Source organism: Melozone crissalis, unplaced genomic scaffold (assembly GCF_028551555.1).
Source record: "Melozone crissalis strain CALT ecotype California unplaced genomic scaffold, PUWL_Pcris_2 ptg000016l_1, whole genome shotgun sequence".
Classification (NCBI taxonomy): Eukaryota; Metazoa; Chordata; class Aves; order Passeriformes; family Passerellidae; genus Melozone; species Melozone crissalis.
Genome location: NW_026535794.1, coordinates 30,405,853 through 30,550,031, shown reverse-complemented (window position 1 = coordinate 30,550,031; position 144,179 = coordinate 30,405,853). Strand labels below are relative to the sequence as shown.

Sequence of the window (144,179 nt, the reverse complement as noted above, 5' to 3'; positions counted from 1 at the left end):
GTGATTATCTAGAACAACACAGCAAGTTCCTCATTGTGAATTTACCTTGATGTCTATATTCAAAAAGAGAAAATAAAAAAAGGAAGGAAAAATAATCCTGTGCCTGAAAGTTATTTGGACAGATTTTTGAGAGATTTATTGGAAGTCTACATAAAAGCCCAAGAATCATGTCTGCAGGAAATTAGCTATGCATTCCAAGAGACATTTTAAGTGGAAATTCGGAACTAGCTCCTCTCTAATCTACTGTATGAAAATATAAGACTAGAGAAACTTCCTGTCATTCATCCTATCCACTTAAACAGAAAAGAAAAACCTTGACAAAAAACATCTTATCTAATCTTCATATGCAGTAAATGTTCTTTCAGCGTCTGTCAAGGTCTAATCAGCAGTCAGACTGCAGATCTGTGTCTTTAGGGTAGACTTATAAAGACACTCCCTAAAGTGGTGTTACCCACCCATCAGAGATCTTTTTCTGCTTCCGAGGACAACATGAAGTGCAAAGGCTCCTGTAATACTCAGCTGGGGTTGCAGTCCTCTGCAAAAAAATCCATAAATATGCATTCTGCTTGTGTGTGTATAATGAATTGAAGGGGGGCAAAACAAAATGAGAATGCAGTATGTTTGGTGGAATGCCAGCATTTGGAGTATTGAAAAGGGAAAAATTTAAGGTGCCAGTTCTACCACAATTGTTCCACCATGGAACTCACTGGTACCAGCTCTCCAGGTGATTCAGAAAATCCCTGACCTGAGTCCCAACAGCTGGCAATGCTCCAGCCTCCACTGCCCCCAACCCAGAGTAACACCAGGACACACACTGCTCACTCCTTCAAGGCAGACCTCATTCCCCACTGCCTCCCCCCTTTCCCTGTCCAACCAAATGCTGGAGAGGACCAGCTCTCTACAGCTGGGATCTCTGCTGTCTGTGGGTCAGGGAAGGGCAACGTGTGAGGAGGGGGAGTTGTCAAAGGCAGGAAATTGTGTCTGCTGCCATGCAGCTTGGAAAAGAAGTGTGGAGCAGGGCTGAACAGATCTGCAAAGGTGATTGGCAGAAAATAGCATTCTATCTGCAGCCTTCTGAAGCATCTCTCCTGAAACCTCTCTCCTCTCCAGGCTATTTTCCAAAAGAGCTAATATTATTGTAACAGATTATGATACTGGGATGCTTTTTTGACATTTCTGTACTGGAGAAGGCTCATTTGACACTGAATATTAATTTTGTTTACAGACTTAACTTGGCTGCCCCTCTATAAAGTCAAATGATAACTCCAAATTATAACTGTAAGGATCAATTCAGGCTCTTACCTTGAGGACCGAGTTTTATTTCCCATAAATTTGTAAGTTTGTAAAATCTTTCTGGATTTTATTTCCCTCTTTCTCTGGGTGCAGATGCATCTTTACATCAAGTCTAGAATCATAACCCATGGATTTGGGAAGGACATTACATCTTCATATCAGCCCCATACAGGCAGTTCAGTTCCTTGGCTTACCCTGAAATCAGGGACAGGCTTGTGGCACCTCAGATTGTATACAGAAACAGGAATGTAGGAGGTAAAAACCACTTTTTCTCTGTTTTCACATATACAAGATCTAAATACATTTGTCATGTATTATCTTGTTGATACTTCACTAACTGTTAATGTGTGACACTTCTAAATCCTCGTTCATGTGCATTATTTATAATAATGCACATGAAAGCACAATTGTATTACAACTGGATTTTGAGATCCCTATGAGATAAGAGGAATTTAGAGGAATTTACAATCAAGTAAAGATTGTATCCAGTATATGATAATCAGACTAGCTAGTGGGTTACATTTACATTCACTGCAATTGAACTTCTTTTCATTGCATTCAAATAAACATTTTATCTGCTTTAATACTTCCCTGTTACCAGTCCCCATTAGTGTAATGGCACTGCTATAACTGAGATAAGATCGATCAAACAGCTTGCAAAGATGGTTCAGACCATTGTCCACAACCTGTGTTCCTGTAGCAGTGCATTGGAAGCAAAAACAGTCTTTAATAAAGAAAATGTAAACTGATTGCTGCATCTGTATAAATTAAATTTTGCATCTTCCATGAGTTACTTAAGCTGGTTCTGTGTGATTTCAAGCAACTTTTATGTTCTTTTTGGCTTAATATATGTCTTGTTGAGAAAGATTTTTGGTTTATTGTAGTCATTGTCACCAGCATTGAGAGAGGACCACAAAAGAATTAATGTAGGCTCCACAACACTCTTGGCATGACTTATTTGCCAGGGTGATGTGCGGCAGGTTAAAATCAGAAGATTTATATTTGCTACTGGGCAAACTGACAAATCAGTTACCACTAATGAAGACCATTCCTGTTAGCAGTGAGATTCCACAGATATGTCCTGGGGCATTCTGGTGAGCTGGGTGGATCCATACCTAAATGGATCCGCTAAATGGTGCTCTGGGACTTTCTCTGCAGAGCTGGCTCTTAAATGCTCTCAGCACACCTGCAGTGGTGGTATGTTATGAACCACTAGCAGAGATGGGAAAAGGTTGGATCAGAAGGTTTATGATATAAGGCATGATTAAATAGAGCTGGCCACCCTCCAGCTTTGTGTGTGACAGTCAGGAGCGGGCTGGAATGGCTGAGGAACAGATGGCTGGTATGGATGTTAGAAAGGTTTGTGTTTAGGCACCCCATGGTAAGCCAGCTAATCTACTTCACAGATGTCCTTGCTTTTGCAGCTGTTTTCTTTAGATGTCCTTGAAAATTCAAACTCTGATCTAGGGCTACTCCTGGATACACCTGATTTGATTGGTATTTTGTGCTGCTTTCACAGAGTGATAAAGCCAGTGTTTGATTAAGTACTGCCAAGTTGTAGCATGATGACTGTATTTGGCTACAACCTATCACTGGTGCCATCACCTCTGCAAATCAGAATTGCATCTAAGGCTATCTGACAGAGCACTTATATCAGGAAGTGGATTTTTTTCCTACATAAATTTAAAGACACTGATATAATTAATTAGACTGTGTGAACTTAGGAGATTTCTTGGTTCAGGGAATTGTCATGAAGTTCAGCATCCTATCAGGATGTCAGGGTATCTGGGGGAAGTGTGAGTTAAATTAAGTTTATAAGGAATAAAGCAAAAATAGCTAACAGACAGACCAGTTGGCTGTTTTATGTGACAAATTGAAAATAGATAACCTTGACAGAATGGCTCTAAAACATTTCAATATTTCTAGATAAATAAAACCTTGTCCCCAAAAAGGAAAAATTCAGGTTGGGATTAGCTCAGTTAGAGTGTGGATAACACCAAGGTTGTGGGTTCAGTCCTTGAATGGGCCATTCATCCAAGAGCTGGACTCAGTGATCATGTGGGTCCCCACCAACTCAGAATATTCTGTGATATCTATAGGGTTTGAAGCCTACAGGTCCAGCTTTAGGTGCAGGAAGGGTTGTTGTACCTGTGTTGCCAAGGACAGAGTGGTTTAGGGGGGGAGGGCCCATACAAAGTGCCATTTTAAGTTTTATTGCAACATGTGGCTGTCAAAGTGCAAAGGTATTTTTGAGAAGGGGCATGCTGGCCTGCAGCTACATGCAAATATTGGCTGCTACTTATCCATTCAGATACCAAAAGGCTATGGAATTGGAATTGGCACTAGTGAGTGAAATCTGCAGAGATTGTCACGTCTGTTAAATTTAAGCACAGATCTGAAAACTGTGAGGTTTTATGGATCCTGGATTTTCAAGGCTTTGCTTGAATAGTGGAAATATTAACCATGATCATAGTTTTCACTGCCTATTAAGTGTTATGCTATTTTTTTCCTAGATAATCTGTAGAAAACAGGCATTTGTTATATGAAGTGTAGTCCAGTATTTACATCTGGGCTTATACTAAAAATATCCGTCTCATTTTTCCTTTTGGAAAATCTCTAAAGAAAAAAAATCCCAAATTTAAGAATCTTGTAGGATGTGATGTCTTGACGTCTCTTTTTTTTACTTCTTCTCCACAGAAAGTTGAAAATATTTGTGCAGGATTTTCTAGCAAAGATAAAAAGAGTAATAAAACAGTGAATGATAGGGAAAAAATACCTTCCAGCCTGCAATTTTTACAGAAACTGTAGTGTTTCATCAGGGCTCTGTGAGTGTGGCCTGCCCTGGACACCTCAAAGAAAAACTATCATGGTGCTTGGAATGCATTCAAGAAAGTGATTTGGACAGGAATTGAATCTTGACAAAGTGAAACACTTCAAAAAAGACTGCATATGTATATATACATATATGTATATATATTAGGAGGGTTCTTTTTCAGCATTGATAGTCTGTCAAATTATTTCTCTTTCTTTTTGTTTCAATAGATAATTTAGGTATGTCCCATTTAGGACTACTGGAACAAAAGTATGTGACTGTGCTGGATTTATCTTTCACCAGAACTAAGGAACTCTCCCTGTTTTTGAGGTAGCTGAAAGAGAGAGCTACGGCTATGCTTTCATAAACTTAAACCCAAATAAAATTCAAATGATCTGTGTGGCAAAATGCGGCTTAGAATTGTTTTGCTAAACTGTGTATGCAGTAAAGAAGCTTCTCAGTTGGAAAATAGAGAATTAGATAAAGAAAGGAGCTTCAGAAAACTACAAAGGTCTGGAGATGGTGGGTTTTGGAATGGAGGTGCTGGCTTCAGAGTAAGTGTTTGTTTCATTGTATATCCAAGAGAGAAGGATTTTCCACATTTTTTTGGCATATGTGTCAGCTCAGAACTTGGTAGGAGGCAAGGACTTCTCTTGCTGTTCCAACCACATTAGAGGTGCAACACTTCCATAACATTTGTGGTTTTCATTGCTGGAATTTAGCAGTATTGTTTCTGTTCTAACTAGAACTCCTTCAAAGATACTAGCACTGCTTCAGGTCTATTATTTTTTTCTCTTAATTGAAGTATCCCAGGAATACCAGCTATTGGTTAAACACTGACTAGAAAAGCTACTGCTTCTAGCTTTATAATAAGATTTCTGCATAACCTCTTTCACCATGTGCCTAGGAAACTGCACATATCCTTGAAACACTGAGAAAAATGGGAATTGTCTGAGTGTCTTTCAGTATTTTCTTCTGTATGACTGGAGAAAGTAAATTACATTAACTTCTTATTATGAGAAATTTGGATGGAAAAATAAAATAAGTTCTAGTTTTCTGAGCCAAACCAGAAGTTAGACTTTTTATATAGTAACTATTTAGCTGCTGGTCAAGATGGAGTCTTTAACCTTAGCTTAGAAAGAGGTAGATAATAGAGTTTTGACAACTGATAAATCGTTTCCTTTCATGCGTTTATATTGTCTGTCACACTAAACTCTTTGAAAACTCAGATGTCTTTTCTAGTCTTGCTCCCTATTCTCAATATGGTCTCTGCAAAGAGAATTTCCTCAAAGATTTCAAGGAGCCTGGAGTGTCTTGTGATGATTCACAGTGCTGTGAGCTGTAAATAAGACAACTGAACAAATTACACCACTTATTCTGTAAAAAAATTGCATAAAATTTCTAAAATCAAGAGTTATCAGATATCGACTATCAGAGTGACAGCTTAAAATCTCCTCTGAAAAAAGACAGTAACTATATAAGACAAGCTGGAGAGATACGAAGGAACTCCTTGGGAGGAGTGACACTCAATAGTCCTCAAAAATGAATTTTGCACAGCTTTTATTTTTTCATATTTTTACCAGGGAATGATGTGAGTGAGGTCTTTTTACCAGGGAATAATAATGTGAGTGAGGTCTTTTCTTCAAGAAGAGAAAAAAGGTCTAACGTGAAGATGAAAGGAATCTTTTCTTTCATGTTTTGGATCCAGGACCTGCATATGGCAGAACAAGAGGATGAATGCAGCTTTCCTACCTGCTGTCTAAGGCCTCCAGCCCCAATCCATCTATGCACTCCTACATTTTTCTTGAAAGCAAGGCCCTGCCAGATGCTGCTCCTTAATGCAGAGCATCACAAGCAGAGGTGGTATGGGTATTCTCAAACAACCTGCATAAACAGGTTGCAGGCCAGGGTGAGTGGGCTTAGCTTAAAATCTCTGGAATTTTAGGGGTACACCAGAGAGAGCACAGCAAGAACAGCACTACTGGGACTTAGTAACATGATGCACTGTTAATCTGCCAGGCATGAAATCCAGTTTCTTGTTAGGTGTACATAATTCCACAGAATCCACAACAATTTTTGGTTTTAAGATCTGGAGGGACTTTGATGTTTGCAGCACAGGTTTGCTTATGATCTGCTGTGAAATTCACCCCCTGAGATATGTTGCTGGCAGGTATGACCTTTTGGGGAAGCTGGTAGTCTGGTTTAATGCTTTGTTTATATCTTCTTCAAAGCTAACAAGTAAGTGACACAGAAAGCTGTTTGCCTTTTCTGATGTTGGAAAAGGTTATTTTGTTTCTTCAGTATGGAGATTTATTGCAATTCTCTCAGCATTGCTCTTACCAGCAGAGATTTCATAAGGTAGGGTGGCTTGGTTTGGGTTTGGTTTTTTCTCAGTATGTGAAAACTGTGATATTTACACAGTAATTTTTTACTCACATTAAGAATATTGAAGCCAATCTCCAGATTGCTCCCTCTTGCTGTACTTTGATGAACAATAATTCTAGGACTTCTGAAACTGGACGCTTTTTGGATGAAACTAAACAATGATATGCTCCAGGAGCAGAGCTGATGGGATCCAGCCATCACTAGTATTCAGTCCACTGAAACAAACTAGAGATAATCTGAAATAAAAGGTGGAAAAACATTTAACATGGGCATCAGGTCCTTGTCACCAGATGAGGGGATCAGCTACTCAGCAGACCCACAGACCCACTCCTACCAGTTTGTGCTGTTTCCTAATGCCTGATGAGTCAATGAGTCCCTTACAAGACTCTAATGTTTCTTGAACTCACGTAGAAAAAACACAAATTCGTAACTTTTACAGAAAGAGTGGCTTGCATTTTAGTCAGCTATAAGAGTGCATTTAGGACACAGAATTCTGAGTTTTGCTGAAGAATTTCACATAAAAGAAGCACAGATAAATAAATACTGAGTAACAGTACCTGATAAAAACTGTACATTAGATAGATAGGCTATAGGACACTAGAAGGGATTACACCTGAATTTAAGAATAAAATTTAGTTCAGATATTTCCATTGTCACTTAAGTACATTAGGAAAGCTGTTGCACCATCAGTAGAAATGGAAACACAGAATACCAACCTGAATTTAAAAGAGACCCTCTCCATTCCCCTGTGACTGTCATAACATTTCTGGATTAAATTACCCTAAAATATGATAAAATAGCCACACTTTTCTTTCTTCAAGACAAAACTGCATGTTTGTTAAAGGATTTTGCATGCTTCAAACAATAAAAATATTTTATCAAAAGCAGTTTGGCACAGACAATAGAGATACAGAAATACAATATTTGGAACAATTTTTGAATAAAAATTGGGAACTGATATTATCATACATTTTAAATTACATAAATGTTTCCTTGGTATCTTAGTACTGGTGAAAATGTTTTCTCATTTTCCAACAAGTGTGGAAGGCTTAAAAGTTCACCCTATCTCAGAACTTGTCTGAAATTGCAGGGCTAAGATCTGTAAAGAAAAAGCCATGCTTAAAAAAACACCAACATCCTTCCCCTGTCTTTGGAAAATGGCAGAGCAATAGCTGACATGAGGACTACATGTGATGTATTTCCTCAAATGCATACTATGAAAAGCTAAGTATATTAAAATCTAATTTGCCTTTCTTTACAGACAAAGGCCTTTTTTATCAGCTAAGATTTGCTTTGTGCAGAGACTTTATAGGGTACTGTAATTCCTGGAGTTCCAGTAGAAATTAGGACTTCATAATTAAATAATTCCTCTCTCAGAGCCTTCAGTATAAATTCAATCTTGAAGAAAGAAATCAGTGAGCTGAAGAGATGTGCACAGGGTTACACAGAAGATCTCTTCAGGTGCCAGCCGGAATCCTGATAGTATTCTGCTACAGTGCAATCTTTGCTATGCATGGAGGGATTGTGGGACTATCGAAGTATTTTGACAGTAATATGTTTTTAAAAAAGCAAGATGGCATGAAACACTATCTGTCTTAGTTTCATTTCAGGGATAGAGCTTTTACAATGCCAACACTGCCTTCAGGGAAAAAAAAAGATAAATCATTATTGAGTACCACTTCTCATTCAAGATGTCCACAATTGAATTTCTGACGCTCTTTGAGAACTGTTGCTTTTTTTTCAGATCACAAAGTTTTGCTTTGAACCATATTAAAGCTAACAGAATGTAAATGAAAGCATTTATTCTAATACCTCTGGATTGACTTGGAAAACTGTTTAATTAACTCAGTGTAACTGTCTGCATAGTAGCATCTGGAATGAACAATAATGATGTAATAACAGTAACCAGCTGAACATGGTCTACCATTTGTCTCTCAGACACCACAACCCTATGCCCCATAAACATCTGCCTCAGTTCAATGCTCCTTAGATGAAAAAACTGAATTAAATATTCTTTAGATCTGCATTTATACTCTTTGATGTTTTTTAACATGGCAGAATTGCGCTCTTTGTGTATAAAGATGAGTATTGTTCCTCTTACAGAGAGATTGCACTATTTGAGGTGTATCAATTGTCTCTGATGTTGTCTGAGGACAAATGATAAATTTTTCATTACTCTTGCCCTCCCAAACTCTTCCAGGTTATACATCCCTCTTTTTTGCCACCTTAAATAGGTTTGCTGCCTCAAAGAACTCATGTTCAGACTTGTGTGGTATTTCTATGTATACTGAGTGAGTGTTTGTGTGAATTTTTTCTGGGTACTCCGACAGAGCTGTGTCTAATCACTCAAACCACCAACAATCTACTTATCTATGTACCTATACCTTTGTCAGTGATTACCAGGCAATTTGGAAGCGGATCCTTAACTAGAAATTCATTATGATAGTGTCTTCTCAGATGCTATCCTAATATACACAACCATGAAATTTGTGTTTATGCGTTATCCAAGCCCAGCCAGCAATACATGCAAAGGAAGGGATAAACTCCTAGAGCAGGGAGAACTATTCTTACTACGCAATTGACTCAGCAAATGTATCTATTTTCTCTTTTTGAGTTACCTATTGGACCCTGCTGGATGCCTCCCAAACCCACAGAAGTGTTTCTAATAACTACTGCATACCTCTGGCATGAGAATTTCTGTAAGCACGTAATCATGACAGCTTCTCATCCCCAAAATAACTTTGCAGATAAAATGAACATAAAGTTTTAGAGGAAATGAATATTAAGTGACTTTCAGTGCAACGGACTCCATTGCAGCCTGTATCTAACCAGCTTTCCTTCCACAGATATTTATGATGTTTATTACCTACAGAATACTAAAATAGTTATACAAGGATCATCCAAAACTTACTCAAGTCAACAAGAGTAAATGGGATGTTGTGGAGTTGCAAATGTCCATGTCTACACACAGCACAGGAGAGTGCATTGGTTAATGTCTCTTGTATTGAAGTAATAAAATTAAATGTTCTTATTGTGGCCAAATCTTGCAAATCAAATTTTAAAAATAGACTTCAGAGTGGTTCTTTGACTTTTAAACCACAAAGTCTTGTTTCAATGTCACTGTCTTTATCTTAGAAGTAACATTGAACACAGTGGGCATACTTCAAAGATGTTTTAATCTTTGCCACAGTGGAAAGCTTTTTGTTTGTTGTCTGAGCTAAATTCATTACTTTGCTCACACAGTAAAAAAAGATCTGTTTTCAGGATATGGCACTAGTTTGGAGCTTAAGCTGTGACATCAGGGTGCCAGGATTTCTGCAATATGATATTGTCTTTTTTGTTTGTCTCTCCCCCATAGCACCCTCTCCTTCTCGCCCCATCCTCCAGTACCCAGAATTTCTCTCTTGTGTGAGGGGACAAGAATAATAAAAATAAATGGTAGCAAATGGAAACAGTTCAACTAACCACAAATGTGGCTGATTAGAAGATTAGGGAAAAGTGTCCTCTCTAAGGGGCTTCTGTTCTTGGAAAACAGTGGGGAAGCAGGAGACTGTAGTATGTTTGTTATTCATTTATTACATTAAAATAACTGTCCCATTTTTGTTTGTGCCTCAAGTCCAAACGGATAGCAGAGTACAGAGAATGAAACATGCAACATACAATTAAATATACAAGCCAAGTTGGCCATTAATAGTTCACTCTCAAGCATCTGGATCCTGAATATACAGTTATACAAGTTGAATTAATATGGTTGTTTACTCACATTCTTCCGGAGCATTTGCAGCCATCAGCCCTTTGCAATAATATTATGCCCAGCCAGGCTGGAGTCTGGTGACTGGTTATTCCTAACCAGATCCCTCAGCAAAGTCCTGAATAAAAAGATTAAAATACAGTATTATTCCTTTTCACTTCTATCTCAGATGTAAGTAATGTAACTTAAATTCCATTTAACCTTGAGTTATCTGTGTCCTTAATAGGAATATTAAGTATAGTGTAAAGTTGCCTAGCACAGCAATGGTTTGAAAGTATTCTGATATTCCTTCAATTTTTAACCCCATGGACTTTTCTAAATACAGCCTGTGTTTCAAATGTTAATTTTACTTGGAAGCAAAAGTGAAGCTTATTCTCCACATGTAGAACTTAATTATTTTAAACTTTCCTGGATCTTTAGAAAGTACCAGCCTTATGGGGGAAATTCAGTCAAGGCAGTTTTGTCCAGCCTGAGGATTATATTTGAAAGCCCTCCATGTGCAAATTAATCCACTGATACAGTCTGTTTTTATTCTACTGTCCATTTTTATTCCACATTTGAGAGTTTTCTCCAGGGCTGTGTTCAAGCTCTTGTTTCACTGGGCTTTCCAGCTACCATTAAAATTCTAGTTTCTGTGCTAGGAAGCCCTTACATTAAAATGTTTCACATTTTCCTGGAAGGTCCTATCATCAGAAATGAGTGCTATAATTATTTGCAAACTCAAAAACCTCAAAATTTTGTAATTTTCTTCCAAGTGGAATTTTAATCTGAGATCCATAGAGAAATCTGAAGACCATCTATTTAAAATATCCAAATGCCACACTATGTCATATACTGTGTCACAGTATATGCTTTGATCTATAAAAGGAGATAAGATGTTTCAATCAGCACTGAATAACAGCTGTCTTTAATGGTTTTAAAGATAGAATAGACTATTTCAACTATTACATAGTGTCATCTTTAACATCTCAGTATAGAGGTGGTGAGCTGTGACTGTAAGATACATAGTATGGTGTGAGGTGAAGTTAAAATATTTCGCTCAATACAGAAACAAAAACAGTATTTGAGATGAAGTTTGGAGATTCTGAAAAGTCTTTATTCTAAAATAATCTTTGTGAAAACATTTTTTAAATTTTCTCATGAAATTTCAATTTTTGAAAAAAAATTATGGAAACTTCAAAGTTTCTCGTTACATAAAAATTCCAAACTTTGACGTGATGTACTAGGAAATGTGAAAAAAGACAGCTGCATGTCAGCTTTCACTCCAACATTGTAGGCAAGAGAGAAGACAAAGATATGTGGACAAAAGAATCCCAAGTTTCTATGGTGTTAGTAAGATTAGGACTACAGTGCTATAACCTTTAACCTTTCAGTTTATATTGGGAGACAGAGTTCAGAAAAGTGCTTCTTGTGAGGACCATAATCATATCAATCTATCAATTTAGTTCAGAGCAAAGGTTAATAGATAAATTAGTTACATGAATCTGTGAAAATCAGGTTTTTTACACAAAGGGGATCTCCAGTACAGCTGATGAAAGCTTACCAAGGTCACATGACTGCAAGGAGAAGGACAAACAATTCAAACATAAGGTGAAGAAACTTGTAGTTAAGACTGATTATTAGACTGGCACAATACTGGTTTGGTGCAGTCCCAGAAATATTTAAAAATAAATTTGGAACTTGTCCTGAAAGACATTCTGCACCTTCTTTGTGCATCCTCTTACTGTACCCAAAGAACCCTGGGTACTTTGCTGGCACACTGAGAAAAGCTGAGGACAGCCTTTGCTGTTCTGCTAATCCAAAATTGTCAAGGGATTTCAGATCACTCTGGGGATACTGGAGTGATCACAGAAGGAATTGGTTTTCACAGGGGACTGGCTTGCACTATAGTTAGTCAGTGACAGCAGAAATATCATGCTCTCCCCTTGCTTTTTTCTTCAACTTTTGCTCCTAGGGGAGGGAATTTTTTTCTCATCAGATTTGTTCACTGCTTTCTATGTCATTTATGATGAGATTAAAATTTCAGTTTTTTCTCTTGAAAGCTCCCTCACACATTCCTTCACACTACACATTTTTTACAGCCCAAACACTTGCTCCCACCTTCCCTTCCTCCTGTTTCAACTCTCCCCTTTTCTATATGTTTTCCTTTGTGCTTGAAGAACAAAGCATCCCACAAAACACAAGCCTTCTTCCTGTGTGCAGCACCTTCTCCAAAGTGAAGATTATGCCAATTTCTTTTTTTCATTAATTTTTTCATGAATTGCTGCAGTTCTGCACAGTGTAGTGCATTTGCTACCCAGGACAATTTCCTGAACAGAGACACAAAGCAGGATTTTTTTATGATACAGAGCATCATCCTAATGACATTTCTTCCCAGAGGGAGAGAGAGACAGAGGGAGAGAGGGAGAATTTTCTGTTTTCCTGCTTTCAGCTTTATCTACTTTGGGATCAACCATTCAATCCAAGCTTAATAAAGTAATTAGGTCAGTGCGAGGTGGTTTCCCAAGGGCAGAGCCTTTTAGAATTTTTTGTTCTTTCTTAAATGCAGAGATGTTATCCAATATAGCATGGTTCCTACAAACAATGTTGTGTAATGTACATTTAATTTGTATATATAACACAGCACTGCAGCAAGTCATGATTATTCAAATAGAACCTGGCGACATTTCAACTCCAATTTCTCTTTCCCATTTTCTTTTTTTCTCTTATTTTTCAGGAGCCAAAGAACTTATTTTTCTTGAAAATATTTTTTTTCTCTATTGCTACCAGCAATCAATGGAATTTCTCTCAGCCCTGAAGAGACTGTATTTGAGCTCAGCTAAGTGCTTTGTCACTGTCTAAATGAGTACCTTGTGGCAGCAAGTGACCATCCTCCCTACACCACACTGTGCACAAAGTTGTATCTGTACAGGATATGACAAAGAGCTCCGTATTTAACTCACAGTGCCTTTAATATGTTCTCCTATTACTAAATCCTATACTTGTCCCGTGACATTCTCACACTGCATTTTTGTTTCAACTGTATTTTTGTTTTCTTGATATGATTAACAGTCAGCCACTGTTTCTGTACTGTTTTTTGCACAAAGTAGAAATGGTACAGTGAAAAGGATACTCCTACGTCAGTTTAGCTATAAAGATTAATTGCTGGAAAGCCATAAAATACGTCTGTGCTAGCTAATCAGTTTAAGTAGCAATAATCTCTCTGAAACTAGAAATTCATTAATCAATCAGCCCAACTGTAAATGCAGTCTTGGCAGAAAAATCAATGGAAACCCCAGCTACTCTTTTAAGGTCAGATGTTATCAACCAAAACCCTGCTGGTTTTACTTATGCAAGACTGCACATCTAGTTAGAGATAAGGCAACCACTGCTAAAAACTCTGCATATGTGATGAAGAATTTTCATAAAGACCTGGGAAAAACCATCTTAAATTTTACTGAACTTGCTTTTTACCTCACCTTCTCACACTACTGCTGTTGCATTTTGAGCATACCACCAATAGAAGAGAAGTGAGTGGGATTTTCACTTAGCATAAGGGAAAAGGGCAGTTTTGAGCAGTAGGGAATTTGTAGTTCTGATAGTTACTGTTCTTTTGAAGGACCTGGGAGATTTTCCTAAGAATGAATATAAATTCTACTTGGTGAAAAGTTTTACATGTGTTCTGAAAATTCATGAATGATTGAGCAACAAATTATTAACAGTTTCTCATAAGAAAGGATGGGGTGGGGATACTCAAAGATAATAGATGTAAAACTAGCTAAAGACATTATTTTTCACACATATGATTACAGTGTGGTACTCTGTAAGACAAGATGCACTCAGTACTGAATCCTAAATTGCTACCAGATTTAGCTAAATCATAAAGATTTATTTTATATGAGTATTTTGAAAGAAAAATCTATCAAGGATTATGAAACATATTAAGCGTCTCAAAGACAGACATTTTGCAGATACATTAGACATATATTCTTACAGTTTTCATGCATCCATTTCATAAATATCAGCTTCAGACCTTGACAGAGGCAGGTTCTTTGACCATTAGTCTTTCTTTAGCATAAGTATTTATCTCCTGCCCTAGCTTTTGTGCTGTGTGAGTCACTCATCCATATTTCTGTCAGCAGATGGCATTACTCAACACGACCCATGAATGTAAACAGAACAAAAGGAGGTTGATTGCTTCAGAAAAGGAAGTCTTCATCAGAGTAAAATAACAAACTGATCTGATCTATTTTCATTTTGGAAATTCCACTTCAAAAGTTAGGCAAAAGAGAATCAAATGGTTCTGAAATGTATTATGTCATGTAAAGCAGGAAACTAATTTTCCAGGAAAATATGTGAATTGTAATTGCAGGATTTAACTCAAGTCTTTTCTATAAGAGTAAATGTACCAAACCTTCCCAAATTCTATCTCTCAGGTCTGTAATAAAAGTTTCTTCTGGTGAAACTAATATGTATTACCAACTTAAATAATTTATTCCTTTAAAAAGGTAATTTTAAAGAATCCACTTTAGCAAATTTATGACTCATTTACCACTCATTTTACAAATGCCTCTCTGTATGAATACACCAGATGAAATGCATGTGACTACTTTTCCTTATAGTGATGTGTGTAGACTTCATTCCTTCGAAAATTCCCAAAATAACTGATTATCAATGGGGAATGGCCATGTCAGGTGGAGTAAATAATCTTTTGGAGGTTTTTGGGTTTTTTCAGCAATACTGACTGAGGTTTTATGAATATGTTGATTCCCAAAAAACAGACTAACTCAAAGTCCGGAAACACAAGGGCAGCTGAAGTGCATGAAGGATTGCATTCAAAGCAGTGCTAAACCAGTGGGGCTCACCTCTGCCTAGATTGGCACAACAGCTTGTGGACTTTGAAAGAGAGACAAGGAAAACTTACAACCAACCAACACCCTTTTATATAATGACCAATGAAGTCATTATTCTGTTTGTGAAACATTCCCAGACATTCTGATCTCCTCTGAAATGTCAGAAACCTTCTCAACAAATGTGCAAGCCACCTGCAAATTTACAGGTTTGTGTAAACTGCTTTTTTTTGAGCACAATACGTTCATAATAAGCTTAAATTTGCTTTCAATCTGTGTTTCATCTTTAGTATTGCCTTCTTGGGATATTTGCATTTGGCTGTGTTGAACACTGTCAGTGGTTAAACTATTTCAAACACCTAACAGGTACCACTCCTCATCCTGCCCCTTTTCCTCTCCCTGCCCTTTGAAAGCTTTCACACTTTTCCCTTTCACTATGAGAAGAAAATCTTCTGTTTTCTGAAACACACCTAAGCTGCACACTTAAAATGAGACAATGATCATTTGCTATGAAAATACACTCTTTTTTTTTTTTTTTTTTTGTAAAAAACCAGCACAGAAAAAAGCATAGCAATTCCTTTGGAAAAATACACCATTGAGAACTGATAAATCTCTCTCATATCTCAACTCCCCCTCTCTCTCTCTCTCTCTGGTCCCCTAAAGAGAATTCTTTCATTGTGACAATTTTTCCAAGCAGCTTTTTTTTTTTTTATAAAAAGACCTCACTGAAAATTTAATGGAAAACTTTCAAAAGGATTTACTTATTTATGCTGTATGTCTTTTCAAATGTTTTCAGAGAATGAGCATGTTCAACAGCATAATGCCTACGAGAATGATTTTAAAAATTCCTGGGAAAAACTTTATGTGACAAATCATTAATGTGCTGTCATGTTTAAAAGCAGAAAAACTCTGATACCTTATCTTTGCTTCAAGCTGGAGCTCTGCATCTACAGATGTTATGCTATTCACAATGCAATTTACTTTGTTGTTAAAGTCCTCCTTGCACAACTGAATGCATTTAAGACTCCAGCTGGGCAGGATAATTTCAGTCTTCATTTAAACTTCATAAAAATTTGCATAAAAATTTCATCCTTACTTCGAGAATTTCTTTTTGAAAAAGTTTTTTCATTGCCTTTGTGTCTAAGAATGAGATATATTTTTTTTAGATTAGTAGAATGAAAAGAATTGCTGCTCTGCTTTTACATTTCTTAAAAAAGGGCAATTTATTCAGATGATAATTTTATGTATGTTTTGCTAAAACTGGAAACACATTGAGAACTTTTATTGTGCCTACTTCTGTGCAGTTTAAGGGAAATAATTTTATAGAAATATTTCTCATCAAGAAATAACAAAGAAAATTAATTCCATTCAAACATCTGCAGCATTTCTGCATATTCCTAATTTGGCAGTCCTTGCAGGGGTGATTTTCATAATGTGCTTAGCACCACCCTCAGGAAATCTTTTAAGATGTCTCACATAAAACTGGAGAAATATCATATCATTACTTCCTAAAATATTTGCTTATTTCTTTCAGGGAAAGCTAATTATATGTGACATATGAACAAGCATGAGAACTCATGCATATTCCAAGTTAAAAGAAATCTATAGCCTAAAAAAAATATTTCCACAGTGGGTAAGATGAGCAGCAGGTGAGAAAAATGTATGAGGGAGAATCACATATTATAGCTACCCATAGCTAAGTGCTGTTTAGATGAAACATGTGCATCTGTTTTCAGCAATTAGTGTGGAGATCAACAGAAAACATATATATTTAATTAGACATATGGTTCATTTTACTATAATTGGAACCCCATGTCACTTCTGGCTCTCCATATGCAGTATGGTCTAAAATGTTTTCTGGGGTGTGTTTCCATCATATGGAAGGTGAAACTCAGACACCAGCTGATACTCAGACTTCATTGTCTTGTGGTGCTGTTAAATGTAGGCATTTACGGTGATTTAACCAGAGCAGAAACCAATAAAACTTTGATTTTGAATGTCATTTAACCCTTTCCCTGATGACTGACCACACTGCATGTCTTGTAACAATCACAACTGTTAACACCACATCTGTTTGCTGGTGTTTGAACTTACCAGTATTTTGAATTAGACCATTTCACAAATCACTAAAAATTAAAGAAACTTTATAACTTCTGAGAAACAGATGAATTCAGAATAAGGAATAACGGTCGTGGAATGATGAAATTTTACTCACTGAACATCCTTTATACAGTGATTTCAGTCAAAACCTCAAATCAAACCAAAAGAAAAAAAATCGCAAAGATCTTCAAGCAAATTCTGAATTGACAAACCTACCCCAGCTCCGCAAATGTGTGTATTTATATAATACTTGTTACTGTATGTCAGTCTCATATATATTAAACTGTAAATGAGGGGAAGCTTCCTCTGCAGACACAAACAGCAATAGAATGAAGGAGGGAATTAGTAAAGCTTATTCTCAATTCCCATACTTCCTGTAAATGTGTGATATCATAAAATTGTACATAAGCATTTTGACTGTTATGAAGCTTTATTCAATGGCAGCAATACTTAGAAATCCCCATTAATTAGGAGGATGGACACTGGAGATACAGTGTCTATCCTGAACTATTTTATATGCTCATTTAAATATTCCAGTATTGCTAACAAGATTTCTTTAATAATTTAGCAGATATAAAATGAATTAAACTGGAACAATTTAGTGAAAATCAGAGCTTTCATGTAGTTCTTGCTCAGAATGCCTCACATTGTAAACATCTGCCTGGCACAGGCTAATGGATCTATTTTAAGCAGAAGTAGCTAACAGACAGAGCAAGGAAACTCTCTTGGAGGGGGTAAGAGAAATGGCAAACAGAAAGTTGCATCAACAGTAGTTGACTTACATGTTAAAATTCTATGTTAAGTCTAATAAGGGATGCAGACACCAAAAAATGCAGCAGTGAAAGTACTCTTTGAAAGACAAATGGGTATGTATGACCTGTTTAATGACCCCATATCTAAAGCATACAAACAGAAACTGAGAGCTGAAGTAAATCAGATCTTTCATCTGGATGAAAGATTTCAAAACCACATATCAAGAGAGAAATTTTGCAACCAGATATGGGATATTCTGGGTGAGGGAACTTCCTGGTTTTATGCTCTGATAAAGTCAGGAAAGGGTTGCAGTTTCATGTGCAGAGAAGATGAGCAAAAGCATTAAAGTACTGAATCTTAACTTTGGATCCCTTATGTCTGCATTTTCTAAAGCGAAAAATTCAATGTGCATGAACCACTTTTGTTTCCAAGATTATGTTTCAGGAATGAGTATCTTTGAACCAAATGTTTTAAACGCTGGAGTCAAAAATTAATATTCCCACCCAATGCACTTCACTAGAATATTTGACCATATGCACTAAAAATGTTACTTTTCAGTCTAGCATGAGTATAAACAAACAATGGCTTCACTTTTCCTTAATGTATTTGCCTAAAAACCTCAGCAGTTGCTATGCAGCCTTTTTATATGAGGTAGAAGATACAGATTTCGCACGCCTCAAGCTGAGGAAAAATGTTAACCTTTCTTTCCATTTTTCAGGGAAACATTCTAAACTAGTATTAGGCAACATCACCATTATTTTTGAAGTAAAGTCTGGTTTTGCCAGAGGAGGTCTGGGAAATTGTTACTCTCAGGAAAATTAAATTAAAAGATCTCCCTAATTAATCTGGGGAGAAATTAGACAAAACACTCTTCAAAGCAGAGCAAGGTTGGATTTCGAGTACCTGAAGAATGTTAAAGAGCAAAGCAGTTGTGGATGTAGAACAAGTTTATCACAAGCTTCTAGGCTGCAATCTTGGGTACAGATCCTGAAACTATGTCTATATCTCCTTTAAAAATTTAATTCCTTTTCTTTTTCTTATACACATCCCTCTTCAACTATACAAGCTCCCTAAGATAATTTTGGGCTCTCTCTTCCCTGTCTTTATTCACTCCATATTGTTAGAGGAGTCCATTTACCCAAAAAATCTTTCTTCCTAAGGCAATAGCTGTATAAATACATATTTTCAGCTAACAAAGGAGTTGCATTTTTTTTGTCAGAAAGTTGTTCTTTATCTTAATTATATAAATGGCTTCAGAATAGGACAGCCAGAGAACAAGTGCTAGAAAAGCCAAGGAATATAATGTAGTTTCTTTCTCATGCGTTGCTTCAAAGATCCACTTTGTCCTGCTTAATACTTTTTTCCTTCTTGACCCTTAAAAGTGAAAGTGTCCAGAACAAAAGTATTACTCTTGGATTGATGCCTATGTATATTGCCAGTAATTGCAGGAATTAATGGGAATTTCTAAGTATTGTTGCCATTGAATAAATTGACATCATTGTCTTTGTTTTACAGGGGGAAATTTCTCTCATCAGTATCTGAGTTCTTGCTTACCTCATGCTGCCTCGGATATTGGTACTGGACAGAGGCCTGGGCATGGAGTGCACTGAAGGCCAAAATAAAAAGAAAAACAAAAGAAGCAAAAAACCCACACTGGTCCCTCTAGAAATTCATTGAAATTGAAACAGATTATGAAGTTTTGTTTTTGCAGAGTTGGCAGAAGTGTGGCTGGTTCAGCCAGGGAACAGAGGGAGCTGTGCTGGACTCTGGTGTGATGTCTCATCTGCAAGGGGAGGAAGGGCACAGCTTGCATGACAGTACCAGTCCACTTTATGAGAGATGCTAACAGCTGATTTCTTCCTTCCCTGCTTTATTCAAACTGGTTGAATAACTCAGGACAGCATCAGACATTTTGGTTGACAAGGCCAGGTTTATTGCAGGGGACACTTGGGATACCTTTGCACCAAGGGCATGTCCCCATGCCCAGTGTTTGCTGGGCTGCCCAGCTGCATCTTGGCTGCACAGCAGAATGTGTCCCACAGCTGGTAGACATTATAAAAAAGCATGATCAGGCCAAGATACATGAGCAAGAGTGTTTTTCCCAGACCTCAGGTGGTGACTAGCTCAGTGCTGTTGATGAAAGCACTGCACTATTTTGGAAGTTGTTTCAATAGCAAGCCATTTGGCAAGGCAGAAGGGCAGTTTCTGTGTGAGCAGCCCTGTCAGAGTCTCTCTGCATCTGCCAGGAGCCTGGGCTCTCCAAAGACTGGTTCAGCACCTTCTGTAGGTTATCACTCACACAGAGGTTAAGCCTCTATTCAGACTAAAGTGATTATGTTTTATCCCACACTCTGCCACAGAGTAGGTGTTGGCAAATAACTGATTTTTGTGCCTAGCCTTACTCTTAAGAATCAAAGAGAAAATAAGTCTAAATAAAAGTTTGTAAACAGTCATGATTTTTCACATTTCATGTGTGAACTATAAACTTTATAAGGAGTAATGAGTTTATCATCTTCTTTAAACTGATTTTCAAGTAATTTTGTCATCAGGAGAGTAGGTCAAGGCCAGGTACATGTTTATGGACATAACTGCATTGCCTGGAGATCAGAAATCAGTGCCAGGGAATGCAAAACCCCTGCTGGCAGCTCAGTGAAAAGCCCACTGCTTGTAGCCATCTCACTAGCAACTTCTGTAAAGTCTTAGCTGCTCCAGGGAAATGGGAAAATGCCATCCCCTCCCAGCCTGCAGTTATTTAAATGTTCCAGTGTCAAGCAATATTATACTGCTTTTATATTTTCTCCATTAGACAGCTGCTGGATCTGCCTTTATGGGAAAGCCACCCTTGAAGTCACTTGACCTCTTGGTGCCTCAGTCAACACAGATGGAATTTTGAATAACACCAGGATGTTGCTAGAAATCATATGACTCATTTGAACCAGGGAGGGAGGCATTTTTGGGAATTGTTGTTTTTTTTTCCTCCTTGGGCAAATAAAAGTTTGGCTTATCTAATTATATGCAAAGGTACACAGATTCTGTTTTGCAAGAATGTATTTTCACAGTCCAGCAGTCATCTTTAAAAGGTCAGCAGTTGTATAAGAAAAAGCAGCACACATTTTGATTTGAAGCAATATCCTGTACTTCTATTCAGATCACTGGGTCACAGGATCACTGCATGGGAAGTATTAGCATATAGATGATATCTGCTTTATGTATCAAAACTTATTTTAAGTCTATTTAGAAGCTGAATTATTGTTACATATAAAACAATTTAAAAAATGGAAAATACAATTTTTTCTCAGAGTCAAGATGCCACAATCTACAGTGATGACTTTTTTGCTATCATGATCCAGCAGCCTCCCCAAAGAGCTGCCAGCAATTGCCTGGAGGTCATGAGCTTGTTTCCTTCCCTTTTTTCTGGCCTTCTGCCAAAGCAGATTTGTTCAGACATCAAAACCAGCTCTACTTGCTGCTTCAATATACCAACAATACCTAATAATCATCCTGCTCTGCCAAATCATGGAGTGGATTTACTAAAGTACCATGGGAAGTAGGACTAAAGATACCATGTTGTAATGATAGTCATTCAAATCAAAAGCCCTGGCAACACAGGTGGAAGCAGTAAAGCTTGAAACCTCAAACTGGAAAAATGAGTACATTATCTATTAATCCATCAGAAGGACAGTTTATAACTGTTTTTCTCTCATCTTTTTGATTTATATCACTTAGGCATTTCATTATAAAGTACCTTACTGCAAAGCAGAGGCATTTGAATATTCAATTTATATGAAGCTGTCAAACAGTGAGGAATCCCAGGAGGCTGAGTCTTGCATTTAGTTGTTTGCAATGCAGACTGAGAAATTTTGGAGGAGTATAACAGGAATTCTAGTATAACCTCAGTTTTATGTATCTGGAAACACAATATCTCTGCTTGCAAGCAAAGATCAAAGGGGTTTTGACTGGAATGCAACATTCTACCATTCTTCATTATTTAGACACACTGCAAGGCAGTGCATGGTCAGGAGTTTCCCTCTCAGGATGCCACAAGTTCTTTCTTTAACTTTGGTGAAGGGAGCCTTTTCCTCATCACTCCTGATATTTTTATTTAGCTTTCACATTTCATTTCAAGATCAGCAAAGGTTACATTGAAACCGTGACATTTTTACAGCTGCACATGTCTTTTAAGACTACTAATACATTATGAAAGGTTTGTGAGCTTAATGGGTCAGTTGATGGACCAAGTCTGCAATAACTTCTGAACAGGAATAGATAAATGAGGATGATCTCAGGATACCAAAATATCTCTGATGCCATGGGCCTCTTAAAATTCTGACATCCATTTATTGGGAGAAGTAAACTCCGTAAGAATGGTAGTAAAATAAATGCCTGCACACACACTATGAGAAAACTACATATACTCTATAACTTGCAAGTTCACAAAAGAAGCACAGAAGAAACAGATGCATCAGTAAATCAGGAAATAAAGGGCAACAGTCAATTCTAGAGGAAGGGATACAAAGGCAGTTTAAAGACATGGCTGGAAGCCCAAATTAGAAGAAAAAGCCTTTGTAGAAAGGGTGACATTAGTTAGCATAGCTATAAAGTAGGAGCTGTGTTCAGTCTTGGGGTCTACTGGTTTCTGCTCACAGAACGTGTTGATGGTGTCACTGAGAAGGGACCAGCCCACTAAGAGGGACAAAGAACAGGCTTGCAGCTGGTGCACACTCCAAGTTCACACCACAAGCTCTGGAGTCTTGGAAAGCATTTTAATCTCGCCAAACTCCTTCAGGGAAGGTGTAACTCAAGATGGAGCTGTGCCTAAGCACAACAATTAATCTCTGTCTGAACAGGACAGATAGTCTTTAAGTTAAACCTGCAACACAAATTGTATGGATAAGGCTGCTTGTTATTTACAGTGCACTCCTCTGAATCCCAGCTTGTCTCAGTTAGTGATGTGTCCTGCTAAGTACCCTATTCATAAGGCAAATAAAGTTATATTGACTATGACCACGTGTTTGTTTCATTACTCATTGCCTATTGTGTAGCACTGGTAGAGCTGTGTAATCCAGAGACCTCCCTCTTGACCTACTTCAGTGATAGCTGCTTTTTGTTCCATCCTTTGATAAACATTATTTCACATCTGGAAGACAGTCCCAGATATTTTAGTATCTGTAACAGATGTTTTGTATATAATTTAAAAATAGTGCTTAAGTGAAAGTTTAAAGAGCTGCTGCATATCAGTTTTATTGTTGCTCTTATTTAAAACAAATAATTTGTAAGTTTGCTTCCTCCATCATTACAGCAATAGAAAAGTACAATGAAATTAATTTAAGTACAATAGAGTTTACCAGTCAGCAAAAGTAATTTCAATAAATTTTTTGAATAACATTATTATTAATCAGTAATGCAAAATCCTGCTGCAAAACTGCACCCCACACACATATTAGAAGTAATTATCTCACAATGAATCTCCTTGTAAGTTATTAAAAGCATTTTTACTCCTCACAATCTGTAGGTAACCAAAAGTAATTGATTATTTACAAATTTTAAAAGCTGCTTAAACTCTGATGTTAATACTGTTACAGGGGTATTTTGTGTGCAGACATACACTCTGTACGCATAAAAACTCCAGCAGATTTCACCCTCCATTCTCTTTCATTTATATTGTCTCTCACTAACTTTTAAACTCTTTTTTGTGATTTTGCTTCAATTCCTACCAAGGTATAACAGAAATCATGCAGCAGATGATGCCAGTAGGCCTTTCTGTTTGAAATCTCGAGGATGGGGTAAGCGTGGGAACAGCAGTGCTATGACAGATCTATTTGCTCTCCATAAACCACAGCTGGATCACACTAATCAGTGGCTCTGTTGCTTCTGCTCTGGCTTTTGAAGAGTTTTCATCCTCAGTGTGCTATAGGTGACAGACATTTTGAGTGAACTTTTGAGGAAACTCATTCTCACCCAACAGTGTAAGAGTCAAGAAAAAATCCTCTCTCCATGTTAGAAGCGGTTAAACTTTGTTACCTGAACACCAAATAGGTTTGTTCCCTTTATCTGCATCTCTGTCTCCACCCAAACATATGTCTGCAGAAATTTCTGGTTCATAAAGTTGCTGCATTGTTCATTGAATTAGTCAAAGTGATTCTGAACTTTATTGCTAATGGGACTGAAATATTCACAATCCAAATATTCACTTCCTCAAAAAGAATAAGAAGAATAACAAAGAAAGAAATCTTAATTTTGCAACAATAACAGCATGAATATATGCTGGGAATTTTATTACACCATAAATTGCTGTTATAAAAGAGTTTTCTTTGGAACAGTTATAAAATAATTTAAAAAGATAAACAGAGTGATTCATATGTTCATGTGAACTCTGCTAAGCTACTTATGAAGTGAATGAGGATTAGTGGTTTGTAAAAAGTCTCTGCTTTCTTAGCTACGAAATTTTGGTGTTTGACAGAAGACTCTGATTGAAAATAATGACCTCATCCACTGATTTGCAATTGTCCATTCTGTTATTAGGGGTATAAAGAGGCTTTCTGCTAATTATAGCTTATTTGGGCTCATTAGGTAGAGACTGACATTTCTCATACAATAAGAGGGTATGCTGGAGGCATGTATGTCTCAGCTATAGCCTGGAATTCTGGTATCATTTGAGGACTGCAATTTTGAAAAATAACTGGAGACCTCATGGGCTGCAAAGAGGAGGAAGCAGACAGTATAAAGGCTGGGCACTGCGCCACAGTAAATACAGAAGTGTTTGCCATCCATCACACCACTGGTCTGGGCAGTACCCAGAGAAATGTCTGCAGGCCAAACTCAAAATCAGGTTTTGTGGCTCTCAAAAATAATTAACTGAAATAGGTATTTTTTAACCCTTTATTGCTTATGGATCTTATATGAAATGTGTCCGTAGATGAACAAAATCACATGTACTGATGGATATTCATGTAAACAAAAGAAATTGGAGTGCAGAAAATGTTCAGATTAAGAGCTGTAGTGCTGAAAAATGTTTTTTCCTACATGTGGGAAGACAGAGTTAAAAAAAGCAGAATTTGATCCTGAAATATTACAAAGAGCCTCATATAATCTATTACAAAAATGGTGTGAGGTTTTCATTTAATCTTCTGGTTTCATAGGCTTTTTGACACACTTCCAGGAGTTCTGCAAGCCCAGTGAAGTCAATGAAGTTTCTCAGTTATAACTGCTTTTGAAAATAAATCTTTTTGAGCTTGGTCATGATTTCTCTTTTGAGAATAAACATAGACAACCATGATTATCAAAAATTCCTGTCAAACTATTTGTATATTCAAATGTTTTTGTAATAGTTGCAAACAACTCTGTGAAGTTTCGGGCCCTCTTTTCTGATGTTGAGGAATGGTGCATACATAAGGTACAAATGTATCTCTCCTTCCTTGCTTCTGAGTAAAACGGTGATTAACCATACATTCCTTTTCCTAACTGTGTAGAAAGAATACTTTGGCAGATTTCCCACCTTCAAGAATTTGTATGTCTCAGAGGAGGCATGTGGTCTGAGAGTACCTTTTAATATTAATATAAGCCTAGCCATAGCAACGTGAGTGTTGCCACAAAAAGGTCACTGCAATCACTTAGAAAAATAATTTGAATTACTGTGGGGAAAATTACAGATTAAGACCAGCTTTCCAAAACTGTTATAACACACAATTGTTGTAGTCTCACACTCTGGCTTGCTTTTGCATTCTCTGTTCGTTTGCAAGGAAACATGGCTTGATTTTTCATTAGATATAAATAGCAAGAAGTAAAATTTACAGGACTCTAGATTTAGTTGTCAGTAATTTGCAGCACTAAGCAGTGATTTATACTGAACACAGATAATCAACAAGCTTTGTAGGCCCAGACCCTCAGAATATGTTCTTTCCTGTCATGGCCGCTCTCAGGAAAGGGTCTGTAAGGGTGATAAACCTCCTCCAAGTGTTCAGGGCTTTGGTGAAGGAAGGAAAGAACTTATCCCTCAGAGAGACTTCAGTCAGATGCAGAAATCAACTGGTTGCAATTGTCAGTGCTTTAGGCTGATCCATCTGATCCACTGTAGGACACAGAAGACAGAATTCATAATAAGTGGAAATTTATTGGGCACCAACAAATCTACCAGTGCAGAGCTGAGATTTGTGACAGGCAACAGACTGTTCTTGAACCCTCTAAGTGTACCTGACTTTCTTCTCACATGAAAGCAGGGCACTGATCTTCTCCTATGTGAGTCTGGCCACATTTCCATTACAAAAGCATTAATTATCGTGGAAAAGGATAGCACAGGTAGATAATGAACAGTTAACATATTTATTTTAATCTATCCCTTCACTCACTGTCTGTTCTGTAAATCACTGGCACAACATTTTCCACAGGAAAAGCTGAGTTAATAGGCAAATTCCTTGAACTGAAGAAAATAACACTGAAATTTTCCAAACCCATCCAACATACTCCTACACACTCTGTGATACCTTAGTTCAGGCCAGAAGACAGACAGAAATACAGAGAGAAACTATCTCTGGTTAGGCCACACTGTCATCCCTTCTTCAGACCACACTGTTACTCCACAAGCTAAAGTAATTTGCAAGGGAATATTCACTGTGCTTTTGTCTTAAGTTTGATCATGCCTTAAAAAGAGGAGCAGAGGAGATATAAAAACCCTGTCTAACCTAAATGCCACTCCAGCTGTACTCTGAGATGTTCTGCTCTGAGGAAACAAGTCTTTTTGTGCTTTTACTGGGAGAACTCTGAAGAATGAACAAACTTCTGTTTTAAAATGAGATGCACCATGCAATTCAGCTCTTGTTTTTAAGCTTTGCAAAAACCCAAATACCTTCATAAAGACAGAAAAGAATCTGGGTTTCTCATGTACAGGGAATAAGTTTAGATAAGGTATTAGGAAAAAATTCTTCACTGTGTGTGTGATGAGGCACATGAACAGGCTGCCCAGAAAAGTTGTGGATGCCCCATCCCTGAAAGAGTTCAAGTCCAGGTTGGATGGTCTTTGAGCAACCTAGCCTGGTTGAAGGTGTCTCTGCTCACAGCAGAGAACTTGATTTTCATGGTCCCCTTCCAAATGAAACCATTCTATGATTCTGTGAGTCTACCCCCATTGCTGTAGTCAGCTCCATGGAAGAGCCAATTGTAAAAGCATTATTATCCAAGGTAATATGTGGAGACCTTCCTTTGGAGGGACCTTGGTGTTGAAAATTTTCCTAAAATGACCCTCAAATAACTAAAACAAAGTATCATCCTGAATCTGTTATATCACATAATCAAAGAATCACAGAATAAATTAGGTCAAAAAAGACCTCTAAGATCATCAAGCCCAACCTATGACTGAACACCACCGTGCCAACTAGACCACGGCCGAATGTCACATCAGGCTTTCCTTAAACCTCTAGGGATGGTGACTCCACCATCTCCCTGGGCAGCCTGTTCCAATGTCCAATCACTCTTTCTGTGAAGAAATTCTTTCCAATATCCTCTGGTGCAACTTAATGTCCTCTTGTCCTGTTGCTGGTTACCTGGGAGAATAGATCAACCCCTACCTGGCTACACCCCTTTTCAGGCAGTTGTAGAGAGTGATAAGATCACTCTTGAGCCTCCTTTTCTCCAGGCTAAATTGTCAGTGCTCCCTCAGCTCCCTCAGCTGCTTGTCATCCAGCTTTGCTTCAGAGCTTCCCCAGCTTCATTGTCCTTGTCTGGACATTCTTCAGCACCTCAAAGTCCTTCCTGAACTGAGGGCCCATAATCAGACTCAGCACTCAAGGCGTGACCTTACCAGTGCCAAGTACAGGGGTACCATCACTGTCCCAGTCCTGCTGGACACACTGTTCCTGGTACAAGCCAGGATGAGATTGGCCATCTTGGCCACCTGGGCACACGCTGGCTCATGTTCACCTTTTCTCTACCAGCATCCCCAGGTCCTTCTCCACTGAGCCATGTTCCAACCACTCTGCCCCCAGCCTGTAGTGCTGCATGGGGTTATTGTGTCTCAAAGTTTTGTCCTGAAAAACAGGCAAGCTAGAAAATTACTGAGCTGTGACGTTATTAAGGACGCCAAATGAATCATGCAAAAGAATATAATGCAAAACACACACATCACCACTGAGTAGGGTAGTAGGGATTTTAACTAACTAGCTTAATTGCTTCCAAGAACTGATGACTTGACAAGTGTACAGGATAGCAATGAAACAGCTCTGCTGAAGTCCAGATCCTCCAATATCTTGTCAGTTGAGACTTAGAGGCACAGAGCTGCCTGCGTGCTCCTGCTTCCACAGAGCTGGGAAATATACTGAGGGATCCTACATAGGCACTGTGGTCCTAAGGAGTACAGGAAAAAACAAGGGAGAAAAAACCAATTCTGTCTTGACTAGAATTTAAACAGTTTAGAGTAAAAACACTGAAGAAACTGATTTTTATAAACCTACTTACCATTCATCCTGAGCACAGGACAGGGCAAGGATGGTCCAGGGTCCTATCTTGATGCATAGGCACAAAAAAGCTAGATTGTTGTCACAAAGATAGCTCTTAAGTCTATTCCCTAACTTCTGAATTATCTAGCTTTAGATATTTTGGTTTTCCAAGATAGGCTGTGTGTTTAAAGTTTTACTACAGAGCTGCCAAAGAATGCAAATGAACAGATCCAGCCTTTCTATAAACCTATGGAGAATTTTTCTCTTCATTGAAATGCACAAGAGTCTTTGCCATAATTTTTGTTTATTTGTTTCAGTGTCAATTTCTCTCTAGAGAACATGACTAAATCAAGACATCTTTTTCTGCTACATCTTCAACCTGGGAAAGTTTGGAGAGATTGATTAAACTTACCTTTCTGTTCGTTCACCTCATACTCCTCCTTGACTTGCCTTTGATACTCACAATTTCCAGGGCATAAGTTCTTTCATATTTCTGCCTAAATCTTGACATCATAAAATGAGTCTGTAACTCACAACAAGCCTCTAGCATGTTACAGAAATATCTTGGTTTGCCTTCTGTCTCAACTGCTTTTAGGACCATGGGTGATTCTTTTCAAACAAAGCACTCTGATTCAAGTCCATGCCTTCCCCTGTCGTTCACCACTGAGAAATCAGTGTTGGGAGGGCTTAGGCAGGGTGGAATATCCAGCTAGAGATCTTTCCTCTGTCTGATCTATGCATAGTATTTAAACCTAGGTCATCTAACCACTGCAAAGCAAAGCTAGATGTGTTCAGTTCTGATATCCTCTCAGTCTCTCTTGTCCTACTGTGCAAAACCACTTAATTATTCATTGAGCTTAGAGAGAGTGTAAAAATTACTATATTTAGATCACAATCTCTGCTCATACATCTACTAATGTTTGTGTCAAGTGGATCACCTTCAACAAACACAGACTTTGCTCAGCCTATTCTAAGTGTAAGGCAGCTCTCTTGGGAGGAAAGCAATTTTATTTCAAGGTGCTGCTCTAAATCAAATTTATGGGGACTTGAATTTTAGGAGTCACTGCTTTGAATTCAGCTGGAATAACAGACTTCCTTTTTTGGCTTTTTTTAACATTGCTTTTGCATCTACCCTACTTCTGGAATTGATTTGTAGCTGTGAAGTGTATGTTAACAGAGTCCTCTGCCCCTCTATTAAAAAATCTGCAGAAGAACTACCTTTTAAAAGAGAACTAAACCCTGCTCTTGCCTGGGAATCCCTGCTGGCCAGCTTAAGTTACCTCACATACATCTGGGTGTTTTTTCTGAGCCTCCTGGCTTCAGATACTTAAGTGCACTCTATCAATTGCCTGGCACTAATTTAGCTGTTGAGAATTGCCCATTTGTGCAACTGGGATCCATTTCCCTGTGTGCTCAGGCCAAACAGGAGGAAGGGTGATGGCTCCAGGGAGTCTTTGAAAGTTGTGGGGACAGCAAGGGGGAAACTGCCTCCTTGGTGGGGTGGAGAGCCTGGAGACACTGGGGAAGTTCCACTGGGTCCCAGGCAGGGGATGGGCACAGCCAACCTCTCTCTGTGACACCACCTGGGGCAGAACCCAGCCCTCAACCTTCAGGCAATTGGCAAAAGTCCAGAAGAAAACATATGGAAAGAATGAAACCAGGGAACCTTATAAAAAGACTGCATTTAGAAAGAGGAAAAACATGGAAAACAACCTGAGAGGCTTGGCCTGAAGCAAAGGCTGTGGGTACTGCCAGCCTTTTTCTGTGCAAATAGAAACCCTTGGCAAAGATTTGAGGTATGAGGTAGTTGTTAGCAATGTTATGGTTAACCAGTATCAGATTGGTACACTTGCAATATTCTCATTTTAGAAGGCTGAGTTTTAAGAAATGGAGTGAGACTTCCAGAATTTCTTGCACTTGATAAATCTAGTAAAAATAATTTGGATTCCTCAGAACTGAGGTATTAACAGTTTCCTCTCCTGTTCCCATCCCTTCACATTCCCATAACAAACTGTGGTCTCCTAAATAATTTTCCATATGAAATCTTCAACTCAGCCCAGGTAAACTCTGTCAGGATATTATGTCCCTGTTTCACTTGTTATTTCTCATTCCCTTTATTTAAAGAGTGAGAGGAATGTGTCCCATGTGTCTTGCCCCAGGGAAGCTCCCCATCACAGTACAGCAGAAAGACAGCAGTACACCTGAACCTGAATTAAGTTCTTCACAAAACAATTTGCTGACCTATCATTTATAGCAGTGTGTCTTGCACCTTTTATGGTGATCCCTGGCAAAATAAGGGATGGCAAATGCAGTGTGCTGTTCATGGCACATGGGCAAGCACAGCCATCTCCTGTGTCCATGAATGTTTTGTTCTGTGTGCTTATTGCAAATATGGGTGAGGAAGTGTCCTTCTTTGAATATGATTGTTAGTCATCATTCAAAGCATAAAAATGTTTTGGGGTAGAGTAAATTGTAAGCATGCAATTAACTGATTTTATTTTTTTTTTCAACTGAGTTACTGGTGGGATTTCATCCATGCTTATATTGCACAGGCTTTCATTATTTTGCTTCCTGGTTTATCTTTGCTTTATGTTCTATAAATATATCACAAGGAAGACTGTTGCCAAGGGATACATCAAACTAAGAATTTCTAATCCAGAGCAGGTTATACCTTATCTTTCTGAGAATTTGACTTGGAACTTTTAAAGTTGCTAAATGCACAACATCAGTGAGCAAAGCTAACAATGATTCATTCTCTTCAAATAAATCCTGTTTCTCTTTCACAGGCAAATGTAAGAACTTTGCTTATATAATAAGAACTAAGAGAAATTATTTATGAAAAAAAGATTTGTTTTTGATAAAATACCACACACAGATTAAACAAATGAATTCATAAATGAACATATGTTAAAGAAAATGCAGATAAATTATACACTCCACCTCCGCTTCTCCAAACTATTAAAATTGATAATAACTTGTTCATACCAAAATATATTTTAGTCCTATTCTGTAGCAGACTTGAAAAGAGCTGGGTAGTGTCAACATTCAACTTTCAGCTGTTGCACCTGAAATGCAGAAAAAATATTTTGCTATTATCTGTACCTGTCTGAACTTGCTGTACTTGCTACTCCAGGGCTGCTTTCCACACTACTATGTCTGGTCTCTCTGCTCTGAAAGAAGTAGCCTGTGTTGTGGGAAACAAACAGGTCTGTGGCACACCTACTTAATTCTTTTGTTATGCCTGCATAATTGGAGAAGGAATGTACACATTACAACCTGTCCTGTTCTATGTTAATGTAGAGTGACTATAGAATTCTTTTTGGATTACTCTGCAATCTGCAAGAACAAGCAATTACAGTAGGTACAAAGTGTTACCTTTCAAACACCCTGTGCCTATCATGTAAGCACTGAAGGCTTACATGATCATCATATTCTCTAACTTACTTATCTAAAGCCCTGTTAAATGTTTTAAAGACCCTTTCACAGGGTTCCCCACCAGTATAAAAAAAGTAAAAAATAACTTCAGCAGATGATATGCCACAGCCACAGTTTTAGCAGGACCGGGCACTGAAAAGCATGAAAGATAATGGTTTGTGAGAGAGACCTAAAACAACTCTTCAATTAAAAGCACAGTGGCCATTCTATTCACTCAATCAAACTAAAACAAAAACATTTGCATCAATAAAATAATTTAAAACATTTTAAAAAAGGCAAGTTAGCAATCTAAAATGAATGCAAGCCATCTTTGATTCTCAGTTGGACAGTTTAATTCTGATCTAAATTATACTGGAACACTTATTTTTTATACACTCTACTGTTTTTTTTAAATTAATTAAAAATAGTCATTAATAATCACTTTACATGTTGAAAGTTGAGTATTTATTCTTGCTTTATAACCAAATCTTTATTCACGATAGAACTTTACCATTTATGCTGCTGACCCTTTGTTGAATTAATATTAACTCATTATCTTTAAAATATTTCTCAAAGGATATTTGATTATTTATAGGCTATTCCATGATTTTTCTCAGCCACCTGAGAAAAAGCAATCATTCAGCAATCATATTTTTGTCTGATAAATTGAGTTTAATTTTCCATGTATTTGAGATACAAAATAGTTTAAACATAGTGGACAGACATGGGGCATGCACAAGAGATCAGACTCATGTAAAATCACTTTTCTGCTGTCCTAGGAATTGTCAGAGCCTTTTCTACAGCATTTGTAACCCTTTAGAGCTGGGACTGACTAATCAGTATTTCTTCACACAGATGTTTGTGCTCTGGGACTGGCAGAGGATTGGGCACAAAGAACTGAAAGATGTTCAGACAGAGAAGAATAGAGTGAGGATAGTTTACCACATTGTCAGCAGCTGATGGAAAGCTTGATCTTGCCCAAGGAATTCTGTGTCCCCTGTAAGGTGCAGGCATAATACCAAATATAATGAAAAAAATGCATCATTTTCAATGGCATATGATGCATAAAACACCTATTCTTGAGACTCCATTGCATAAAATTCTAAGATCAGCATCTCATCTTTATCTCAGATGAGATAACATCTGTCTTTCATTATCTTCACATACAGACTTCCCTCTGATGTGTTTGTGAATAGCTCTTTTTTTCTCTGATAAACCTGACATTACAGGACTCCCACTTACATTAGAAAACAAGGGTTCTTTTTGTTGAATTACTAGTAGTGAGTCTTTCAGAGTTATGTTTTTAATGAAAGTTTCCATAGATGGTGGATTTTATTTGGATGGCATTACGCTTCCATAAAAACAGTAGGTCTTTATTGTTTCCATATATACCTCTTATAGCTGTTTTTTGAGCTGGTTATAGGGAAAGCTGATGTCATGTAAAACTTATATGAAGGGACCCTTCCAAAAATTTTTGGATCATTATCACAGAAACAGAATCAAGAACAAAAGTTTCTGAGAGGTCAGAGGAATTTTTACCAACCCACCTTCCTCGTATTGAGGTACAAGGCTCAGCTTAGCTGTTCTTGGCCATCCTTACACTCACATGAGCCACAGAAATATCAGTGAGTGTGGTGTTCTGTAGCCATGACTAATTTTAGAGCTAGGCTTTAATTTCACCTGTAGTGTCTGAAGATCTCTACACATAAAACTTCCAGTCATCTACATATAATGATTTCTGGGACAATGTGCAGCACAAACATAACAGAGACCTAAGTCCCATCAACTTCCTATTCCCTTGACTAATCCCAGCACTGGTGTCATCTGTAGCTTCAGTTGAGCACTAAGTGGGTGTCAACTCAACTCCATGTATCTGGAGAAGATATTAAAATGTTTTCAAAAGTTTCTGAAGATACTAAAACAGCTGCATGACATAATTTTGATGTTATTAGGCAAGGATAAAAATTGTCACAACAAGGTGAAATAAATGACATGAATGAGGCAAGTAGAAATGCTGAGTATACCTTTTCCCTATCCTTGAGATGATGTTATATACATAAATAAATATGTGTATATTTCAGCAGGAGTGTTCATGGTACTTTGCAGACATAAGAGAACTCTTTGAGAATTTACCATTTAAGGTTTTTTGTCATTGCTTTACATGAAACTACTAAACTTGGCAGGATCCATATTCTTTTCTAATATTATGAGGGATAAAATAAGCAGCCAGGGATCCCATAGACTGAGTAATGCTAAAAGAAGGTGTTTTATACTGTAAATCTGGCACCCTCCACTTCTGGATCTGGATGCATCTGGTCTCAAGATGGGCTGGAGTGGAAGTGGACATCATGGTCCTGTAAAAAATTCCTCTATCTCAGCTTGAGAACTTGGCTGCTCCTGAGCTGCAGGTGGTCCTCTGCTGGGGACACTGTCTCTTGCCAAGAGCCCTTAGCTGAGATGGGAGAAAGGAAAGCTCCAGAGTTTCCTGTTTTTTTGAACTGAAGTGTCAATGACCATTATTTATTAACTGACAAAGGGGCCTTTTTTTCCTCTGTTTTAATTAGAAACTACAACAACTTGCTTTTCAAAGCTGAAAATACTTGAAATGATCCCAAGTAATATTCCAAAACCACTAGCCTAAAGCTGGCAGTTAGAAACCTAATGAAATCTGATCGACTGGCTGAGCCCTCCTTTTCCTACACACATACTCACATGCACACACACGTTCCCCTTGCTCCAAAAACACCAAAAAAAAGACCCCAGACAAGGCAAGTGCATTCTTTTTTAACAGTCATCTAAATTTGTCACACATTTAGTGGACATTTTGGGATCTATCCATGAGAGATTATTTGAGAGGCAAAATCTGCTTTATGAAACCTCCCAGAGCAGAGTAAGAAAAGTACATTCATTTCACAGGCTATATTTAATTTCATTTCAGGCTCATATCAGGGTTTTACAATCCTCTTCTGTGCAGAATATCTTCATGGTTTGAACTCCTCTTTAGCAGGATAGATTTAGCATTTGCTGTGGGAGGGGGGGAAAATCTAAATGAAGCTGTGCTGAGTTGCAGCAGCTGCTCCACCACAGATTCTCTTCTTCCCCATTTAGAATGATCTCTATTCCAGCTCAGGCCTCTGCAGCACACACAAACACACACACCAGCTCACAAGATGTGAGGGGTTTGTCTTTTAATGGCAGAGTTTGACAGGCAGCTTGCTGCTGAGGTTCAGCCAGATACAGCTGGTCAAAGCAATGCTGCTCATTTACATCTGCCTCCCATGCACTGAATTCTGCCAGGGTTTGTTTGTCATGGATGGAGTTAATTGTGAAATGCTCAAAACTGAGAGCATACGGAAGATGCAACATAAAAACAAGCATCTGTTCTGTGAGAAAAATGAAATGCTGACAAAAAGCAGAGCTAAAGCTCAATCAGTTTAAATGGCTGCATAGGTCTCATGTATTTGAGGGCTCCAGGATTATTTAGTCTGTCCCATTCAGTCCCCTTTCCCAGTAAATTCTTCTGTCACATCCTGCCCACAGAAACAACTTTTGAGTCTGTATTTGCACTGTTTTGCATCTCAAGAGGGGCTTGAAGATTGTGATTGGACAGAAATAATTAGGACTATGTCACAGGTGTATAAAGAGCAACCAGTTTAGAGATGCTCTATGACTGAAATGGTTTGAGGAAGGAGGACTTGGGATGGGGAATGGGCAGAAACTGAAGAGGTGGGAGACACATCAGTAGTGCAGATGTGAAGTAGGGACTTCTTAAGTTTGGCTTGAAGAATGCCCACATCACCTCAGGCCTGTCTGGTATTGCTGGCCTGTGCTTCTTTTGCAGAGGAAGGCCTGTCTGCAAAGTGCTGATTTAAACTCATCACATCAGCTGTGTGTTGTCCACCTGTTCCTCTCCAGCAGCAGCAGGATCACTTGTTAGCTGGTCACAGAGCCTTCATGATATATTTGCCACCAAGCAGAAACTAACATTTAAGACTTTTCTGGAGACATTGTGGTGCCCAGAAGTTTCCACTGAGAAAATATTTCATCTCTCTGAAAACATGGGAAAAAAGCTCTTCTCTGTAGATCTTCAGTCAATAACTGCCTCTAGGAAATGAAGTTGTGCAGGAGTATAAAACTGACATGTGGTGCTTTTCATGCAGTATAGAGACTTTTTTCAAAAGAATAGATATTTATGAGAAATCATGTTTCATTTCCATTTGCACAATGTTTTATCATGTGTTCTCTATAGCTATGTTTGTTTACTTATTTGATGTCTCCTCCCATGAAAGCAAATCTCAAAAAATAAATTTTCAAGGAGAACCCCACTCAGTATAGTTGGGATATACTTTTTCCTATGCTAGCTTTTATATAGGCACAAGTACATCAGTATTTTCAAAATATTCACAACACATATTGCAAATGCAAAGAGATACATTTAAATCTTGTTGATTCAAGAGTGACTTCAGCATTGTAAGTTAAACATACACTTAAACTCTTTTCAAATGATGCCTCAAACACTTGCTAAAACCTCCCTTTTTCATACCAAAGGGTCATAATAACTTGGAGTTAGTGCTGCCACTCTGAGTACTTTGATCTATGCAACAAACTCTTGTTGTCTGCTGCCCATCTGTTCATCTCCTCACCCTAGCTGCACTCCATGAAAGTCTGTGGGCTTTCTGAAGTCTAACTCATTTAGGTGGGATACAGAAGAAATTCAGTCCTGATCCACCAGGAGGGCTAAAACATTGACACTTTTGAGTCAGGAGTTAGAAACCTTACCAAATGTGAAGAGGAACAAATTGCAGCTAATTGTAGAAAACTGCTAGCAACCTGTGGGAAGAGGCAGAACTCAAACAAGAAATCCCACAAATTTTGGGAACCTCAGAATTTCTCTTCCTCGTGGTGTCTTTACAGTCTTTCTCTAAACTTGTCCTCTTAACCTTTCAATGGCCAGTTAGCTAGCCCTTTGCTCCTTTTGTGTGTATCATTCTTTGCCTTTTTTTTTTTTCACAATCCCTTTCCCATCCTCCTTCTTACCTCCAAAAATATACGAACAGATGACTGTGACCTCTCCCTGACTTTACTCTGCTTCCAATAGAAACATGGTGCAGGTTGATGCTTGAGCAGAATTCATGATAATTTTAATCCTTTTGAAACAAATGTTTCAATGTTTTTGTCATCTGGAGCCCTAGGGTAAACTTTGGAACAAGAATTTTCTGTCTATATTTGTTTGCATAATTTTCAAGATCTTTATGTCTATTTGGTTTTTATTTGTATGCAGTATGGTGTTCACTACCAGAGACAGTGGAGTCTCTGTGGAGTCATAGCTATCTGTGGAAAGTCATTCAGAAATTTGGAACTGTCTTCCAAGTTCAGAGAGTCAAACTACTTCAGCAGATCAGCATCACCCTCTTCCAGGCCATAAAAAGCATAATTAAACCTGCCATGATCACTAACTTTTCTAACAAGAAAAGGTTTGTCCTTTTTCTTTGAATTGTCATCATATGGAAGTCTGTATAAAGAGTAGATTTTATTTCTAAATTTTCCCATTCCTTTATGAAAACTATTCTCCATCCTTTGTATTTATACTATTTCTCTTACATCAGCAGTTCCAGAACAACAAATTCTGCCTATTGATATGAGAAATTCTGCTTTTTCATATCAATCAAGCACTGGATACATGGTAGGTAGACAGTGTAAAAAGTTTCACACACCAAAACCCTGTGACTGAGCAAAAGGCTAAAAATATTTCCATTCTACAGAATTCAGAACTCCATTCCAAATGCAATTAGTAGCTAGTTTTGGACAATCTGCCATGTGTTTTCCAAAGGAACTTATGGATTTGCCTGGAAGAAGTGAACTGAATTGCTAGACTACATAAATTATTACTTTCTGTAACCCTGCACTGGAGTCCACGTTGTGAGTGTATGCTTACAGGTTCTACTGTAAGATAAAGGAAGGCTAGGTCTCAGCTTGTCCAGCTGGTAAATGTCAGTATTTACACCTTTTTCTCTGCGTTAGGAATTAATAACATTTTCATTTAGAGAACTGTAATGTAGGTACCCAATATGTACTGATTTCTTTGGGCCCATAAATGCCATTTATTTTAAGAAAACAGAAGGATTAGATAAATACAAATGTATAAATGTGTTTGAATTTCCCCATGCTTTAATAGTTGAAGAAAGAGCTTCAAACATGTAGTTATTTCTAGGACTTGAAATACCAAGTCTGAGATTAAGCAATTTTAAAGAACATAAAATTTATAAGCACGTTCTGCTTGTTCTTAAAAAACAATATTTTGGCTTTTTTTGTGGGAAATTAATGCTCACTGCTAATAACTGGATACCATTTCTAAGAAATCCAGGAACAGCCTTCTGATAAACAATTGAAGATCATTTGTGAATTTATCGCATGGCCCAGATTTAAATTTGATCAGGCTTTCTACTGTCTTCCTTTACATTATTGAAAGTTAATTTTAGAATTAAGTGGCTTAGTTAGTTGCAAATTTTTGAAGGAAAGTGATGATGTTGATCATTGCATGAACAGAGCCTAGGATTTTTGAAGAACTTAGAGGAATTAAAGACCCAGCTTAAAGTGGAATGTAGACACCTAAAGCTCCTAAAGCTTATTTATATTATGACTAAAAGATGTTTTGTTACAGAGTTACCTCCTTACAGATTGTAGTGCTAACTCTTGGTTTAGTTTTGACCTGAGACCTCTGTTGTAGGCAAGAACATGAGAAGTGCATGGCCTGCATGTAGCACCGCCCTTCTGGACCTCCAGCCGCCACCCATTAATAAAAAATTTCCAGGCAAGGCAATGTGAAGAAATATCCTGTTTCAGGGAAAATCTCCTTTTTTTTCACATCATGCTGTCTTAATAAATCACAGATATGAGCAGAATAAGGATATCAAAGATGAAACCTCATGGTCAGTGGGTGAACATGTCAGCTTCTGCCACCTCAGTAATGGTGTTAATAGCATAAATTCTTAGAACATGTTACTGATGTTTTGCCCATCCACCAAGAATTGCCTTAAAAAAACCTTGGGATGAGATAGAAATGAGAAAATTACTAGTTTAAACAATTAAACATGAGAGACTGTATAACAAAAGGCCTTCAATTTTTCTTTTTCATTTGACATGGCCTTGTGAATCCTTAAGTGTTTCTTTTAGCTGAAAACATGGCACTGTGCAATCCTGTGACTTGGGTATTTTAAAAAAAAAGAAGGTGGTTTTTAATATCAATTTTAGCCAGTTTTAGTAAATCAATCTGTGGCATTTCTATCTGGAATGTTACTGCAACAGCCTTCTGCATACGAGTTTGTGGTGCCTTTCAAAGCTCTAAAACACCATTCTCCTAAACTGTGCTGGCCAGGGCAGTGGGAGATGCAGGGTCTGGAACCTGATAATGGCTAGCAACGCATGTGGATGGACAAGACTAAAAGAATAAAGGTGTTCTTCCAGCTGTTCCTCTGAATCTTGGAATCAAGAAGAGACACTGCTTAGGGAAGTTGGGGTCTGAAGTAGAGAGGGCAAATTACTTCCATGGGAGAATAAATTTGGTGATTGCAGGCAGGAGTGTGAGATGAGTCTTCCCACTGCCATTTAGCACAAAACTTTTTGAGGAGGGCAAGCTGTGCAATGTATTGCTTACTGCATTAAATTTAGTGCTTAGGTTCGCTAGGATGTCATATGTAAACTTATGGTATTACTCAGCCTACACTCTCCCATAAAAAGGGACTTTTTTTAGCTGTAACTAATAATTATAGAGCACTAACTTGGAGCTCCAGATGACAAGGATCTGCTAGCAGTAGCACCTTATGATTTGGCCTGGTCTGTGTTACTGATTGAAAGAATGAATAGGCACAACCAGTGTTTTAGACACATATTTAGATCATGCTTGGAAACCCCCAAAATGGTTAACATACACACTCTCACTTCAGATTATGTTTCAAATGGAACTGACACCTCTCTCTTTCCATTTACTTTCAAAACGAGTAAATCTTACTAAATCTTTGACGTCTCAAATGAGAAACTGGCTAGCCCTATTATTTTTCTTGAGATGAAAAAAACCCCACAAAACAAAACCTAATAACCAAAACAGAACTAGTTTAGTTGCAATACAATGAACTAAGTTTTTGGCTGTAAACCCTACTTGTGGTTCACTACGCCAATAACTTTCTTGGATAAGACAAAAATGTATATGGTTGTTCTGAAGCATATACACACAGATAAAGTCCCAAACCTTATTCATTTTGGCTGTATTTGTGCTTATCTAACCATAAACTATGGTTAAAACTATTTTGGCCGTGTTACAGTGCATTATATAGTTTATTGCTTTTTGTTTTGGAAACGGAAAGCTGCTAAGATATTGTGGTTTGGAAGCTGCTTGCAGAGCATATACAGTGCTTCTCCCAGGCACACACTTTCACTTTTTGTATTTTTGTTTTGTCAATGGATTACAGACATCTCATACAGTTAGGCTTTTATGTACCTTTTCAAAGACCCTTAAAAAGCGTAGGTGGACTTTCCACTCAGTTTAATTTGAATCACTCCTATGGTATTAAGAGAGTTATGTGTTATATCATAGTAAATACAATGAAAATGCATTACACCACCCCAGAAGTTGTTGGTTTTTATGGACTATTGTACCAGCTTTTGATTTCTTACTTGCTAACTTAATTTTTATTCACTTTGCTTTTCCTTAAGGAAGGTTTCCTACCTATAAAAATATTTCCCTTTCTGAAACTTATTGAATAAATAAAAGAGAATGGAATTCCACAGTCTTTTTTTTTTCTATTGTGTGTGTACTGTCTGATGCCAAGACACACACAGAAGTAGTAAATAGATATGTAAGTGAATAAAGAAAAGGAATTAGAAGGGAAATTATGTCAGGGGTGTGTGATGGGTGCTGATTCTGTGGGATTGCAACAGCAACAGCAGAACTAGGTTTTATATTGAGAAGGATCGCAGTGTTTATGGCTTAGGTCATTTTTTGTGGACACTGAATGTACAGAGAGATACGAGGGGTAGTATCAGGATAGAGGTGGTGCTTAACATTTAATTGGAATCGAATCGAGAAGTTTGTTGAGTAGTTTTTCACACAGAGACACTGGGTCCATCAGAGTTGCACCAGAGCCCTGTTTTACCTGGAGACCTGAAAGGTGGCCTGAGGCTACCACTGCAGTGTTGATGGATTGTATACACTGTTCTCACCAGTACTTTCAGCTCTTACACTTGTGTTGTAATTACCTCTCATCTTTAAATCAGGATTGTTCCTGCATCCACTGTGCTGGGTGGAGAAGCAGAAACTCCTTCTCTATTTTGCTGAAAATGAAACCAAGTGTGATGAGATTGCAAGGATTATTAGGGTAAAACCAAAGTGCTTCTGTTTAAAGGTTACAGCAGAGATACAAACTCTCTCAGGGGTCCATGGGCCAGATCTCTTAATTTCCCAGTATTCTCCCAGTGGTAATTCCTAACTTGGTATACATAAATTAAATTTGAGGAAAGTTTCACTGAGATTTCTGTGTTTCCTCCCTTTTACAAATAAAATGGTGAACTATCATTTAAGTCCATCTCAGTGACTTTTTCATCCTTTTTACCTTCCACTTGTATATCACTATGAGAGGAAGAGTAGCTTAAGCATAATTAAAAGCCTTTAAAAGGGATAAAAAAATTTCTTTCTTTGTTCACTTTTATCTCAGGACAGAAAGGCTGATAGAAGTACAAGGAAATAAATGACTAACTTATTAAAGAGCTTGTCAAAGAGAAGAGGTTCCATTTTGCATGGTCCAATATGTGAGCTGAGAGGAAGTAGGGAAATATTTTACTAGTGGAAAAATACTCTCTCCAAGTAGTCATGACAGTGAGCAGAGGCTGAGTGGTGCCCAGTTTCCATCATCCTCCCACCACAGCCATGTCTCCCAGGCAGCTTGCCTGGCTATACCTGGCACTGTTCAACCCAAGCACGCTGCGGCAGGCACCCCAGATTATGGGCTCCAGGTATGCCTGGAGCCACATCTGCAGGCACATGGCACATGGAGAGGAATCTGGCCATGAAGAAAAGCCTGATGCAAGACATGCACAGCAATTCAGAGCTAGAGGAATCAACCTGATGACGCAGGTTTTTAAAGATCACAACACGTGGTGAAATACAGATTGCATTTATATTTAGTGAAGTAAAGCACGTACTTTATAACATAATCAAGGAGCTATTGCAGTGATTGTACCCACAGTGGTTCTCACACTATTCCTTTTTTATTGCCTTCTGTTACTTGTAACTATGCATTGACTTATAACAAAGATATGTTGGTGTAATAAATATTAGGATGCTCTCATTTATGGCATGCCACTGAAGGGAGTAAAATCAATATAGAAAGAGATAAAAAAGCAAATTAAAGGCTGAGGCTATAAATCAACATTGTGCAAAGTACTGGTCAGACTGATTTCATGCTTTTACTGTAAAAATACATAGCAATAGGAATTGGCTTGCATGGGACAGAATAGCAGGTAGGGCACACACCCACATCTTTGCTTTTGCTGCCAAGGTCTACCCCTGCCAACATAGCTGTGCTCTGACTTAGTAAAGGTCTCCTTTTTTATATTAATGCATCTTCCATCACCCTGACACCTGCACCAGGGAGAGTGTCCCTGGCTGTGTGTGGAGGCCAGCAGAATCCTGGCAGGCTGCACAGAAGATGGTCTCACAGCAGTGCTTGCAGGCCATGCTGCCAGCCTGGTTCACCCTCAATTTCCCCTGTCTCCACCATGGTGTAGATGTCCAGATTCCTCCAGGCCTGTACCACACACTGCTCCAGGTGAGGCCCACTTACTCCTACAATCGGTAGGGCCCATATACTCCTACAAACTGGATTCAAACTTATTTCCAGCACCTGTTCCAGGAAATATAGTTTTCCTGCTGGCCTGACAGGAAAGATAAGTGTAGGTCTAGTCTGGGTTCCCATATCCTGCAGATGGCTGCTGGGGAAGCAGAGGTGCTGCCCTGCAGCTGGGGTGAGCTCTTTATCCCCTCAGCGAGCACGAGCGCACTGCCAAGGGCCCCTCTGCTGTGGCAAGGTTTGAGGGGAATTGTCAGTCACCAGGGCCTTCAGCCTACTCTGCAAATACCTCTCCAGCCATGGAATTTAGGGGGAGGAATGCCTGCATCCCCAGCTCCCAGCTGCTCAGCCCTGTCAGAAATGGGCCCGTTCTGGCCACGTGCTGAGATGTGAGCCCTGGCCCCAGGGAACTGTGGCAAAAGAGGAAAGCAGCTCTGGTGTTTATGTGTCTGCAGCTTCTGCAGCAGCTGTGTGCTCTTATTTGGTGCCTCAGTGCCGCATTCACCACTCAAATCCTGCTTGAGAGCCCCAGGGTGAATCCCACTTGGGGTGCATTAAGTGGCACACAGAGTAATCCCTGCTCTTTCTACAATGGGGTTTTTTTTAAATGGGTCTTTTCTTCTCTGTCTTTTTATCTTCCTTTGTCTCACCTCTTGTTGACTCCAACCCTTCACCCAGCCCCTAAACTGGCCCTCCTCTTTTGAGCTGCAGGTCTGGTCCCATCCTGACAGGCCCCAGTCCAGCCTGCCAGCACCTTGTCCAAACCCAGATTTTTCACTCAGTCACCCTCTCCAGGGCCTTTCTTGGCTCTGGCCAGGCTGCTCTGCCACAGACCATTCCACAAATATTTCCAAGTTTCTCTGAGGCTGTAGTCAGGGTCCTTCCATGATCTACCAGTCCCAGTGACAACAGCTGCTCTTCACCAAAACAGTGGGGCAAACTTTAGTTTCCATAAGAAGAGGATGATTTTATGCATGAACTGTAGATTTTTTTTTTAAGTATTTTTTCCTCATTACTTCCTTCCTGAAAGTCTTCTCTGTGAAGGTGCCCACAGGTAACACACAACGGTGCCATGCATAACCTGGTGCAATTATGTGTTTGATCTGGTAAACAAACAGGGTGTAGAACCCCGGCAGTTCCCAGATTTCATACTTCCCCCAAATGTTTTCACAGGAAAGAATTCACATTTCACTTCCTCTGTTATTGCAAAGGTTCAAAGCATTCATACTTGGCATATGGTTTTATTTTATTTAGAGCTTTATTTATCCTTGTTTTCCCTGAGTATAGAAGCCACCATAACGAAACTGTTCTGTAATTCAAATATATGTATAACTACGTAGTGAAAAAATGAAAAGGGAATTTAAACAAAAAGGAAGTGAACTCAGTACTAAACCACAGCATATTTCCAGATGAAACCCCACAGAATCATTACATTGACTGTGTGGTGGGATAAAACTGAAAATAACCTCCATGAATGTTTTTTAGCAAAATGACAACCACGATATAAATATATTTATAGACACATATATCAATATATAGGTGTAACATAAAATTGGCTAATATCACTCGAACTTTATCCCTCTCTAGAATATCCTTGTTTACACAGTGATCACCTTTTATTTATATCAATCCAAATGAGAAAAGGCATACCTACCACTTACAGACAGTCAGACCATCATAATCTTAAATGTAACCTCTGTAATAAGCGTGTTTTCCATTAATTTTTTCTTTGTATATTGAAAGCTTTACTTTGTATTTATCTCTGGATTTTTTTTTGTTTCAAAAATTATTCTTATGTGGGAAGATTGACTGACCTAATTTCAACGAGTGTTGAAATTTTCAGAAGTAGAAGAATATTCATTATGTATTGTAGCTTTGAACTAAACAGATAATTATGTCCAAAATTCATATTTCTGAATTGTTTGGAAATTGTATGTAGAACAAAAAAAATCCACTTCAAACAAGATCAAAATAGATAATCCCACATTTTACCTTAGATTTTAAATTTAGGGGAAATCTCTGTGTGAAGTGAACTCCATACTTTAGAAAAAGAATGCTTTTTGGTTAAAATAACATTTGACATGGGATTTATTAATGCAGGCAGATATCAGTCATTTACCCTAGCTGTAATTACTCCTTTGAAACGAAATGCTCAATGTAGATTAATAGACTTCTTACCAGTCACAGAAACCACCACTCTGCAACTGGAAAAGAAAATATTAACAAAATATAGGAGTGTCACAGTTAATCTCATGAAGAACAATGAATTCTTCAATAAAAAAAAAGGGAGTATCTGCACTGCAGTAATTTTATATCCCCCATTTAAAATGAAATAATGATCAAACAATTTGCTGCGCAGATGCATTCTCCTTGCATTAATTGTGGCAGGGTGAACAAGTTCTAACAATATGGTAATTAAAACTGATCATATTTCAATCCAGAGCTGGAAGGTTTCAGTAGATACGTACTGCATCTTTCATGTTTTTGTAGCTGGCTGGAGTAACCCAAAGGTTTTATAGTCCTGAATAAAGATCTACTGGTCTGTTTTCTTGGCAAAATGAAGCAGCAGTTTCAGTTCCATGTGCCAGTGCAGCTCCCACTGTCATCAGGGACTTTGTGGCTGTCCCAACACACTAGCAGGAATTCAGCATTCAGAACTGTGAATTTAGACCTCACCCCTAGGAATATTCAACTGAAGGATAGGTTGGGAGAGCTTGCTGTGGGAATGTGTGAAGGAACAGACACATTAAAGTCACCCAGGGTAAATTAACATGTGAAATATGCAAATTGTTTCAAATAATTGTACTTTTTTAATTTGATGTGTTGACACCTGCTACAGAGCTGCTGCAGATCCGCTGAGCATCTTTAGAGGCTGCAGGAAATGTGCTTACTCTAAGGCATATGCTGCATGATCTCAACATCAAACTGCAAAGCGTAGGAGGACTCTGCTTTCTCTGCATCTTTGCACTCTTTTTATTGGTTGGTCTTTTGTAAGAGTTATATTAACACCCAGTGACAACCTTATACTGCTTGTGTCTGAATTTGAACCAGTCAGGAAAAAGTCTGTGCTATATTTAGAGAGAAAGCCTCTCTTTCTTTCTTTATTAATGTAAATGATTTTGCTCTGAGTCAGGAGCTGCCAGACTTACAGGAAATGATAAATAGGCCTCTGCTTTACATGCAGGAGAAAAAAGCAAGAGGGAAAACCCCTCTAATTTGTTTGTATGAATGATAGTATATCTCTTTTGCATAGCGCTCGAGGTAGTCTCATTGAGGAGCTGATGATCCAGTTTTGGAAATGACACTGTAGTGAATCTAGGCAGATCTACAAAGATCTACAGAGCTGATGGCAAAGAGAGGGATGGCAGTAGTGCAGATCCCTGTGCAAACAGGTACAGGACTCCTGCCTCAGTAAAATATAGTCTTCAGCATGGTGGACTGACTGAAACAATTTTTCCACCTGATCTTGAATCGCCCAGGGCTATGTAGATGTTATTGCTCCTACTGAGAGCTTCTCTGTGGGACTGCTCAGGCAATGGCTGAGTTAATGAGTTAAATCTGGGAAACTGAAGCATATAGTCAATGCAACAGAGAGAGTGCAGATCAGACTCAACCTGCCTCTTTGAGTAGTCTAGACAAAGAGATATATAAAACCAATTTGGTGTGAGGGGGAATTATTTTCTAATTGTTCTGGAACCAATCAGTTACATTTCTGGGCTGCATGTCTGATACTCATTTTGTTCTAGCTTCAGTTTCTGTAAATATCTTCCCAAACAAAACAAGCTTGTATTCCCACAGATCTAAGGATGCTTTCAAAGAATTACTGTAAAACATCACTTGTGGAAAGAACTCTTATGACACTCTGCCCTCCAACTTCAATTTGAATATGACCCTGCAAGATTTTCCCATGTGCTGAGAAAATCACAGTGTTCTAGAGCAGACTGCAACTTGCCCTTTTGCTTTTGTCTGTGTCACTCCACACCATGTGCCCTGATGACCAAAGGGGGGCAGCTACAAAGTTAATTCTGTAAATAATATATATCTTGCAAGCATCAAAGGTAGGAGCCTTAGAAACAGATTTTCACTTCTGCCCTTGAACAGTAATAAAAGAACAGTTTGGAAAAGATGATCTACTTGACTACTTTCAAAGTTCAAAATGTATTTTTGGAGAGTTGGGAAAAGAATAATAATAACTCCAGGTTCAAGAAATTTAATCTTTTGGAATATAAGCAAAGCCCTGAAAGTCTTGAGAAACAAAGATGTCTAAAAAAACAAGCCAAACTGATACAGAAACATTTTTGGAAAGTTTCTTCTTGTGCTACCAAAAAAGATAAGAAAATCAGAAAGTCACTTTGCACACAAGACTATGTCACTTTCTGGCAAGAAACTGCAATTGATGAAGACTTTTCAGTCTGAAGGCAGGAGTCTGAAGATGCCTTTTTATTGTGACCATGAGAAGCTTAACCTTGGCAAGTATGAATTTGATTATAAAAAAGCTGACTAAAAGGCAATCAGAACAATTAAAAGGACACAAATTAGAACTGTTCTTGCTCCAAATTAACCACATTTGGGAACTCTAATGGATTCTGGTTTGTCCATAGTGTTGTGAGGAAGCTTGAGTTGTAGTGTTTTATGTACATGTAATGGTAGGTTAAAGTTATGTGTTTATTAAAATAAAAGCTACAAGGCTTAGCAAATATATGATCATCCTAGATAAAAGCTGATTCACTTTGGCCCAAGGGCAGAATCACTGGGCTAAATCCTACTAAGCATTAAAATCAGAAAGAATCAAAGCTACAAATCTGGCATGCAAGAGCTTTAATCTAGAAGCACTATATACATTGTGTTATAGTTTTGATTTTAATGTACTCATTGCTTGAGGAAAAGCCATCTGCTTTACATTATGCCTGCGGTGCAGAGTACATTGATTTCATCACATGTCTGTACAGAATAACAATAAATGGACTGTGAACCATTCTTCAAATATCTTCTTTAAGAATATAACAACCAGTATAATATTTCAAGGTATGAAAATACAAGGAGAATGAAACAGAATAACTGCAAAAATTCACTTTGAAAGAATGTTTCAGAATGGTCTTGGTCATGTTCCCTTTATTTTATTGTCCATTTTGACAGTTGGCCATCTTCAGCTGTCACTGAAAAGATCTATTCAAAACTTTCACTTTATTCTTGCTTTAGAGATAATAAAATAGTAAAAGAGCTCTTATATTTGGAAGATATATTTATCTTCTGAAATATGAAAAATGCTGGACATGTTCTGTGCTTTTTTTCCCAAGTAAATTATTAGTTAAAACACTAAGGAAAAAATGTACAGAACTTCAGATTTTTAAGAATAGATTAAGACAGAAAACTTTTCTAGGCTTTACAAATAGCTGGATTTAGTAAAAATTGTCAGGCTGATTTCTGGAATGGGACTTTCATAACAAAATAAAACAACCCAAAACAAACAGAAAGCATGGTGCTCACAAGTGTTTTCTAAAAGAAATTAGTAACCTGTTTTTACATATAAGTAAATCTAACTATCAGGAACTGTCAGAAAAGCAGCATGGATGTGGTGATGATCATAATGCTACACAAGCATATAGCTGTGCAAACATTATCTACAGCATAAAGTGACCACCAGCCAGCACAAAGAAAGTTCAAAGGATGAAGCAATGAGGTGAAAGTAAATACAAGTCAGCAGTGCAGCTTTCTGCTGTTTTGGTGAAGAATGTAGGCTTGCTCCATGCAGTGCAAGGCAACAGTACTACAGCAGGAACTCATCCAGAGCTGATGTCAGGTAAGAGCCTGAAAGATCAGTAGCAGCCAAAATAGAACTGATCTGGGGTTGTGGGACTGCATGCTGAGAGGAGCAGGCCCTTAGGTCCTGTTGTTCCATCAGTGTGTGATCTAGATTCCCCTGCTCTGGAGGATAAATGATCATTGCCCAACCACAATTAGGCCAGTAATTAGAAAATTTGACCTAACTATCAGAAAAATGCAGTGGTGCTTGATAACTTTGTGTGTGGGATGACATGACCATATTCCTTTACCATCAAAGATCTAGTGCTGGTGACCTGGAAGTCCTTCTCAATTGATATCAGAGAGCTTTTCTGATTACACCAGACCAGACTCCAGTGTCTGAATCACTCTCCAGACTTCACTTGTTGAGGTTGAGATCTTTGCTAATAATAATAATTGAAGTACTGACATTGAGCTCACAAGTAGATTCTAAAATTAGGCTAGTGCTGACTCCACACCCTTTAAGTCTGCTGTTGTTTCTGTTGCACTTTTTCAATGTGTGAGTCAAGACAGAGCTAAGTAATGGCCATGCAGACTAGCTGGCACAGATCATTCTGATTCACCCATGAATCTGTAAATCAAAAGAAGTTTTAAATGCTCAATAAAATAGTCTCACTCATATGCTGAGGTCTGCATACATAGAATATGAAAACATTTTTTTTAACTCAACTTTAATTAAATGAAAGGGATGCATATTTAAGCAGGGACTCTAGAGAGGAATTACATTTTATCACTGGGGTAATCTCCCCTGCTTTGGGCCAGCCCCATTAGATGACTCAGTGCTTCACAAGTGAGCAAGCAAGGGTGCAGGTCTCCATTTCCATCGAGATCTAGTCACAATTATGGGAGAAGGGGAATGGATCACTTTGGAACAAAATCTGCCATTGCAAAGGCAATGCAAGAAAACAAGCAACCTTTTCCATGGGAGCCCACTCATTGTCCATGCTCAGATCAGAAAGGTCCATCTCTAGCAGCTTCTATGACTGCATCTGACTGTGTCAGAGGAGAATGGACTGGAGCTCTTCTGTGAGTACATCAAAGATGTTACATTTCTTTGAGTCTATTTTGACATATTTGCTGAAACAGAAAAACCAGGAAATACGTAGCAAAAAATGAAATATAGGAAATAGGACTCCAAACTAATTTACATTTATTTTTATATTTTATTTTGGTCTGGGACTGAAAATTATTTGGATGCAGGAGATCATAGAAACATATCATATCTCAGGTTGCAAGGGACCCATAAGGATTATGTTGTACCCTAAGCCTTCATTTTTCCTGTTTGTGGACAAAGTACACTTCTTCCACTGCAGTAAGCAGAGGAAGTGACCATACATTCTAGTTCCCTTTTTGGTACCTAAAAGAAGACTATGAAACTAAATGAAATCATGCTAGCACGTTGTCTGATGTGACATTGTGTATATTCTTTTCTTCCTCAATGTAATTCAGTGGCTCTTAACATACAGCCGAATCCAATTAAACGTAATAAATCATGATAAACATATATTCAAGTAGGAAAGGGGGCTCCCCCAAAACTAATCAAAGCAATAGAGAAAGACTACTAAATGGGTCAAGGGAATAAAGCAAAATATTATGCTAAAATATACTAAATATAAAGAAGGAGTCAGAAGACCTGACCATACCTGGCATCTGTTGGGACTCAGCTGTCAGAACATATCTATAATGTTCTGCAATGTTTAGAGTCTGGCACAAGTGGTCAGTGGCTCTATGACTTCAAATGACAGTCATCCCCAAGCAAAGTATATTGTACAGGAAAAAAACCCTTGAGCAAATGACCTTTCTGGAAAAGATCATGTTGGTATTTCAGGTAAATCAGACAGTGTTTATAAAGAAAAATGCAGTAAAACTTTATAGAATGCCTCTGCATTTGGCAAAAAGCCAAAGAAACATGCTGTACCATTGCTTTTCAGAGAAAGTGAAGTTATTATTCTCTTCATGGGTGTGGGATAATTGCTCTGCGCTTCTTTGAAGCCAAACTTTTTCATAGGCAATTTAAAGCATCAAGTAAATTGCATGTGTTTTGAAAATAAAATACCTCTTTTATTGACAATACAGACATTTGGCCAGGAGGAAATCTATAAAAGGAGCAGATTTATTGGAAGAAGCAATAGGAGGATTTTCTAAAGATTAGAACTCTATAGCATACAATTCTTTGGTTTTGTTGATTCTTACTGCAACTATTCTAACAAGATTATTTCAGTGATAATTTGGTTCTTATGTATGTATGTATGTATGTATGTATCTATCGATTTATTTAAAACTGCCTGATTCCCCTATTGACCCAGATCTAGGTAAAAGATAATTCTTGGCCCTATTCACTTCATGGTGGAGATTCTCAGTACACTCTTTGAAACCTCTCTGCTCATATTTTAGTTTTATTTAAAGTTTTCTTTTGGATAGATAGTCTGAATGATTTAATCACTTACAACAGCTAATATAAGAGTTTCCATTCTGCACATGTCCCAGGTGAGTCTTTTCAAATAGTTCTCAGAATTTTTTGAGTCATAGATCAGTTAGTTTGTAAAACTGTGAGGAATTGTCCACAGAATTTTTGGCCTGGTCAGCAAGCTTGTCTTTAGCCAATTACCTCATCTGCAAACAGAAAGTCTCTTTAGAATGAGAAATATGAGATAAGAGGGGAACAGTTATGGCACAGCTTCTATTGGAGAAGTGGATGCATCATATGTGAAAAATATCCAGCGCTGTCCCAGCTGGCTGATGCTGCCCAGAAACATGCAAGACATATTCTTAAGGGATTGCAATCAGCTTTAAAATACTTAGCTTGAAAAATACCTCTTAAAAAATGTTCTTCCTCCTCACCAGGCCAGAGATCTGAAGAAAAAACAGTAAGCACAGAAAAGTGAGCTGAGTGCCAGCAGTTCCAGCAGAGCTGAAGTGCTGGGATCACTGCATCTGGCTTTCATGCCTGCCTAGGGCAGCCTGTGCTGATTGCTGTAACACCCACTGGTACTGGCAGACAGCCTCATCCCTGTCACTGTGAAAGCTTTCAACTTTCATATCCCCTGTCACAGGGAACAGGCAAGATGCCACTGGCAGCAACAAATGGGTGATTCCCAAGGACTTCTGCTCACAGAATACTTAGAAGCAGGATGCAACCTCGCTGAATGTGTTGGATAATTGACAGAGTGAGCTTATATCGAAGGCTGAGCACCAGAGGCCAGAACAAACACGCTGTCGTGGGGTCACATTTGTACATGAATTCTACAATTTCTGTAGTAAGAGGAGATTGGCAGTTTCTTGTACATAAAAATATATGTTGCTTCTGCATTCCAGATGCTGTGGTGATACAATTAAGTCTTTCCAATTTTAAAAAGTTTTATCACAACAATATTGACCAGCTATAAGCAAAAAAGGATGGTGACCTGGGGGTGGATTAGAACTAATAAGAAATTAAATTCAGTTTTGCCCTCCTGATTTCCATGTCTATGAGATGGTTTGTAAATCAAACTGATTGCTTATTCACATGTTAAAAAAATCCACATGCTGATCATGTCAGAATGAAAAAGGAATGTAATTATTTATCAACTTTTTTCCTCCTAAGTGCTTCTCAACAACATGCAGATGCCTCAATGTGGTGGTGATTCTTATATCTGGAATAGGCACCAATCTCCCCTGGCCTACCAGCTGCTTCTGTAAAAGTCATGGAATTGCTTATGTAGATATTTTGGATAGCCCATAGCTAAACTGGCACTAGATATCTGTGCTTTAGTCCTTGAATATCTTCCAGTGTGTCATTCATTGACATGCATAGGAGATTGAATTTAAGAGTTCCGAATTTTAAGATTTGTGTAACCACTAGCTATGTATACTCTGAGTAATTAAATAGCTGATCTTGATCTTGCACTGTAGTCATGCTCTTGCCATTCTGTAAAATACATCTAGCATTACATCTGGTAACAGATCTGTTCCATTTCCAACAGTGAAGTATTTCAAATAGTCACTTTTCATTACTCTGAGTTAAGAGTAAAATGGATGATGACATTATCGCTGAGCGAGGAGGAAAAGATGCATACCAGTAAGACTGTGTCAGTGGATTGCTAATTGCTGTGTCAGTAGATTGCAAAGGTTTCAGTTTCTCAGTGAAGGGCAGGGATTACATTCTTTGAAACTACACAGATGCCAAGGAGAGGCTGAATGGTTAAGAAAAAATAAAATAGAAAGGAGGGACAACACTAAAGCTGATTTCTCCACCTGTAGAAAAAATAATCTTCCAAAGGTGTTCAGAAGATAAACTACATTTTTTGTTCTATTGCCTCAACCTCTTAAAATAGTATATAATCATTTATGAAAAACATCTGCCAATTAGTAGCAGGAATGAAATGTGGAAAGATCTCTGGTTTTGTGCTATTGTCATTATTTTCTACCTTCTCTTCTTTGATGCCAGAATAGTTACAGCACAGGTCAGAAAACTAAGGTTAAAAAAAACCCCACAGTCAATGTTTTCAAAGTTATAAATATTGATTTTTAAAATAGGCATAAGAGCTTTTCCCTGTTTTGCATGAATGACAATCATCTCCAGCTTCAGAGGCAGTAACCATTCCTGCTGGGATGGGAGGAATGGTTACTGCCATTCCTCAGTATGTAGGAGGAGACCCAGATATGACATTCATAGCCAGAGACTGCCAGAATTGTTTTAGGTGTATTTGGACTGTACAGTTATTTTTGCAAATATGTTCTGTATTTTTCTACATGAACAGGTAGAAGTGATCTCTATCCTGAGGCACAGAGTTCCTAAGTATGGTAGGCCACTTCTAAACTCACCTGACAACTTTAAACAAGGTAATTTTATTACTTTGCAGACTGAATTAAATCCACTGTGACTGGGCCTCCAGGTGGGGAAGAAGTCAGGGTACAGACACTGCCAGGGATAGAGAGGAAGACAGAAAGTGAGAGGGTAAATATATACTTATCTTTTTGTTTGTTTCTCCCATAGGCCAAAAGGATTCCACAAAACATTGTCAGAAATATTTAGAAGTGGCAGATACAGGATTTCCCTGCAGTTTTTGCAAACAAGCCCAGATAACTTATGCTGCAATTTGACAAGTTCCATAAGGTAAACGAATATCATGAGCAAAGAAATATGTGTGTTCAGCTGCTGTGAAAGCATCTTGATGATAGCTGAGAACACCTGCTGCAGGCTGAGATATGACACACAAAGGCTGTCAGCTAGGGAGTAAACACTTTCCTTTTCCAATTCTTCTGGATGGATTTTGAAATATTTGTGTGAGTCATTTCCAAAGGTTTTGTATGAATTTCAAAAACACATGAAACCAAAATGAAAACTCAGTTTGGCAGGCAGCTATGGGCCCTTTAAAAGCACATGAGCGAGGATCCACTCTTGAGCTGTGCACACATGTTTCTCCCACAGAATGAAAGGCCCCAGTCATGGACCAAGTAGAGTCATGAATAAAAGATGGGAGAAATCCAGTAAGTTATATAAATTGTTTGCAGAGTACAAGCTAGCTCAGTCTAGATCTGAGTGTGTGACACAATGGCACCTCAAACTAACTCCCAAGGGCTGGATGTCCTATTACTCCCAAAGCTTCCTTAATGTTTTGGTCTTTCTTCCACAGTGTTATCTAGCAGCGCCCTGTTGCATCCTCTTCAGTCAGAAAAGATCTCCCTTTTAATCTCATTTTTTGGGAAATGCAGACTGGCAAGTCTTCCAAAGTATTAATAAAACAAGGAATTCTTAGTGATGGAAAAAGAGACATTGGATAGGCATTTGACATGAGTTTTCAACATAATGTTTAGCAAAATCAAACCAATGTAAATCTAGCATGCATAAAGAATTATCTCATACAAAAAGGAGGCAAGAGATTTTCCCATATATGTATACCTCTAATATAATAAACAATAAATTCAACTAATGTCTCTTTGTCCAATGCTGGCATAATGGACTACATTCACTTTGAGAAGAAAATAAAAACAAAAACCCTAACCCCCCTGAAAACCCAGCTTGTTGAAAGAAAAGGACTTCAAACCCAATAAAAACAATGGGTTTGTGTTACAAAGGGAGGTTTTTATTGAAGAATTGTCTTGTCAAGAAAAAAATAATAGCCGGTGACCCACCACTTCTGCTGGATCATTCTCTTTCTTTTTTACTTTTCTCTTCATACAAATTATTTTATAGCATGGTATATGGAAATACCAGTCCCTGAATACAAACTGTTCCAATTGACTAAGGGTGATCATCAAGAAATATTTCGTCGTGAGCCTCTCTGGAAGGCATCTTCTTGAGATAACTATGTAAAGACTAGAAGGAAGAAATTAAAAGGAGAAAAATATAGGACAAATGAAGGGAAATCCTTCTCACAGGGAGAGCTTTTACAGGCCTACTGAGATCTTGCATGAACAGGATGTACCACAATCACCCTAATCAGACAGATGAAGCTCTTCTACAACAATGAGGAACCCTGTTCTGTCAGTGTGAGGAGAGAGATGACATTAGAGATCTTTGCATCATTCTGTGATCCATTAGTAATGTTTCTGTTTACTGATGCAGCTGATTGAGGTTAATCAGATTATGTACTTCTACTACAAGCTCTGCAGTGAAGCAGCCATTTTGAAGGTTCCTGACTGATAAGAAGAGATTGAACAGTTTGATCACAAGCTATGGAAAACTCTAGTTTCATAGCTGTTTATGCAGCTCCCCAGGAAACACTCAGCAGAATGATGACATGACTTTTCACGAGCAGGGGAAAGAGCATAATATAGCTGTAATTCACAGCACTAGATTATTTTTAGTTTCTAGGGCTTAAAAAGCAGGCTTTGAGACATTAAGAATCAAAAAAATCAGAACAGGATGCAATTTATCCTGCGAGGCCAAAAATGTTAGCCTAAAGATCTCTTTAATGTGATCTTAATGGCACTGTACTGACATTCATCTGATGTGAATGATTTTATTTAGGCAGACTAACAAAAAAAAAATCTTGAAAGCCACAGAGCCTTCACTGTGGTTACAAATGAATATGATCCCAGAAGCAGATAAGTAGCTGATTTGCTCCCAAATGTGCAGGATCTCAAAATACTTTAATGGTGTGTGAGACTTTTTAATCTCCAGCCAAGAGTTACTATTTTTTCTCCTTCTGCTACCAGGCAAAATGTGCCTGGACATTTTACAGTGTGTCATAAATTAAAGAACACCAAAGGGACCTTTTTTCTTTATTATAGCAATCTACAAGAAAACCACAGTCAGATTTTTTATTGTAAATAGAACAACATATCTGGTTTCTAATTCCAGCAAGCTGAGCAGCTAGTTGTTAATGTGGCACTGAAAAAGCATTTCATGCATGATTTAAGAAGCTGAGTGTAGGTAATTGTATCTGAAATTATACCACTAAAAATATAGTATGGTAAATGAAAGGTCAAATACTAGCTCTTGAGGGATGGAAGAAGGCTCCTTCATCATTTATTGCATGCAATTTTTAAAGAAGCGTTTCTCAAGTTTTAGGTTACAACTAGGAAGTTATAAAAGGCTCCAAAGACATAATGGGTGGAAGAAGTATGTACAAGTTCTATTCCTCTAATGTGGGGAGTGACAAGGGAACATGAGTGGGCTGTAATACCTGGCTGGGTATGTTTATCTTAGCCAGGGAACTGCTACCTACCTCTCACTGCTGGCAGTGGCTTGATTTCTCCTGGGCAGGAGAACTGACTCAGGGCTGCATGAAGATTGACAGCCCAAAATGTTGAGAAAGATTGCTTTGAGGGAAGATGTGACTCAGAAGAAACTGGAAAAGAGAGAGCAGAACTACTGCCATGTTCTTAGCATGCAGGGGGCAGAGGAGGAAGAGTGATGACAAGGGACAATCCCAAGACAGGTATCCTACTTGCCAAGTCTGCTGTAAGACAGATGATCAAGGCCTAAAAAGAAAAAAACAATAAATCTCTCCACTAAAGCAGAATAGAGGACTGACATGAAGCAATTCCCTTCCTGCTGCAAAGCAGGAAAAGCTGTTTAAGCTAACACACATAAACATGTATGTTAGTTATGTATGTTATCTTCAGGGCTCTGAGCTGCTGTACCAGCAACCACTCACTAATGTGCCATGGGTAAAGACAGCAGCCAGAGCAAAGAACAGAGAGCAATGAGAAGTTGCAAAGAATGGTAGCAAAGAGGTTTGGAAAAACTACAAAAAGCAGATAAGCAACTTAACAGCTGTTCAAATTGGGTCATGTTACCCAACAGATTTTATCAATTGAGGGCTGCTACTTAAGTTGTACCTCAAAGTGGACGAGAACTGACCTAGCAGTTGCCACATCAGAAGAAAACAGATTCTAAAATAGTGTGGTATTTGCTTTAGGCATTAGGTGTTATAAATCATCCTGTTTAACCAACCTGTTGGAATTTTCTTTCTCACCTCCCCTCCCCCTTCCCCCTTGAATAACAACGGCTTGGTGATCTTTGTCTGCCAGCATGGGAGTCAGCTCATTTGGAGCAGCGAATAATTCCCATGAGTTATTCCAAGTTCCTGGGTGGAAGCTCAGCTGGTGTATTTGTTGCAAGGATCCATTTGCATGCAGTCCTTCCTGCTGCCAGTTGGGCCCTGGCAGAAGGCTCATCCTAGAACGACAAGGCTGTTGCATAAGAAGGAGTCACCAGTCAGACAAGTCTGGTCTAGGAGCTTACAGTTGGCTCTGGGCCCTGTGGTGTGAAGAACACTTAGCACTGCAGATCTCCCTGCAGTGCCTGTACAGGAGTTAAGAGACTTGGCAGCAATTCTGAGCCATATTTGTCCTTTGTATATCCTATTAGTAACTTCAGCTACTGTGCAGCGGTGCTGCAGGAGTCTGGATACCTTGTTCTCTGACGAAACAGGCAACTGCTCCAGCCATGAAGCAATTGTTCTTGCTCTACAGACTCCCACAGGCTATGTTCTTCACCTGCCTCTGCCATCTGTCAAAGTGATTTCAAGAGTATATTTCAGCCCTTACTGCAGGAGCTACACAGTTGTCTTTCTTCAGAACCAGCAGTGACTAAAAACTAATATCTATATCTAAATAATATCTAAACAATAACATCAAATCAGTCTCATTCTACTGGTATCTCTTGGAGCAGGTTCTGTAAGATTTATATGACCCCTGAGAGTGGGTAGGTAAGTGTGTCCATTAATACAAAAATACTCTAGTTCTAAAAATAAATAAAAGCAATGAAAAATGTTCCAGTGGTAAATCTACTCAGATCTGAATCTTTTGCCACATAGTTTACTTTTGTCCAGATTCTAGCAATGGGCATGCTGACTTCAAAGCACTTTGAACTTCCACAAGTTTTGAAGTCACAGCTGAGTCAGAAAATCTGTGTATTTCTCATCTGTAGCAAAAAACATTTTAAATGCTGGTTTTAGATTTCTGCAAAAAAAGGAAGGACTGGAACAAACTTGACAAAGTCACTTCAGAGTTATATTTGAGGGAAAAAGCCAGAGCTTAGAAGCATTTGATGAGGTTTATCTACATTCTTTAAACTGATCATTTCCACATTTTTGCTGCTTAATAATAATATTCTTGGTCTGAAGGTCTATGATTGTTATTTTACTTTGCAATATTAAAATTGAAATACAAAGTTAGCAAAACTTTTCTTTGCCTGAGAACTTCCTTTTATTTATTTTATTAAGAACTATTGAGGGACTGAAAGTAGACTTGAGTCACAAAGCTAAGTACATAAAAGCTTATGTATTGATTATAAGTCTAGGTCTGAAGTTTAACGCAGATCCTTCTTTATACTGAACGAGGTGTCACAGGCTCTTATTAGCCTTTCAAGTTCTGATTAGATGCCAGTATAATTAAAACATTCCTTGGCACATGATCATGTGCCTTCATGATCACAGGCTGCTCTGTGTGCATGCATGTGCATGTTACAGAGAACTGCTGCCACCACCACCAGGGACTCACAAATGCTGCACCGTTCTGTTCCGCAATTTTGGGCACTTCTGCCAACAAAGGACTGCTCTATTTTTTATAGTGATTGGCAGTGCTGTGAAGTCCTGACCAGCTCTTGGCACCGTATTTGGAGCTCCACTGGCAGAAAATCATTCTGCACTTACTCTACAGTTCCATTTATAACTTGGAAGAGCAACTTGCACGTTCTGTAAAAAAAACTTCTGGGAGACAGTTATGATCATAATGCTGAAGAGAACTTTCAATATTTGCGCTTTAAAAAACATGTATGTCAGGATGGACAGCTAAAATCAAAGGGAATAAACTCTCCAATGAGGCCATTTGTAACATATTTCAGTTGCAGAGATCCTTCATCTACTGCAGCTGTAAAACCAAGTATGAAGCTAGGATTTTTTGTTTGCAGGCTTTTATGTCTAAACCTCCATCCAAAATTGATTACATTTCTCCCCTCAAGAGAATGAAAAAGATTTTGATGAAGAGCTGAATGAGTGTCCTAATTGCTGGGCCACAGACTATCCTGGGAATCTAGCATCTCCTCCTGAGGAATCCAATTGTCTTAAGTGCATGTCCTAGATGCTAGACCAAAGGATACATCCCTTGCTCTCTCACTCTCTCCATTATTCATGAACTACTTGTTCCAAGTGGAATGACTTTAAAGGAGAGACCTCTTCATTTCAGAATATCCTACAAACCACTGTGGAGACCATTTGTTTCACATCCAAACTCCAAACAAGGTAGATGATGAAGCTAACATTCATGTTTGGTTGCACATTAGCTCCTTTTGACAGACTTTCTGGCCGCTTTCTGTTGGACCATTTTTCTCGGTATGTTCTGAAAATGCTTACTGGTTTGGGCTCCACAGAGATGCAGGAAACACCTGATGTGCAACTTTGAGGGCTTGGTAGCCAAGTATCTTGGCATTGCCAGGATCTGAGCAGTTATGGAATAATCAAGGCAGCCAAGCAAGGACGCTGAAGATTTAAATTTTGCTGTTTAAAAAAGCATGGATTATCATTTAGAAAGTAGAAAAGAATACAAATACCTTCAAACATCTTTTAAGTCCGCTGAGAATGACACCATCCTTTCTCCTCCTAAACCTCCCCCTCAAAACTTTAATGACAAGTGTCATTAATTAATTTCATAGTTTCTTCTAATTTAGCTCTTACTTTTACAAACAAGGAGCTGAGTTCTTCAAGTTGTTCATACCAGGTACCAAGAGATGCCCAGTATTGCGTGTTGTCTGAATGTCCATAACCAGCAAAAATGAGAAAGTTTGATCAAAAATTTTCATTCTGTAAAAATGGGAGGAACTTTTACATTTATTATTCCTGTTATGCAGCATGAAGGATTCCCATTAGTCCAAACATCCCTCAGGCATCCTCTACTGTTTTTATGATATTTTTTTCAATACTGAAACTTCTCAAACTTACTTTTTATAGATTTCAGACATCCAGATGATTATGATCATATACAGCCTTCAAAATGTGTTCAAATATATGTTGAAGTTATTAATTTTTAAGTTAATTTAGTAATTAATAAAAGCTATAAGCAACATTGCTTATACTTTTATTTTCATCCAGGCCAGATTCAAATGAAGATAAGAATCTGTTACCTTCAGCATAAATCATAAAAAAGTTTAAGTTTGAGGGAGCTCTCCTTTTCTCAAAGACTGCCTACTTTGGAAACTAAGTGTATACACCTTTTTTTAATACTAATAACATTGTGTGTTGGACATCAAATAGAAAAGTCAGATTATTAAGAAGAAAACTTATTATCTCATAAGATTCATCACATCTTTGATTTCACATATTTGGTTGGATCTTCAAAATTTTTCCACTTAGATACTGATGCCTTACTACTATAGTTCTTCTTCACTTGTCAGGAAGACAAACTTCAAGAGATAAGAGGATTTATAGGATGTGGGTTTACCAGAAAAATCAATGCACCAGAACTTACTAGACTGAAAGAATGGATGTCTCTCTGTAGACCTGGCTCAGATTCATTGACAAGCAATCAAAGCAAGCATTGCTTCCTGAAGGGAGCAGGAATGAAATGGGTGAAACTGAACGGAGCCCCACACTGGAAATTACATGTTGAGATTGTTAAAAGTATACAATGGGGGGCATTTCATTTTTAGTTTTAGATGTCAGCATACATTTTGGATGTCTAAAGATGTTTTGGTGTATTACTTAGTTAGAACTACAAGTGTCAGCTAGTAGGGAAGAATGCCTGGGCAGAGAGGAAAGAAGGCAGGAAGATAATTTGCTAAATTAATCAATGACAGAATAAAAATTTTAGAAGTAGAATCGGACTCTTACTCTAGCTAGTAGAATTAACTCTACTTAAAAGGCCAGTTCTCAGATAAACAAAACCACCTGAGAATAAAACAGCTCTCAGATTAAGTGTGTGAGTGGGAAACATGGTTCCTCACCAGGAAGATCTCCAAAATAGCTATTAGGAAAAGCTCTCCTCTGACAGAGCCTTGAGTAAGATTATGACTTCTATCAACAAATTGCCTGAGCTTTTGATGCAGTGCCCTACTGCTGGTTTGGTATACCATGGCTGTTAACTTTCATGCTGATTAGAGCAAAGAAAAAACTTCATAAATCTTCAAGAAAATGGCTTTCTCCAGAAGAAAGTATCTCCTTCCTTCAAACAAAAGGACAGTAAGGTCCTATGCTGCTGGGAACAGGTTGATATGTGGATTGAAGGTGTACTTTTAACAAATGCAACAGACTACAAAGAAAAGGATAACCACTGTTGCTTATATTATTGCTTGATTATTTCCAGATGTTACCTTATAGATTTGCAGTCTTGTTGAATTATACTTGTACCTTAGCACGTCTCTTTGTGCAGTGCAAGAAAAGTAAACAATAGTACTGACATACAGAGTTCATAGCCTCGTATTGATTCCGGATAAGACATTTGTCTTAATACACTTTACAAGACAATGGTGTAGTTCCAGCCAATTAAATTATTGCCCATCATGTCACTAAACTGAAAAACTATCGTAAATTTGGTAAACTGCATAGGGAATTACAGTGAAACATTTGCTTTAGGACTACAAACAATTTAAAAGATTATCATGCAAAGCCAAAAGAGCACACAGGAAACAGTAATATTAGCAAATATTATTAGAAATAAACAAATTGTTTTCTTAACCTAATGTCATTTTGAACTAGCAATAAACAGTAAATACCCGTGTAATGTAAGTACCAATGGCCATCTCCAGATCACAAAAAAGAACATGCTTCTTTTCAGCAGCATCAATGCAGAAATCTGTTCCTGCCTCAGTACTGCTCAACTGTGAATTTACTGTGAGTAAGCAATGAATATAAGAGCCTTCCAACTACTAATTGTGGCTTGCTATTTACAAACTTTATTTATAAACTCATTTTCATGCAAGTATAAAATACTAATTCCATGGACAAATACACATTTGTTCACCACTCTAAATTATATACATTGTATTTGCATCTAATATTCAGAGAAGTGCAAAGTCCACAGTGACGTAAAGAACAAGTTTTGTAAACTATTTTAGATGACAAGCTCTCAAAAGATATTAGTAACCATACGATAAGGTATTTTTTGTATACTGCTGAAATCAAACATTTTTGTAGTAAAAGAACATACATATCAGCTACATTCAAGTGAATATTTTATTACCACGTATTATGTCTTACAAACTTCAGTGGAGATGAGCAAGAGCGCTACAGAACCATACCTTAACGCAAGAGGTGTATTGCATGGTATGTGCAGGCATAGCCAAGGAGAGAGGAGAACTGGAAAGGAAAACAAGGAAAGAAAACTTGTACAAAAATGGACAGTAATACTGACTAACACTGGGTTATAATCTTACTTATAACAGACCTGAAGGGCTAATAGAGATCCAATTCAGAAACACCTGTGCACTGTAGGTACAGTTTGGTGCAGATCAAGAGTGCACTAATAGAGTCAACATTGTACGCATAAGATAATGCACAAAATACGCTGATATGCATATAAACAACTAACTTGTTTACATTAAGTAGGGCAGCACTGTTGTAGTACTGCATCCTTGGCACTTAGTGATAGGACAACATGTATTTGGTTTAACTAAATTCATAAACAGGATATATAATGGTTTGTAAGATGAAACACATATATTATCCCTTTCAACCTTCTGGTTTTACAGCATTTTTCTAATTTTCCAGTTCAAATGCAAACATGACACACTAGCTAGATATGGAAGACGTTTCAGATGTTGGCTTAAAACGTCACCTTCAATTAAAAAAAGACAGAATCAAGGATTAATTCAAATTATAGAAAGTGAATTTGTTACTATTGTCTTGTGCAGAAGACAAAATCTGAAACACGGGGGGAAAAAAGTGACCTTATAATAAAACCCACAATGTCTTTATGGGCTTCTCCTGAATAGGAACTTCTTCTTTAATATCCCTTTCATATATGCTAATTTCACTTAAAAAAACTGCTGAATTTATTAATCTGAAAAGCTGTAACTGAGATAGAAGTTTGGCATCATGTATCACATCACACAGAATGGAAGAAAATATGCTCTTCTTCAAAGAAAGCATGTTTCAGCTAGGAAAGGATTCCAATTTTAAGTGATTGTCCTTTATTAATATTAACAACTATCTGGAGGGAGCCAATTTACTTTTGCCTGTTTCAAACAAACTGGCTAAATTGCAATTTTACGCTATATATAACAAATGTAATAAAATTGTTCTTAACATATAACGATGTAATACTTTAAAATTAGCTGTTTAAAATATTTTACAAAGACATTTTATTATATATGAACTATACAACACACAAAAGTATGACATATTTTGAACATATACACATTTCTGTATTTTTCATGTAGATTATTATTTTGCACCAAACATTGGTGTCTGCAATTTTACAGTCCTCAGTTAAAAGCAAAACAAAACCCCAGAATGTTTAGTGGATATGTTTAGTTTGGGTTTTTCTCCTGAAAATAAAACCTATTGCAAGGAGAATTTCTCTAACGATTTTCTTCTTTCCCCAAATTCATAGTTTACACAAAGCTTTCCAAATGGATCAACATACACAAGAAGAATAACCTCTCTGTTCTTTGCAGTGCAATTTGCCAGGGATAAAACTGAAACCAAACTGACCCTTTCCCCACTATTAACATTGAAAATTGCAGTCAAAATATATGTCAATGCCAATCACTATTGAGACTCCCTTACCCCTATTATTGAAAATGCAATCCTTTTCAATATCCATTTTAATGAAAATATTTGCATAGAGCAGTCTTGTATTATCTCTAAAGAACATTATGAGCGTTTTAACACAAGATAAGGCACATGTTTTTCAGCATTAATAATCTAAAACTAATCCTGAGGATCTGCTCCTCCCCCTCAGCAAAATCTGCTTTTTTAATATACCCTGTATTACCTGAAGAAAGCAGAAAAGCAGTATAGAATAAACTCAAATTCTTTAGCTGAACTAAATTCAGAACATTAACAACTCCTGATAATAGTGTAACAAATCCACAGATGAATTAAGTCACTTTCTAAACAAATAATTGTTAGAGGGAAAGAAAAAAAGATGCAGCCAGTAGCACTGTTGATGTTAGCTAAAAGTTCACATACTAGAGATGACATTTATAGTGAGTTTTGCCAAAATAAGCTCCCATCAGAAACAAGGTAGCTAAATTGTGAGGCACTTAAGGTTGACATGAAAAGGAGGAATGCAAGGGGTCTGTTTCATAGGAAACCTGAAGTTGCATATCATATCCTTGTATTAAGCCTTCTATTAAAGTGCTAGAAATGGAGACTTAAAACAAAAGGATTCAAATATAAAATAAGTGATTACAGAGCTTAGTATGCATTAAAACTAAGTGCTTTTGATTCTCATGAATTTAGAGCTTTTTAATAGTTTTTAAAAAATAAAGTCTGGAAATAATCCACATGTGAATCACCTTCCTTGTGCCATCAATGCTATTTGTAAAGTGCCCAATTATTTTCTAAACAACAAAACCATTTGCCTTATCTTATGTTGTATAGCATGACATAGTCTGTAGTATGTATGCAATCCATACTGCAAGGACACAGTCAGCCTGATGGAAAACAGCACATGCATACTTTAAATCAGAAGATTTAATTCCACCTGTCATTCTAAGAAGCCAGGTCTTGAATTACATATCCACCCGTATATAGTGCAACCAGCCTCATATTCTCAAAATGTAATTTAGCTGTTCAAGTCTGACACTCAAAGAGAGACATATCAAGCTTTTCCTCAGAGCAACCTGATGCCCAGACAAAATCACAGATGGAGCTCTAGGTCTGAATCACATAAATCCACTAGATGCCAAATCTGAGAAGGATCTGGGTTCTTTTGGATGATGAAGAGGCTGAAGATGTGTGGCAGTCTGTGCATTACTGATCACATCTAACTGAGAGGGATATGATTCATTTACATTTCCTCCATTGAAACCATTTTGGAACTGGCAGGAAAAAAAGAGAATATAAATGGTTAGTATAGGAAACTAATTTATTAATAAGTATTTACAAATCCTCCTAAAGACACACTGGATAAAATAATCTTAAAATATATTGATTAGCTTTACTTGCTTTTTTAGTAATGATTAATGATAATGTCATTTGCATTAAAATAGGGATTGAATCATCAGTGAACTTTACCCATGTTGAAGTCAATGGGAGCCCTACTTCTGGCTAAGCAAAGAAATAATTCTATTATCTAAAGTGCAATAGAGTTTCTATTTCTAGAAAGTACAGTTTGAGAACTCCTCATTGTCACATCCAGCTGTTCCACTTTAAAAGCAACCTATTTACATCTTTCCGTGTCTGCAGTGGGATCCAGACATAACAGCTCCTCCAGGAATGCACATGCAGTCCTGTCCATAAGCTGAAGCACACTGTGTGCAATCCACTGGCTGAAATGTTGCAGGGTGGGCTTTTTGACAGTCTTCATATTGACAGTGCCAAGTAAGAGCAACGAATGGCTTTCATCAGTCTTAACATAATTGTTCATAGGATTATTTTAATCACCTAATGTAATGCTTCCTGTCATGCTGTGGACTTTATCTACAAAATACTCCATTCGGTCATGCAAAGAAAATACAACCAAGTATTTTAAACATTTCCATCATCTCTTTGGGAGTAGCTTATATCATAAGTACTCATTCCTTCAAGGTTTGTCTTTAAGAACATGTCTTATACATTCATTCATCCATTCATCTATCAAATTATGCTGGGTATTAGCTCTTTTTTCCTTCTATGCAAGCATTGAAATTTGACTAACTGTGCACAAGTCTTCTAACTTTTTAACAACAAGGCTATAGCCATGTGAATTATGTTTTTAATCAAAGCTGACATACTTTTTAGAGTACACACAAGGATTGTTTCTGACAGAAGCAGGTTATTTCAATATTCTTCATTAACAGGATGATCATACTCATAAATATTTTTAAGAATTAAAAATATAGAATCTAGAACATAGATCTAACTATACAACAATAGAATCTAACTCCCATTGATTTCTCCATGAAAAGACTATGGAATTAGAATAATAAGATGACCACAGTACTTAGGAAGGTTTCTCCTGCTTAATAAAGGAATACTGATTCTAAACAAGCAGCCAAATGATCACAGGACTTTCTGTTGTTCTCCATCACTAAAAGTGGTTTCAGACTGCACTGGCTATGCTCCTACCACAGTTACAAGATAGGCAGAAAGTCAAGGCACATGAACACAATAGAGTCTTCTGACTTTCTAATTCCATAGTCTTTTCATGGAGAAATCAATGGGAGTTAGAAGTCTGAAAAGATAACAATCAAGGCTTGTATAGTGACATCTGTCCTCTCTCTGGACTCCAACCACTGACAGGGATGTGAGTGGGCTAAACCCAGCCACCAAGGCTGCCCTGCTTTGGTTTGTCTGTGTGAATGTGGGCTCAGACAGCAGTATCCTATCTGCTTAGTCACATGAGGCTTCTGCTCATGCAGTGGTGCTCAGCCCCATGGAGCACAGGAACTTAACAAGAGGGGCTGAATTTGCCTCTGAACAGCTTAAGTAAGCACAATATTTCCACAAAGTGGCCTTTGATAATTTTTCTTTACAACAAACTAAAAGTCCTATTATTATTGCAGCACAGCATTCTAGTAAATAGGAAGTAATCGACATCATTTTTTCAGAGGTGCTGTCTTAGTCATTAAACTTTGTATAGATAGATGTGAAGTAAATGCAGGGAAGAATATAAAAAGAAGGGTCATAACAAAAATTATAAAGGAAGTGTAACAACAAAATAATCTGCAAAATAAATGCATTTGAAACCAGCCATTAAAAATAAAAAAAAGGAATTGCAAATGTAATGGCTGTTCAAAACCGATGCATCGCATTAGTACAGCTTTTGTGTAAAGAGTAATGCTTTGTTATTGCAAAGACAAACTTGGATGGCCCTGGAGCTGCTCTGCAGCCCTATTAAGAAGCACTGTGAAAGACTAAACATTGAGCACAGCCAGGCAAGGCACAGCCAAGTCGTGCTCTAGTTTGCACATTGCAGTTTCTCAAAGTCACTTCATGCAATTTCAACCTCAGGAAGAATCCATTCATCATGCTGAACTGTGCTATAATTTAGGTAAATTTCTGCAATTGCATTCTTTTCAGCAGTGAAGCAGTTTTAAAAAGGGAATGTTTCATACTTGTATAAAGCATGTAAAAAATGGATATGCTCTAATTGCATTCCTTACCTTTGTCTTGCATAGGTTAAATGCCACTTTAATACTTTAATTCTGTAAATGCTTATGCATGTGCATAAGCACTTGCAGGATCAGTACTTCAGAACATTAACTCATTGAGATACAACAACAAAAAATAAGAATTGTGAGTCTGTACTGTAGAAGCATTAACAGAAATAAAGGCTACAACAGAAAGTACTGTAACAAAGATTATTCAGAATCAGGAACTAGCAATTGAATTTTGTTTCTAAGTTAATTTTACCAATGAAGAACAGTGTTTACAACTGTAGTCTCTACTACAGCTGGGATCCTCTCTTCTATGACTTTTATTGTGCATTCTCCTTGGTGAAAAAGGACCAGATTATTTTACTGCCGCTATAACTTTTTCCAACTCTTATTTCTTCTGCAGTTAATTTAGACAGCAGCTTCAGGAACAAGCTGGCTTTCACTCATAGCAATATATAAAAACTTGGTTTTGCAGTAACATTGTGTATAGGAGTGAAACAGTTCATATTTCAGGCCATTTTTATGATACTATAATCTAATGTTTTCACTAATCCTAAAATCATTGAGGAATATGAGTAGCTAGACAATATTCACATTTCAAAACCTTTTTGGTTTTGATCCTTACAACATATTTAATGAAAATGAAATGAAATAAGCAAACTCAATTCCTCTATAAAGGGTTTACTAGCAAATTCCAAGACTTGGAATTTGCTAATATATTGGCTCCTATCAGGAAAATTACTGGTATAGTACCACAGACTAGACAATTCATTCTTGATTAATACTGCTAAAGAGAGTTATCAGACTGCAGGTATACGTATATATAAACTTGACCAAATGCAATTCTCTTCACTCTAATGAACAAATAAAGCAAAGACATCCACACACTGCTAAGCCATCCATGTCAAACTCAGCAATTCAGTCAAACTCTGCCCCCCAGCAGTCACCCAAACCAATATAAACTCGATTAAAAGTGCAAGCAGTGCAGCAATGCTGTTTACCATACCTTGTTCCCCAAGGGTTGTTGCTGTTGATTTGTCATCACAGGATCATACTGCATTTGATCCATGCAGCTGGGCTGTGCCTCCTGCGTGCACGGGTACATGGAAACGGCGCCTGCATAGCAGGTTTGAGGAGTCAGCATAACTGACTCAGAGTTTATCCCACACTCAAGGCTTTCAGGGACTTGCTGCAAACAACTGAGAAAATCCTCAAAGTTGGAAGAAGCAGAATAGGTCGATCCATCAAAACCTGCTGCAGGAAAATCCATTTGAGAAAAATTAGAGAGCTGTGGCATCATCGTTGTGGGCTGCTTGTAAGGAACAAAGTCTTGCCTACACTCATAAGGGGAAGTGTTAACTTCTGATTTGTAAGAGAACTCAGATGTACTGGCATGCATGCCAGGGAACATGTATTGCTGGGGCTGCTGCTGTGAGCAGCTAAGAGGCATGCCAGAGCTCCAATTTGTGAACATCCCATTGACTTGCATATGTTTCATCTTTTGACACAGCTGCTGTTGTTGCTGCTGCTGCTGTTGTTGCTGTTCCACAAGCTGCTTCTGGTGCTGATGAAGTTGATGTGGACCTAAGTCTTGCTGTACCATGCAACCTTCATTCTGGACCAAGGGCTGCTGCTGGTTACAGTCTGAATATAAGAAGTCAGATTTATTTAAGGAATCCTGAACATAAGTCAGGATTTCGTCAGTTATGTTGATGTCCCCAATATCATCCACATCAGATAATTCAGTTTTAAAAAACTCCTCATCCTGCTGAATACACTTTAGATCTTCAAAGTCAATACCCAGATTTTTCATGATGCTGTACAAATCACTGGTTTTGTTATCCTGAAAGAGTGCTGCACTGTCTTCAGGAAGTGGAACAGTACTGTCCTGGGAACACTCCATCAGCTCCCGTTTGAGAATGTTGTGATTTCCAGCAGGTAGGAGATTGTCTGTCCAGCCACCGCTAACAACACCACCCAGCTCATCCCTACTGTCTGCAAAGAAGTTCCGCTCAAAAGAAAGTTTATGTGAGGCTGGAGGGCAGAGATAAACAGACTCGTCTTGCCTTAACATGACACCTAGGAGGGAGTTTGGATCCACAGAGTCATCGTGTAGCGTTGCTTTGGCTCCTTTTCCCACTGTGCTTTTACTCTTCGGTTGAGAGGGGTCCATAAGGCTTGACATAGGGAAAGATACTTCATACAACACAGCCTCTCCCGTGGCAAACATGAAGGGCAACTTCATGTTACGCTTCCGTAGATGTTCTGCCCCTTCTTCATCTCTGAAAATAAATCAGATATGTGGCATGGTACTGCAGTAATAAACAGTTATTCTAATCTTTTTGTCCCATGGAATTAACATAAAAAATGAACTATTCGATTTGTAGGCATTTTTCGAATTCCTACCTACTCCAGCTCAACTTGGCTGAGTTAAACCAAGAGGCAGATTATGAAATAAGGAGCTTATGACTGTAATACCACATTTACATATTGCATTTGTAATTAAATCTAGACAGTATACACCATTTTCTGTGCATTATGGGCCGAAATGAAAACAAGTGGGCTTTGTTCCATGCATTAAGCTTTTCTTGGTATAGAAAGTAAATCAATACTTGAAGTATCAGTTTTTCTCCACTTTACAGACTCCTTAGCAAAAATTATTTAATCTATTTAACAAGGCTGAATTCCATATTATGCAGAACTTTGTTCGGTACTAAAATTCAGGACTAAATTTGTTATTTGTTACTCCTTCTACACAAACGCAGTTGGATTTCTCAGGTTTTGCTCATTGGGATTGAATATAGTGCATAGAATAACTTCATGCTTAGACCTTTTTCTTTCTAAGAAATATATTTGTCTGAAGTTTTATGCAAAAGAACTATGCCACAAGTTCTGAAATACCAGAATTTTCTACATGTTTGTTAGCAAGAAAGAATTTGGGGAATTTGGAATATAAAGGGTAATAATTTAAAACCAGAAATTCCTTTGTGAACATAAACAGCCTCAAACTACGTTTTAGTTTGGAAGTGTACTACTTTATGAACCAGTGACTTACGTAAGAGGTCTTTGCGTGGCAATGATGTAATCTGGTCTTCCATTTTTGTAGACAAGCCGTGCATTTGCCTGCACCCAGGCCCATCGATTTTCTTTGGTTAAAAGCCTAAATACAGTCATTCCACTCTCACCTGTCTTCATCACTAAAGAGTAAGCACACTGTTTACTGTCCAGCAAATAAATCATGAAAACCTGTATGTCATGAAAGAAATCTCATTTATAGAAAAATTTTACAAATCTCATGTCCTCAATCGCCCAACTTGGTGTGGCACTAACGCATCCCCAGTGAATCAGGATGACTGATCACTTCAAGATGTCTAATTTACTCATAAAATAGAAGTCAAAACTGCAAGATATCTGCTACAGATTAGCAGCATTCTATATGGGGCTTTGTCCATTATTTCTTCAATAACAGAAATTAATAAATACTAGAACACGTAAATGACAAAAGCCCAAGTCTCTCTCGCCTTCATAAAGCGGCTATTACTTTAACATTTAGAAAACACATTACTTCTGAATGCAATCCTTTCACATTTTAACTGGTTTATGCAGAGGTACTTAAAAACCTTATATTTCATTCTCACTACCACTAACAATTTGGGTTTGTGTGGCCAGGTTTTGGTAGTGACAGGGAGGGCTACAGGGGTGGCCTCTGTAAGAAGCTGCTAGAAGCTTCCTCCATTTCCAGCAGAGCAAATCCCTAGCAGCTCCAAGGTGGACAGGCTGCTGGGCAAGTCTGGGACAATTAGAAATTGTGATAATGCCTCTGTGATAACATTTGAGAAAAAAAAAGTTATTGTGTAGATATAGTTGTGGCCAGAGGTTGAGAATATGGAAAGAACAATTCTGCAGACACCAAGGTCAGTGAGGAAGGAAGAGCAGGAGGTTTCAGAGCTGAGGCTCCCCTGCAGCCCATGGTGCAGAGGCTGTGCCATGCAGAGCCATGGGGATGCAGAGATCCATCCACCTGCAGTCTGTGGAGGGGACCCCTGCCAGGGCAGGTGGATGCCTTACAGGAGGCTTGAACCCATGGGAGGCCAGTGCTGGGGGAGGCTCCTGGCAGAGACTTGCAGACCCACAGAGAGAGGAGCCCATACTGAAGAAGGTTTCCTGGTGGAAGGTGTTTTTATGGCCTTATTTTACTTCCCATTATCCTGCTCTTTTGCTAGTAATCAATTAAATTAATATGCCCAGATGAAGTCTGTTCTGCCTGTAACAGTATTTGGTGAGTGATCTCTCCTGTTCCTTATCTCAATCCATGAATCCTTCATTACATTTTCTCTCCCTAGTCCAGTTGTGGAGGGCTGAGATGGAGAGGCTTTGGTGGGTGCCTGGCATGCAGCCAGGGTCAACCCACTAAAGTAATTTTGGTGCCAAAACACAGAATCATGAGGATGCTGAGATACGGAGAGTAACCAGGAGAGGTAAAAGGCAAAACAAGTACTGAACAATCTTAGAGAGTAAAATTATCATGGGGAAGTTTTGTTGTAATTGTGGTGAAGGGACAGGGGCATATTTTGTGCAAATTTTCCAATTTTGTACTGTGTTGTGATGAAGTTATCTTGGTATTTGTGTGGGGAGTTTTAGTTTATTTTGGTTGGTTTTTTTGTTTTAAGTGAAGGTAGTGTGATGAATGTGAATTTTAAAGATAATTCTTAAATATGTGATTCACAGAGGCAAGGAGTGGAAGTAATACAATTGCTCAAAAACCCGGCACTTCTAGACAGAAAAACTAAATAAAATGTATTAGGAAAGTCTAAGAAGCTAACCAAAAATGCTTGCTACAAAACCTATTTTCTTTATTTTAATCTTAGCATTAAAAATGTAGCAAAACCAGTTTTAAGAGAAAGTTTCAAACCATTCAAATTTCAGCCCCTTCTACTCTGGAACCATCTCTTTTTCTTTATGAAAGAAACAAAACTACTGATAAGCAACAGGGACTGAGCTACACCTGAAGCAGAAAACATGTTTAAATAGGCTGAGAACAACCTGCTGAGGGGCATTATCCAATTGTCTGTGAGGGGATGAGAGAAAAAAATTTGAACTTTTCAAGAGAAGTAAGTGGAAAGAAGTACCATAATATTCTGAAGATGATTCTGTAAGTTCCAAAGATAACTCTGTTAAAACTAACAGCAAAAGTAAAAAACAGAGTCCCCTAAATAGTTATACATCAGGTAGCTGGTGCTTATTTCCTCAACACTTTACTTCTCTCCATAATTGTTACTTAAACTAGATCAAGCTGCCAAGAACCAAACCCAGAAATGTTTGGAAGCTAGGATGTTAAATCAGAGATCAATTTGTGGTAAAAATCTTACACTAGTATCAAAAGAAAATGCTTTAATTATCTTGTTAACAGGAAAGCTATCCTTGGTAGTCCCCTTGGCCAAAGAAAGTTCTTGAAATAGCAGAAGTTGAGTTGAGCAGAGAAGCAAGTGAGAAGAGCAAGATGTGACAGAGACCAGAATATTTATCCCAAAAGGGTCTAAATAGGAATATTAACCATTTCTTTAATCAGTGTAAGTTTTTAGAAGTACAAGTAGAACATATGAAATGAACAGTGTTCTTTTTGTTAAAAACCTCTTTTTTTTCTGTAATATTGCATTCATACTGAAAAAATACTCCATGCTTTGATTTTACAGCCTTTTTTAGGGAATGAAACTTACTTCGGATGTGATTTTCAGCACAATAGAGCATGTCAGCTGCATGAATAAACTGGTATCCTGTTCCTCTCATACACAGCTCTGCTTCAGTGTATCCCAGGACAATTTTTCCTCTGGAAGATAAAACCAAAAAATTGCAACACAGCTGATGGAGCAACTCACAGAATGAACATCAGCAAGTTAATTATGGCTAGAGTATTTCAGATGCAAACTACAGTTTGTGGCTATATCAATTATACACGGAAGCGGAACAGTTCCAATAAAACATAGAGTCAACAAATTATAAAACTTTAACCAAATCTGCCAGGTTGCCTTCAGTGACTAGGACTGGGTTCACAAAACCATTAGATCATAAAAAAGAGTGGATGCCTACAGCCAGACTCTCAAATCCATACTACTGAACATTTTCACTCCTAGCAGGCAGCTCCCATTACTTCCAAAGAAAGACAGTGCTTTCTTAGCCCTGCTTCTTATCATTTACCTATAGGTGCTTGTGTGCAGAATTAAATAGGAGTTTAATTTCAGTCATCTAAAACTTCTTGTCTAAATTAGAATTTTTAGTAGCTTAATGTATCTCAGAGCTACATCCCCTTTGCTATTGAGTGGTATGAGACCCCTGTGTTTGCATTTAAAGAAGATATGACTCAGAGGTCATGATTGACCCTGCAGCTAAAATTAGAGTACTTTACTAGAGGCTGGGGAGACGAGACACTTAACAGAATTCATGTGATCGCTGTGCGATATCTGATAAAAATACATGGTCAAAGAGAGACAAACAGGATTTGAAACAAAGACACAGAGATGCAAAGACGAAAGGTAAAAAAAGGGGGAAAGTAGAGATGGGAAACAATATACATAAAAGTATTTTTTTCAAGAGAATAAAAACATCAAACAGAAAAGAAACACTTGTGTTAACATTTTGTTGTTTTTTACTTGTATCAGCTTAGAGAAATAAAACATTTTGGTCTCTCAGTAGACGAAACACCAAGTAATTCAATTCTGTCCTGTAAGTAGGCATGGAAACCCATGTGAGAGACTCCACTGAAAATCAAAGCATTCTCAGTCAAAAGTAGAAGGGAGAGGAGAAGGAAGGAGGCCAGAGGCTCTTATTTTGATAAAAAAAGCATCCTAATGGGCTTCTTGCTGTGTTGAAACAATATTTTGATCTAGTACTGCAGTAGTGTTTCCAAATTTTACATAGGAAAAAGAATGGTTTGGAAGTGGGTAACATCATACTACAAAAAAAGTATTTAAATTCTGTTGAAGGAAAATACATTTCCATTGTATTTTACACGTATTTGAACTGAAGGAGAAATGTGGAATGAAATTAAATACTTGCTCTATCAGTTCTAAAACTAAATTTCAAACCAGATTTAATATGAAACTATTCTTCTTCCCTAATTCATTAGTATGCCGTCTTTCAGTTTTTTATTTTGCATTGGTTTTGCAGGTTTTTGCTTTGTTTTTCTAACAACTGAGAGTCAGAGAGCAGCATGCCATTCCAAGGAAATAGACTATGGCAAACCCATTTCTCTTTACCTGATAGCAGGGCTGCAGAGAAAAACTTCATCAGCTTCTAAACTGCCATCACTGAAACAGTTTATATAACAAAAGAGTAGCCTGCTTTATATTTCAAATACCTACCTGAAACCTATTTCATCAGCAAATTATTAGACAATTACAGAGAACAATTTACACCTACTTTGCATCACAGCCAGTGGGTGTGAAATCCAGTTTGTGTTTAGTTCTGAAGATGAAGTTTTTGGTTCGTATCTCAAGGATGGATGGTGGCTGCAGGGGAGTGGCTACTGCAAACAGTGCAAGCTGAGGAGACAAAGCAGCACCATCCTTCCCTTTCTTGTTTTGTCCATGGAGAAACTTCAATCGTCCTTGAAAATTCATAGCCTTAGGATGAGGAAAAAAGTAATTATTAAATGCTGGAGATATTTAAAAGCAAGATATTTTTGTTATGATGTAAATATGTATTTTTCATTTTTTTTAAGATCCATCAAATTCATTCATCCATTTTATAGGATGGCATACAAAAAAGTCAGCTAACAAGTACAGAACATGTTGTTATACCCCTGACTGTGTCACTTCAATATCTACTAATAAAGACACTGAAAAGTTAATTAATGGGAAGACTATTCTGTAAAAAACAAAAAAAATAAACATATAGTATCACATATCAACTGGGGCTTCTAATATTCTAATGAACATTCGTGCATATAATTATATCATTATTTCTCTTGCAAATTTGTATGTTCAATTTTGCAATTCTAAAGAATTCTATTTTATAAGATACCACATAGGGGGTGATAAACCCTTACTTGTTTTAAAATATAAATAATTTACTAACAAAAAATGCATTAAAAAGAGCAAGCACAAACTTTTCCAATTAAGGAAAAACTATGGTCCTCTTAATTATCATAATTTATTGCATCTCAAGATACTCAACTTGCTACAAGAAAATACTCCTGTGATGCATTTTAATCACACAGCATTTTACAAAAGCAGTTGCTTATTTGCATTTAATTGGGGAAACTTGGCCATGAGAGAGAACCTGCACCTGGTTGTGACAACAGTCTTAAAAGGGAGACAATCAGTTCACTAACTGAAACATTGTGGTTCAAGCAGCCCAGATAGCTTTGGAGACTTACAAATAAACTAAGTTACTGCACCTCTTGTTAAGAGGCGCAGATTTCCAACTTTTAAGCATATGTGGAGGTTTTTATGGAACTCCATACTCACCAGGAATCCAGATGAATTATCCAGGAGGCATCGTAACCTGCAGATGAAATTCCTTTCCATAAAGGAAGAATTCTCTGGAGGAAGTTGGTCTGGGTTATAATAGGTTGCTGGCTGTGAAAAGCCATTATCTCCTGCAGGAAAGGATTATTTATAAGGATTATTTTTAGAAGAACACCTAGAGGAGGCTATCTATAACAAACGATCTTCCTTCTCATAAACAATGCGTTAGGTCGTGACCTGAGCAAGAACAATGTAAACTGGAAACATCCTCAGAACCTATTATTATTGCAACACTGAGGTTAAACACCAATTCTTCTGATGGGATTATGTTTTACAGGCTATGGGATTTGAAAACTGAATATAATTTCAGGATTTGGGGTTTTTTTTTTACATTGGGGCTTTTGTTTGTTTGGGTTTTGAATTCATTCATTATTTTATCCACAGCCTAGATTCTGGATCAGTTGCAAAGAGCAGAGCTCTCAGCAGAGAACACACCGGTGTTTCTACAATGGTAGGATCTCCAAAAAGGCACAGCAACTGCAGGAACTGAGTATTGAAAAACTCAGTATCAAACTGTGAAACTTACTTTCCAGACAGCCAGGTGAAAGCAGTAGCAATAAATAAAAATCAGCAACTTTAGGAAACCAAAAAATCACCATTTTTCTACAATGAAGGCAAAATGAGCCTACTAAATAGTGAAAATATTTCTGGGTTCTGCTGATCAAAACACCATAGTTACCTCTCCAGGTACACCTGGAGTACTTGTGTTCTGCAGTTGTTTGTTTTACAAAATACTCAAAACCATGATTGTAAACTAGGATACCAACATGGTATCCTTCCACCTTGTCAGGACAAGCATTTGCTGCTAAGTGGTATTTACAAAACCGACTTAAACATTTGGAATATAAAGTAAAAACAGAAGGTAAATCAATAAACCTCTGATAAAATACATATGTACTACATGAGACTACATATACACAGATGTCAGAGCATGATTACTCACAGCAAATTTAGCAAAGCAATCTTGTTTGCAATACATATAAAAAACCAGTCATACCCTAGGAATTCATACATGCAGAAAATTGAGAAAAATCCAGCTTAAAAAGACATTTTTATAATAAAATAATCTTTAATTTAAAAAAATAGTCCATGTACTCTTAGAGAACTGATTATCAAGTATGGACAAAAATAATACTACAGATTTTAACAACCCATATTGACTTTCCAGACATGGAGATGAGGACAGGGAGAGCATGTCACTTAATAACACACCACATTTTATTTTATGGAATATAATTCTGTCTCATGAACAGCTGGAAAAACTTACAGATAGGCTCAGAGGTTAGTACACTAGCAAAACAAACCCAAAGGTAAACAAATCATTACCAAAAGCCAGTTCTATTTAATCTCCTATGAATTCAAGGGACTGAATTGGAGCCAAATGAAATTGCTGATACCTTACCAATAGGCCTTCCAACCTAAGGCCATCTAAATCCTACAAGTATGCTGAGTTATCTAGCTTTTCAGATAAAATGAAGAGATATCTTTTTTTTTTTTCTTAAAAGAACTGCTATGCAAGGTCAATTTTTGCGGAATAAACTTCAAGGTATGGAGAAAAAGAAACCTTTTTCATCTGGTAGTGTGATGAAAAGGGATAATCTGAAATTACAGCCATGTAAAGAACTGTATTGGCCAGTCACCATTATGAGCAGATCCCACAGGCAGATAAACTCAGGTATTTGTAGTCCAAGACAGTAACCATATAACTTTGAAATTACAAAATAAGAAATTCCCACACTTGTCATATGGACAGTTCTCAACAGACAAAGCAAACTTCCTTACTTGCTACAGCTGCAGTTTTTTCATTATTATAAATTGCTTAACTGACAGTGATAATTTTCAACCCTTCTGAGATGGTCCTTCTCTAGGAAGCTCTCTGAAGAAGCACTGATTAGGAAGAAAGAGCACCAAGGAAACAGTATGCAAATCCTAAATAATATTTCAAAGATGCCAACTCTGACTGGGTGCAGATGTAGTACCCAATAAGCAGTGCCAGGGTTTCTGCTGGCATCCTCAGCACAGTTAGGTGTGACCTTCAGCATTTCTGCCACAGGAGAATCTCGGTGTTATTCTTTGGGTAAGTATAGAGCTGAAATTTGAAGGTTCAGCAAATCCAGCTGGATGCTGTGGAGTTTGTCAAGTTCCATAGTAAAATGCACAGTTCTCAAGAGTGAGCAAAGCTGTTGTGAAAGAAGTGGCTCCCAACAGGAAGGGGAACAGAACTCAAAACAGGAGGCAGCGGGCTTCAAAACTGAGCCTCCTACACTTGTGAAAGCGACACTGCTGCACTTTTCCAGGCAGACAGAAGGCAGGAAGGTTTTACTGCCAGGATCTTGAAGTGACTCACTGTAAGAAGGCAAAGAATCTTGCAGAGCACCTACAAACCCTAGAGCAAAACTACCAGTTAACACTACAGGGGTTAGAAGCCATATCCCTCACAAAGTTCCCACTGGATCTCATCAGTCCCATGGAGCAACGTGCAGAACATGCAGTGCATTAAGTGCTTGCCTTTAAACTCAAGACCATATGGTTGCACAACACACCAAGTTCAAAAGATAATCCAGACTTAATGCCCCAAAGCAGATATTTGGGACTGAAAAAATCAGAATTTTGCAAACTTCTCTGGGAACAAGTCAAGGACCGGGAGGCATGTCTGGGAAGCACAGTAACAGCTGAGGAAACCAGTGGTCTAGCAGCATACCAGAGTACTGAGTGAGAAATAACTAGCCCAGGCTAACTGAAGCAGAATCAGTTCCCAGACTCAGGATGGAATCTGTGCCTGAGTCTGAGATATCTATAAATATCTACATAATGCCTGCTGAATGCATTAAAAAAGAAATGGATTAAATTAGCAAAAATGGAGGGGATCCTTATGGTCATAGCACTATCCTTTGCTATAATTCTGAATTCAGTTTAAAATCCTCAACATCCAAACATTTTTAGGCCACTTGAGGCTCAAAAGTCATCATTGAATTATAGAATGGTTTGAGATAGAAGAGACCTTGGAGATCACCTAATTCCAACCCCCCTGCCATGGACAGGGACACCTTTAGCTAGACCAGGTTGCTCAAAGACCCATCCACCCAGTCCTTGGATGCTTCCAGGAATGGGGCACAATTAGCAGCTTTTAGCAACCTAGAAACACTACATACAAAACAAGAAATTGTTTGTAATCCTGCTCAGCACATCCTAATGTTCAGTCAAATCTGAGGCCAATCCAACCTGGTGTCATTCTTTTCAAATAACTTTTTCTAAATTCATATGCACTTGCTTAAGGTCCATAGAACACAATTTCATTCTGAAGCAAGCAGGATGAAAATTTGGTTTCTGAGAACTGCACTCTTTGCTTTACTGAATTCTGCTATTACCTAGCTGTGCAGCCGACCTGTGGAGATTGATCTAGAGATGATGTAGCAACGTTGACTGCTAAATGAAACACTGAAATATACTGAGGTGTGTTACAAACACAGTAATCTTTCTCTACTAAATCATGGCATTTCCGTACTCTTTTTTTTTTCAATTACTTAAAGATTTATTTTTAAAAATGGACTTGTTATGGATTAATAAATGCCCTATAATCATGTCACAGTAACAGAAGATTTTATCTACGTGTTTAAAAAACTGTTGTGCAAAGGGAGCATTAAAATGGAGCAGTTGTCTCAATGGCTTTGTTGTCATTGTGATGCAGGCACATGCTTCCTGGATTACACGTAACCTGCACCTACAGATCTTTGCTCTGACACACATGCAATATGTTTCACCTTAGCTGTTTCTCAATATAGCAGCTCACTTAAGCATCAGCCAGTAACATGTGACAACTCTGCTCTAACATGCACACTTCTTGATCTTAAAGGCTCATCTATTTAATTTTTTTATTTCTCTTCCCCTTTTATCTCCAAGAGAAGTACTGCTCTATGTGGCAATGAATGCACTATTCCCTATAGTAACACTGTAATTAGCATATCCTTGGACTGATCAGTCTAAGAAACATTGTCACTTATACTCCAAATAAAGTTTTCCAATTTAAAGTATAATTAGTACTTTAATGCTATGAATAACAGTGCATATTTAAAGTGCAAAAAATAGTAATTGTCACTGTTGACTAAATGTGCCCATAAAATTAAAATAAATTTGAAAGATGCTATTTCTTCTGTTATTAATCTAAAATTATCTTTCTTTTTTTTTTTAATAACAAATTAAAAAAGCCCAAAAGCAAACAACTAATCTGACAGGCAAACAATAAATTCTGTTCTCACCTTGTACACTTGGTCCAGAATCTCCTGACTGAGCAGGATTTAATGCCCAATGTAGCTGTCGTTGAAACTCAGGTCGGTCTTCTGTGTGAATCAATTCAAATACACTCTGGTGTATAATATCTGACTGTGAACAAAAGGAGAAAGGTGAGAGAGAACAACAATAAGAAAATTATATCACAATATGGTACAAGTTGTCTCATTGACAACACTGTTATGGATACAGCAAAATCCATTTTTCTCAGGGATAAATACATACAACCACATGCAGGTGGCAAAGCTTCGTGAAACAATTTTTAGCAGCGCAGAGAACAGCTCAATTACACACATGACTATAAGCATGGGAAACAATAATAAAAAATATTGCCTTAGAAAAAGAAGTTCCATTATGTCAACTATTTCTTTACCTGCTTCTACCTAAGAAGACCTGGAAATGCTATGCTTAGGTTGTGTTTAAGTTATTTAACTTCATATACTGGTAAATAAAGTATTTACCACATAGTATTTGACTTGACCCACTATAGGTGCTACAGGAATACAAAAGGAGCTAAAGACCCTGAACCAAACTAACAAAACTAAGCCAAGCAGATTATAAACAGTGAATTTGCCTGAAAGCTTTGTCCCTTCTTAAGGATGCATTAAAACATGTAATTATAAAGCCCTTATTCCAATACCAATTGTGTGGTTAGGAATGTGATCTAAATGGCAAAGGCTCAAGAGCAAGGATTAGTGCTTAAAGGAATTTAAGGGGAAAAAACCCATCCAAAATAGTCAAGAAAAGACTCAGTTGACTGACAAGAGTTAAGATCCTGTTTCTTGGCATGTTTCAAAAACTCAACCATTATACAAGCAGAAAATACTTAAATAAAACATAGATCTAATGTAATTGAGATGAACTGGCAGAAGCAGAAGCCTAGGTCAAAATTCGCTATGACGAATTTCATAAAACAATCAGTATTTTCCAGAATAAATTGCCAGAAATGCTAATTTTTTGTAACTTTAAGACTTTACTTCTATATCATGTACTTGATTTACTAGCATTACCTCATGAATGTTACACCCCATTTGTTTTCCAAGCTTTTTTCTTTTTTTATTCCCCAGAATTGAAGTAATATATAAACCCAGGAATAAAAATGGGGTTTTTTGAAATATTTTCTTTTAAACAAACTTTCCCCAATCTCTTATCAGTTACGTGAAATTGAGGACCAAGCAAGGTTTCCTGCTATGTTTAGACAGCAGCTGAATCTATCAATATGCAGTATTCATGGATATACTTGGAGAACTATAACTATCATCTTCACATAAAGTAATCCCAGGAGTTTTCTAACAAAGGCAGAATTTGCCTGCTATGCCTCAGTCTTTAGTACTTTGGCACCTGGTTTTCAAGCCCAGTGAAGTCGGCCATATGTAATCTGCACCATAAATAGTAAAAAACAAATGCTTGACTTGAAATTAATAATTGAATAAATAAACATGAGCAAGAGAACAAATTCCAAAAATACCAAAATCAGTCACTTGATATTTATAAAGCTCAAGACATATGGAAATAATTTTTCATGAAAGGATTCTATTAAAATAATTACCTTCCCATTGAATTATGTCTCACTCAGCATCATAAACTGGGTAACACCACAGTATAAATTTCAAACAGTTGTTCCAGTAAAGAATAATTAGGTGTGAAAATTTCCTATCTTGCCTAACTCAACTTTGGAAATTATATTCCTGTTGTGCTTGGCCTGACACCCTGGCTATGGAAGCTGATAGAAAATATGGTTTCAGAAAATATGATTTAAAAGTAATTCAACCTAAAGTACCTAACTGAGAGTTTTATTACAAAAAAATTTTAAGGCCCTAAATATGAACACTGATGTTCCCTGAAATTAGGCAAAACTTTTGAAAAAAATAGAAGCAAAAATAAACTTACTTGTTGGAATCCCAAGTAGTCTTGGATAGTGGAAGAGACGTAAAACACCAGAGCATCTGCTGTAACGACTAACACAAATCCATTTAACGCCTGGGGAAGAAACACAGCAATCTGTCAGCTTCAGAGATAAAATTCCAGATAATTATTGTGTCTCTATGTTTACCTATACTGTAGTCCCCCAATAAAATGTGAAGCATGCAAAAGCACATCATTATCTGACAGCACAAACAGGATTCCTCATTGCATCTCTCTATAGTGTAAGTGTTAAAATGAGGAAAACTGGATTTAACGAAAAAACCCTAACTTTATTTTAAAATTCAGCGGAGAAGACAATCCGTGTTGATGATTTTTCAATACCCTTGATTGAAGAAGACAAGGGACATATATAAAGAACTATAAGTTTATCTAACATCAAACACATTTCACAATGTTTGTGTGGCTCAAGCCTTGGATACCCCCAGCTGCCCACAGCACAAACGAGAGCCATGTCACAAACCCAGTCCCAAAATCCATTCATAGTGCAGACAGCCCACTGTGGACAGGAAATCAAGATATCAAGATCCCCTATATAGTCCAAGAAAACATTTTATAGTTTACTTAAAATAGAAAACCTCTGCAAAAGCAGACTGTTGCAAGTAAACAATGTTTTTGAAGAGATTTCCCCCTCGGTGGAGCAGCAGACCAGGCGGCTCCACACTCAAAGTCACGCAAAGGGCATTTATCTGCACTCCAATCAATAGGGTCCATGGCAATTGTTGTGATAGCAAACATTTGTACAAAAGTACATTTGTGACTTGGCAGCTCATCTGAAAGGTGCCGATTTACTTCTATGGATCTCAGTCAAGATTTAACAAAAGGCAGTCTCTAGGGGCTGGATTGAGTATATTGCGCCACTTAATTTCCTCAGCTGCATTCAAAGGCAAATTTGGCCAGCATACTCAACACTATTTTTTTTAAAAAACCTCTTTATTTATGCAGAATTTTTGTACATAGAAAATGCAAAGTAGGTGAAGGATATCATATATCCTACTGCAACAAAGTAAAAATATATAAATGAAATATCTTCTTAAATGACTGGTCTTTAATTGCTGTGAACCGCTCGAATTTTATGTGTAGATATTATTATTATTCTGCTCTCATAAACAATTGTTAGCTCAATAAAAACTCCTCGTAGGTTTAGTAAATTTTAAGTGAATAAAGAATGAGATAAAAATCAATAATAATCTGGAATTAAATAGCATGGCCAATCCAAGAAATGTTGAGTGGTTACACAGAATCCTTGGTTTTGATGAAGCTCGCAACAATTCCATGGTTGCAGAATGCTGCAGTGGCAGGTGTCCTCTGCTGACCTGTTCTGCAGAGCATTTCACCTCAGCTGCTTGACACAAAACATCTGCAAGCTGCACAGCATTTAACTGTGTCTCAAATGTTAAAATTGGTTATTCTGGTCCGTTTCATACAGAGCTACCTACACTTTCTGTGCCTGGAATTCAATCATATTTTGCACTGGCCCTGGTACACAGGTCATCTCGAACCAGGATTGTTACTGAGATAGCAATAAGCATTATTTAAGCCAAAAATTCTGTAAAATGCATATATCTGGATAGACCAGTAAGTGGGAGAAGAGTTCTAATGGAGGTTTTTGCAATATGCAATCCAAAAATAATTATCTGAAAACACATAATGAAATTTCTCAGTGAGTGCATTATTCTGGAGAACTGAAGATGATATTTGTGCCTCTAAAAATACTCTCAATGCTCCTAATAAAGAGGTAATTACAAAGTTGTTCATTACTGTTGAGAATTAAGTTTTTAAAATTTCTTAAAGGTTATAATTTTTCTTTCACTTTTTTTTAATAAACTTGTTTGGGCTGCAATGGATTTTGTATTTAAAATAAGAATTTGAAATAATTTAAATGATTTTAAATAGCTTGCTTTTAAGAAAGACACATTTATGTATTTGATCTCTGCTTCCACAATATATTGAATTGGTAAGACAGTTTCTATGTTGGAAATTAAAGACAATTTTCTGTTTGTTAAGAAGCAAGCAAGAACAACTGATGAACAAATAAAAGCAATTGCAAACAATAGGGTGTTTATTTGTATCACCTTGGAAAAACCAAAAAAAGTAGGGAGATAATAAAAGGAAAACATTCATCATCAGTTATCATTTATTCACCTGTGTAACGCAAAACACTTCTGAGCATAAGTGGAAGGGAAGGACTTTGCCAATATTTACAACTTACTGCTTCCCACTATCTTCTGGAAAATTCCTAATTTCATCACACTCATGACTTGTTACATAACCTAAGAAAACTCTATCTACATATTCATTCTCATAAATTTTTTCATATATATAAAATATTTACAAAACAAATTCATTTAAGAAATTTGGTTCATTTACTTCCCAAGAGCGGCAGAATTTTCAGTAATAACTATATCACCCACCTCATTTTCATACTGTAAAAGAGTTTCCTCATATCATTTCCAGTCAGAAGTCATAATCCCCCCCTCATATTTCAGATTAAATAGATGTCTCCAATATAAACCATATATTTCAGCTTTTTAGGTTCTTTTATGTTTAAAAAAAACCTGCTCACTGGCAGTAACTCCACAGCAGTTCTTTGTCATACTCTATTAAGGCTAGAAATAAATGTCCTAGTTTTTTAAGTTGGTTAGGAAAAAAAATTCAATTAGCAGCAATTTAAAACAATTGTTTTGTGGGATTCTAAGAACTTGTTTTCATTTTTAGTCTTTGGACTCTGAAATTCATTTTGTTTGAAGGAAACAATTGGCTCTGACTGAACAATTTGCCACTTCTGGTAGATACATCAGTGAGGAACCTGTGTAGAAGACAGACTAACAACATATTTCAAATGGAGCTGTGGGTCTCCATAAAATCCATTCTGTGAAACTAGTTAGAACATAGTAATACCTATATTTGTAATTTCTTGAGTTCAATCTGGACTTGGTAGTATAGAATTATCCATAAGCTTTGACACTCTAGGATATTAAAACAGGCTAGACAATTAAAAAAAAACTACAGTTTTTAAATAAATATTTTCCATTAGTTCATATAAAAGCTATTCAAAGTATTTTAAAATTTGTCCTGAATCTACACTCTGCATGCTGAGTTCTTTCAAACTGAGAAAGCATGATCTTTCAGCAAGCCCAAGGTCTTTGAAGTTAAAAATTGTTTCTTTCAGACAATTAGTCACCAAATTTACAGTAAATCAGTAACTTATCTGTCCCTTATAAAAACTGTTCCTTTATATTAACATCTTTATTAACAACAGATGCAAAGAGATGGGAACCTCCCCAATAAATTACTTAGAAACACTGAAGAGGAGCCAATATTCTAACATTCACTCTAAAGTCTCTACTACCAAAAAAAAAAAAGGCAAGATAATATTACCCTAAAGAAAATGAGGAAAGAATTTTACAATAAGAAAACTTTTTCTATCTCATCACTGGGCATCTAGTATGGTAAATACAGGTGTTTGGTTTTTTAAACTTAAGTCTTTGTAAAATATGCCTATTGCAAAACATACCTGCAATAGGAGTTCTCCTTCCAGGATCTGCATCCCTTCTCCACACTTTCCTGTTCTAGATGTTTCCTGAATGCCATTTCTTTCTGGTCTGGTAGAGCTAGATGATTTCAATGCAACTAGAAAAAAGAAAAGAAAAAAAATTGAGTGATCTTTGAAAGGCTCTATAGAAATTTAGGTAATGATCTGCTATTTTGTGTAAGAAAAAAATGGATTTAAATATATGCATTTTTATAAATTATAAATACAATCTAATGAAAGATTTTTGTTTTCATATCAAACTTTTTCCTTACCTTAAGAGTGAGCCCTCCAATTTTGTCATCTTTCTCTTTTCTGTATATAATACTTTCATAACAAAATCATTATTCTTACAATCAACCCAAGTGTCATAATTTTATACCTTTTCTCCTTCTTGTCCTTCTCTTTACTATAAGACTCACTTCTAGTTTGTCACTCTTGTGACAAATAAAGGACATTTTTGTTTTCATAGACCATCCTCCCATGACGGCAACAACTCTGGGTTAAGGTAGGGAAACACTTGCACTTATTCTTATCCCACCTAATTTCAGACATCAAACTATGGTTCATCAGACAGGTAAAGCCTGCTCTAGACCTAAGGCTCTCTTCAGGGTAAGGAAGCAAAGAAACATGAACCCTAAATTCATGGCACATAGTAAAAAATCTCAACAAAACAAAGAAAGGTATTTCAAACAAAAAGATGTGGGTATTTTCTGTCATAGTTAAATTTTAACCTTTTAAACAACTCTTCCCAACTTAAGATAAAATACTATAACAATGAATCATCATTATTCAGATCACAAATATATCTAATTGAAAGAAAAAAATACCCAATGACTAAGAAATGAAGAATCAGATCATATTGCTGCGAAGTTCCCAAAAGACATTCCCATCTCTGCATCCTTCTAATAAAAAGGATTCTGTCAAATAAAACTACATACTCAAAGATCATCCATAACTCAGAATTTCCCTACTCTTCACTGCTCCAAAAAAGAGGAGGAAAAGAAAGAAGTCTTCAAATCTGAAGTTAGTCTGAGTAGGTCTGTGTGTTTAAACAGCTTCAAATTACTTGAGCAATTGTACCTTAAACCTTTACCATAAAATTAAAGGCCACCACATCCCAGCCCCAAAATGTCTATGATGCAAAGGGAAATTTATAATAGAATAAAACCTATGAAGACAACTGCACTTCTGTAAAATACAAGTTTCTCACAATGATGGGATATTCAGCCTAAATTTTGAATGATTTTTGAATCTGCTGAAAACCTTCATTTTTACACTGTTCAGAACTTTATTCAAGAATCCTGAAGAACTTCTGTTCACTCACTTTTAAATTACATTAAATTATATTTTACACTATATATATTACCTGAAAGATAAGTGATGCCTTTCCTGTTTTTTGAAGCTATCATGGTAGCTAAGAACTTTCAAGCCAGACAGTTTTCATTAAAATATACCTCAAAGGCACCACAGAGGAAAAATGTGTTTTAAAGAGACATTAACTGATTAATCAGATCAGAAGGCATCTAAAGGTTTGCTTTGAAATGAAAACCCTAATGCTGTTTTTCCTACAAGGTAGGAAAATGTCCTGCAACAGGCCACAGGGAGGTACAGTCACAGCAAATTCATGTGAATACATTACAAAGCCAATTTTTTTTCTAGCATCATTTCAAAAGTATATATATAGAATATTCATTAAACATTCCTGAAGCCAACAGGCAGTAGAAGAAAACGTTTTAAAATGTATCTTATATGATTATTGAACAAGTCCAAATTCAGCTGTGAAAGCTGCAAGTAAAGATGCCTAATCACCCTTGCCATTCTTCAAAATACTATATGTCATTAAATACAAGTGAGTTTTTTCTTTTATAATGTCTGGTAGGGTTAAATACTGTCTGAGAGATAAAATCTATCAGGGTTCCTGACTCAAACATAGCCAATGCATTGGTGGCTATATTCCTCCTAACTTTCAAGGTGCACAAGAGGTAAGTGTGATTTTAAACATTTTCCAGAATTGGTATCTACACCTTTTGCAGAAATCAGAATGTGCATGGAATCAAGCTGTTTCCAACTAAGGCACATGGAAAATCGCTGACAATTGAGATTAGAGAAAATGGAAGATACAGTGGAAATTAGAGCTGTATATCCATAGTTTGGTATGCAATTAATGAAAAAAAAATGAAAAAAATCCAAATTTTCCCTTTTCTGACAGATAACTCACAGGCCTGCCAGTGCCTGCTATAAGCCACCCAAGTGCCTGGCACTGAACAATCCCAGATACCAGGATGCACACTTGTAATGTGTGCTTCTACACTGTCAATTGAAGGCCACCAGAAACAAGGAGCCTTATATCATGGGAGGAGCACCTTGCTAAGCAGCAGTTCAGAACAGACTTATCTAGACAATCAGGTGGTCTCAGAAATACCAGCTAGAGATATACTAATAGGTAATGGAAAGGAGAACTAAATCTTACAAAGCATAATTCATCAAAAAGTAATATCACAGTCAACATCACTCAGCTTAAAACCAGCCATGTGTGTTCTGCTAGTTCTCATAGTCTGTCTTACTCATGTCATCAGACAAAATAATCTCAGTAGTTCATTACTTTATAGTCTTTGAATATCTGAATTAAATAGAATGCATTATGCGCTATCCTTGCTTAATTTTCCTACACAGGAAATTAAAACATGAATACCCCACAGAGTAAAGAGGAAAAATCTGTACACATACTCTAGATTATATTCACCATCAAATTACTTCTCAGAATTTCCCATTAATAATTTTAAAGCATCAAAAATACAGCAAATTTGCTTATACTTGTAAAAAAACTCAAAATCAAATGAGCAAACAAACAAAAACCCCAAATCAAAAAATATCTGTTAAACAGCTTGAGCAGGAGGGTTGGATTGTAAGCACTTGCTTTCCAAGTAGGTTAATGATTGTCATTTAATCCTATGTCCTGCAATAAGTATTATTTCCATTGCCTAGACTTCCCTGATTTGAAGTACAAGTTAAATCTCACAGACAACTAGATAGTGACATTTAATGGATGTTTCTAGATATAAATATATATATATATATTCTGATACATTTGTTTTATGATTGTGAAATGCTTTAGAACACAAGCCAGCAAATGTAAAAGACAGTTGCTTTTACCTTACATCTACAAAGATAAATTCAATAACAATGGTTACCTCAGTATTTGCCAGCTTCTTATCTCTGATTTTAACCGTTACATTCAGGTGATAAGAGACTTCTATGGAGATACAGTGTACTTTATTAGACTAACAGTATGGAGTGGGGGGAAAAAATGTTTGACATACAACTATTTCTTCAGGTCTGAAACAGTTCTAGCAATTGAGTTCTAACTGCTGACAAAAGCCATCTTTCATTTTAAAACCATAAAAGTACTCATTAAAAAAATCATTTACGTAAGGAGAACAGGTATTAGGTAGCCTCCCTTCTTTCCAAGGACCAATAGTCAGTATGAGAAACTGCATGAGTTATAAGCAGTTTGCTGAATCAACTAATAATTCATGATAGATTAATTTCATTAATTATCTGCTAAGATATTTAGAAAGTAATCTAATATGAGGAAAATGATTTTAAAAATAATTCTATCTACTGTCTCATTTAATTTCTATGCTGTTCTTAAAGACTGCCTGCAGTCCAAGATGAAAAATGTCTTTTTCACCTTCAAATACCTGATCTCTAATGTTTATATTTGGTAGGTATGCTCTCCTCAAGCTCCAATCCACAACCAACATCCTCTTCCTTCCAGTCTGTCACTCCTGCTCTCAATAAGAGCCCTTGCCATGACTTCCTCACTTGACAGGCTGCTGCTCTGAAGTCCCAGCTCCATTATTTCACCCACTTCAATGACCAGGCAGCCATCTGTAGCTTACAGAGCACCTTCAACAGGAATCCCGTAAATGATGATTCCATATTCTCTTACCAGAAGTTAACAACAGCAGAGAATTGCAAAATTGTCACAGAGCAAGTGCAAATAGACTCTAACTGATGTAATTGAGAGGGCCCTACTTGTGCTAATTGTTGCAAAGTTAATAAAGTAAGTGGAGATGCAGAGAATTCATCATAAGGCATAAGGCATCATGTTAGCAATTTTATAATTATTAAGTTTCTGAAAAACATTTATGCAGAAGGCTGATTTAAGACATACATACTTGAAATTGTTGAATTTACTATTACTTTAAGAATACAGTTTAGATAGTTAAATTACTTAAAGACAAAGGATTCAAAAACTCTTCCACTTCCCCCATTCATAAAAGAAGGGAAAACCTACAGCAATTATACAAATATTCAAAAGAAATATCAATAACAACAAAATCTAATAAAAATACCTTTCACCTCAATGTGACTAATATTTTATGTAATAATCAGTTGCCTGACCATAAAACAACATAGCAGCATCCATCCAACATAGTGGGTATGAGGACACTGTCATTACTCAACGTGGCCAAACCAAGTTTATTATACTGTTTTCCTCAAATCTAGAAACTACTAAATTGGGTAAAAGGTACTCTTTTTTTTCCAAGTCATCAGAAAGAACTAAGTAAATAAGAAAAATAACTAAAAGTTCTTTTTTTCTGTTTTGAGTGAATAAAGAAGCTTTTCTGACACAAATACACATTTGCTGGTGTTCAGCTGTGAAGTCTGGAGAGATTTTTCTCCACTGAAACCTGAGCATTCGCACACCAAATGTCTCTTGATTATCAAAGGGATGAAAAAAATGTATGATTAAGCTTTCCATCTCAAAATTCATCTAATCCAGCCACGTGTTATTAGAGTGCTGAATAAAACCATTTCAGCAACTGCTGGCTGAAAAGCTTTATGGAAACCATACCCCAGTACAATGTGTTTAGAACTTTTTCCTACCTTTTCTTCCCCAAAGAAAAAGCATAGCAAATTGTTTTGGAGGAGCAGGGGTAGCTCACTACTGAGAGGCGTAAAGAACAGAATATCAAGATGCCAAATTTTAAACAGACCTTTTAAAATCATACTGAGAGTCAACAAATTTCTTTGAATCAGACTTGAGATAATTTTTACTTTTAGGTGAATGATCCGTACAAGGCTAAACATGTATTGAAGCAACACTTGTCTAATATTGCAAGTATATCACTAGCACATCAGTCATGCAGTGCTGGAATTTAATCTTAAAGAACTTCCCAGAACTGCTTTAAATCAAATTTTGGCACGGTTTCCAAAATCCGGCCAAACAGGTCAAAGTTTGCAGTCAAAGCCAATTGAGACCGTTTCATAACCTTTTCAGCAGATTTATAAATTCTCCTTGTCTCTTCTAGATTACTGTACAAAAACAACAGTTCTTTTGAGGGGGGTGGTCTTGCTCCAGCAACAAATGCTAAGCTTCAACACGAAGGTCACCAGCTAACACAAGACAAGGAGGGCACTACTGAGAAAACAGTAGTTTAATATTAAACTCTTGCCTAAATCATTAACATAAGCTAAACTGTTTATACTGGTGAAAGATCCATTTTAAGTGGGAGAAAGTATTATATATACACACCCATGTATCTCCATGCAACTTTATCTATTTCCATTATTTAGGATATATAAAATATTTTGCACCTGCCACCTCTGACACTGTCAAGGCAAAAATGTTTATGAAAGTTAAGTAACACAAGGAAAAAATGCAACTAATTATTTTTCTAGGAAGATAAAAGATGCATTGACTGCATATTTTGTAAATAGCTGCACTTTTAGATAGCAAAACCCATACATTTTAGTAATAAAATTTGTGAAGGATTGCTCTGTATTCAGAGATACAAGAGAAAATAAAATTCAGAATTATCATAACTAGTTCTAAAGTCAGTTATGTTACATGAGGCAAGATTGACTTCTGTGTAGGCTCCATTTACAAGCAAAACACATTACATATAGGGGAGAAAAAGTCTTTGCTGTGTTTTGCATCCTTAAATTTTCCATTTTCTACCTTTTCATTTATGATTCTGAATAATTGTCAAGATAGATTTGCAGTGGATCTTCTTGCTTACATGTCTGAAGATGAAATAATTTAAGAGCAGTCTTCCTGGTAAATGTATTATAAATTACAGGTCAGCTTCTAAATTACAGTAAACTGCAATGTATAACAACTTGTCTTCTCCATTACTACTGAAACACCAAAATGTAATAAATACATTAATAAAAATTTAAAAATACATAACTTTTCTAATGTGCAGAGCGACATCAGAAGATTTCAGAGCAATAGCAGAAGAAAACAACTTACAAAAGTAGTCATGGAAGTTGAATACCCAGATTTTGTAAATATAAGCAAAATGAGGATGAAATTGTACATTTGGTGGTAATAACAAAGGATACATTTTTTACCCCTTAAGCATCAATGAATGAACCTAATTATGACAATACTGAAACTGCTTTCAAATAATATATTTTAAAGCAGAAAAATTACCAATAAAACATACTCAGGAGCTGCCTTTACTTTCCAAAAAAAAAGCCCAATATAGTTTAAAAACTAGTTACAACCAAACTTCAGCTTCACAAGCCATGGTACATTGATTAATAAGCATATTTTCAGCTATTGTGGAAGCATATAAATACGTTTACATATTTAGGAAAAGCTACTGAAAGAACCAATAAGCCACAGAAGACAGGTATTCTTGGTTCGGCCTCAAAGAAATTAATCATGGTTCAAGAGAGAGAAAATGTCATGAAGCAGCTATCACAACAGGATAAATCATACCACCATGAATACTTTAAAGAAATGTTAGTAGGTTATGGCTGGTGAAAGAAAAAAAAAGAGACTCAGGGGAAGTAAAACTTTTATTAAAGTTTTAACTGAAAAATTATTTCCACTACTTAGAAAAGGAGAACAGAACGTGGGTACGTGGTCAGGTTCTGAGCATTTCCTGGGGTTTTGAGAGTCAATAACGTAACTGTTGTACAGATACAGATTGCTTAATGATGTTACAAATCCCTAGAAATCAAACATTTCCAGGTGTGCAGATGTTGTGACTGCAACCAGAGCCCAGCAGTGCCACAGATGCACTGGATGCACTACAAGCTCTGTGCATGTGCACCCCTCCATTTTCAGTCACCCAGTACTTTCTTTCGAGCCCAAATTCAAACCATATAAAATGCATACTCATCAGCTATACAATCAGACAGAGCAGAGAGCACAAGTCTACCCATCTGTGACAATGTTCAAGTATAAAACAAACTTTACTTAAGGGAGGAAGAAATGTATGGCTTGCACAAAAATGCTTAGGCTAAGAACAGGAAAAGGAAATTTTCATCTCCAAAGCAGATGATTCCAAAGGTTAAAAGTTCCTTAATACAAAACTTTTCAATAGAAATTGCTGGGAACCTATAGTGGCTGTCTCCAAAGCACCTACTACAATATAGCCATATGTATTTGCTAGACTATGGGGAAATATTTATACTTTTGGCATAATCAAGATAAAGCAATTTCAATATTAAGTTTCTAGTAAGAATCCTACTTGAACATTTCAGAGAATATGGATAAAAGCGGACCTACAAACAAAAATAAGCCAGTAAATATTTTGTCAGCATTGGACTGAAATTACTCAAGGTACAGCTCCAGAAGGCTTCCCAAGGGCCCTGCTGTACTTACACTTCAGACATGTCTTCATACATATTTTACACTCTACAAGAGAAAAGTGCAGAAGTGGTACACATTACTTGAATTGCTGCAGGAGTCTAAAATAGTCTCTTCATTGCAATCAATATATAACAAATATACACGAAGAATAAAAGCAGCACGCAACATTTTTCTCAGCACCAAATACCACAATTTTTGAGCGTGTGATATTTCAGACTGACCTAACAAAACCCATCTAAATTTAAAATGACCTTGTGTTTGCCCTACCATACAAAAAAGGTCCAAAGTGAAAAATACTATTTGTCATTTATGTGTGATCAAATAATACACTTAAATAATTTAGCATGAAATCTATTTTTGGCATGAGGAAGTCTGTTGCTTGCCCTTTCAAAATTGACATGTCTGGAGTTCAGATCAGTTCTACTTGGTTTCCAGTTCTATTGCAAGGATAGTTTCCAATGTTCAGAGTTATAAATCATAAAACTGACAAAAACTTGGCAGGAGTGTCACTTTTTTTCCTACCTAAACTTCAATCAAATTTCATTGGCCAAGACTCAAAAGGAGTCACAAATTTGCCAGAAATTACATTTCTGAATCACAAGATTATTTATAAGATAGTAAATGAGTACACTCATTTGTTCTACTGGGGGAAAAAAGAAACAATCTTTTCTCTAAATCTAATTTTGCTACTTAGTAAAATTTACCAACACTAACAACAAACAAAAGCAGAAAAAACCTTTTAAAAGTTTCAAAATTCTACAGCTTTTGCTGAGAAACCACTATATCCTAGAAATACTGTACTGTAGTATTTTAATTCCCCTTACTTTATGATATTTTATACTTGAAGATACTATTAAAATATGTATATTTCAGCGAATAGGATTTTAATTTAAATTTGCAGGTTTTTTTCATTTTAATAATTATTAAACTACATACATAGAAAAAATAATACAAGGCCATATCAGCTACTTTTCAAAATATCTTGTAGTTACAAATGGTGAACTAGCAAGCTGGTAACTTAACTGCTGTTTTACAAGTTGTGGGTTTAGTGGACCACAATTTAAATCCTAAAACTCATTTATAATAAAACAAGGAGATATATTTTAAGAGTTGGTTGTACTGAAAAGTTATGTTCTGCTAAATGCATGACTACATGTGTAAATTCTAAACAGGAGGAAGAAAACCATAAACATTTCCTTTCTAGCACCTGAAATATGGGAAAGCCTGTATGAAACATTTCTAACTCTTCCTGGCATTATTTTTATACCACCAAAAAGCCTCTTAGAAGAAATGAACTCTAACCTCAGTCTCCTATGGAAAGCTGAATAGGTAACAGCAGGTAACCAGGACAGGAATTAGATCTTACCTAATGAGTTTATTATGATGGGCTAAATGTGTAACAACTTCCTGAGCCAGAATTTGGACAAGATGCTGGGTCTCCACTGTTATTTTGGAGAAATATCCAAAACCTCATCTTAATATCGTAAAAGAATGATGATTTAACTGCAACAGCCTGCAAAAGTGGCAGCTGTCTTTCTCCATGGCTTCAATCATGGCAGCACTTTAAGACAGCAGAAGTTTACATCCAAAAATGAGGAAGGCAATAAGAAGTGCAGAGTCTGTGGCTTAGGTGTATTTTTCACACAGTACCAGCCACTATTATACTTCTCAAGCAAATACATAATTATAACATACACTACAGCATATACATAGGGCAGGCTGGGTGGTAGGCAGGCAAAAAAGAAAAAGACTGAGAGGCTGAAGACAATGAGGAAGTTATCAAAAATATGACTAAAAGTTGAGAGGGAGGAGGAATGGTTTTGTGGTTCTGACATCACCTTCCTGTGCGTCGTGGTGGAAATTATACAGGCACTGTACACTTTATTTCCTTAACCATGAAACCAGAACAGGAGCACTTCAGCTCCACCAGCACTGCAAGGATAAATGCAGTAAAGACTTGGAAGTTCAGATTCTACAACTGGGAGAGATTTCAGTGCTCCATGTAAAAATCACATTAGATGACACAAAGCTTAAAGCTTATAATTGCACAGTATTTCAATATCGTCTTTCCTGACAATTTTGGTTTGCTATGTCAAACTACAAAGTTTATGAATTAAAGACCTATGAATGGTTATAGTCTCCATATAACAAACAAGGTAAACTTTTCAATGGCTTCCTATAGAAAGAACAAAAAGGGAAAAAAGGTCAGACTGGATTTTTTTCCCAGACACTTTTATTGAAGACTGTGCTTAGGAGGTCACACAGGACAGAGGTCTGTGTTTCTGATCTAGCAGAAATACAGAAATAGCAACAGCGAGCGTTATATAACTTATGTTGCTAAGGGTTTGGCTGTGACGCAAAGGAAAACTATATTTTATTCATTACAGCCCCAAAGAGGAGGCAAATAGAAAGGCAAGGAATGCAGCAAAGAAGGGGAACTGGAGCACACAGACAAACTTTAGAAGAAGAGGACTTGGGTAACAGGAACCTCTGCCTCTGTAATCTGCTCTGCCCCACAGGGACCCATTTCACAGAGGGCCTGTTCCAGTCTGTCCATAAGTAAACTTGATAGAAACAGTCTGATAAAACCACAGAAAAACCATGGTGTAAGTTTGCAAAGCTTATTCCAATAATTCTAGCCTTGCAGGATTTTATATAGTAAATACTTTAAATGTTTAAAACTTTAAATATTAAAATACACCCTAGATACAACAAGCATTAACAAAAACTTACTACTGGAACAACTTATTTATTCATCTTTCAGAAACAACTGCTCAATTCAGTCAGACGTGTATAAAAGTAAATCTAAAGCAAAACAATATTTTCATTAATATTTTACTAGGTATGTCTACAAGCTTTCATAGACAGAACCTTTTCTTCAATACCATAAAATATTTTAACATATTTTATGGTTTTAAGATTATAAAATTAATATAGAAAACTTTAATTATTGTTGTAAAAAAATACTCTAGTAAAGGTTCTATTCCCAACAATACTAAATACAGAAATGATATGTCCCTTTCATAGCACAAGCTTTTAGTAAACAAAAGGTACGCAAAATTTTCTTAATATTTTAATGTTTGCATTCTACTTTTAATAAACTGCTTCAGAAATCAAGAGATACTTAAATGCTATTCATTAAACATCACCACTTAATTTTACCCACAGATACACATAAACACAAAAGCTCCTGCCTTGATGAGATTGCCCTGGAGGGCAACCACACACACAAAGAAAGATGAGTGATAATACCGTATCAAGATTTCAGTTTCTTGTTGCTTGTTCAGTTTCTTCTTCAGTTTCATACTTTAGAAGAACTATGTGGCTTGTGTGGACTGGCAGAATTTTTTCAGTTGGGGAGGAGAGGGGTTGGGGGGTCTTGAGAGTTTGGGGGGTTTTTGTTTGTTTTCTGTTTGTGCTGTGGAGAAATTTTGTTTGTTTTGCAACTGTCTAGAAATACAAAGTTTGTTCTGAGAATCTGACAGTAAAAGGGACCTCTCTTGAGCTGTGGCATTACCTGGCCACGGAGCTCAGAGACGCCCAAGGTGTGATGCTGCAGTATCTTGAATCACTGAAGTCAACAATACTACAGCAAATTTAAAAGGGATTTCCATCTGCTTCCACATAACTTAGTTCCACAGCTTTACAGTAAACATGAGACTTTGCTAGATGCTCAGAAAGAACAGCTCCTTTCACTGACTCTTCATTTCACATGCATTCCTTTCTTGTTTGGGAATTCCACAAATTCTTATTTCTAAAGAAAATACAACATTGGAAAGGCTGTACATAAGTAATTACCATTTCCTCACAAAATGCTCAACTTTCACTGCACCTAAAACACCATTAAAAAGGTAAGTTGGAAGATGCAATGTCTTAAAGGCGACAAAGCAACACTTTAAGGCAATAACTGCTGCTACACTGCATCACCACAGCAAATATTTAGTTAAATCTGAATAATACTTACTTCTTCCTCTTTTTTTTTTCTCTTTCTCCCCTCACTGACATTCTAGTAAGGCTTTCTTTGCTTATTTTACTAGAAATCCTCTAATCACCAGCGATCATTTTATCATGTCCAGCTTATATCCTCCTGTGATAACACTGCCCATTAGCTTCAACAGCTCTTCTCCCTTTTTTGTATTACCCTACTTGGTACATCCACAGACAGCAATCATAACCCCTAGCCTGCATTCTGCCATGCTAAACATGACAAATACAGTCATCTCCTCTAATGTGTACTCTCTAGGGCTTCTTTGTTCCTGTTCCTGTGATATTTGTAAGACCCTAACTTGATTTGACAAACTGAATGACAATCTCAGATGTTCTGGAGAATCTCAGTTGTTTTACATTCTTTGATAAATGAAGTAACCTTGTTCTGCAGGAATGTACCCTTCGATACTAGCGCCAAGACTGCTCCAAGAGAATCTACCAAAATCTTCAGAAGGGATTAAGCTAAGTCCAGCTTAATAAAAAGTCTTCCACATCACTTGTTTTAGTCCCACCAGAAAAGCTGGGACTTTGAGAACGACTACAAGTTTACAAAAATACTTATCAGTATTTATTAACTGCAGCTACTGAAGTGAAAAGCATTCTCAACATTTCAGTTTGGACAGTTATTGTCTGGCTCCCAGACTTCTGAAAACAGTCATATAACAGGAAATATTATTTTAACGTGGACAATTGCAGCAGAGATGGATATGGCTATAGGCCAGAGTACTGCGCATCTCCAGAAGGCCAAATCCATATAAAGGACCTGATACACGAAATTTGGGGTTCTATACCCAACATACTGTTTAGAAAACTCCCAATTTAAATGCCACATGTACTTCAGTTTCCTAAGTTCCACTGTAACCTCACCATGCATAGCTGCTGCACCTCCCTCTGGATGGGTAAGAATGGCTTGGCACTCATGTCACCCTGACCCTAAGCATGGTGCAGAAATGGATCTCTCCTCACTCTTCCCCCATATGGCACAAATCCAGCTTCTTCTGGCAGCTGGTAGTCACTGATTCTTTTATAGGTCTGAAGAAAATTACATAGCTCTTTTTTTCAATGTCAGGATATAAACCCAGGTTTAGTTCACTCCTCTGCTACAAGTGGTTCCCACTCCTTCCTTTTCCACTGCAGAAGAGGTCTGAAAGCTGGGGGTACAGGTAATACTTACTCTTCCTGCTGAAAAATATCTACCATATATAAAAGAAAAACAGTTTCTCAAGTCTGAAATATCCAATCAGAAAGCATGCTACATCTGGGACACTGACAAAAAAGGGCAAGATTAATCTCTGACCCAGTCCCCATTGATAAGGGACCACTCTGTTATGGCATGAATGTTTCATGGGAAATGCATAATCTAGTCCAGACAATTCCAATTTCAAAAGACTTTAGATCTAGTAAGGTAATAAAGAAAAATCAGAAGTCAAGTAAATAAGAGCATACTGAATTAATCTTGACAGAACATTTTTTATGTTGTAAAAAGCGTTTTTTATAGGGTAGGCTACAATATCATTAAGGCTATCTGCCCACAGAGTGGACACTGCAATGGAGAATTGGCAATCACTGATATTGGCCTTCCCATAGAAAAGAGAAATAGAAATAATTTTAAAGCCAAAATTTGATTGCAGTTTTATTTATAATAAAAGGAATAATGTGCACATATTTTCTTGTGAACACCTGCATGATATTAAATTTGTTTTTACAGTTACATAGATTGTTTATGTTCTTACCAAGATAAATGTACTTTGCTTCAAAATTTTAGTTTCAAGTTTGTGCCATGCCTTTATCAAGCATATTCAGATTCATATTAGAGTAAGCACAAATCAACTCATATTTTGATGGTGCCATCTGTCAAATTTTTTTGTATTCTACTGCCAAAGCAGCGAAAGATCAAATGAAGTAAAACCTAAACATGAGGTTTCATTTACCCTGCCACAAGAAATAATTTTCAAGGTGGCAAAGACAGATCTGTTTGATAATTACATATTTTCTGCTAAAATGTTCCATATGCTTAGAATATTTGGGATTTAGCCAAGAAGAAAAGCAAAATCACTTCTCATAGTTGAGCAGTTCCTCCCCAAAATACACATCAAGTTATCCTTTTGCAGTTGATTCTTAGGTTAAAAAATTTACATTAGCAATTTTTTTCACTATGTTCATCAGAAAAAACACAACACAAAGTTACAGAAATATATGCATTTAGTTTAACAATTTAAAATGTAAGCTAAAATAGTGCAAAAATACTTTGAAGCACTCTAGTGACAATTTCACTCAATTGACTCCATCTGCTCTACTAAGCCATTTGAATTATTCATAACACCACTTACAAATATGTTCCTTTGACAGCTGTCATTAAAGACAAATATATTTGTATATAAAATAATCCAGTTGCAACTATTCACCATATTTGTTTAATCTTTAAATAGAAACTAAATTTCGCTTCCACATTTACTTCAGTTCTAAAATTAATCCATCGAATAAAAGCTTTGATAAACCAGAATGAGAATCTATTATTAGTTTTAATGTGTTAGTGAGGGACATGCATATAGGACAGATGAAAAGATGACACGGAACTCCCTGCAGGATTCAGATGGTGACTGTTAGTGAGACAAACCCCACTTCCTTCCTGCATCCCAGCCCTTTGTGCAGCAGGATGCTGAACTCACCAAGAGTGTTTTAATTTGAGTTTATAAATTATGGCATATTCTGATAATAACTTTTTTTTTTCCAAATATACTGCTGCTATGAATTGTTTTGTGGAAATAAGTCCAGACTGATTCCAGGCACAACTTCATACTAATTTCCCTGACCTTACAGCACAAAAGAAGGAAGAGCAATATGAGCATTCTTGGCAAAAGCTGTACACAAACTCCCTCACTGCCTTGCACATCACCATTTTTGTAACATTACTGCAAATCATAATTTAAGGATTTCATTTTGCCATTACATTTAATACATAAATTTATAAAAGGACATAGATGTTTCAATTTCGAAGCAGTTTTCATCTCTGTTGGAGAAGAGCTTGCTTACAAACATATCCTGGATACAGTTTATTAATTCTGCAGCTCAGCTTCAGATATCTGCATTCCAAATGAATACAAAGTTGAGTGACCCTCATTCTTGCAGCAAAACACAAGTAAAAAGATGGCAAGAAATGCAATGGTTTGAAGAGCAGAAGACTTTGATTTAGAAAGGTGAGCCAGCCCTCAAACACTTTCCCCCAGCTTGCCTTCCAAGCCAAGAGAGGACACGGTTCACTCTACAGCTTGGATGAGTTACCACAGCTCACAGAATTACAGTGCTCAGGTAAAACAAACCCAGTGATCCTCTCCACACAGTGAGCAGTGAATCACCAGAGCTCAACATTCACCACCACCAGCTTCAGCCAGGGCTGCCAAGCTCAACAGCTAAAACAAACCTGGAGCCCAAGTAAAGTTTAGTGGAACATATATGATAACACATATAGCTGCAACCTCACCATTTTATGAGCCTCCTTTGCATACATCAAATATTTTCAAATGTGATGGCCAATTACTAAATGTCACTGAATCTAACATTACATTTAACAGAGTAGAAAACTATCACTACTATCATTTCACTGCAAGTTTTAATATTCCATATCCAGTTCTTAACTCTTTCTAACCCAAACATTCAACTAAAACAACAAGGCTGTGCAAGACTATTGGAAAAGTTTGATTTATGTTATTTTACCATTATAGGAAAAGTGAAATGAGTCTATACTGTTTCAGCTCTGTGGTACATATGCATGAGCTACTCAGCAAAATAAAAAAAAATTCACCCTGCTAAAAGCATAACTGGTTTCTCAGGTATGTTTAAACTGAAAAACCTCAAGTGCAAAAGGAAATTAAAAAGGCATATTACTGGTGATGACTATACTAATGTATGAGCAGAGGAACAATATTGACCTGTACAAAGATAAAAAGACAGGTGGGATAGACATGGTCTGTTTTGCACAAAGTATATACACCGCTTCTGAGATTTAACTGATCCTGTTCAGTCTCACAAAAAGACTGAAACCAAATTGCCAGGCATTCCTTCTTCAGGACAGCTTGGCTTTGCAGAGAAGATAAAAAGTTAATATTTCTATGAGCTTTCCTATTCTATTTCTAGCTCTAGCAACAAAATAAGTTATTAAAAAAGTAGTAGTTAATGTATCAGATTTATTTTCCTACTCTTCATGCAGGCTTTGAAAAGTATTGATATTCATCTCTCTCCTCAAGCATAACTGGAATAATTTAGGGGTGAATTAAAAATAAACTCTATGTAATTCAGTAATGTAGCTCTCATGGAAGAAACTATGGATGTTTAGTCCAGTTAGGACTGTAGTAATTTACAGTTTTTTGCTTTTATGTACCAAATGGCATTTCCATTCTTAGATCCTAGTGCCAACAAAAATCTACTATTTCATTCCAAACATTTAGTAGTATTACACTTTACATACATAAATATATAGCTGCCAGCCTTGCAGAATAAATTCAAGTAACAAATATTTTACATTCAATCTGGAATCAACTCACTCTGCAAGCAAAACACCAAAAGCTTCTGCTATAAGCAATTGATCCTGCTTATAAAAAGAACCAGAAGTGATTGCAACTTCCACTGTTGCTTGGCATAAAAATACAAAAAATAACCAGCTTCTATAAAATTATTTATTATTTGGATTTCTTAGCTGCATTTATCTTATGCATGTAACTTTTTATACAGAACCTTTAAGTGGGGTGACAATCTCTAAATTCGAGTAACATGTAGTCTATTATCACATTCTGAAAGTAGACAGCAACATTTATTTTCAGAGATGTACATAGAAAAGGTGATCTTGCAGCAACGTTATATTTGAACTTACTGCATCAACTAACAATTTACCAGGCTGAGATTAATTTTTGAGTTATTAGAAATTACACAATTATCATTTAAGTGTAAATTTCTTAAGGCTATTATCAATGTCTTAAGAGGAAGAAAGTTCAGTGGCCTTAATAAAATCTAAATGAAGCAGATATCCCATTAGATAGGCTTTTTGTTTTGTTATTATTTCCTAGGTTGTTTTTACAAAAGTAAGTGGCATTTTGGGAAACTTGTTGGTGGTTTGGCTCCCTATTGATTACAATGTTCAATATCAGAAAGAAAACCTTGAAGCTATTGAAATACAGAATTGTTTCCCTAAACATCTCTCAGGGGCTGCCACATGAGCTACATCCTGTTAAGCATTAAGTTTCTAATTAGGGGAGATTAAATTGTCCGGTGTGGTATCTTGGAAAGTGATAATCTTGAGTACGTATCTTCCAGAGAACCTTCCAATACCTGTAAGCCTGAAGTACATCTGTGCACATTAAATATTATCTTGCACATTTTAAAAGTTCCTTGAATGCAGAGCTCAAATTTTTGGTGCAAAGAAGGTTCATAATAGCACCCACTGGGTTCTTCCATCAGAGAAGGCAAACAAAGGAGAGAATTTGGTCATGACATATGAAAGTCAGTAAACACCTCTACAAAGGCAGGGATTCCCACCAGGGAGTCCTAGAAGGATCCCTGTAAGAATCACATAGCTGAGCAGACAGTGCCATCATGAAACCTTGAGTCAGAATATCTGAAAATATCTGAAATGTAAGTGTATTCTCCCTTCAGTACCTTCATAAAAAAAGTGAAAGAAACTAAAGCAATTTCTCCAAAAGTCTCTTGCATTGAAGTTATCATGTCTACTTCTTAATACAGCCATGGGGTGGGGTTGGCCCATGCAGACAAAGAATCTTCAGAATACTTTAAAGATACCTCAAGTATGAAAATATTTATATACACTGTAAATTCCTGTGTTTTATTTTCATTTTGAATGAAAACATGACCCACTTTATGAAATGAGCAACTGTGGGCTTGGGGGGCATTACCAAATCCAAAGAGAGACAAATCTTTTCCTGTATGATTGCACCCACAGAAGAGTTAAAAGCAGCACATGGCTTTGGACAGCACTGAAAGAGTCTGCACAAGTAATTTTCTCCCAGATGGGTTTAGAGCAGTAGTCTTTTCTGAACAGTTACACCACCTAATAGTGTATCATCAGAATCTGTCCCCTTCCGCTTGATACTGCCTTCCCTCCCCATTCATTTATGTTTCTTACTCAGACAAATCCTCTCCAAGAGATTATAAAATAATTTACATATGGATTTCCTGGGAGAGAAGAGGCAAAAATGAATGTGGTTACATTCTTTTCTAGGACACTTAGAGCTTAAAATAAGGCAAAGGGTTAAAACTGAAGGACAGTCTCAGCTATTTAGGTTAGTCTGACCAGCTTAGTCACCAACAGCCGGGTATCCTCAGTTAGAGGAAGGCACAGAGGACAGCAGATAGTTTTCTGTTGTAGTAGGCTATTTGTCTTGGTGCAGGGAAGGCTTGAGACTTTTAATACGAGTGTTCAGCAAGCTCTGTTTATTGAAGAGAGCATTAAACATTTATACAGCAAGTAATAAGCTCATGAATATTCTGTAACAAACTATTTATTAGTTACAATACAACATTAGCTCTTCTCTATTCTTTAAGAATTACATCTCTCTTTTCTTATGTCTCTAGTCTCTCAACTACAGCACTTTGTTAGAGTAACACAACTATGCTCAAAGACAGCATCCTTACAAGTGCAAGACTTAGAATTAACCACAGCCTTGTACTTTTCTAATTCCTAGCTACTCTCTCAACAGTTTTCTGCCTTTTAATGGAGAGAGACACTGCCTTCATGGAGAGAGACACTATTTGAAGTGCAAGGGTGGGAGCCCTTCCAAAAACATGTCACTGTACCCAGAAGCAGTGACTCACTTAGGCCATAGTATTCCAGAGAGAAGATGCGTTTCACAGCATTGGCTGCCCCTCAGCACTGCTACTTGACCCCATGAATGGAAATGTAAGTAAATATGTGCACAAGAAACACAAGTCCTTTGCATTATACAAACACAAACTGGCATAGATGTCACAGGTGATGTGAAATGATGACAACGTAATTTGAAGTTGTAAGGCATGGAATGAAAACACTTGCTAAGGTTCCTCTCAAACACAGCCATGGTTTCTTGATTTTGCACAAGTTTTTGTTGTATTCTTCTGTTTTGATCTTATTCAGATGGATTCAAACTCTGCAAGAAACTAGCTTGTAAGACTGAACCAGCATTCTTGCACACAACAGGTGGAACCTAATTCTGTCATTAGTATCTCTAATGCTTTCTTCTCTAGTTACAAGAGGCACTAAGATGTAAGACCCATTACATTTTTCTCATTGTCCATTACATTCTTTTGATTGTTAGTAATACAATCCTTTGCTCGAATTATTTTTTCCTATATAGTTTATAATGTTTATTACAATATTTCACTGTTTCCCAGGCTTCCTTATTGCTTAGTGTGAAATGTTCTTCTTTGTTATTTTAACTTTGCTTTTAAACTTCTCATTTTTGCCCATTGCTTTTATAGCTTTCTCTCTCTTTTATGAGATGTGCGTCTTATTTAATTCTCTGATATGGATTCTAAGGATTTTGTAAGTGTTCTCTATTTTCATCCAGTCTTGCATGCAATTCCATGTTTTTTAAACTCTATTTTATTGGGAAAACAAATTAGGAAGAGGTCAAAAATACAACTGATCCATATCATGCATTCATCACTTTTTTAAAGTTTGCCACAACTTTTGATTTCTAACATATCCTAAACCACTCATTATGATGAGTTGGCAGCTCAGAACCATTTGGTGAAGGGTGATCTGCTTGCACACAGAGGCCCACTCAGAATTTTTTTGTTTGGGTTTTTTTTAAACTATCAAGCTTTTTTTATTGTTTTCAAAAGTTAGCCTAAGTACTTGATCTGTCCAGCAAAACCAGATTTTCTTTTTTAAGCCTATTCTCATTACAGCAAGCACTTTTAATTAAGTAAGCAGAAGTTATGTCTGAGAAGGAAACCACCTAGCACAGCATAATACTCATAAGTCCAGACAATTAACCACCTGTGTTTTTCCCAGCATTTTCTCAATCTGTATTTCTTTCTATATCACGAATGCAAAAACATTAAAACAGCAACAGAAACACCCAACCTTATCTTGAACTGAAACTGCATAGCAACCTTTTCTTCCAGTAGGGTTTCAGAGAAGCAAATGTCTATTTTGCTATTGAATTCTGACGTGAGTTAAATATGTAAGCAGTGGTTATAAAATGTTTTCAAATTGTACAAATCAGACTACATGCAATTGTAAATCTTGTCAAGAGTGTTCTGCTGAACTACTCCTAATTCAGCTCAAACATGCATATCTCATAACATAAGCAGTTTATCCTCAAAAAATTTCTTAATTAAGATCTCTTGACTTTTCAAGTAGTAGAAATGTCATGTCTGAAAGACACATTCTAGTGCTAGACCCACTAAAATGGAAAGCTAGCATGAACAGCAGTAGTTTCATGCCGGAGCTCTTAATGTCCTATTTTTCCTCCCATCCCAAAAAATGTACAAATTGTTGGCTAAATCTCGCTCCTCAATTCACAGTCCTTACTGTCCATAAAATTTACTACTAACAAACAGTAAATTTGCATTGCCAACTACAGAAAAATTATGGGGAAAAAAAGCTTGCTGCATGCTTAGAGCAAAATGCTTTGCAAAATATTGGTGGTACAGAAATTGAACCCTTTTCCCTACAATATCACACCCATGCAGAACATATTTCTTTTAAAAGAAATAACAGTAGCTATGACATTCTTAAATTTGGCTGAAGTAGTAATATTGAAGCAATACACTTACTAGTTTTAGAAACATTTTACCAAATGAAGACATTAGATTTCACTAGATTTGCCTAACATATACCATAATTTCTTTTAAAACATTCACTTAACCCAAGAACTTGAGGTTTAACCAGATTGTGTGTGGGATGATTTTCCATAGCTTTCACAATATACTTTCTTTTGAGCCATTCCCAAAGCATAGCTCAGCAAGCCCTAAACTGCTTGTTGAACTAGACTGGTGTTTCTCTTAAGACCAATAAAAGATTAAAATAAACAAAATATATGATTTTAAAGAGCTGAAAAACCATTATACAGCACAGAATTGCTCACAACACTGATTAAAACCAACCCAAGCTCTGCTACACAGGTCAGCTGAACTCAGGTTTTTATATGTTTTTAGCCTTTCTAATGTTGCTTTTTAAAGAAAGAGTTAACAGCATTATTAAGGGTGGAATGTTAAGTGTTTATGTAGTAGTCTCCCTTAAAGGAGGGACATATCCTCAGTCCTACAAAGTGGTACTTAACACAACCCTGTTTTCTTAAGTAGAAGGTAAAACCAGCAACTAAGCTGTGTGTATTTTTTTTTCCTTAAGTGACTGATACTGAACTTATTTCACAGCGTGATAATTAATCAGTCCAGAAACCCCACACTAAGTCAACATGCACCAGCCTTCAAAAATGAGAGTTCAGTCACTGCATTTGGAAGACTCAAGCCTTTGCCCATACAGTTGCACTCCCTGTAACAGATGTTCCCAAACTGTGCTATGCATTAGGAGCCACTGCTCCCAATCTGGGTGTGAGAACAAAGACAAAATAAGGAAGAATAGAAAAATAAAAATGGAGTCATAAATACTTGCAACCACTATGGAATAAATGCTCATTCCCTTAAAAGCATGTGTATGCATCTTGCTCACAATACCCCATCAGCCTCCCAGATTCAGAGAAGGTAAAAGGAAGGCAAAATGGGATTTCTATGGGAGATGAAAGGCAGTTTGCCATTTCTGAGAGCAAGAAGTGGGCAGGTTGCAGGACCTTGTAAGTGTAGGATCAGGAGTAAACTATTAATGTCTTTGTCAGAGGGGGTCAAAAGTGGGTGGGAATTTCTAAGCTCTTAAGGCATCAGTGGTAGTTCTCAACTTAAAGTTGAGAAAAAAACAAAAAAACAAGTCTCAAGAATGACTGCATATGAATATGTAAAATGCAACAGGAACAGAAATAAGTGTGCAGTGCTTTTATGGTTAGCCAGTTGCACCTAGTCACCTGATAAAATTTTAGTTCAGATTTTTTTTTTAAACATACACAAGGAATAAAACTTCGCTTTTGCTTTTATCTGGTACTTAAAAACAGAAAAGTAAATCTCAGGAAGCATACAGTTGCTCAAATTTGTAATCTCTCACTTGGGCTTTGAAGCTTAGCAACCACATAACAAGCTGTATACTGCTTGTGGTTTCAAGACTTAGAGGCAATGAACTCTTGTCCCCTAACTATCACAGGGTGACAGTCACCAGCTGAATCACCAAAACCATATCCTGGCATACACACATTTCTTCTGAGCTATTTCCCATTGAGTTGCTTCTCTTGGTACATCTTCTTTGCTTCTTCAGAAAAAAAAAGATCAGCAAGAGGTGCACGGTGGTAAATTGTAACTTATCATCAGACCTATTGATGTGAAATCAATTTTGTGGCTTTAGCCACAAAAAGGGATGGAAAAAGGGCTTCCTAATTTTTTTGAGGCGAGGCACAAAAAAATCAAAGATGAAAGTGAAGTAATTTAATTCCTTGTGGAATGAGATCTGTGGGAAGTTGAACCTAGATTAATAGTTTCCTACTTCTGAGCCTTTGGTTCCTAAAATCAGAGTTTTTTCTTCCTATAACAATTTTTCAATATGTTAGAACAAAGAAAAAGCTAATAAAATATTATATATTGTTTAAACTGCCATTTTTTAGGCTTTTGGTTTATAGAAAAGAAGACAAGTTAATAACAACTAGAAAATGACAATCTACTACCATAGATTTTTATTTTTTAATAAATCACTAGTTCTGAAATGGTTAAACTCTTTAAGAAAAAAATCATATTGAAATAACTGTTCTTTTTATACATCAGTATTAATTTTTATTATAAAGCCTAGGAATCAAAAGTGGTTTTTAAATTCCCTTTACAGTTCCCAGTTATTTTCTCATCCATCAGTTTTATTAGGGAACTCACCTCACGCAAACTTGGACCTGGTACTCAAACTTTAACTGAAATTCTTTTTTTTTTTTCCTACTGAAACAGTGTCTTAACTTTACCATCACTGAACTGATGGCTCAACAGCAACTTCATAGGATTTTTGCCTAGGGAATTTCTCTACCATTTTAATTGATAAAACAAACTGTCAATTATATTCCATACATGAAAGAGGACAGTTTATTCTACTGGCAAAAGGTAATGTTGAGTATTGCAACTACTGCATTCAAAGGATATGGAAGTGAGTTTGGAAGATTTCTTTACAAGACCATTCAATTACAAACCTTGCTATATAAAAATATTAGTGAATAGGCACTTTCTAACAGAATTATCCCTTATTTAAATTGAGAGAAGACATGCATTTCAGCAAAAGAGATGAAGTTGTATTTTTATACCAACACATAACTTCCCAGCAATTTAGCAGAAGGCTTTCGGAAATGACTGAATTATAGCAAGGGAATCAAGTGGGCTTTTGGAGGATTCCTTCCTTTGCAGACCAAGACTGTCTTTTCTCTGCTTGGGATATGGGAGTCACTCACAGCTTATTCCACTGCCAGAGCCCATGGGCTTATCTTCTTAAAAGCTACATGCATGTCCTTGATCTGGTAAAAGTAAATCAAACAAAAATTGTATAAGCAAGGAGGAAACAGGGGGCTATCCTTATTTTTTCCTCTAAATAAGTAAAATACAACATGCTAAAAAATGCAGCATAAAGAAAAGCATCAATAAAGGAAAGACATCATTCTTCAGTTTGTAGCTCAGATGGAGGCACCAAGAGGAAAAAGGGAATTCATTCACAAAATCTTGTGTGGCCCCACAGGAATTGTACTGCTGAATATGTGACAACAGAATTTGATGGGGCAGTCAGATTATTTGACCATTCAGGCAGTGGATGCACTCCAGTTATCCCTACTTTATGCAATCAGTTAGAACTTGTCTTGGGGGGCCAAGGATGTATATATTTCAGCTCATTAGATGTCGTACAATGCCATGCACAAAGTGTGCAGTACTGTGCAATTCAAAAAGCACATGGGTTGAATTTCAAGAGGCAATTATTCAGTGGAAAAAAAATGAGCATCTATTTGTTCAATTAAAAATAGAGTTTAGCATGCATCACTAAGGACAACTAATTCCTATTTGTAGGTCCCTTTTAATGTTCACAGCTGGCAGGCAGTAAACCTACATTTTCTTAAGGAGTTTCAGATAACTGCTCATTCTAGTTCTTACAGTTTAGTTCATTTAAGTTTCTAGAATAACTATAGTTAAGTTTTATCATTAACATAATACCTTCTTAAACATGCACAGATTGGACACAGCACTGATGAGCAGGAACTCCTGAGAGACTTTTCCCAGGAAACATTTATCAACACATTACCTGAAACTTTGAAGAGCACATTTGAAATTCATTATTTTTCACCTCTTTAAAAAGAGGTAAATCATTTAATTTGTTATTTTTTACAATAAATTAATAAATTAAACAATTACAATGACCAAGGTCTGGTAAATAGAATTAGCTTCTAGCTGGATCTCCAAGACCATTCACAAAGCAACCATTCTTTACGGGAGTAGTTTATGAACGCTTGTATGCAGCAGAAACTGTTCAAACAGAGGTGAAGCTTTTGTTTACTCAGGAAAAGCAAACAGTGTTAGAACTAGCTAGAACTGTAAACATCTACAGAACTCAATCATACATGTCTTATTTCCTGTTGGACTGTATCTGTATTCTGATAAGGCAAAACTAGGCATTTGTCCCATTGGCCAACACACACAGGAGGAAAACTGCTGAGTCACAAACAGCACAGACAGCAGCAAAAACCATTCCAGTATTAACAGATTATTTGTACACGTTTTTAATTTGTATTCATACTGAAGCCTTAAATAACTAGGACATATTTCTAAGGTCATTGTCAAGCAAACCATACTTCTACAAATTCAGATGGATGAATCATGAAGCCCATGGAAGACAGATGTTGAAAGCCCAGTGCAAGCTCCAGTGATAATTCTCCGCTCAAGCTGTCATTGGAGGAGGGAGCAACAGTTGTGGTGATTTGTATTATAAAACCAAAAAGCTCCAAATCCCTTTATCTTTAGGTGCTACAGTACAGCAATAACGTTAGCAAACATTACAAGATTTAGAATATACAAGGCCAGAGAAGCAGTGGTATTTCCTCAGGCTAGGTATTTTATCTTGCTACCTGCTCTACATTTCAATGTCATACAACAGTGTCAATCTCCAGAACACTGATGTTGCTAGAACAGGATAAATTATATTTTAGGCTCTGACCTTGCAAACAGGAGTTGGGAATCCTGAGTAAAGCCCAGAACAGTATGCTTAAAACTGATCTCCCTATTAAACAAGGCCTACAGAGAAATAACAAATACTCTGCATACTGGGACAGGGTTTTTAAGTAATTTTACAACAGCTTTGTGGAACATAAGAGGCTCCTACAGTGACTTTTCATATGCCTTTGATTAAATAGTACGCATAAGGCAGAGAAGAAGAGATAACCTTTGATTTCTCTTCCTTAAAAAGGGAGTTCTAACAATGATTAACATCAATCACTGAAATACCAGAATGTAATAGGAAAATAAAAATATATCCAAAGAATATATTAACTTTTAGCATTTGTATCTGGTTTCTCCTCTTATACTACAAATACACTAACATTTTAAGTTCTTACTTTGTTATATAAACAGAATTTTCAATCTCAGATGTTCCGTTTGGGTTATATTAAATTGCATCAATCCATGGGAGTATAGAGCTGCCCAGCTGCGTCAGATGCTTAGTGACACAGCACTCCCAAAAATAAAAGCCAAGATTGTGGAAACATACATATTTTGAGATTTAGAGTGATGTCACAGCTACATAGTTCTAATCATCATTTTTGAAGATCAGAATTTAGGACTTCAAAGCTTAAATCCCTACTTATCATCTGTTACGTAAAATACAGGCTAAAATAGTCCGTAGCAGACAGTCCCAAATGGTCAGTGTGAATCTCAGGGGATTGGAGGGAAGGGGGGAGGTTTGGAGGAGGAAAAAAAAAAAAAGAGACAAGCAGTGAAAGAAGAAGCCTGGATTAGGAAATAACATGAATGGATGAATGGTATTGTAGTCTGATACTGAAATAACTATACAATTCCAAGGTTCACATTTTGTATTAATTTTTTATCTGGGCCAGGGGAAAGACAAGAAAAAATGAAACAGAGTTGGTTTGTTTGGGTCGGGGTTTTTTTTCCCCAATATTTTTTTTTCTTCCAACTCTCAGACAAGATTCAAAGAATTGCATTCAAAACTGTGAAAACTCCTTCATGTGCATGGTATAAAATACCAGATACAGAAAAGTAATTAGAGAACAACCAAACTATGGGGTGTTTTCTACCTTGGGTGTAGAAAAACGGCTCAAGACAGTCATGAACCAAGTAAAACCAGCCAGACCCACTAGAAGCTGCTGGCAGCAGGAAATTCCTACACAGCATCCACATAAACACTCCAAAGCAGTAAGTGCAGCCTAACTCCACTGCTCTACAGGGCAGTAGCTTTTCCTGGTGTGGAGATAAATTATCTATGTATGCAGCAACAGGAGCAGGGAAAGGAGGTATAACATGAAAGGGCAGTCACACCTTCAAATAATACACGAGGAAAACTGCATTAGACACACACAGCAGGCAAAGATGGTAAATGTCTAAAACACAAGCAAGTCAGGACAGAGCTACTGTATTATCCTGGTCTTACTGGGCTGCATTTTAATCATTTTTTTGTTTTCAGGTTTCTGTTCCAGACCACCATCTGACACTTGGTAGAAGGCCTATCTATATCTGCTAGACTGGCAAAATGTTGCTGCCCTTCTCAGTGTGGCAGAATAAACACATTGTCTCCCACTCTGCCTGTCTTTCCCATTTCTGCATCTTAGCCATACTCTCCAGAACAGGAACCACATGCAGTCTGTTCTCTCCAGCACATAGCATGATAGAACAGTGGGCATGACAGGAAAAATACATTATCAAAAAATATATTCTATGTGATGACAATGGCTGCACTGCAAATTTAAGCCATACGATGCCAAGGAATGTATGTTAATTATATTACAAAGTTAAAGAAAAAAGGCAATGCAAACTTAGTGGAAAAAATAAATCTTAATTATTTTGTTATTGCTGTTCTTGCCAGAATCCCTAGCATCCCACATAAGAAACCAATTCTAAACTAATTTTGAGCGGAAACTTTCTTCTATAAATGCAAAATACTGCCCAATAAGCAAGAGGGGGAAAAAAACCCAAATACTTTAAACCACAGGAATTCTTAGCGAAATGGATGAAAGGACAATTAATAAGCAACATCTTGAATTTTGTTTCTAATGTATTGATACACACACATAGCACAGCTACTTCATTTTAGATTCTGCAAGCCTCTCCTTTATACTCAGTACACCTTTAAAAAGAAAAATCATGCCCCTAACATTAAAAAAGTGATCAGTCATATAAACTCTACTTTTAACCCTTTAATCTGTTTAACCAAAATCACAAAAACAATTAAGAATGCTTTTCTTTACCACAGAAGAGTACTTTAATGATTATCAATTAATCATATAACCAACAACCAAAGCTAGAGGCAAAAGGGCTTTTTCCTCTAGTGTGCATGGCGAACACAGGCTATGCCTAAATGATTTTCCAGTTGTGCTCCAGATGCTGAGCTCACACTAACCTGCATCCACACAAAGAGCTGTTGTCCCACATTCTACTTTATATTTTTCACTGCTGAATGCACACATGCATGGGCACTTAACAGCAAAATGAACTGAAATAATACCAGGACAACACACAAAGGCTTTAGTGATTGTCAGCAGACACCTGCCTGATTCATCCCAGTCTCTTATATATAAAAAGCTTGCCTTAAGCCACTTTCAAGAAAGTATCTTACATGCACAAAATAAACACTGCAGCAGTGATTTAAGCTAACCTGCTTGACTTTGAGGACTGCTAATCCACTTCAGTACAGCAGGTAGAAGTGCACAGCTGAGAAGTGACACCACCTTAAACCATTTTTAGCTTTGACTTGCCACACAAGACTTTATAAAGAAACAGAGTTGAGACTCACTATTTTAATCCACTACTACAATTTCCTCCTTGAGTAAGGTGAAATCTGTACATATAAAAGTGTGCCTGACATGGGCATACAGAAAGCCTGCTGATATCATGTGGACTTGAAACTATCCCGATCACACCAAACTATAGTGTATGTAAAGAGTCACTTAGCAGCACAATAACTTCATTAACAAAAAAACAATCAAAAGCCACTGCTCAACAGAATACAATCACCAACACTAAGATCTTTTGTGGTTGTGGAAGAGTAAAATGCATGCAACTATTTCCTACAACCTGAAATACTGCAAGCATGCAGAGGTCTACCATATTTCAGTAGACACTATAGAAAAACTCACCTGTCTCTAGCTCCAGAGAACATTCTGTACCACTCTACCATCTTAATAACTAGGGGAAATGAAACCCCTACTCATTTATTTTATATATATATAAATACACACACACATTTAGCTTTTAAGTAACACCAGAAAAACTCTGTAGATATTTAAGTGAGGCACATTTATTCAAATTGATGTAACTCTTTGAGATGTCTTTCACAAAACAGTTCTTTTTCTCCCCACAGACTTCCGCCTTCAGAAAACAGACATTCACTGTAGATTATTTAAACTTGGAAAAATGCAAGTGTTTTCTTTGAAAAAAATATCTATTGTTACAGCAAAACCTTGGGTTTCCTTTCAAGCAAGATCATATGATTACGCGTTTATATTTTACTTTCCGCAGGAATTTACACACCCCCCATTTGCATCCTGTTATTCATTTAGCGTTTCCCTTCACTTCAGCATGCTGCGTTAATAAAGTGGAGCCTTGGCTCAGCCTGGGCACTCAAGGTGACAATCAGTGCTCCCTCCTACGTTTGTCAGATTTATTCTGCAGGGTTTTCCACATATATCCAACCACACAAAATGCTCTTTCAAAAAAAATCATTCTGAGAAGCACTGCACAGAGAGAGCATGAAAATCAAACCTGCGGCTTTCAGGGCTTTTTTGCTAATTCTGTTCTTGAAAGTACTAATTTTTCTTTTGGAAGGTGAATTTTACTGAAATAGATTCCATGTTATTTAAGACAACTAAAATAGTATAAAGACCTAATTTTCAGTCTTCTGTCTGTCAGTCACAAATTGGTTACTTTTGTTTATCTTCACTGAAGTCATCGATGCTAGTCTTTAAATACCTTCAGATGGAGACTGATACTAACCTGATTTGTAGTTCTGCAACACAAAGATCTGAAAAGAAGTAGCAAAAAGACTTTTTCTGCTAATAAAATCATTTAAGACAGCTTCTACTGAAGGTATCAATTCTTTTTTTCCCAGTAGAGAAATCATAGCCTTAAACTCTAAATCATAGCCTTAAGCTTTTTTCCAGGACTTTCAAGTGCAAACTAGAGGGAAAGAAGCAGGAAGAATAAAAATCAAACAGTGCCATTCCACAAGAAATTGAAATGAGAAATTAAGATTTACTATTATCACTCCCTCCCAAGTAAGACAAAAACTTGCAATTTTGCAATTATTTCAAAAAACATCATTAAAGCAACCACAACAAAACACATTTCAATGAGATGAGAACTTCTTCAATTCAGCAAGAGAACATAGACAAGTAAAATAATTTCTTTTACAGCAGTCTACCTGAGATAACCTCTTGCAAAGATTTTCATGAAACTGAGGTGCCAAGAGAACTTTCATTTGATGGGAGAAAATATTTGCATTTGAAAAAAGCACAGCTAGAAATATTTTGCCAGCTCTAGCTTTAGAAGTTCGACTTCATACTACGAATTGTCCTGAACAATCACAGAAATCAAGACACTTGGATATATTCTTCAAACAATAAAACAGAATATAAATTCATAAGCACTAATAAACTGAAGCCAGTTGACACAATAAATGAAAACTAATATTCTGTATTCCTGCAGGAAAACATGGAACTGTTTTAGACAAGTTTCTTGAATCCTTTCATCCATGTTTTGAAGGCTGAGATAATCTTAAACTGATGACGACCGAGTTTATTTTAATGTCAAATAAAAGTTGAAATTTATTATCAACTTCATTGCAATCAAGATTCTTTAGCTACAGCTGATCAATAAGATTTCATCTTCAATATAATAACTGTAAAGTCTCAGTGACTGATAAAAGAAAAGAACAATTAATTAAATACAAGCTCCTTGCTTCATTCCTGCAATGAATAGGATCAGACTACTCCTGCCTTTTAAGATACAGGCATGAAGCCAAGCAGTGCACCCCACCAGACAGAGCAGCTCAGGTAGTGAAGGAGAGAGAGGGACAGGACTCCCTGGCCAGCTCAGAGGTGACCAAGGACACACACTGCTGACTCCATGACTACTCTGAGCGCTGCTGTATTGCCCTGGCCATGACTGGAGTCAGTGCACACCTGCCCACATAACTGCAGAACCTTAGCTGTCGCTTTAATGCCTCATGTCGTGCATTAATCAGGGCTTGGACATGGGAAAGATTTTGTCTCTATCCTTTACCAGTCACCTTTGCAATAAACTGTAGGAAGGGGCACTATCAATTACTTTGTATCAAAGCAAAGTCATTTTTGATGAATCATTAAGCAAAATACAGCTGGATGGGAAGTCCTATGACATATTTTGAAACAGTAATAGTTTTACTAAGGCAATTTTCAGAGGGGGAAAAGAGAAATCTCTTGGGTATCTTTGACAGTCTGATGAAAAGGATTGAAGGACTCATTAAGGGCAATATTGCTTCCAAATGCAAAGCTTTGAATGACTGGTGACCTAAGTGAAACATAAGTAGTTACATTTGGTTTCAAGAAAGTGGAAAGCTTACTTTAAACAGTTACATTGTATATATTCATGCAACTGGAGGTTCCATTAAAATGCAGATAAATTTAACAGTTTTAAGCACTTAAACAGCTGAAATCAACATACAGTATAAACTGAATTTTACAAGCAGTTCAAACTCAAATAAATTCCCAATGCTTACCATCAAAAAAGCTTTTTGCTCTCAGGTAGCTGACGCTAAGCCTAAGCACAGAGAGCTTGTCCAGCTTGGCGATGACATCCTGCGGGAAGGGCAGCAGGCTCGCCAGGCGGTCCAGCTCCGCGTTCAGGCGGTCCCTGTGTCTCTTGGAGGGATTGGATTTGGCTCCTTCAGCTGGGGACGGCTTCACACTGCGGCAGAAAAACAAACGTGATGTAAACGCCAGCTCCTTTCCAAAATGAGGGCAAATATTTGCTGTGCCTAATGTTACACATTGTCTCAAACTGTAACAACCAAAATGTTTTCCCGAGCGACTTCGTTTCCCATTGGGAAAAAAAAAATAACTTAAAATGGCCTTATCCCCCCTCCAACACACACTTTGTTAAATGAAGCAGTTTGAGCTAAAATGTCTACTTGAACTTTTGAATGAACATTCAAAACCTTTTAGATTCAGCAATTTTTATAAAAATCTTCCTATGCTTTCAGTCACATATCACTTGAGTTCTCCCGAATGTCAAATTCCAAATATACCGATAACTTTCATTGGTATTTGTGTACAAATAAATTTGGCAGTACACTTTTTCACTTCAATAACAATTTCTCATGGATGTCCTTAATTTTTATCAGTGTGCAACAGACTAGTATTAATTGAATATAACAAAAGTTTTAGTAACTTCCTAGGCATCCAAAACTATCCTAAAAACCATGAGAAAAAGCTCAGCCAGCAGGTAAAATTTTTGCAGGAAACACTGTGAGCTCATCCCTTAAATCATCTCGCAGTTGAAGGCACTTCATTTGAGTACAGCACGGGAAAAGCACGCCTTTGTACAGTACAAAGAACAATTTAAAAATCTTTGTGTTATGAATTACATAATGAAGTTTTTGTAAACTTGCTATTTTCCACTCACATCCACTCTGAGCTCCAATTCCAGATACTTGGATAGTCACTCCTTCCCACATACCAGAAGTCTGGGAAAAGGTTTAAACCCCTGCTCATTTAAATGACAACTAGTCATTACAAGCCAATACTGAAAACAAATAATTTATCTGCCTAAGCCATAGTACATTCTATGTTCTTTATTAAACAGTCTTCTAATTAGAGAGTGAGTCATTGTCACTTTTCCAGTACTGCAGCTCTACGTGAGATCTACAGCAGTTATCAATTTGTGCTGCTCTCACAGAAATGTTGGTTCTGCAAGAGGCATCACTCAAAAATACTGAGCAGAAAGACATTCAGCAGCTAATTTCTTCAGTATTTCATTTAATCTGCTCCCAACTGTCATCCTTATATCAATTACATGATGAGCAATTGCAAAAGCTACAGTAGTTATTTTTGCCACTGCTGGAAGTAAACCTTACAGAAAAGTAATTTCATCTTGTATTTTCAATCAAATGAGTACTGATAGAGTGGACATTCTTACTTTTAGCTTGCTTTTACTTGATGTTTCAATTACACCTCCTGTTAGTTTAAATCCAAGCCCTTCTTTTTACAGCCTTGGCTTATTCAATTGTCACTTGTCAAAAACTTGCACTTCAGCCTGGCTGCCTGCTCCCCAGCACTACAACTGCCCTTTTTCCACATTAAAGGAGCCTTATGTGGAGCCTGGAAATGCAGAGACACCATAATGCAAAATGTTGATAACAGACAGAAATATAACATATCAGCAGAAATTACTTCCCAGATGGATAAAGTTAAACTTGTTGCAGAATCAATAGTGTAAATTAGTAGTGCTTTAGCCTAAAAACATTTGAAAAGTGGGCAAAACAGTTGAATCAAGAATTAGGAAAAATCTTCCTCTTTAAAAAAACCATAGGTTCATCATCAGTGTCAGTGGATGACTAACTACTTGGTTAAATGGGTGCTTCGGTCACAAATTATGACTTTGACACCAGCAGTTCAGCATATTCCCAAGTGAACATTAAATAATTTAGCAAGGTTTCCTTCATATTCTCTTATGCTGGTAGAAAATTAATTTGTACAAGCCATGTAATTAGCTAAACTTACATATAGCCCTAAAAAAAAAAAAGTTAAAAAATCATCAGACATTAGCAGCAACATTAAAGGGTATTTCTTAAATATTTTTATGTATTAGACTGTTTCTAAATGTAGAAACAAAATAACAAATTTCAAACATTAAGCATGTAACAGTTGTATAACAACCAGCAAACAGGTAATTACTATCAAATCAAAGTGGTTTGCTTCTGAAAACAGAGCACCTCATAGAAACCATTTAAGACATGCAAACTTTACAAAACATATCAGCACTAAGTAACAGGTTTTTCTATCTTAACAACTGTCCCCTGCTTTGCCTTAAACTTGCAAATTGACCAAGCAGCTAAAACTATGTTCAACTTGCAGTCATCTCATCAGATTGTCAGTTAGATGTGATTGTTTTTCTACTTTTCATTTACTTTCTAAAGATTTATCTTACTTTAATCTAGCTGAAAGCATTTCTGAATACTAAATTACCCATATTTGCATCATAAATCTTGCCATATTCTCTCCCCCAAATCAAACACCGATTATCCCTAATTTTCCCCTTTGTCACCCAACTAAAACTCATTATATAAAAATGGATCCTTCAGTGACAAAGGGAAGGGGGCAGAAATGCTGGGGGCATAAGCAGCAACTTAACCATTTTCCATTCATTTATATAAGCCCTTGATGCTAAAGGCAGCCCAGATTCAATGCAGAAAATTGTCTTCAAGGCAAATTACGTACTATGTCAAGATTAAATCCATGCATGTGCTTTATTTAAAAGAAAAAAGGAGAAGAAAAAGACTAAAAGAAGGAATGTATTTAAGCTGATCTTTCCATTCTTAATCTTCTACCTCTCATAGAAAATCTGTATTCTCTAACAAAGGCCAGAGGTCTCTGTACACTCCATGCCTCTGGACTTATCTACAACCCTTGTCACCCAAGAGCTGCAAGGCAAGCAAGAACACCTAATTTTTTGATTTAACAATTTTAATGCATTTCCATCACAACACCAGCTGACTGCTGTTTTCACAGGTCTGCTACAGCATAATTAATTAGAAGTTTTCACTACACATGCTCATCATGTGCACCTTCATAGGCATTAACCTCAAATGTTTAAAAAGTGCACAATTACCTTAGTCTTAATTATTATCAAAAGGCAAAATTAAGTTTCAATATTTACATGCTCATTTGTACTATTTTAGAGGGAAATTTTAGTAGTTTCTGAGAAAATGCAAAGAGAGAACAAGTTTTTGTTCATAACAACATAAAACACTGGGGGAAAAAAGTAAAAAAGCCAAACATTGAAAAGCATGATACCTTAATAACAAGACTGAAGTGTGAAATGAAATCAGAGAATAAATGAATGTGGAAAAAGAACACTACAGAGATGTTTTAAAAAATTAAATTTGTTAAAAAATCCTAATTATTAGTTCATTAGAACTATCTTATTCCTTAGGAAAGAGGGATATAAGGAAAAACATACAAGCCGCCTAACTAATAGATTTCATCTTCTCAGCTTTGAATATTTTTCATCTCATATTTAATAGTACATGCAATAACATATCTTTTTCCTATGCACAGGTTTTCACTCAGTGGAGGCCAGGTATATAAAATCAGTTATGAAACTAAGCAAGTAAGAGAATCCTAAAAAATACATCTTTATTTACTTTAGTGACTAAAAAATACTTCTAAGCATTTTGTTTTATTTCCCACACTGAATTTACAATTGATGAAAATTCATCTGATGGTTCCTTTGGAAACAACAGATAAGAATTACAGACTATCAACCTGTTAAAGTTATTGTCAACCAATCTTAAAAGAGCAGAGACCCTTTCCATGGCTCTTTAGCAGAGACTGAAACCAGTCAAGATTCAAACTGATGAAGGTATAAAGTTGTTTTATTAAAAAAAACCTCAGTGACATGCTACTCATCTGGTGCTGGGCTACTATTTTTCATCCAGTAGCAAATAGTTCAGGTTGGTTTGGTGCATTAAGGATTGAACCAGAGTGACAGAAACATCCAAAACACTAATCAAGGATGAAAGTCTGATGCTCAGTTTTAACATATTTCACAACTTTCTAAGATAACAAGCCAGCATTTATTGGGAAAAAAGAAACAAAAAAATATGTTCCTGCCTACTGACCGTGTTACTTATATATGTATACCTCCATTTGATGTAGACTCTCTTGCTAAAAAGCATTCTTTTGCAAGAAACATTAACCAAAACCAACCAATCAAAAAACCCCAAAAACCCTAAAACAAGAGACTTTTAACATGTAACACAGAGTTACCCCAAGACTGACAAATATATATATATAAGAAGTTTATTCTATGTAAGACAACAGTTTTACTACCTCCAATTCAAATAAGAGGTGCAGACTGCTTTGTGGCAGATTCTTCTTTACACAAAGCAACATTTCAATGATTATTTTTCTTTTCTGATGAACTTCCTTTTTGAAAGCTTATTCTGGCACTTTTTGTTTGTTTGCCTTGAATGAACACATAAATAGTTCCAATTTTTTTAATTAAAATGTGTTTTCTGCTTTCTAATACTAGAAAGATCAATTACTAAAGATCAATCAGTCACAACTCTGGAGTACTTAATGTCCCAAATACATTTAAGATAACAAAGAAGAAAACCCTATCATATTTTTTTAAAATTTGATCTACTAGATAAACAAATCATTATGCTTTTTGCCTCTGCATAGCATGAAACATTTAGAACTCCCCACCCCATTCCTTGTCTATTACATTCATCCAGTTATACAAAACAATTCTTATCCAAACACTGAAAAAAAGAAAAACAAACCAAATCAGAGCTAGTAAGCAAAAAGACATAAAAACTGCAAGCTGGAGCTGTACTTATATAATACCTTTCATCTCACATTAGACTCTATCTGCAGTAAACCCCACTTCCATAAAACTTGCCTTTTTTCCCTCCAACTACAATGCTACTATATTAGTTCACGTTTAATCACTAGACAAAAGAAGATGAAGACTTGGAAAAAAAGACAAAAACAGAAAGCAGGGGCCACGCATTGCCCCCACGCCTCAGTGGGGAGTGGAACATCCCCCAGCCCTGCTGCCACCAGGGGGACTCACAGGGTTTAAACCTTAAAGAGGGAGGAAATTGAAAGACTCCAAGGTATTGAGAAAGTGATTTCTGTAGCATATCACAAGCGATTGCAGTGCACGTGTTTAGCATCTTTTTCTTCTCTCCCCTTACATGACAAGATAACAAGATGAATTGCAGGAACAACTGCCTATTATGTTCCCCCACAACTGTGTTTCTTTTTCAGCTGCAGTACTGTAATTCCCAACTGAATCAAAAAAAGCACATTTCAACACTTGGCACAGTCAGACAACAGCCTGTGATTCCCTCTCAAATTCAGCTCTCTACAGGGCAATAGTAGAACCTGGGAGCTGAGTTGTAAGGAGGAAGTTTCTTAAATTGTTATAGAGTTATGACCATGGCTTTCATGAGTTATTTGTACCTGAAACAAGAACTATTTCTTCTGTTTAATTTTTTTCCCATGGCAACTGTAGCATAGTTAGACCTTCTTCCATTTCTATAAGCTGTCTACACAAACATCTTACTAATTATGCTCCATTAAGATGTACATATATGACAAATAAAACATTAGAACTATTAACAGATATAATTTCCTCTACAAAAGATATTAGTCCCAGTAAAGTATCACCTCTACCTTTTTCTGTTCTCTTCTCTTTTTTTCTTTTTTTTCTGAATAACTGAATTCTATTGAGGGGAGGAAAAATTGAATTCAAACAGATTAAAATGACAGTAGTGTCAAACCTTTATTGGCCAGCACCAAGTACATCTTTCTTCTCTTCTGCAATCAGTTAAAAAAGGTTTATCTGTCTCACTTTTTTTTTTGGCCTAAAGGAGTGGTCTGTATGTAGTTATTTGAGAAATCAGAGCCCTCTGACCCACTAGCAACATTCTCCAAGGCTGGCCCAACAGAAGCAGCAACCAAAGAGCATAAGGTATTTTGAGAGTAAAAAAACCACATGAACCTGATAAGTGTGTTAAAAGCAAGATAAATGTCTTACATAAAAATAATTTCCAGTAACCCAAGCAAGGTGGGTTAATAATTAGCCTCCGCTTCAATTGCAGGTGAACAAACTGTTTCAATATGAATGCGTTTATTTTGAGAAGAAAGTTCTCCCTCTGATCCTAAGGCCAATAGATAAATAGTTCCCATTAGTAATAAAGCTTCAAGTTCAACTAATCACAGCAGTTCAGCCAACTTACATAACAAGATACAGGGAAAAGGACTACTTACGTAGACACTACAGTAAGGTAAAACAAAAAGATTTTACATCCTCTATCCAAGGCTAACTAATATTTAATAATAAGGAGATCTTATTATTAAGATAGAACAAGGCAGAACAACTCACCATTCACAATCAGTACCACTTGCCTTTAGCTATTACTAAGCTACAAATGCCACCGGTACATTTCATTTCCTCATGAACAAACACTGATTTCATTCTTAAAAATCGAAAACAACAGTGTCAATTTAATTAGATACCTCTACATTTTTTATTTGGAAATGAACAGTCAAAAAAGCAGGCACTGGTGTTTTCATAATTAATGCATTTTCTAGCAGGGGAATTATATCCATAAATACACACATGTATATACACATATATACACATCCACACATTTTTAGGCTTTTTTTCCTAATTTGTGGGTAAAAACCCAAGCTACGTACATGCATTCATTCTAACAACTCCAAACATAAAGAAGCAAGCACTCAAGCTAATTCCCTTCACCCCGAGACTGAGTTGTCTGCTGTGAATCTAAAAACATATCATTCACAACACAATTTCATCAAATATTTTCCATTCTCTCCTTCTATGCTTTTGTAGCCTTTGCAGTTATTTTACACCTACAGAAGTAGCCCAGAAAATGCACTTGGATTTTTTGAGCTTTGCTTATTTTTCTTGCAACTCGGTAGTTTACCTTTGCTACTTTCTATGACCTAGAGATTCTTGACTTTCAGTTGAAAGTGCAAGTTAAGCATCTCTTCTAGCCTAAAAATTCCCCTCTCCCGAGAGCAACGTTTCAGTGAATCATATAAAACCTAGCATGCCAACCTAAAGCAGGTGCAGCAAACAAAATTACTCCGGCACTAAACTGTTCCCACAGTTTCAAAAATATAAATTAATAAACAAAAAGCCACTATATAGCCAGGGTGGGTTTTTTTAAACTTTTCCTTCTGGTGTACAGCACTTGGGTTTCTTTAACTCTGCACAAATAGGCGCATCTCACGCGGTACCGGAGGGTTCAAGAGGAGGGTTCAAGCCAGGGGTTCAGCCCTCCCAGGCAGGCCCTAAACCGGGGATGGGAACTGGCCAAGCCTTTCCCGACTCCGACCCGCGTTCCCCGCAGAGACACCTGAGCGGGCCGGGAGCGGTGCGGGGGGAGCGCGGCCCTCGCCCACGGCGGCACCGCGCGGAGCCGTCACCTCAGATGCCTCCCAATGTAGGTCAGCCGGCTGCGCCGCGCTGCCGGCACCGCTCCCTCCTTCCGCCGCCCCGACCCTCCGCGCCCCGGCACTCCCTTCTTCTTTTTTATCGGGGTGGGGGGAAAATCCCTAAAAGCAGTAAGAGTCCTGCCGGCACCCCGAAGCAGCAGCAGCAGCAGCGCTCCCGGCGCCCCTGCCCCGCACCGCCCCCGCCGGGCCCCGCGGCGCGGTGCGGGGCAGGACGGTGCGGCCGCGGGAAGCCCGGCGCTCGCTCTGCCCTCCTCGCCTCGCCCCTCGCCCGCCCGCGGCGCCGCTTACATTTTCTGCACAGGTTTCCGCCGCTTGCGACTGGCGTAGGTGACATTGGGGTTCATCCTGCCGCGGCTCTAGCGCCCCGCGCCGCGGGCGCCGCCGGCCGGGGGCCGCCGCCCCTGCTGCCCGCCTGGCCCCGGCTGCCGGGAGCGGGCGAGCCCCACCGGCGCCGCAGCCCTCGCCTCGCTCCGCCCGCGGGCCCCGCTCCTGCTGCCCGCGGCCACCCGGAGCTCGCTCGCTCGCTGTGGCGGCGGCGCCTTCCCCGGGCGGGCGAGGACGGGAGGCGGAGGCGCTGCGGGGCGGGTTCCCAGGTGATCGGCGGCGGCTACACCCACTCGCCGCCCCCGCAGGGCACAGGTATGGGGGCGGTCGGGGCTTTCCAGCGCCGCTCGCGCCGCGTCTCCCCGCCGAGGCGACGCCGTCTCCCCGTCGGCTCCTCTGCGGCGGTGGGAGGGTGCGCGGCGGGCTCTGCACCCCGGCGCGGCCGCCGTCTGCTGGCCGAGCGCCTGTCAGAGTGCGCGGCGCCGGGACCGCCCCGCAGCGCCCGGCCCGGCCCCGCGCCCGCGCCCGGCCGCGTCCCGCCCCGCCCCGCCCGCTGACAGCCGCCACCGCCCCCTCGCCGGGGAGGCCCCTCGCGGCGGCGGCGGGCGCAGGAGCAGGGGCGGCCGCGCCGCCATGTTGGGAAGGTCACGCCGGGAGAGGCAGGACCGGCCCGGCGGCGGCGGGAGCGCTCCGGGCTGGGCGCGGGGATGGGAGACGGAAAAACCCCGAGCCTCTGGTGGCCGGGGAGCGATGCGAGCGGGGCTCCCGCGGCCAGTGGGAGGGAAGGTCAGCTCCGAGCGGTCATGTAGCCCCGATAACAGAAAATAATCGGGGCAGGGAAGGGGAGGGAGGGAGAATCACAGCGTTAAGGTTGAAAGACAAATGACACCATCTCAGTGGCACCGTGATGTCCGTGTCTGTCACTCCACGTCCCCCGTTCCCTCCCTCTTCCCGCCTCCGCCGGACTGACGCCGTCACAGCCGCAGGTCGCCCCAGCAGAGAAGCCCAGAATAACAGGCGACCGCCCAAAATAGGGAGTTATTGGGGGAGAAGCGGAAAGGCACCGGGCTCCACCGAGGACAAGGACAGCAGGACACCTGGGGACAGAACGGGAACCACTGGGGGCAAGGTTGTCGCTCGCCAAGCACCGGGAGGACCGGCGCGTCTCGGTGATCGGGGACGCGGCTCATGTCCCATTAGGTGACGAATCTCTGAGACATTGCGCTGATATTTTCGGCTAAACATTAGTTTCAAATGAAACGAGCTGCATGGGAAAGTTACTGCCAAATTGCTGACGAGTAAAACTGTCCAAGGAGACCCCGGTGCTGGTCTGACCCGCCGTCGCTTCCCCCGCCCGTTCTCTCCCTCCGGTCCCTTTCGCCGCCGCTGCCTCAAGCATCGGAGCTCTTCCCTCCCCTGGAATAACCGCAATAAATTTTATCCCAGCGCTAAACTTGAGAGCCCCAGGAGTCTCCCTGTGTAAACACAGGTTGTTCGCGGTCAGGCTGAGATGACAGTCGGGAAGAGCACCCTTTTCTCCCTTGCCGAGGCACCCGCGCCCTGTGGGGACGGCCCTGCCCCGCCGCCGGAGCGGGACCGCAGCTCCCTGCTCGGCCCCGACCCCGGCCCCGCGGCGCGGTCCCGCAGCCGCCGCTCCGCTGGCGGGAGGCCGAGGCAGTGTCCGTGGTGCTGCTCTGGCTGCCCGTCCGCAGGGCCGGCCGGGCTGCCGGCATCGCTCCCCGGCGCGGGGCTCGCCCTTTCCTCCGCCGCTTACACGGAGAGGAGCCCCGCTTGCACGGTGTTTCTGCTGCGCCCTGCCCACGGAGGAGATAGCGGTGGTCCCGGTGTACGGCAAAAACCTGGGGCAGAGCGTGGCGCCCACCCCGCGGCCCGGCGACCTCCTCGGGGCGCTGCTGTCGGGCCCGCGGGTCCCTCCGGGCCGGGCCGGGCCCCGCGGGTCCCTCCGCGGGCGGCGGGCATTAGGCGCACTTGGTTATCAGTTAATTGCTCGGGTTTAGCTCCCTGCCATCCTGTGCCAGGGGCAAAGTGCACTGAAGCCACAACAGGCAGATAAAATTAATTTGACTAAACCTTAACGATGCTAGTGGGCATGTCAGATGCCAGGGATTTGTCAAATTATGTTTTGAAAAAAATAAGTCTTCAGAATACAACATTTTTGGAAAAATACAGAAAGAGGACCTTATGCCTTATGAGGTCAATGCCTTGCGGTCGCAGTCCGGCCAACTTTCTGACCTAACATTTTTGCAGAGGACGCTAACTTTTTGGTAGCTTCATTCCTCTGTCCCTTTCCTCTTCACTCTCATCTCTCTTCACAAGATCATACCAGCATCCTAGAAAAAAACAAGTGGATAATACTTTATATGTCTTACTACCTTCTATTTTCCAGCCCCTTTAGTCTTTTGATTTTAGAGCTGAAACTGAAATTCATGCACATTCTTCACTCCAAACATATTCACCTATGGAAGCACTCAGTTTCTTCCAGCCCAAACTTCCCAGTCCCTTTCAGTGCTCTTTTCAGCCTGAGCCTCTTCCTATTCACTGGTTTATTTCTCTGTCAACACAAGTGGGCTGTAATCACTCCATACAACATAAATTGCTGCTCTGCTTTCGTTCTTCTCTTCACTCACATTATCTTTGTGTTGAGTTACAGTCATTGTTCATGGCTCCTCTTCTTCTAATTTTTAATTATTTGCTTTCAGTCCTTTATTTATTCACTTTGAGATTGAACAAAGATTTCTTATTCTCCGCTGGCCTCAAGATCACAATGCTGGATCTCTTGTGCTACCTAAGTAGCAGAGAGACACTCATGCTGTCTCATATGCTACCTCCAAATCTCTGGGCATTACAAGAAGAAGGAAGTGGCCTCCCATGATGGGCTGTATCTCCCAATTCCCTTCTGAGGCCATGGGAATTGCATAGCACTAGCAGGATACTGTGGGTACTCTTAGCTCCCTAATTTGGAAATAGGGAATAAGGTAAATTCATGTTGCTAGGCAGAAGTTGCATCTTCTGTACATTTGCAGTCAAATCCACTGCCTATTGCTACAAATCCTCTCCAATAAAGGAGACAACTATTTAACAGCAAATATGAAATTTCAGATGTTCAGCACACAGAGAATTGCAGAATGCATGGAGAATGTCCTTATACATCCCTGGGGCCTTTTAGGCACTTAACACTTTTAAAAATTACTCACAACTTCTGCAAATCATTTATCATCTGATGTTCTTATTGTCTCTTTCCTTAATGCACCGTCTCATTTTCTTTTCTATTTCATAATTTGGGTACAGTAGAGATGTTGCCTCATATTGAGTGTAAAACAAGAAAAACTATACAACTGTGATTCAGCAGTCTTAGATACACTGCTTTATAGTGTATTATTTTTGTTGGACTTTTTATTATTTTTCTTTTTGAACTTGTATTTTGTCATGTTTAACAGCAGGTTTGGTCTTGCAAAGGATGACTATGGTTAATGTCATGTGGACAACTAAAAAAAGGTTTAATTCCTATGGAGATCACATTCATGCATATAGTACTCTCATTTCTTCTCGTTTTATCTTTAGGCTACTACCCAGGTGTTTTACTAGTTCTAAACCAAGGAACAAATTTTCCTGGAATAAATTCTCTCAAACAGCTAGTAATCACTTTTCTTCTCCTACTCAAAGCTAGCATTTTTGCCCTTATAGATATGACTTGTCATGCCAATCAGTGATGAGATTTTTAAGAGAAATATGTTTGTGCACATAGTGAGCTGTGCCTTTCCCCATCCCCAGCATGTGTGAGGCCCAGTATCCAGTAAACTTTGCAGCTATCATCCTCTGGAACTTCCAGAGCCCTCATTTGTCAGCAGTCACACCTGTTGCCCTAGCTCCAAAATAAGCTCTATCATTTTCTTCCACACCATTCCACATTCTGCCCCATTTCTGCATCTCCTGCCCTGAACAGTTCCCTCCTAAGCTCTGTCTCCTGGCCCCTCACTCATTTCATAGGGTAGGGGCAATTTGGAAGAGGGCACTTTTACTAAACAGACAGAAATTCCTGAGTGAGCTGGAGATTCACTGGGTCACTCTGAGACCAACAAAAATCTTGTCATTTGGGAGGAATTTATAAGAACTATAAACACTGCTTGTTATCTTAGGGTCATCTCTGACTCATTTCTAGCTTTTACCCTACTCTTTCTGTCCGTGGCCAAAATTTCACTTCCGTCAGCTTAATTCTGTGTGCTGACTTGTTCTGGCTGTTTGCAGTGTAAATAGCACAGAAGAAATCTAGTCCTGGTGTCTGTGATTTCTTCTCTCCTTCCCTGGAGACATGGAAAGAAGACTGGGATTTAAAATTGTGATTTATGCATCTCAGGTTTTGTTGATATACAGAACTGTTGCTGATTTAGCTGTTATTTTCTGTGTTCTGCTGAGAAGGAATATCTATGCCAACTCAGATAAGCCTTGTCCTACTCATTTCAGGGAAGTAATCATCTGTGGAAGTTGAATGAGGGTTAGTGAATTGCCTATCTATATAGGCAATGATTATTTGATGATTGGAAGGGACATACAAACCTATTACTGCAAGAAACAAGGATTGTTGTAGGAGATTCTACCCCACTTTTTAAAACTTTAGCAGAAGTAATTATATAGAGAACAAAGGAATTCAGTATTTGGACTAATATTACAAAAGCCTCACTTTCAGGTACTTATTGAACTGTCTACAGTTTTAATGAGAAAATGGGATTGACAATAAACTTCTCTCTCCCCCACCCTGCTATTTATATTTTTGTCAACATAAGACAGAAACACCACATTCTTATTTTTTGCTCCCATCCAGACCTTCCTCCCCACTCCCACTACCCTTGCAGGTGCTTCTGATGCGTTAGTGTTTAAAATCACACCCAGTTTCTATTGAATGTTTAATTTGGGGAGCATTTCCAGACGTTGAAGTGCCATATGAAGGATGAAAAATATGAAATATAATTATTTGGGAAAGGAGAATATAATCCTTACATAGAGATTCCTGCTGATAGGTCTTGGTTAACAATTAAAATAATTAAAATATTTAATTATTTTAAATTCATTGACTTGCACTAATCCAATGTAATCTATAATCTTAATTGTTCCAACAGAGCCCCAAAAATTATTGAGTAGATGAAAAACACATTTTAAGACTGTTTTCAAGATTTTTCAACTTGGAAAAAGTTTGGGAAATTAGTAGGAATCATCTTTAAGGCAGGATCATGATTCTACCCAGATCCTATGGTATGTAAACCAAAAAAGCATATTGCACTTCTTAGTACAGCGATAAAGGAACAATATTAGTATAAAATAAGTATAAAAGTCTTAATATTCTCAGGGCTTTTTCTCCTATGCAGAAACAAGCAGAAGAGAACAAATTTATACGGAAACTGCCTCTTTGCTCAAGATAACTCTTTTTTAATCTGAAACCAAGAGGTTCTGAAGAGCTATAGATATATAGCAAGCAACTTAAATGAAAGTTGCCTGCCTAAAACATTCATCAATCCTCTTTTTCCCACAAGCATTGAAAGTAAATTCTATATTATAGCTAAATATTCTTCCATTATTATGCCCAAGGACCTTTGTTTTTGTCCAGAAAAGTAAAGAGCCACTCATTCTCATCCAACATAATCACTCCCAATCAAGTACAGGAAGACATATAGCAATCAGTGATAATAAGTCATCCTTTCCCAGTGGCAAGTCAGGATGACCCCAGAGAACCTCTTAAGCAAGACACCAGCAGTTAGACACCAGTATGACTGACAGCCACTCCTTCCTCCTCCCCTCCTTCCTCGTTGATGGAGTAAGTTTATGTTTGTTACATGAATATACAAAGAGTTAGGTCTGCAACTACAAACCTAGAAAGAGAAAAATACTGGGTTTGCACATATTATATTAAGTTTCCTGCAGTCAAAGCACCAGGATCAGCAAATACATTATGTTCCCAGGATCCTTCCCTGCCACTGAGGCTCGCTGGTACAAAAGGAATCAGATCCAGACTATTAAATTTTCTTAGTTTCCAGATTAAGGTGATCGCATGCAAACTGCAAACTGCCTGTGCTAACCCGTGGACTGCCCCTGGGAATCATGTGGGAACATGTTGAAGCTGTCTAAATGATGATTCTAACAACTTAAATCTACCAGTGATTGTTTTAGCATCCTGGAAGTTCCACAACACTTGTTAAATTTACTAGTACAGATTGAGCCTCAGAAAACATTTGTGATGCTTTTGGCCGTGAATGTTCCAAATAGCCTACAACCACTAGGATGCAGGAGCAGGAAAGTTTTGGTCACAACAATAAATCACCATGACAATCAGCAAATCTGGGCAGCATATGATCCAGCTGCACCACAAATACAATCTTGTTGCTCCGAGACCTTCTGTTCTTACACACACCACAAATACAAGAAGAGCTGATCATTTACTTCTACTTTACAAACACTACTGCACTCTGTTCATTAACAGGGCTTTGTTGCTAAATTGGCTTATAATTTTAACAAAACCTGTGGTTTGAGAGGTCCTAAAACAAGCTTACAATTATGATGGCTGACTCAGTAGGCTGCAAATTCTCTTTCTGTTCTCATTAAGAGGAAAGGGTATACTCAAAGTAAGACTAATGAGTAAAAAACTTATCTAAATTAGACATGACAATGCTGTTTCCATGCCAGAGTTTTATTTCTCTGAAAAGAAACTTGAGCTAACTTTAATAAATACATTTTGGTGTCATGCATTTTAATTTAACCTTATAAAACCTTACCATGACTAAGATGAGCTACAGGTATTGTATCAAGGGCAATTGTATTATTTCTCATTCTAGGGGACTTCCTGTTGAATCTAGTGGGTACACAAAGACAAGAATATAACAAAAATAGCAAATAGATACTCAGATATCTAAAAGCCAAAGACCAAGGCTAAAACTAATATGAGATCTGTATAATTACACAGAGATTTCCACAAACATACTGTATAATTAATAACAGACAAGAGCAAACAAACAAGAAAGCCCAAACACAGTGATTTTAATACCTGCTCAGGAAATAGCCTTCCTGAGAATAAAACTGTGGTCTGTGTTAGTTTCATTCAAATTATTTTCATTGACATGATACAAAATGCAGTCATTTCTTGAGTCCATAGTTCTCTAAGGCATAGTGAACTGAATCTGTGTCATCCCTATCAGTTAACTGCCCTACCCATCACTTACTGCCTTCTGTCACAAGGACACTGCAGCCTCCCCAGCTAATGTGCTCATGCATACTCCTAGAGACTTTTTCTCATTGAGCAATTCCATTTTTATAAGCTTTCTAATTTAGACACCTAACATACTTTCCCATCCAGAGTGACTACAGTTTTCTGTTATTCCAGCAATATTTATTTTTTTTTACTTTCATCTCTGACTGAGCCACCTGAGGAAGTGAAGAGAGGAGAGAAGACAATGCATCTTGCTAGGGCAGGAATGTAGGGAAACAACTGCCTTTGAAGAATTAAAGCCAGCATGGATCGTGAGAGCTACCACGTTACATAGAACAAACAATAACACTGGAGAAAGGGTAACAGGAGCAGGAATCTTTGCAGTGGGAAAAACCTGAATGCTTTTATTCTGCAAATAGTAGTCATGGCTTGTTATTTCTTCTCAGCATTCATGGAGAACATTCATGTACTGAAAACTGCTCACAAACCATTTGATGTATTGTTTGCTTTATCCTTTCTATTTTTTCCACGTTTATCCTGTTAAGTGTCCTAACCAGACTGTGTTTACATGTATCCCTAAGCAAGCCACAACTGTTGCTAGCTACATATCATCTTTATAGTCTCATTATCTCTGAATTCTGTCTGGCTCACAGACTAACTTTTAGTATTTAACACTTGCTTGCAATGAGTCTTCTCAAAGCCTTCTAAATCAGTGTGCCCTGCATGCAAGATAAATGTTTAGCTCCTCAGCTATAGTGACCTGCATGTTCATTTTCCAACTAGCTATCTACCATCAGCTTCAGAGTAGGGCCTCGGGTGTTGTCTGAAAAGTAAGATTTTAACAATCTCAGCTATGCAGAAGCTGTCTCTTAAATATTTTTAATGTTATACACATGCAAAAGAACCACAGACCACTGTCTAGTGTGTTCTTTTGCAGTTCAGAACATTCTTTAAGTATTTTTCTGTTTACAAAAATAAAGATACTGAATAATGAACATACTGAATTAGAAAACTATCTGTCCAGTAGAAAAAAGAAAGCTGTTCTATTTCTTCTCAGGAATGTTTGTATTTTGGATTTTATATATATATATATATATATATATATATATATATATATAATTGTAAATAAATGGCAAAATACTGGAGTGGATAAGACATAATTCTTTTCAATAAAAGGTCTTTTAAAGAGAAGTGCTTGGTTTTAGTCTATGTATTTAATCTTCTAAAAAACACTAGATTAAACCAACTTTGAAACCTGCTCATTACCAGTTTCTTATGTCAGTTTTCTTAGCAATTCTGATGATCTCAGCACAATAGTGTCAGAACTGTTTCTTCAGTGTTTTGCACAAATATTTTTATTATCCTGACACTACAATAGATTGCATCTTGCATCAGCAAGATACCATGAAGTTTTAGAAGTTCACCATTTTCCCTAAATAGTCAATGGATCTGTTATCTAAACTGTCTGCCAGAGATTAAAAGTTCCTCATTTCAGAGATATAAAATACTTGTTACCAGAGCCAGTTCACGGCTTCTTTCATAAGGAAGACTTAACAAAAGGGATGTCCTAGAGGCAGCAAAACTCCAGGAAACATTAATTTTTCATCCAGGATTCCTTTTATAGGAATTCCCTGAGTCCATACTTGGTAAGTTTGAATCTGGGCTCTTTCATCTTACAAAGTTAGGGGTGAGGTTTCCCTAGTAGTGTGCAGCATGATAGATGATCCTTCAAAAGTCATTGACAATCCTTTCAAGGCACATATGACAATATTTTGGAGTAGAGTAGGGTTTGAAAAGAAACCAAGCAATAAGCACAGAAATAGGGTGAGATGACCTCATCTATGTTAAGAAAGACCAGCAGCTGCATGTTGGTGTGTCTGAGCCTTTCGGCTGGCCTTAAGGTGGCTTGTGGTCTGCATAATGTCCCAAGGCCAGTGTGACATGTTTTAAGTGAGTTTCCAAAGATGAAAGAAGTAATTCCTGTATTTGTTTCTACCTCAAGCCTAAAGAATCAGGAGTTGCAGCTGAAGGTTACTTCAGTTATTGAAGTTATCTTATTGAATGAAATGCAGCAACTGTCAAATTTTCTATTTTCTGTTTTGTTTGCTTTTTTCCCTGGTAAATATTCCTACTATATCTACTAAAAATATGAATAGTTATAATAAGAAGAAGTGAATTGAGTCTATGTTGCATTCAGTTCCCTAATTCCATCAGATCAGGATATCTGGCATAGTGTTTTGCATGCTAAATAATAAGACAACACTGTGTTCTTGGTGCATTTATTCATTCCTCATCTGATAGAAGTAATTAAGCATCTCTATACAATTTTGAGATGTTTAATAACAAAAAGTCTTGGGACAATTTATCAAAGTCACAGAAATGTTTCAGTCTCACTTTCTGAAGGTGGGATTCCTACAGTACTTTTCAAGAAACGCAACCAGAATAGAACAGAAAGGTAAAATTGATGAAAAGCAAAGAGAATAAGGACAGCAAATAAGGAAATCCAGAAATAACAATAAGACAGTAGTTAAAAAGCTGGGTATTGAAGAGAAAACTGAAAATGGGTACGGAGCAACTTGAGATCAAAAAGAAGACATTAAAAAAATCTGAAAAAAGAGACATAAGAGAAAATCTTTGAGTTCCACTAGTAGGTCATAGAAGCATGGAAGCTATGATTTTGTAATAGCTCATTTAGAAAAGTCACTGTAAGTGATCAATATGTTGTTACATTGCAAAGAAATTTCTTAGAGCTTTTATACCAGTAGTTACAGTGGCAGAGAACCATACAAGAAATTCTACAAATTTAACAGAGTATGTATGTCTGAGCAGCAGTGTCTGGGTCATTGCCAACATCTAAACTCTATTTAATTTCCTAGGTATTTTGCATTTTACACTCATGTTCCAGAATTAGCCAGTCCAAAGAAATGAACAAAGAAAGGGAATGATATGGGAATAATCTTCATCTTGTCCCCATAGAATCTTCTTGTGCCTTTTGGCTCCATAGAGCATATTGTGGATTTGCAATTATTCTTCCTCTGTGAAGCCCTCAGGGAAAGGCACACACAGGGAAACCTCCACATTCCCCATCACATGATCCTTCTGCAATAAACTGAAAAAGAAAGCCTTTCTAAAAGGAGACCTGAAAACAAATTTCTTTGGTATATTAGTCTTCATGTCAGAACGTCTCCTCAGTGAAAATTCTTTCAGCAATCCATGTGCCAGAATGTTATGGCTAGATAGTATTTGTTAAAGATGTATTGCTAGCCTTGTATAAAATATTTATTTTATTCCCATAACATTCTCAATAAGTAGCAAATGTATATTTCTTGGTCTCCATTTTTTTCAGGCCAAAATTTGAACCAAAGTCATGACAACATTTACAATAGACACAATGAGGCAAATATCTTGATCAGGGCAGAACCTGGTAGATACCTGTGTGTGTTTTCCCCTTGTTTTCCTTCCCTCTGTAACTATACAGATGGAAGAATCACAGCTCAGTGGGGTTTTTTCCCTTCATTTCATTTTTTTCTATTGTAGGCAGAGAAGAATAAAGAAAACTGCCAGTTTAGGATTTTAAGCCTAAAACAGTACAGTTCCTGATGATTGGAAACATGGTTACCTTAAAATCATGACTGCAGGTCACTTGAACTGCATTTATAAAAATGAAGATAACAAGAATTTCAGATATATTTGTGTCATTTTACTCCTGTTGTGGTAATTGATGATCTGACAAGGCAGAGTTTGTTCCTTTAAGACCTATGTACATTCTATCCACAAGCAGCTAAATAGTTGCTTAGTTGCTTCCCTTACATAATTCACACAGAATGGCATTAAACCTGAAGATGATGGTCTAGATTGTTTAGGCTCGTGGTGGCTAGAACCACCTTCTGTGATCCTCTCCAAGCTTATTACAGCTGCATTTTATATATATATATACATCACACTATCATACAATGATTTATATGTACCTAGTCAGATAAAACAATAATTTCTTACACCAAGCTATATGCAAACCCAGAGCAGAATTTTACATAAATTAATAACAACTTCTGGTTTAAACCACAGTGTGTCATGGGGAAAGGAAAGGAACTATTATTATATCCTTTTTGCTATTGAGTTAATATTGTTAAGACTAGGCCTTTCATGGAAATTTTTGGTATTCACATGGTGTAAGAACATCTAGTATTTGTAGCATTTGAAATGTTTATTTATTTGAGGTTCTTTCACACAATATACTTGCATGTATCCAAACAGCAGACATAAAATGTGTTTTCTGAAATACTTGATAAGGATGACATAGAATAAGAATAAGCTTTGGAAAGTACTCCATATTTTAAATCACCTCTGTTTTCTTTATGAAATAAAACATTACTTTGAGTAGCTAGGTCATTTCCATCTATAAAAAGCAGAGAAATCAGTGTTTTGTCTGATAGTATTTTGCATCTATTTAGCTTAACAGATGTACGAATGCACACAGGTGGAAACAACTCAATCTTTTTCAAGCCTGATGCTCAAGAAAATAATCAGGGCAGTGAGCTGGTGATGCTATGCCTTGTGTTTTTTGTAACTGAAACTATTGCAGTGGGGATATTGGAAGAAAAGAGTATTATTTTTTAGAAAACTATGGATTTCATGTTGGTTATCTAATATCCAACCTATGTCATTCCCAGAAATCACTCCAGCTCAAAAGACGTGGCTGTCCTACTCAGTTCTGAGTGTCATGCTGCTTCTGCTGGAATTAATGGTTCACCTAAACTGCAGGTGCTGTTAGACCCTGAGCCTAGGTGCAGGCAGTGGCTGCATTCTGTGGTGGAATAAGGTGAGCTGCAATTCAATATAATTTTCTCTCTTCCTTTATCTTTATTTTCTGTACTCCAGTTTAGACTGGAAGACGAAACATCCTTAGGGAGTAAAGTCAGTGTGTGCTGTGCATCAGGATAGCTGACCGGCAGGATCAGTTACAAACTGCTCAAGACTGTTAGTCTAAATGCAGTCCAGGGAGAGATATTAATGAATATAAATTGAACAGAATATAATCAGTGAAGGCTACTTTTCCAATTTCATCATACTTTTTTAAGGAGTGATAGGATTCAAAATAAATCTCTGATGGTGCTCCTTGGTTAATGAGCAGCCACCTGTACTGCCAGATGTACAGATCCTCAGGCTTTTCTACCTTTCAAGTCAGTATTCTGCAATCTAGTCACTCCAACCAGTAGTCAGGTAGCAAACATTCAGCATGGCTCACTCAGGAATTTCAGCTGGGATTTGGACCCTACAGGACTTTCCTTGGGGGAACTTGTCACAGCGTGTTTGTGCTGACACAGGGTTTTAGAAACAAAGTAATTTATATTACTTTTTGCAAGGTAAAAAGCCTTTGGGAAAAGTAATAAATAAATAAATCCTCTTTGTGAGGAAATCCCTCCACTGAAAAGAAAACAAACAAAAAAATAGTCCTCTTGTTTTGAACTGATATCAATGGCACGTTTTGGATGGCTTCTTCTTTCTTCTCAAGCTTCCAGCTATTTACAGGATTTTTGATATTTGTGGTTTCCCCTGATCAGGGATTACTGACTTATCTATGTTTTATTCCTGCCAAGAACCCTTATCCCAATCTACGCAATATTCAAACACTTTTGTCTATTACTCTGAAGAGGTAGAGGGAATTTGTACCAGTACCATTATTGTACCTTTCTATCTCACTTTTTAACGTCTTCCTTTATTGCTGTCCTTTATCTAATGCCTTGCTGTTGAGCAGACAGGCAACAATACAAAGCCAAACACATTAGTCATTGAAAGTACCTCCCTCACCCTTCATCAGAATCTGTTTTGTTTCTTCTGCAGCTGTATCTTACATAAAGACACATTCATGAAATCACACAAAACTTTGATTATTTTGAAGACATGGACAAAACAAGGAACAGGAGAAAAACAAGCAAAAAATCCAGAAGTAGAAATATCTTCTGTAATTGCTTTCATACTGAAATTAAATTATATTCTTCAAGAAAATGCTCAGGATGTCTAAACCAAATACTTGGGAAGTGATATGAGATGTAATGAAAACAAGTACTTTTTTTTTTAATAGTTCATCTGAAAATACTTACATGCAATTTTACTGACAGTGACACTTACTGTGTTGGTAGACAAACACAGAGGTTGAAATTAGTAGATATAAATCATTCTGACTTGGAAACACAATGGAAAATTGCAAGTTTAGTGTGTAAGTTGAGACCTGTTCTTAAATATAGACTCTTTTAGTTTCCAAGAGGTGAAAAAGAAAGGTGGGAGAGAATAAGAGAAATTATTTATTTGGGTTGAACAGAAACAGCAACAATTCAGACTTACTAGAAAAAATGAGCACTTCCACATCTCTGAGTTTTTTCTACAAAAGAAAATTCCTTCATTTGAGCATGGGTTAAGGTTTCCAGCCTTTGGAGTAAACACTTCAGAAAGCACTGCAATCTTTTTTCTTCTTTCAATGTCAACTGAAACAAAGTCAGGATTAGTGCTCAGTGGATTTTCTAAAATAAGTGAGTCTCACATATAAATATACTCCTTGGATGCAACTCTACTCAAAATGGTCATAAATTTGCTTCATGCACAATGAATACAACACAATTCAGGCTCAGATTTTGAATGGAATCTCAGGCAGATTTGTCATGTGTTATATATTCCACTTGAAGCTATCCAGATTGAATAAATAAACATCAGTTTATATTCTGCATAGTAATTAATACAAAGATTTGAATTATCCTAAGAACCTGGGCCTTGAAAATTCAGAATTAAATTGACCATCCTGCCTGAAATCTAACAGTTATGGAATACCGTGCATTCCTTAATACACCATATTACAAACACAAACACAGTTAACAACAATACAGGTAATAACTATATCAAAACCTAGTAGCAATATATTGATACCCAGTTACCAAATTTCTTCTGAAGAACTGTTGTTGCTCTCTGGAAAACAATACAAATCACAAGAGTTCCCAGGGAAGTGATGTTAAGGAATCGTTGCTCTTACATGGTTATGTCTCAAGCAAGCATATGGATAAAAAAAGCACTAATTTAAAAAACTATTAAGGAGGTCATGAAGCATAAACACACTGCATAAGCCCTGGTTAGGCAAAACCCTAAGTCACCCCTGTTTTCTTTCATTCCATATTTTTATCCTGGATGGAAACGAAGACAACATTCTCTCTCAACTCTCCAAATAAAACTTCCAGGAATCAGGTGTTTCAAGCTCAACAGAGGCAATGAGAAAGAATGAGGGTGTAGGGTTGTTGTAAGAAACCACAGTAGTAGATTCACATCTATAATTTCAAGCACTGTAGTAAATATTTAAAAACTTCCCTAACAGTAAGCTAAGATTCACAAATCCGTATCACTTTAGTCTTAAGGGAAGTTCCAGTGGCTCTGGTTCTGCAATCAGCCCTGTTATTAACAGCTGTTTGTTCACCTCAGTTTGTGGAGAAGGAAAGAGATCATTATTAATGCCAATGTGAATTCTTTTTATGAATGGTACAACCAGCTAGTTGCAAAATAAAAAGTTACAAAAATAAAGGGAGAGAAAAATCTTAAAATGTAGTGTCTAGGTAATGTTATCCTCATGGAATCAAGACATATGGTGGGAATGGGCCTATAAATATTAATAGAGATAAATAAAACAATAGATAATATCAAATAAATATAGTATAATGACAATAAATTAGAAAGACTAGCCTGGAAATAGCACACAAACCGTTTCCAAAATCAAGTAGAACTGATGTAAAGCCTGGAGGCAATGAAGCCGAAGAGAGGTTAATCTGATCATGCCGCAATCCTTATGACCTCTTTATGTTGATAGGATCCTTAATTCCTCTTAAGCGGAATTAAAACTTATGGAGGAATAAATATGCTAAACTGTGCTGAGATGAAAATGATTATCAAATTATATATTGCTGAAAATAGCTGTGATGTGAAGGCTGCCCATGAGACAGCACTTGCCATCACTGCATCACTACCTGCTTCTGAAGGCAAGGTGCTGATTTTGAATAACCTGCTTCTGCAGGAACCTGTTCATTTGCCCAGTGTTGCTTCGTTACTTCAGCAGTCTTCTCTCTTCTCCAGCAGTTAGCAGACCACCATGAGGCACTTATGTTTTACATTTGCTTCAACTGAAAATAATGCTAATGAAACATCAACCAGCTTCCATTCATGATAGGTCTAATTTTGGCAGACTGAAATTAGTAAGTGCTATCATATTTTTTCTGTCACAATTCATACACAGACCTGGATGTTTCAAGAAAAAATTAAACTAAGATGCCTATCATTTGAAAGAAATGCAAAAAATCCAGAATTTCTGATACAGATTGTGAACACAATATCTTGTGTAATGTGTATAAACACTGAAATAAGGTTAAAAAGCTCAATCAGCTTCCATACTTTGAAACATCTGGAGGTCAAGAGACATTTTTACAGGGATGGCAAATGAACTGAATAAAAGGGAAAATAGATTTAATGAAAATGCTTAAGAAAATACTTATCTTTAATTGCAGAGTATTAATGTTAACAACATTCACGTCAAGCTTTTACCTCATTGCAATTGTGTCTTCCTTTGGACACAAGTAATCAAATTGTGTCAGTATAATTTAATTATTTTGGGCATAATAAGCTTAATGCTTTATATAGCAGTGCTAAACCTAACAAGTGCACAGAGTCCTGTAAATGCAAAGAGCAATCCTCCATTGCATAAACCATTGTGTGCAATCACCCCCATTCAGACAAAGCCATAAACACCTGCAAGAACCCTTTCAGAGGGGTCAGCACCTGGCACAACACAAAACTATTTGTGCAAGAGAATTTTCCTGCCACTAAAAATGTATTTACAAAGCATGGATGCTCTTTTTTTTTCATTTTGAAAGTCTTCACATTATGGCAGAATATGCACTGCACTCTACACACACTGAATGCTCAGATGCAGTTTCAGAAATATTTTAATTAAAATGAGTTATCAATTACTTGAAAATAATTGCCTTCAAATGTTTCCTTACTCTCTTTACAGCTGTGAAAATTTCTGAATAATAATGCTTTCTGGGAGCAAGATGGGGGAAGGAAGACACCTCATATCATAGACTCTTTTTATTGTAATGCTGAAGGCTATGTCTGTAGCTGATATGTGGCATATAAAAAGACAAAGTATAGGTAGGTCTGATTATCTTTTTTTTTAAACTTGAGGTGACTTCTGAATATAGACAAATCTCCTATGGAAAAGCAGCCAACCTCCTATTTAAATTATAGAAAAATATTTTTATATAAAATATAGTTTTAAAGTTGTGTTTAACCATAAGGATCAATATTTGAATTGATATCATATGATTAAATTAGCTATTTCTTTTAGAGTATAGCTACTATTATTAAGATACATGCATAGTATCTTTTATATCCAAATTTCTTTTCCTAAAATGTTTTCTTAAATTTCCTTTAAATTGAGGGTCCCCTCTGCTTGACTACTATAAAACATCATTCCTGGCAGAACTACCTAAAGTATTAATTTTAAAAAACTTGCTTCTTACGCTAAGTGAAGACATAGCATGTGAGTTATTAGAAACAAAATTACAGTTCAGTCTCTGTGGTATTTGCTGTTGGTTTTTTTCTAATTAAAATATGTCTTCTAAACCAAATCAAAACAAAACAGTCAAAAAACCCCAAACAAACATAAAAAAAGCTTGTTTTCTTTGTCCTATACAGGAGAAAATACCAGAGTTCCGAACAGACCTCAGCATTTCAGGATTTGGTGCCATGATGTATTCATTTAAGTTTGTGTGTGTGTGAATTATTTCCCAGGGATGTGAAACTCTTTTGTATGTTTCTCATGGTTATGTAACTTACTGAACTGACATTTGAAAAATACATGTGACTCATACGGTCTCCAGTTTTGGTGAAAACTTCTGGATTCCCAGAACTCCCAAAAGAAGGAACCTATGGAAACCTTTTGATTTGCCTCAGTGGTGTGACAAACTTCAACCACTTCTCATCTCCAAGCAAGACACCAGTTGTCTCCCCTCTGTTGCTTTTGCAGCAATTGCACACTAAATTTAATACACAGGAGAAATATTGAGCTTCAAGGTTCTTCCAGGGAGAGAAGCAGAGAAATGGATCCCTCTTTGCATTATATACTTGAGGAAGTACTGGATGAAGACATGAACCAAAATATAGTCCTAAGATCACTGTAAGGGTGTAAGAATAATGCCATGCATAGGGGTGTCAGCTCTCTTGAGGGTTAAGGTTAAAGAAGCAAAGGCTTGCACTATCATGAAAAATTGCCTCTTCTTCAAAGAGACACTGTCCCACCTTAGTAGTCATGATAGTACCTCTGTATTTCATGTACATAGATTTTCATATGCTTCTGATTATTCTATATGCTTCTGATTATTCTGATTATTCTGATTATTCTATTCAAACATATGCTTCTGATTATTCTAAGACTTCAGTTTTCTTAACTGTTTTAGTCAGCAAGGAGTGGATTTGTTTTTTCAAATGGCACTATAAATAGTCATTCCTCTATTCAACTTGACACATATGGTCATTCTATCATTTTTGCCAAAACAAGGGAAACCAAACAAAGATTTGGGGGAAAAAATGGAAAGAGGAAGAATAGTGAGGTAAAGTGTTTCCTGCACTTTGTCAGACTTCTTTATTCTCAGAATTTCTTCATCTTTTTCGCACAGAATCTACACAGAAACACACTCACAGTGCTGACAAGTCCACTCAGTTCAGGTTTACTTCTCTTTTCCCTTTAAGATAATAAAAATCATAACAAGAATAACAAAGATTTTATAGTCCACTAACTTCACAAGAAATTGAAGCAATACTTAGGGTGTAAAGAATAAAAGTTTGACCATGCACTTTTAAATTATAGCTGTAGTTTTTTCTTAACTTTGAAAAGGTCTGTACTATTGCTTCACAATTAGTTCATGAAGGCCATTTTTAATTTTAATTTTTTTTTTTTTTTGGAGCAGCAAGACAGCAAGATAAAAAATCTATTTAGAAAGATGGGTAAAGATGGAAAATTAAGATCCAAACTTGAGATTCAAACACTCTCAGGATTTGCACACATTCAAATCCAGACAGAAAAACATCTGTATGTCTACTGGCTCTGACCTAAAAACTCACACCAAAAAAACTGGTGGGCTCTTTGGCTAAGGCCTGTCTATATTTAATAATCTTTATTATACATTTGAGAATCTAAATAATTAATCTTTTTTCTTTGCAGATCTTTCTAAAGTTGTGAATGGAAACAATACGTCCATTTAGGAATACTGATCCTCTACACACTGACCTCTGAGGAAAAAGAAGAAGCATTGTAAAAAAACCAACATCTATATGTGAACTTACACTCCTAGGTGGGGATAGATTTCAAAATATTTTGAGGAGTTTCTCCAGCAGATGAAATGTCTCGAGCATGTCATTTATCTTATCTGTCATGCCTGGTAATATGTAGGACAGAAAACATTATTTCTTCTCCCACCACCCAAGAACATTCTGTATTTTCATAAGAAACAATACAAATAGCAGATAAATTCTCTTCTTCTCCTCTGTGTCTAAAACAGTTGGATGCAGTTGACGTGCAGGGCTGGCATGAAGACTGAACACCTGTAGCCATCCTGTTAGCACTGAGGAAGCTGGACCCTAAAGCAGAAGAATCAACATATAAACTAAAGGAGCTTTATTTGATAATTTTGTGTAGAAACAGAAAGAGCTGGTTATAGATTAGATTATCCAACTTTGTGTTAATGCATTGCATCAGATAAAAAATAAGATTTCTATGTTAACTCTAATTAAATTCACACTAGGAAGAGTCTCCTGTAAAATGAATTGAAATGCAGACAGGAAAATGAATAGTAGTTTTTGGCAAGCTCTACCTTGATCCTTATTTTAGGGATTATTCAATGATTTACCCAACACAGGTGTATATGTACATCACCTATGGGATTCCTCTATGAACTTTTCATTAAATGAATACTGTCAAATATTATATTCTGGCCTTTAATCAATCCTTCTGTGTAGTTCCCGTGGCTGGAACCACAGGAGGGATGGCCAGCTTCCCAGCATCTTGCTCTAATCATCACTTCTCAAGAGAAAGCAGCTCCCTGCAAATCACAAGTATTCACTCCTCAGGTGCTTTCCCACAAAATCCTTCAGATGGGAGGCTTAAAATAAACCTTTAAAGGGATCAGATTGTGCTCCTGGGGTGTAGTTGTTTTGTGTTCTCTGCTTTTTCCGAGAAAAGGATCAGCAAAACATCTGCTGTAGGATATGAAGTAGTTGGAAAAAAGAGGCTTTTAAAGGCCTAAATTAGAATAAGGGAGATGAATCCAAGAAAACTGATAAGCAGTATTAATAATTTGTAAACTACCAAAGATAATTCCATCATATCTGCTGTCTATTACATACAAAAAATATGATAAATTGTAGCTTACTGTAAAGAAGACAGTAAAAATTCTAGCATTTACAGTTGTTTGAGAAACTTTAAATCTTCCTTTGTATGTAATTCTTGAGAGATCAGAATAAACATAGAGATCATGATCATGTAATTGAAGGCAGTGTTGTAATAGATATATACAAATGCAGCAACACATTACTGGTATCTTTTTCTGCACTATAGAGTTTTTTCCTCTAGACTCAGTAATGTGTAGCATTTTACACTAAGCAGTCCTATCTTCATATTTTTCAGTACTATGACTTATAAGGTGTAGGAGAGCCCTCAAGATGTCACCTGTAAGACACCTTGGCTATGGAGAGAATTTGAAACTGTGCTTTGTTTCATACATTTTTCATCTTCTGAGATAAAATGTTAAAGGGCCTGATAGGGAAGCCAAGAAAGAAATTTCCATGAACTATACTTACAGTATCATATAGGTTTAAATAATTTCTGAGAAAAATGTAATAAAAGAAGATTACTTAGGACGTAAAAGAAGCTGTTGAAATGTAGGTCTCAGAGATTATGAAAGCCACATACTACCTCTGCAGCAAGTTCTGGCTTCCACAGTTACCTACTGCTACTAAGGTTTGGTTGCTCAGCCTTAGAAATTCTAGGAAAAATACATGAGAAAGGGATTGAGAATTTTTTTAAATTTTGTGACAGTAGTCACTGTCGCCTGGACTGTTTCCAGTATCAACTGCC

General features: G+C 37.4%; 1 protein-coding gene and 1 long non-coding RNA gene across 3 annotated transcripts; one reads left to right on the top strand and one right to left on the bottom strand.

Moving 5' to 3' along the window:
* Positions 1 to 61,126: 61,126 nt before the first annotated feature.
* On the bottom strand, positions 61,127 to 123,828 carry AHR (aryl hydrocarbon receptor). The gene is made up of 11 exons (XM_054273654.1): positions 123,769 to 123,828; positions 115,980 to 116,167; positions 85,330 to 85,445; positions 81,780 to 81,869; positions 79,859 to 79,982; positions 75,543 to 75,673; positions 74,494 to 74,696; positions 72,795 to 72,904; positions 70,133 to 70,274; positions 68,084 to 69,359; positions 61,127 to 64,818 (listed from the first exon to the last, which is right to left on the bottom strand). Exons 1-11 carry the CDS (start codon positions 123,822 to 123,824, stop codon positions 64,663 to 64,665), a joined length of 2,592 nt encoding a protein of 863 aa, XP_054129629.1. The 5' UTR covers positions 123,825 to 123,828; the 3' UTR covers positions 61,127 to 64,662.
* Positions 123,829 to 124,033: 205 nt separating this feature from the next.
* Positions 124,034 to 140,192, top strand: LOC128935741 (uncharacterized). 2 transcript variants are annotated; one of them, XR_008482958.1, is made up of 3 exons: positions 124,034 to 124,119; positions 135,688 to 135,836; positions 140,058 to 140,192. It is a non-coding gene; the product is annotated as an uncharacterized LOC128935741 (long non-coding RNA). The 2 variants fall into 2 exon arrangements; XR_008482959.1 differs by lacking the exon at positions 124,034 to 124,119 and adding an exon at positions 124,505 to 124,590.
* Positions 140,193 to 144,179: the final 3,987 nt, after the last annotated feature.

Bases quoted from the DNA above. Each gene is read 5' to 3' on its own strand.
- AHR (XM_054273654.1), bottom strand. From the start codon at position 123,824: ATGAACCCCAATGTCACCTACGCCAGTCGCAAGCGGCGGAAACCTGTG. The intron at 79,983-81,779 runs GTAAGTTTATTT...TTTTGTTCACAG, and splicing joins ACTACTTGGGATTCCAACAA to TCAGATATTATACACCAGAG. The intron at 70,275-72,794 runs GTAAGTTTCATT...CTTACTCTTTAG, and splicing joins TGCTGAAAATCACATCCGAA to TGATGAAGACAGGTGAGAGT.